At 42.6% G+C, this 144,179-nt stretch overlaps 3 protein-coding genes and 1 pseudogene across 4 annotated transcripts; 1 reads left to right on the forward strand and 3 right to left on the reverse strand.

The window, feature by feature from the left end:
- Positions 1-11,494: 11,494 nt before the first annotated feature.
- ACTA1 (actin, alpha 1, skeletal muscle) lies at positions 11,495-14,356 on the reverse strand. The gene is made up of 7 exons (XM_027530700.1): positions 14,164-14,356; positions 13,239-13,379; positions 12,809-13,133; positions 12,544-12,705; positions 12,251-12,442; positions 11,974-12,155; positions 11,495-11,887 (listed from the first exon to the last, which is right to left on the reverse strand). Exons 2-7 carry the CDS (start codon positions 13,365-13,367, stop codon positions 11,744-11,746), a joined length of 1,134 nt encoding a protein of 377 aa, XP_027386501.1. The 5' UTR covers positions 13,368-13,379; positions 14,164-14,356; the 3' UTR covers positions 11,495-11,743.
- A 6,830-nt stretch (positions 14,357-21,186) lies between these two features.
- Positions 21,187-77,879, reverse strand: NUP133 (nucleoporin 133). The gene is made up of 26 exons (XM_027530497.1): positions 77,585-77,879; positions 75,462-75,580; positions 70,774-70,877; positions 69,535-69,642; positions 67,340-67,474; positions 66,294-66,464; positions 64,507-64,662; positions 64,125-64,195; positions 60,783-60,930; positions 58,687-58,834; positions 57,791-57,948; positions 56,110-56,201; positions 51,775-51,938; positions 50,309-50,403; positions 47,774-47,998; positions 43,231-43,353; positions 42,520-42,619; positions 41,398-41,649; positions 40,617-40,750; positions 38,203-38,361; positions 37,450-37,585; positions 34,386-34,504; positions 32,889-32,969; positions 31,029-31,093; positions 29,270-29,358; positions 21,187-21,933 (listed from the first exon to the last, which is right to left on the reverse strand). The coding sequence occupies exons 1-26, from the start codon at positions 77,764-77,766 to the stop codon at positions 21,797-21,799; spliced, it is 3,471 nt and encodes a 1,156-aa protein (XP_027386298.1). The 5' UTR covers positions 77,767-77,879; the 3' UTR covers positions 21,187-21,796.
- Positions 73,300-75,129, forward strand: LOC113885292 (annotated as a pseudogene).
- A 6,736-nt stretch (positions 77,880-84,615) lies between the features above and the next one.
- On the reverse strand, positions 84,616-118,961 carry ABCB10 (ATP binding cassette subfamily B member 10). Of its 2 annotated transcripts, XM_027530397.1 has the most exons (13): positions 118,425-118,960; positions 108,477-108,677; positions 107,538-107,740; positions 102,571-102,705; positions 101,671-101,817; positions 100,421-100,556; positions 98,103-98,198; positions 96,750-96,959; positions 94,885-94,964; positions 93,578-93,758; positions 89,273-89,316; positions 87,223-87,257; positions 84,616-86,763 (listed from the first exon to the last, which is right to left on the reverse strand). In XM_027530397.1, the coding sequence occupies exons 1-13, from the start codon at positions 118,906-118,908 to the stop codon at positions 86,532-86,534; spliced, it is 2,184 nt and encodes a 727-aa protein (XP_027386198.1). In that variant the 5' UTR covers positions 118,909-118,960; the 3' UTR covers positions 84,616-86,531. The 2 variants fall into 2 exon arrangements, with proteins under 2 accessions (XP_027386198.1, XP_027386199.1); XM_027530398.1 differs by lacking the exons at positions 84,616-86,763; positions 87,223-87,257 and adding an exon at positions 87,294-89,079 and having other exon boundaries at positions 118,425-118,961.
- Between the last annotated feature and the right edge of the window lie 25,218 nt (positions 118,962-144,179).

Consider the following 144,179-nt stretch of genomic DNA (forward strand, 5'->3'; position numbering starts at 1 on the left):
CCTTAGTGCTGAGTGCCTGCTAGTGGCATGGGGTGCAGATTCCTGGGAAACTGTAAAATCAGGCTGAGCTGTCTCATATATTTGCAGCCCATGTCGTCTACGGGGGCCAAGAGACCTATGGATTTAGTTTCACATCATCTCAGATTAGTAGTATCCTAGGCGATCCCTGGCAGAAGCAAACACAATCCTTTCCGAAGACAATCACCTTTGTTCTGGGTTTCTTCAGAGACATTGAACACAGCGCTGTCAAGTACACACAGGAAAGGGTAGTAAGAGTAAGAACCAAAACGGTAGGTAACAGACCCAGACTCCAAGACTTCAGCCACTAGGACTGGTAGATTCACACGCTTGCTCTGTTAAAGAAGTAAGAGGCAAGGTAACAAATATCCACAGGAAGCAGAAAACTATAAACATATGACTTAGTGAATTTGAAAAGTAGTAAAATAATTTTTAAAATTTTCTAAAAGTTCTATGGCTGATTCATGATGACGTATGGCAGAAGCCAACACAATATTATAAAGCAAGTGTCATTTAATCAAAAATATATACATTTAAAAATTTTTTTCTAAAAGTTAAAAATTCAATACTAGAAATTTAAAACTGAACAAAAGGATTTAATAATAGATTAAGTAAGTGAGAAGCAGATTGAAAGATCAATTAGAGGAAATTATCCTATGTAACTCAGATGTAATTCAGATATACATCCTAAAAAGAAAAATGCAAAAAAAAATTAATATAGAAAGTATCAGAATTTCTGACATTCTATATTTTGCTTGCAATTGTTCCTTTTGATTAAAATATACATAAAATGAAATGGACAGATCTTAATCATACAGTCACTGTATTTGACCTTTGTAATCCCAACCTGTATCAAGATATAGAACATTTCCATTATTCCAAAAAATCCCCTCATACAACTTTTCAATGTCCATGCCACTCCCAGAGGCAACCATTGCTCTGATATTTTGCTATAGCATAGACTAGCTTTACCTATTCTAGAATATTATATGAATGGAATATCACTGTATATATTTGTTGTGCAGTTGCTAAGTTATGTTCAACAGTACATATGTTTCTGTGTAAATTTCTTTTTCACTTAGGAAAAAGAAACCCATTCATGTTGTTACATGCATCTATAGTCTGTTCCTCTTTATTGCCAAATAATATTCCATGATACAGCTGTACATGATTGTTTATCCATATGTCTATTGATGGACACCTGGTCTATTTCCAGATTGTATTACTATGAATAAGTTGCTATTAGCATTCTTGTGTAAGTCCTTTGGTGACTATATTTTTAATCTTACTGGGTAAATTCTTAGGAGTAGCACTATCAGGTATTAGAGCAGGTGTATGTTTAGTACTCTTGCCTGGCAAATCCCATGGACAGAGGAGCCTGGTGGGTCCATGGTGTCGCTGAGGGTCGGGCACAACTGAGCGACTTCACTTTCACTTTTCACTTTCATGTATTGGAGAAGGAAATAGCAACCCACTCCAGTGCTCTTGCCTGGAGAATCCCAGGGACAGGGAGCCTGGTGGGCTGCCGTCTATGGGGCTGCACAGAGTCGGACACAACTGACGTGACTTAGCAGCAGCAGCAGCAGTATGTTTAGTTTTATAGGAAACTACCAAATGTTCCCCAAAATGGCTGCACCAGTTTACAATTCCCAGAGTATGAATTCCAGTTGCTCCACATACTTGACAAAATTTTAGTGCCAATCTTTTTCATTTTAACCACATGATGAGTATATAGTAGTATCTGATTGTTCTTTTATTTTGCATCTATCCGATGACTAAAAACATTGGGCACTTTTTCATATGCTTATCATTTTTTTCAATTGTGGTAAAAACATATAACATTAAATTTAGCATTTTAAATGTCTGTAAGTGTACAGTTCTGCACATTATGTACATTCACATTGTTGTCTAACCATCACCACCATCCATCCACAGAAACTTTTCATCTCCCCAAGCTGAAATTCTGTTTTTAAATGATAAATTCTATTAAATGATAATTCTCCATTCCCCTCTCCCCAGAACCTGACAGTCACCATTCTACATTCTATGAGTTTGACTCCTCTAGGGGCATCCTATAAGCAGAATAGTACAATATTTGTTCTTTTGTGACTGGCTTACTTCTCTTAGCATAATGTCTTCAGGCTCATCCATGCTGTAGGGTCAGAATCTCCTTCCCTTTTAAGAGTAAATAATATTCCATTGTACATATACACCGCACTTCGTTCACCTAACCCTCTGTTAACGGACACGGGCCATTTCTACCTTTTGCCTATTGGGAATAATGCTGCAATAAATATGGGTGTGTGAATAGCTCTGAATCCCTGACTTTTATTTCTTTGGAGTATATATTCAGAAGTAGAATTGCCATGTCTGATGGTAATTCTAACATTAATTTTTTTAGAAATTGCCATAACATTTCCCATAGTGGCCATACCATTTTACATTATCATTAGCAATGCATGAGAATTCTAATTTCTCCATATTCTTGCCAGTACTTGTTATTTTGTTCTATTTGTTACAATAGCCATTGTAATGAGCATGATTATATGCTTATTTTATCCATTTATGTTCTCTTGTGAAGTGTCTGTTAAAAATATTTTGCCCACTTTATTGCATTTTAGTCTTTGTTACTGAATTTTAGATTTTTATATAGCCTGGACACCAATCCTTTGTCAGATACATGTTTTGCCAGTGTGTGGTTTGAATGTTTATTTTCTTAGTGGTGTTATTTGATGAATAACTATTTTAATTTTGGTGAAGCCCAATCTGTCAATTCTTCAGAATGAGAGGAGAGAAAAAATGGAATTGAGGCAATATTTGAAGAAACACAGGCTGATAATTTCCCAAACCTGTTGAAAGACAGGAATCCACATATTCAAAAGCTCAAGATAAGTAAAAATAAACCTACCTTTAGGTACAACATAGAGAAACTGCAGAATATAAAAGACAAAGAGAAAAAAAAATTAAGCTGGAATGTGGGGCAAGGGAAATGCAGATTCCCTCAAAGAAGGTCTAGACTAACTGCTGACTTTTCACCAAAATGATGGCACTTGGAGGGCAGAGAAATGTCATCTTCATTACAACAAAGAAACAACCATTATCCTGAAATTCTATATTAGGGAAAAAGTGTCTTTTAAAAATGAGGGAGAAATAAGAACATAAGTAAACAAGTAAACAAAAACTGAAAGATTTTGCAACCAACACTTTATCATGAAAGGAAATTCCAAAGCCTGTGCTTCAGTCATAAGCGAAATAATCTCCCTTGGGAGGGACCCATAGGAAGAAGAAATGAGTAGAAAAAATTAATGATATACAAGGGAACCTCAACTGTGTAAAACAATCGCAGTCTTTGAGAAGGTTAAAACCATGACTGATGTGTGATAAATAATCATACCTAGGGGTTTATAAAGACAGAATACAATATGTGACAAATCGGAAGGAAAGCAAACAGATGAACTAGCAGCCCTCAAAGTGTCCCTGTGTGGCTTCCCTGGTAGCTCAGCTGGTAAAGAATCCACCTTCAATCAAGGAGACTCTGGTTCGATTCCTAAGTTAGGAAGATCCCCTGGAAAAGGGATAGGCTATCCACTCCAGTATTCTTGGGCTTCCCTGGTGGCTCAGCTGGGAAAGAATCTGCCTGCAATACGGGACATCTTGGTCCAATCCCCAGCTTGGGAAGATCTGCTGGAGAAGAGAATGGCTACTCACTCCAGAATTCTGTCCTAGAAAATTCCATGGACTATTCCATGGGGTTGCAAAGAGTCATACATGACAGAGCAACTTTCCCACCATCACAAAGAGGGTAAAAATATTGATTAATTTTAGATTTTTAACAGGGCGGGCTAATGTAAAATGATAGCTTTAATCCTAAATATGCCAGTAATCACATTAAATAAAATGAACAAAGTGTCTCAATTAAAAGACAAAATTGTCAGGCTAGAAACACTATTCAACCTTATGCTATTTACAAGAAATATATACAAAATATAAGGGTAATAAAATAAAATATAAGGGTACATCAAAATTGAAAATGAATAGTTTAAAAAAAGAAAATAATAAAGTCAGAAGTTACTTTGACTAATCTATAAACTTAATTTATAAACTGTTTATAAACTTGGGCAAGTCACTGAGTCTTGAGACCTTACTGTTATCATTTATAAAAGCAGAATAATAATCCCTATCCTAGCTACCTTAAAAGATAAAATGAGCTAATGTGTTTTAAAGTTCTTCATGCAGCACCAGATACAATATTAACATAAGTGATGCATAGACTAATAGGATGAAATGTTAATGGTAACCTCTTCTATAGTGGGTTAAATTGTTGCCCTTATTGTGGGCTGAACTGTGTCATCACCACCCCAAATTCATATGCTGAAGTCCTAACTCCCAGGATCTCAGAATGTGACTGTATTTGGAGAAAGGGTATTTTATTTTTTTCAGAATGTTATATTATGAGGAAGTATGGACACCCCCATGGCGAGAGGGAAGAGGCTTCTGGAAGCCAAGGAGAGAGACCTCAAAAGGAGAAAACTCAGCTTAGATTTGGGGTTCTAGCACTCAGAACTCTGGGGAAAACATAATAATTCCTATTGTTTTAAGCCACCTAGTTTGTGGTAACTTGTTACAGGAACTTAGTACAGGTCTTGTAAAGGAAATTAGGAAGAAGGAGGTGGACAAGGATCCAGGGGTACTGTGGCCCCCTTGGCTCATGATGTAGAGTGACCACTACTCCCGAGGCCAGCTCCTTTGGTTCAGTGACCAGAACTCTCTACATGGGAATAATGCTTAGGAAACCCCAGTGACTGTCATGTGAAAGGCAATCCTGGTTCCACAGGCACCTCTGAGAACTACAACATCACTTTTGCACATTTCACAGTCTTTCTTTCATGTGGTCACCACCCCCAGAAACTGTTTAGTATCAGTGCTACTGAACTGCAGTCTGATGCTCATCATCGAAAGCTAATATTTCAGAGGCAAGTGTTAGTAGAAAGAAAAGCTTGCTTTATTCTGGAGGCCTGCGACCTGCAGAGAAAGCACACTCATATCCAAAGGCCAATCCCCCCGCCAATCAGATGGCAAGAGCTTTGAAAGGGAGCTTCAGGGATGCACAGGCAGAGGGAGAGGTTATTAGGTTGGTGCAAAAGCAATTGCAGCTTTGGACCTTGAAGTTTAAATCATTACAACTAGGCTCAAACACATCTTTATTAATCAAAACCATTATAATCAGCACATTTTTTCCAACAAGAAACGTTTGTTTATTCCTGTAGCATAAAAACCTGAGCCTTGGGATCCAATGCACTCTTCGAAAGCATTTTCTGCCTCCTTCTGGTTGTGGAAGTGTTTGCCCTGCAAAAAGGTTCTGAGCTGCTTGAAGACATAGTAGTTGGCTGGTGAGAAGTCAAATGAATATGGCAGATGAGGCAGAACTTCGTAGCCCAATTTGTTCAACGTTTGAAGCATTGATTGTGGAATGTATGGTTGGGTGTTATTGTGGAAAAGAATTGGGCCCTTTCTGTTGAACAATGCTGGCTGCAGGCATTGCGGTTTTCAGTGCAGCTCATTGATTTCCTGAGCAAACTTCTCAGGTGTGATGGTTTCACCGGAATTCAGAAAGCTGTAGTGGGTCAGATCAGCAGTAGTGGGCCAGCTGATCCACCACTGATACTGGTCTGCTGATCCAGTGTCACAGTGGGTCAGCTCTAGTGGATCAGCAGATAACCGAATAGTGATTATGATCGCTTTTATGGTGCTAAAAGGGTCTGGCTTTGGGAAGTGCTTTGAAGCTTCTTCTCGGTCCAATCACTGAGCTAGTCATTGCCGGTTGTCATATAAAATCCACTTTTAATTGCACGTCACAATCCAATTGAGGAATGGTTCATTGTTGTTGTGCGGGATAAGAGAAGATGACACTTCAAAATGATGATTGTTTTGATTTATAGTCAGCTCATGAGGCATCCACTTATTGAACTTTTTCACCTTTCCAATTTGCTTCAAATGCCAAATGACCAAATGGTCAACGTTGAGTTCTTCGGCACCTCCTCATGTAGTTGTAAGAGGATCAGCTTCAACAATGGCTCTCAACTGTTGTTTGTCAACTTCCAATGGCTGGCCATTGTGCTCATCTTCAAGGCTCTCATCTCCTTTGCAAAACTTCTTGAACCACCAATGCACTGTACATTTGTTAGCAGTTCCTGGGCCAAACACACTGCTGATGTTGCAAGTTGTCTCTCCTGCTTTATGACCCATTTTGAACTCAAATAAGAAAATCACTCAAATTTTCTTTTTGTCTAACATCATTTCCATAGTCTAAAATACATATAAAATAAAAGAAAGTAGTAAGTCATTAGCAAAAAACATAGAGCAAGAAATGCACATTAAAATGGTATGTAACATAACTACATTTATTTAAGGATGTATTCCAATATTAGATAGCAAATTTCAACAATGCCAAACTGCAATTACTTTTGCACCAATCTAATACATGCAGAAACAGCACAACAGGGTCTGATGGTCATCTTGAAATCAGTCATGCAGTGGTCTGATCAATGTCATCTTGATTGTTTTCAGTACAGTTCATCTTTGGTTCCAGGGTCAATTTGTACCCATTACTTGGAATTGTGGCAGCTATGCCATGGCCACAGTCTGGTCATCATGTAGTTAACTTCTTCCACCTGCTGGGAGTTTCAGTATCTATAAGACAGCTCACAGAACATGGCTCAGACTATTACCTATAATCCTTAAGGAGGATCTAAAGTCTTTGACTTTGTTTAATGATTCCAGACAAACATCTATTTCTGCTTTATTGACTAAAGCCTTTGACTGTGAGGATCACAATAAACTGTGGAAAATTCTGAAAGAGATGAGAATACCAGACCACCTGATCTGCCTCTTGAGAAACCTATATGCAGGTCAGGAAGCAACAGTTCGAACTGGACATGGAACAACAGACTGGTTCCAAATAGGGAAAGGAGTACTTCAAGGCTGTATATTGTAACCCTGCTTATTTAACTTATATGCAGAGTACATCATGAGGAACGCTGGGCTGGAAGAAGCACAAGCTGGAATCAAGATTGCTGGGAGAAATATCAATAACCTCAGATATGCAGATGACACCACCCTTATGGGCACAAAGTGAAGAGGAACTAAGAAGCCTCTTGATGAAAGTGAAAGAGGAGAGTGAAAAAGTTGGCTTAAAGCTTAACATGCAGAAAACTGAGATCATGGCATCTGGTCCCATCACTTCATGGGAACTAGATGGGGAAACAGTGGAAACAGTGTCAGACTTTATTTTGGGGGGCTCCAAAATCACTGCAGATGGTGATTGCAGCTATGAAATTAAAAGACGCTTACTCCTTGGAAGGAAAGTTATGACCAACCTAGATAGCATATTCAAAAGCAGAGACATTACTTTGCCAACAAAGGTCCACCTAGTCAGGCTATGGTTTTTCCAGTGATCATATATGGATGTGAGAGTTGGACTGTGAAGAAAGCTGAGTGCTGAAGAACTGATGCTTTTGAACTGTGCTGTTGGATAAAACTCTTGAGAGTCCCTTGGACTGCAAGGAGATCCAACCAGTCCATTCTAAAGGAGATCAATCCTGGGTGTTCTTTGGAAGGAATGATGCTAAAGGTGAAACTCCAGTACTTTGGCCACCTCATGCAAAGCGTTGACTCATTGGAAAAGACTCTGATGCTGGGAGAGATTGGGGGCAGGAGAAGAAAGGGATGACAGTGGATGAGATGGCTGATGGCATCACTGACTCAATGGACATGAATTTGAATGAACTCCGGGAGTTGGTGATGGACAGGGAGGCCTGGCATCCTGCAATTCATGGGGTCGCAAAGAGTCAGACATGACTGAGCGATTGAACTGAACTGAATGATTATCATTATACCATCCTGTTTGACTACCTTTTTGCTTCTGCAATTTCTCACTTCTCTTATTAAATTTGTTCTTTGGCTGAAGTTTTTTCTACAGACAAGAGGCAGGCAGATAACATGTGGTGGAGAGGGCGGTGTCTGTTCTAGGAAGACTCCATAGGGTCCTGCTGTGTTTCATCAGGATAAGCCATTAAGAAACTTACAAGCAGAGGCAGGGTCAAGCAAGAGGCTCAGGACTCTGCACCCAGCAACAGAGCCACCCTTAATGAGGGGCCGTTGCTGCTCATTCATGTTGGCTAACCTCCAGCTGCTTTTGCCACCCTATGCCAATTCCAGAAGTTGCAGCCCTGGGTCTGCTTGGAGGAGTGGCTCTGATTGTAGGTGACAAGGATGCAAGTGGACCCAGAGCCCTGGGAATCACCATGCTGCCCACCTCACCAGAGTGCCAGCAGAGCAAATCTTTTCAGCTCCTCTCTGAGCTGCAGCCCAGACACAGAGCTTCCGGAAACTCCCCAAATGAACTGTGACATATCAACAGTGCTAAAGGGGTTAACTTCCAAGGACAGTACCAGGCAGAGAGAAAGTAGAAATGACAAATGAGGCAAGACAGAAAAGGAGAAAAGCATGCAGGTGGGCTGGCCACATGAGTGCCCTCAGAGGCAGGGCTGGTCTATGGCCTGAGCCCTCTCTGCCTTCTGTCCTCAGGACAGAGGTACTGCTGGATGAGAGGTGGCCGTACTCTATGTCCTTCTCCAGTACAATGAGGGATGTTTTCCCACAAGAATCTATATTTGGAACCATCCAGCCTGTCAGAGGACAATGCTGTGTGGGAGGGAAGCCAGCCTGGTGGTGGTGAGAGCAAAGCAGTCAGAAGTCCACAGCATCCAGTGGTCATGCTCCAGGGTAGCCTCCCTGTTTCCTGCCAGCTCCTCCAACAAGTCTTATGGTGATCCAAGTCAAGGCATCGGTGCCCGGTGATGGCGGGGTAGTGACAGCAAACTCCCAGGAGGGAATCACATCTTAGCAGGAGGGAACCACACCTTGCACATAGTAGATGGTCAATAAAATATTTCATGAATCCCCTTATGGGTTCTGTCATATCTGAGAACAATTCAGGAATTAATGCATCTAGGAGGTACCCTGACAGCCCATGGTCTACTTATATTAATAACTTCCAATGGTTTAAGTTATAAAGCCTAGGTGTACTCCAATCCCAGATTCTTCTATTTTTTCCCACTCAGTCTAATCCTTCTTTTTCAATCCTGACATATCCTCTCTTTTCATTTTCTTCTTTGTCTCTTGTTTGTTCAACTGAGCACCAGTAAACTAGATTTGGTGTGAATAAAAATTGTGGCAATTTACTTTGATAGAGGAAAATAACTGCAGTTAGATCCCTGATAAGACTTACCAAGTCTAAGGAGACACACCATAAGTGATCATCAGAAAGTTTTTTTGTTGTTTTCAATTCTCTCACAGGTCCAAAAATTGGAGCTCTGAGATGGCTTCTCAGTGGGAAATCAGCCATAACACTATTCCCTCTGGTGTGAGTACACTGTTGCCACACAGCGGCTTCTCACTTCTTCCTTCTGCAAACACACTTAGTGCTGCTGGAAATAGTTATTTCTCTCCTCTCCCAGCACAGAGATGTGTATGTGTTCTATACACAGTAGGCATGTGTATTTTATATGTATAGTGTTATACATATATATAGCTGTTTAGTGGGTAAGTTGTGTCTGACTCTTTCTGGGGCCCCACGGGACTGTAGCCTGCCAGCTGACTCTGTCCATAAGATTTTCCAGGCAAGAATATTGGAGTGGGTTATCATTTCCTTCTCCAGGGGATCTTTTTCTTGACCCAGGGCTCTAACCCTTGTCTCCAGAATTACAGGCAGATTCTTTACTCCTGAGCCACAAGGGAAGCCTATTCCACCCAGGGAATATATATAAAGTATTTACTACACCACACCAAAAATCTTCTCTCAGGTCTAATATAAGTAACACAATTTACCGAATAACTACAATCACAAACTACTTGAGAGAAGGAAAGATACAGAACACTAATGAAATATGTGATGCTTATTTCTTTTTAAAGACATACCAGAAAAGGAAAGGTCATTTGGCACACTTCCAGTGAAACCACACAATTTCTAAATTTTGTACGTGCTTTTAGGAGAAGAAAACTGTCAAAGATGAGGCAGGAGGAAAACTTCTGTCAGTAGCTTGATGATTATGAACACAGGAGAAATGTGTCATTACTGTCTTAAATTTCTTAGTAAAATTCTAATTAAGAGACCTGGGTTTTGGCTTTAAAAAAAAGACTTAAACTGCCAGTTAGCTTACTCATGTAATTCTCATATTTTTCAGTAACAGTTGGGTTCCTCTGAAAGACTAGAATTTAGACCATTTTTTTTAACCTTTGTCCACCCCGGGTAGATAGATAGTTTTCAATGGATTTGGTATCATATACTTGTTTTATTAAAATCCTAAGTTCTACTGAATGACTGGTTCTTTTGATATCTGGGTTTGGCAGTATTCCTACCTTGGAAGCTTCAATGATTCCTGAAGCTTCTCATTGGGCCATAACAGGAGAGAATAAATGTGGCAAGGTGGCATATGATATAGCTGTATTGTTGATTCTTATAAACATATTTCTGAATGAGTGTATTACCTTCTTTGAGTCAGAATCTATTTCATTTAGGAAACACTTCCCAGGAATTTTGACTGCAGCCTACCAGGATCCTCCGTCCATGGGATTTTCCAGGGAAGAGTACTGGAGTGGGTTGCCATTGCCTTCTCCCAGGAAACATTAGACTACTTTAAAATGTATAGATGTCCTGCTCTCTCAGAAATACAAACTGTTCCTTTGTGTTGTGCCTTTCGGACTTTGCAGGAGTGGAGTAGGGTTGCTTCCTCTTCGTTGCTGACCCCTGCTCAGCACTGTCTCCGCTTCCTTCCCTGAAGGCATTTCCTCGCTGGCCCGCCCCCCGCGCCTGTCCCCGCTGAGGCCGCGCTGTCCTTTTGGAGCCTTCACTTGGTCCTTTCTCGCCTCCTCCCACCTCTGGGCGCGGCTCCTTCCCCTCCCCACTCTGGAAAGGGCGCTCCGTCACCCAGACGAAGCAAAGGCCTTCCCGAGAAGGGGTTATCTTCACTTAACAAAGGAGAACTGGTTCCTCAAATGCAGAACGCACACTTTTCAGTTTAAATCTCAGATTGAGGAGGGAACCGGGCTTCAGTAAGGCCACGCCCCCGCGGGTGGAGCGGGAGCGCGCTTTGCTCTCGGGACCCCAGGCCAGCACCACGGTCAGCGCCCTGCCCGAGGCGCGCCCTGGCCACCCGAGCGCCGCCCCGGCGCCTCCGGCAGATAGCCCTGCAGAGGGGACACGCCAGAGGTCAAGTCGGGCCACGGCGCAGGTGCCAGTCTGAGGAATAGATCTGAGCCAGAGGCGAGGGCCGTGAGCTGCGGAAGACCTAACTCACGGCCTTGTAAGGCCTGCACTCATTTAGAGTATTGTGAAAAGTGACGGAGGAAGACGGAGTCCCTTTTACTCCCCTATCCCCACAGCTCCCCGCCCCCGCAAAGAAACACAGCAGAGAACTTTACGCAGCAAAACAGAACGGCTGAGTTTAATGCTTCAAGTTTTCCATTTCCTTCCACAGGGCTTCGTTTTAAAAATAACAAAATGAGGTAAACAATGTATGTACACATTATAAACAGTGTGTCAGTTTGCGGCAGCGGCAACGCTGATGGTTGGAGAGCAGCTGCTGCGCGGTGGCTCGAGGTCAGCCGCCTGCGCCGCGAGCAGATTCGTCGTCCTGGGGAGAAGTCGCGGCTGTCGGAGAGGCGTCTAGAAGCATTTGCGGTGGACGATGGAGGGGCCGGCCTCGTCGTACTCCTGCTTGGTGATCCACATCTGCTGGAAGGTGGACAGCGAAGCCAGGATGGAGCCACCGATCCACACGGAATACTTGCGCTCAGGTGGGGCGATGATCTGTAAGACAGTGGGGACCTGTCAGGTGCGCGGTCGCGGCCGGGGAGCCCCTCACAGGAAGGGGCTTGGGGGAGGGCGCCACCCACCTTGATCTTCATGGTGCTGGGGGCCAGGGCGGTGATCTCCTTCTGCATGCGGTCGGCGATGCCCGGGTACATGGTGGTGCCCCCAGACATGACGTTGTTGGCGTACAGGTCCTTCCTGATGTCGATGTCGCACTTCATGATGCTGTTGTAGGTGGTCTCATGGATGCCCGCCGATTCCATGCCTGGGGGCCACGGAGGGGAGCGTGAGACAGAGGGCGGGAGGCCCGGGGGGCCCGCGGGGCTGGCACGGGCCGGATGGCGGGTGCCCGGGGCTCACCGATGAACGAGGGCTGGAAGAGCGTCTCCGGGCAGCGGAAGCGCTCGTTGCCGATGGTGATGACCTGACCGTCGGGCAACTCGTAGCTCTTCTCCAGGGAGGAGGAGGAGGCGGCGGTGGCCATTTCGTTCTCAAAGTCCAAGGCCACGTAGCACAGCTTCTCTTTGATGTCGCGCACGATCTCGCGCTCGGCTGCGGGGAGCGGGGCGGGAGAGGAGCCCTCAGCGCGGGGTCCCGGGGACAGCGCACAGTCTGCCGGCCCGCCCGCCTGGGGAGCCCGGGGCGCCGCGCACCTGTGGTCACGAAGGAGTAGCCACGCTCGGTGAGGATCTTCATCAGGTAGTCGGTGAGATCGCGGCCAGCCAGGTCCAGACGCATGATGGCGTGCGGCAGCGCGTAGCCCTCATAGATGGGCACATTGTGGGTGACGCCGTCGCCGGAGTCGAGCACAATACCTGCGCGAGGGTAGGGTCGGGGATGAGCGGCTGGGCTCTGCTAGGCGCTCGGGGAAGGGGCAAGGCTCTCCGGAAGAGGGGGCGGGGGCTTCTGGGCTCTCACCGGTGGTACGGCCGGAGGCGTAGAGGGACAGCACGGCCTGGATGGCCACGTACATGGCCGGAACGTTGAAGGTCTCAAACATGATCTGGGTCATCTTCTCGCGGTTAGCCTTGGGGTTGAGGGGGGCCTCGGTAAGCAGGGTGGGGTGCTCCTCGGGGGCCACGCGGAGCTCGTTGTAGAAGGTGTGGTGCCAGATCTTCTCCATGTCGTCCCAGTTGGTGATGATGCCGTGCTCAATGGGGTACTTGAGAGTCAGGATACCCCTCTTGCTCTGCGCCTCGTCGCCCACGTAGGAATCTTTCTGCCCCATGCCCACCATGACGCCCTGCGGAGCGGATATACCAAGCTCTCATTACCGAGGTTCCCAGTGGAGCGGGGCTAGGCCGCGTAGGGACCCGGCCCGGCTCCCTCCGGGAACTGGCAGCCTGACCTGGTGACGAGGGCGGCCCACGATGGACGGGAACACGGCCCTAGGGGCGTCGTCGCCGGCGAAGCCGGCTTTCACCAGGCCAGAGCCATTGTCGCACACGAGGGCGGTGGTCTCGTCTTCGTCACACATGGTATCTGGTTTCTGCAAGGACAGGAATGCCATGGAGACGCTCAGTGTTTCAGGCAAGAGGCCCCGCTGGCTGGAGCGCCCTCCCTCCCCGGGGACCTATGGACACCTCCAGCCTCCAGCCCGCAGCCCGGCGCCATCCTGCGGGGGAAGCAATCAAAGCCGCGCGGGCGGAGCTTCGCTGCTGCGAGCTCTACTGCGAGGAGACCACAGAGAGCGTTTCTCCATCTGGGAACTCAGGACACACAGACCCGAGAGTTGTCTGCCTTCGCTGCAGGCACCGCCCTCTCCGCCCCTCCCTGGCATCGCATGGGGGTCAAGGTCCGCGAACCCTGATTTCTGGGCCACTGTGAGAGTGGAAGGAGACGCCGTGGAAAGGGCTTGGGCACTCCACCAGGACACGAATGGCTTATTTTGGACCTCCATGGCACTTCAGACTCACAGCCGAAGCGCCCTTGGAACTGATGGCGAGCCAGGGGAAATTGTCCCTTCTACTGTCCTTTGGTTCTGTTGGGAAGGAACTGCCCTGGGGAGGACTAAAGCAAAACCTTTCATCTACCTCGGCACGCACGAAGTGTCAAGGAGAGCTGCCCCAAAGGGCTGGGAATAAATTTGGAGATCTTTCCAAAGGACCCGGCTTCCTGTCTCTTCTTTAAAGCACACGTGACTCTGGGGCCAGAGGCGCGGCTCACAGGACGCGGGGCTGGGGCTGATGCAGTGAGGGGCCGCGCTCTACCTGGAGTTCTCCAGGCTGCCGCGGTGGGACACGTCCTACTGTCCCCACCCCGCCCCTGCCTACCTGGGCGGGTGGCTACACCTGCTGCTCTCCGGCTCCGGTCCCGGTCACCGTGGGAAGGAAGCGAGACTTCTCTCGGCGCTGTCCGCTGCGGTGGCCGCTCGTCCCCCTGCTCAGGTTTTATATAGCCCTCGGGCGCTCCCCTCGCGCCGCCCCGCAGGAATGTCGCTCCCCTTCTCGAGCCATATTTGGGTGTTGGGCACTAGAGCCCCCTCCCCCGACCAGTTCAAGGCCTGGGTCCCCGCCCGGGTCCCCTGCGCTGACCAAAGAAGGAGAGGCCTGGCCTGAGCCCAGGTAACACGGGCCGGGCCGTATATGGAGTGTCTGCCCGCTGGTCGGCCCCTCCCGACCCCGCCCGGTTGCCTGGCGGAGGGGCTGGGGTGCGGCGAGGGTCACCGAGTGTTCGGGGTGCGCCAGTGAGCCTGCGCCCGGGCTGCACCTGTCCGCAGCCGCCCCGCCCCCGGCCATTCGGTGTTCTCCGAGCCTCGGGAAGGTGCGCCCACATTTCACCTCTTCTTCGGGTTCTTCACCCCTACCCCCCACCTCCAACTCCTTAAGTGTGACTCCACCGAGGAGGACTCTATATCCTAGTGGTGGGGCCGAGAGGACCGGAGATGGAGTCCCTCCCGGAGTCCCGGGCAGGGAGGCAGGCGATCCCTCCCCCCAGACTCCCAGCGAACTCGGTCTCTCCCCCAACCCCGAGCTCCCCAATCCAGAGGGCTGACACCGTCGGCCCCCACCCCCACCGGAGAGGGTCACCGGCGGCCGGCGGGCGCGCAGCTGTCGCGAGGACAACTGTGGAGAGTCCGGGGAGGAGGCGCTGGGCTCCCGGCACAGGCCCCGCAGCGGCTCTCGCAGCCTCTGGCACTGAGCCAGGACACCCAGAGCTGCCCGTCTCGGGGACGTGTTGTGGGCTCGGGAGCTCATGAAGGGAGTGAAGTTGAGTGACTAACTGGCCGGCTCTGGAGTATGGCAGGCGGAGCTGAGCACCCTACTCCCGCATCCTTGGCGGGGCTCACCGACTTCCCAGTCCTGGGGAGGAAAGGCAAGTGTCATAGCCCTAGGGTGGGAACTGAGAGGTGCTCTTACTAGATGAAGCCTCAACCGTCTCTCCTCCCTGTAAAGAGGACAAGGGCATCGCGCTCTAGGATGGGCAAAACCTTTCCCTTCTGCAAAGGCTGAACAAACTCATCGTTATATTTAGAGGGTGATGCCCAGCCAAGGCCAGCTGATTCCCAATCCACCTTGGAGAGTCACCGTCCACCAGAGTCTGCAGAGCGGTTCTATTTATACCGCTGATACACGGGGATCTGTCTTTCTGATTTTCTAGAAGGATTTGGATCTACTTATGGTAAAGGTGGAGTAGGGGTCAGAGGAGGTTATTAAGTTGGTGCTTCTCACTGTTTTTTCCCCTGAGGGGAACAGTTCTAACCTTGCTGTGGAAGGTACAAGGAGGAACAATTTTCTGCAATGAACTCAGGGACATGCTTTAAGGGGTGCATCAGTGATGTGGTGTGAGCCAGAATGGAACCACTCATTTTTCTGATGTGCTCAAGTGTTCCCAGAATAGGAACTCGGTGGTGGAACTCAGCAACTGGGACAGGTGTGGGTCCTCGAAGAGGGATATAAAAGCACATACGAAACCCTCCTCCCCAGCTGCACACTACTGCTGCTGCTGCTGCTGCCAAGTCGCTTCAGTCGTGTCCGACTCTATGCGACCCCATAGACGGCAGCCCACCAGGCTCTCCTGTCCCTGGGATTCTCCAGGCAAGAACACTGGAGTGGGTTGCTATTTCCTTCTCCAATGCATGAAAGTGAAAAGTGAAAGTGAAGTCGCTCAGTCGTGTCCAACTCTTAGCAACCCCATGGACTGCAGCCCACCAGGCTCCTCTGTCCATGGGATTCTCCAGGCAAGAGTACTGGAGCGGGTTGCCATTGCCTTCTCCGGCACACTACTGCAGACCTTCCTAAAAAATGACCAAAGTCAATTACAAACTAGGGAGTTAGTATGGGGCCTCTCTAATGTGTATAAAGCCACTGTGCCTTCATATTCAGCTTTTTAGAGAATGAATGAATACTGGACAGAACTACATTTCAACACCTTGTGTTCTGCTGTGGCAGTGTGACATGGAGACACTAGGGGAAAACAATGTGGCGAATGCACTCTGTATACAGTGTAAGGGGAATAGCTTCAATTTTGGTCTTGAAGGTAGAAGTATGTCATTTACTGAATACCTAAGAACTTGTTGACATCTTAAAGGGGAAGGAGGTTGTATTTTTCAAAACTCTTGCTCAGTGCAACTCTTCTCAGTGCAAGTTTTTGTAAGCTCAGGATCTATTAGATTCAAACACACTCAAAGCTATGAATCAGGCTTTTGTAAGCTCAGGGTCTATTAGATTTGAACACACATGAAAAGCTATGAATCAAGCACTCACAAGCTAGCAGAGACCTGATGGTACAGCAAACCCTGGGGAGGTGGGCCCTAAGAACACCAGTTGGCATGTCTGTTCTCTGCCCCGGGTCAGGCTGGTTGAAATAGTCCTGGAGGGCCACTCTGGGGTGGTTGAACTCTCATTGGCTCAGGAATGGTCCGAGGAGCAGGTGGAAGGCAGTCTCCATACATGTACGCTCTGGGGATCAACCCAGTGCCTTGCGTCTGAGTAAGCGGGTCACTGACTGCACAGCCTTTTGAGAGTGACCCTGGAAAGGTCAGCCATGCAAGCTATGCTCAGAGGAGAACTCCTGCTTCCAGGTTTGCAGGGGCAGCTGCAGCTCGATCATCTGACAGGCCCATCTGCCACAGCTCAGCCCATGTGCTCCCTCCCATCCCCTCAGCCACATCCCTCACCTCCTCCCGTCTGTGGATCCCAGCCTTGTGCTGTCGGTTTCTGACCTATTTAGACATGAACTTTTAAAATGCTTATGTTTTCATATTGTTCCGTTAATCCTGTTACTATCTGGAGGTACATGAGACATGTACTAGTTACACTAGCTTTAAACATAAGAAAACCAAGGTCCAAAGAGCCAGACATGTCCTGGGTACCATACTGCTTGGGACACACAGGGGCTTGGAAGACTCTCCCTTCCCTAGGAGTGGTTGGGCTACCTTCTGTCTCCCTCTAAATTTGTCCAACACTTGGTATGTTCTGGAACTTAACAGATCCTCAAGGGATCGTCTCCAATGAAGGGCCAAAGACATCTTGAAGTCATGGCTTCACATGCAGCCATCCTCTGTCATCTCAAAAAAAAAAAAAAAAAAATAGTGAGGGGGGGCTGCCTGGCAACACAAAGTCAGAAACAGTCCAGTGACCAAGTGGGTAAAGGAAAAAACCCAAATTCGCTGTCCTCCTAAGCCACACATCTAAAAATGTGCAGTGAACTGTGGCAATCAGGAAGAGAGGACTTCGATCTTCTACTGGTTTTCTCAGCCTGAGACTTGCTCTGCTTTGTCATCTCTAAGGGACTAAAGACTCCACTGGAGCCATTCCTCCCCCTTCCCTCTACTGCATCTCCCCTTGCCATTTCCACACATCAGCTGTAGTAAATCAGTTAAAAGATTGCCCTTCAGTAAAGCTCATTTGAGTGTACCTGTCCCTCTGATAGGCTATGTGACCTGGGGCAGGTGGCTTCCAGAGGCAATCAGCCTTCTTAACTGAGGATGCCACCTACTCTTTAAGACTGAAGGTTGAAACTAGGTAAGTGCATGGAATACACACAAAAACAATGGTACACTATCTTCTAAAAGGGTTTGGAGGTGGTGAGAGGGATGAGGTGGTAAGGGTGAGCAAAAGACACTAAAAACTATTACAACTGCTCACTGAGCACTTAGACAGGAAAAGTCAATGTGTTTTATGCACAAAGATTTTTGTAGAGATTTATTCCAGTATTTATTTAATGTGGTAAAAAATAAATAAACCAACCCAACCCAAGACCGATAACCCAAGTGTTTTAAGACTGTTGAGAAGAGAGACAGAATCTGTTAAATAAATTAATACAGCCATACGGTAAAGTGTCAGGCAGTCATTAAAAAAACACGTATCTTGAGGAATATTGAAGACATCCATTCTTGAAGGGGGAAAGGTTAGTTCTTAGGAGGTTAAAAGAATCTCAGACATTACAGTGATTTGTGGCTCCACAGGCTGTGGTCCATAAATAAGACACACAATATACTTGTGGCATGAGTTTTCATGGAGGTGGGGGCGAAGGGAACAGTGACTGAAGAAAATTGTCCTAAAAAGTCTCCTAAGGAGGAATGATAATGAAAAAGAAGGTTGAGAAATACTGGACTAAAGATACATACAAGTGCTCATAGTCAGTCAGTTTAGTCACTCAGTGTCTAAAAAGTATCTGACTCTTTGCAACCCCATGGACCAAAGCACGCCAGGCCTCCCTGTCCATCACCAACTCCCGGAGTTTACTCAAACTCATCTCCATGGAGTCGGTGATGGCATCCAACCATCTCATCCTCTGTCACCCCTTTCTTCTCCCGCCTTCAATCTTTCCCAGCATCAGGGTCTTTCCAAATGAGTCAGCTCTTCGCAGGTGGCCAAAGTATTGGAGTTTCAGCTTCAGCATCAGTCCTTCCAATGAATATTTAGGACTGATTTCCTTTAGGATGGACTGGTTGGATCTCCTTGCAGTCCAAGGGACTCTCAGTTTTCTCCAGTACCACAGTTCAAAAGTATCAATTCTTTGGCGCTCTGCTTTCTTTACAGTCCAACTTTCACATCCATACATGACTACTGGAAAAACCATAGCCTTGATGAGATGGACCTTTGTTGGCAAAGTAATGTCTCTGCTTTTTAATATGCTGTCTAGGTTGCTCATAATACCTCACATCAAAATACATAGGTTATAAGATGTGATACATGCACAATTTAGGCTATATTTCAAAATGGTAACTGAAGTTATTTCTGGCTAGTGGGATTACAGGGGTTTATTTTCCTCCATATATTTTTGAGAGGTTTCACATTTCCTACAGTATTTTTTGACTTATAGAATTATATAAGATTCTGTGTGAAAAATACACTTTGGTATTCAATGAGTTAAGTTTACATAGGAATATAGACAGTTGTTTTCTCTAGGATTCCTTGAATAAACTGTCCAGGAAAAGGTAGGTGGACTGCACTGATACTTCTGTAGTTATCAAATATGCCCACGCATGGCGAGAGGCTAAGGTCATCAAGTGTGGCTCTCCTCCAGGTCTAGTTACGTGGAGGACTGTGCCACACACCCTGACTCCCCCAGACAGTCCCCCAGTACTTGGGGGGTGATGGACGCTTCAAGAAAAGTAGGATTCAGACCTCAAAGATAAAAAGAAGCAAAATTCAATTTCTAAAAAATTTTGTTCAAAAACAAGATGCCAAAACAAAGGGCATCAGTATCAGTCGCCTTCTACCTCACCAAGAATTCCAGCATGTCTCTTGCTGTGATTCTCAAATTGTCTTAATCCTTGACACATTCACAAATCCCTAAAACAGGAGAATACACAAGGCCCACTCCTCACAATCAAATCCACAACCTTATTGTTTGACTGGGGCCAAAAGCTGTGACTTTCTGAGTAGTGTTCAAAGACAGGAGCAAAGAAACCCTTTCCCAAGTCAGAACTGTTTCTGTCTCCTTAATAAACATGCTCACCTTTATAGTACCTTTATAATTTATCACCTACTCAGTTTGTAAAAGAATCAGTTATTTTTTGATGAAGACTATGTTGTGGAAATTTTTTAAATTTAGAAGAAAAGAAGTACTCAAAATCTTTAGGCTTTAATTATGCTATTATTGTTAAAATGTTCTTTTTTAAAAGCCCCAACCATCTTAGAGCTATGGCCATCCTTAACAGACAGAGGTAGCAGAGCCTTTTTCTCTGTCAAAATGAGACAGTCAGCCATCACGCTGTGAGAGCAGCACTTTACCCGCTGTGGTCAGCGGGCCAGGATCACCGTCACTGCCTCTCCTCACATGGGGTAACTGGGTTTGTAGCACTCAAGGAGGTGGCACGGTCCTGTGTCCCCAGAGCACAGTGTCACATGACAGGATCTTATGGATAAGAAGTGCTGCTGCTGCTAAGTCGCTTCAGTCGTGTCCGACTCTGTGCGACCCCACAGACAGCAGCCCACTAGGCTCGCCCGTCCCTGGGATTCTCCAGGCAAGAACAATGGAGCGGGTTGCCATTTCCTTCTCCAATGCATGAAAGTGAAAGGTCAAAGTGAAGTCGCTCAGTCGTGTCCGACTCTTAGCGACCCCATGGCCTATCAGGTTCCTCCGTCCATGGGATTTTCCAGGCAAGAGTGCTGGAGTGGGGTGTCATTGCCTTCTCCAATGGATAAGAACTAAGTCCCTCTAAAACCAACATCCTTTAACACAAGAATCCAACCATTTCTTATGCCATCTGACAACTCTCTCTCCCTAACTCCCCTAGAGGCCTTAGGACACTCCTCACCCTGCTCCACCATGGCAATGCAGACAGAGGCCAGAGGCCGGGCTGCCCCTTCCTGCCCTCTGGTTACCACTGCGAGCAGCTCAGAGGCAGCATCTACAGCCTGCAGTGGAGCCGGCAGAAGGGCTGAGCTCTGTGAAGCCAGGAACCGGACTCTTCACCACATTTAACTCCTGACCTTTTCGGCTGCTGGAAGCAAGTTGTTTAGCGAGTATTCAACTGGGCCAAAGCCTGAATATGCCAGCAACTCCGTCTTTATTTAAAGACAGATAAAAACTGCACGATGACATTGGCCAGGACAAAGAAGCTTTGAGAACAACTACTTTTCAGTTAAATCAGTTGCCATACTAAGAAAATCCATAAAGGTTTCTATAAAGGTTTCACTCCTTACATTAGGTAGACAGACTGAGGAGAAGCTGGAATTCAGTGTAAATCGTTCTGAAATGCATGAAGCTGACTGAATAGGTTGTGGTGGTGGTGGTTTAATTGCTAAGCCATGTCAGACGCTTTGTGACCTTATGGACTGTAGCCCGCCAGGCTCCTCTGTCCATGGGATTTCCCAGGTAAGAATACTAGAAGGCCACATAAATATGCTTTATTCACCAAAATATTTTTATTAATATTCTATTATTTATGTAGAGAAATTTGACATTTTTCCCAATGAAGTAAACAGTTATCAAGCTCACACTGAATTGCCCCACTTTGTTGTGTCTATTTCATAAGTTAGCAAATTGTGACACTTATCCCACTAGATATTCTGCTCCCAGCCCTAATCAAAATCAAAACAAATATTCCAGACACTTTGCAGTACATAACATCTAAGAGTCACAGCAATTTCAGAGACAACTTAGTGTAACCTTGCTGTTTTTAGAGTTATAGAAGCTAAAGCCTAGAAGTGGTCTTTGCATACAAGAAGCTGGAACCAGGACCCTGGATGGAGTGAGATAAAAAGGAATGGTAGTAGGTATGAAAACAACTGACAAACTTCGATGGAAAAGAGGAAGAAAAAACAATATCATGTAACTGAAAACCAAAACTACAGTCATACAACTATTTTGTGGTAGCTTACAAATAAAGTATAAAAAACTCAGAAATATATGTTATAAAACTGTACAAACTTCTAGATGTTTAAGGTCTAAAGTTTTTATAAGGACACACTTATACAAATTTTCAGGAAAAACAACCATTTTTAGAAAAAGTCACATTTGTCCCTGGACATAGTACTCATAATTGGCTTTCAAAACAAACTCAAAGTAAGGGTTGGACTTCAAACTTCCCAGCTGGTCGGCCTGCAGCAGCTCCTTCACCTCGGGCAGGTACTCACTGAGCTGAATGCCTAAAAATACAAACATAGAAAGTTTTTTTTTTTTTTAATTTTCACATAATTCTCAAATGAATTAAGATGACGGATGATAGAAACACCTGTGCTTCTATTTAAAATATAACCTCACTGCTATTGGAAAATACTCTGTTCTAAATTCCTTCCATCTGCCAAGCATACTCACAGGCCTGACAATATGACATTCTTCACTTAGTAGGGGCTACATGACTGTTCTATATATTTGGGCTACATGTTTGACTCTAGTGGTCAAAAGAGCCATCAAAACAATCTGTAATATTTTCATTTTTCTCCACAGCTTAAGCCATTCCTTCAGTGTGGAAGTTTTAAGTTAATAATCACTTGAAAACAAGTATTTCAAGACCAAGCAAACAGCATTCCAAGTAGCTATACAGTAAAAGAAGCAGAAGGTATCAGTGAAAGATTGCTTATAAACCAGCTGTAAAATTTGTTAAGACAGGAATCCTGAGTTATCAAGGAAGACAAAGTTATACTGTATCTTCTTAAAAGACTTTCAGACATTTATCTGTCCCCCAGATCAAAGACCCATTGTTTCACCTGGATGGGTGGTCTCCCCACACTCCAGAAATGCCTGACTGCAGAGGTGCTTATTTGAGAACTGGTTTTTAATGCTTTTTCCTAGGGTGACTGGTTCGCTTAATTTTTTTAAAATTAATTTCCAGAGTCAACTTTGGTAATATATATTTTCCTTGATTTTGATCAACTTTCTTTTGTATTTCAAGTTTATTTTTGAAAAGACATATAAAATTATTCAAAAATTAAAAAAAAAAGAAAACAAGTATTTCCAACAATTCTATATTCTCCTATTCAGGAAATACTTTAGAACACTGCCATGAAAGCTATCTGCAGTATGTAACATACTGGCAGTTTCTCTCTGAGACCAGGAGGAGGGAAACCACGCCTTTGTCAGTCCTTTATGGACCTGGAAAGCCAATACGCATCTGTGTAGTTACAGAACAGCATATACAATTTTCTCATTTGATAATTTTAAATTAATAAGGTAATATTTTATAACCTGTCACATTACCACATGCTTCTCAAAATCAAATACTGTTTATTTTTAACATCATCTAAGTGATGATGTTAAAAATTTATTTTAACATCATCATCTAATAACTAAGCACCATTTTTGGTACTTAGTTATTACACAATAAAAATCTTATAATAAATGTTATGAGACTTAATCTGCAATATTTACACATCATTCATTACAATCAACACACTTTCAATAAAGACTTTTTACCTCTGAAACAGTATTACACTTGTGAAAATATCAATTTCCCAAAGATCAATTTTCTTAAAAACTTACGACCCCATTCTAAGTGGGAAATGTTCATTGGCTCTAGGTGATGGCCACCAGGTTAATATTTCAGTCTAGTGCAGCAAACCTTTCGATTTTTAAGAGAAGTCAGAAAACATTTTTTTAAATTTATTTATTTTAATTGGAGGTTAATTGGACTGTGAAGAAAGCTGAGCGCCAAAGAACTGATGCTTCTGAACTGTGGTGTAGGAGAAGACTCTTGAGAGTCTCCTGGACTGCAAGGAGATCCAACCAGTCCATTCTGAAGGAGATTAGCCCTGGGATTTATTTGGAAGGAATGATGCTAAAGCTGAAACTCCAGTACTTTGGCCACCTCATGCGAAGAGTTGACTCATTGGAAAAGACTCTGATGCTGGGAGGGATTGGGGGCAGGAGGAGAAGGGGACAACAGAGGATGAGATGGCTGGATGGCATCACTGACTTGATGGACGTGAGTTTGAGTGAACTCCGGGAGTTGGTGATGGACAGGGAGGCCTGGCGTGCTGCGATTCATGGGGTCGCAAAGAGTAGGACACGACTGAGCGACTGAACTGAACTGAATTACTTTACAATATTGTAGTGGTTTTTGCCATACATTGACATGAATCAGCCATGGGTGTACATGTGTATCCCCATCCTGAACCTCCCTCCCCATCCTATCCCTCAGGGTCATCCTAGTGCACCAGCCCTGAGCACCTTGTCTCATGCATCGAACTGGACTGGCGATCTATTTCACATATGATAATATACATGTTTCAATGTTATTCTCTCAAATCATCTCACCCTCACCTTCTCCCACAGAGTCCAAAACTCTGCTCTTTACATCTGTGTCTTTTTTGGCTGTCTTGCAATAGGGTCACTATTACCATCTCTCTAAATTCCATATATATGCATTAATATACCGTATTGGTGTTTTTCTTTCTGGCTTACTTCACTCTGTATAATCGGCTCCAGTTTCATCCACCTCATTTGAACTGATTCAAATGTATTCTTTTTAATGGCTGAGTAATACTCCATTGTGTATATGTACCACAGCTTTCTTATCCATTCGTCTGCTGATGAACATCTAGGTTGCTTCCATGTCCTGGCTATTATAAACAGTGCTGCAATGAACATTGGGGTACACATGTCTCTTTCAATTCTGGTTTCCTCGGTGTGTATGCCCAGCAGTGGGATTGCTGGGCTGTATGGCAGCTCTATTTCCAGTTTTTTAAGGAATTTCCACACTGTTCTCCATAATGGCTGTACTAGTTTGCATTCCCACCAACAGTGTAAGAGGGTTCCCTTTTCTCCACACCCTTTCCAGCATTTATTGCTTGCAGACTTTTGGATAGCAGCCATTCTGACTGGCGTGAAATGGTACCTCATTGTGGTTTTGATTTGCATTTCTCTAATAATGAGTGATGTTGAGCATCTTTTCATGTGTTTGTTAAACATGTCTTTGGAGAGATGTCTGTGTAGTTCTTTGGCCCATTTTTTGATTGGGTCATTTATTTTTCTGGTATTGAGCTGCAGGAGTTGCTTGTATATTTTTGAGATTAATTCTTAGTCAGTTGCTTCATTTGCTACTATTTTCTCCCATTCTGAAGGCTGTCTTTTCACCTTGCTTATAGTTTTCTTCATTGTGCAGGAGCTTTTAATTTTAATTAGGTCCCATTTGTTTATTTTTGCTTTTATTTCCATTCCTCTGGGAGGTGGAACATAGAGGATCCTGCTGTGATTTATGTCAGAGAGTGTTTTGCCTATGTTCTCCTCTAGGAGTTTTACAGTTTCTGGTCTTACATTTAGATCTTTAATCCATTTAGAGTTTATTTTGTGTATGGTGTTAGAAAGTGTTCTAGTTTCATTCTTTTACAAGTGGTTGATCAGTTTTCCCAGCACCACTTGTTAAAGAGATTGTCTTTTCTCCATTGTATATTCTTGCCTCCTTTGTCAAAGATAAAGTGTCCAGAGGTGCATGGTTTTATCTCTGGGCTTTCTATTTTGTTCCATTGATCTATTTTTCTGTCTTTGTGTCAGTACCATACTGTCTTGATGACTGTGGCTTTGTAGTATAGCCTGCAGTCAGGCAGGTTGATTCCTCCAGTTCCACTCCTCTTTCTCAAGATTGCTTTGGCTATTCAAGGTTTTTTTGTATTTCTATACAAATTGTGAAATTATTTGTTCCAGTTCTCTGAAAAATACTGTTGGTAGCTTGATAGGGATTGCATTGAATGTATAGATTGCTTTGGGTAGTATACTCATTTTTACTATATTGATTCTTCTAATCCATGAAATGGTATATTTCTCCATCTATTTGTATCATCTTTGATTTCTTTCATCAGTGTTTTATAGTTTTCTATATATAGGTCTTTTGTTTCTTTAAGTAGATTTATTCTTAAGTGTTTTATTCTTTTCGTTGCAATGATGAATGGAATTGTTTCCTTAATTTCTCTTTCTGTTCTCTCATAGAAAATAAGACTTTTATAAGAGCTCTTCTCAATATTAAATGCCAGAGACTAATTAGGAAAAATGTTAAATTCCATGCAATGACACACATTTTTTTTCTCCTCTATGGCAACCTACTCCAGTACTCTTGCCTGGAAAATCCCATGGATGGAGCAGCCTGGCAGGGTCCATGGGTTGGTAAAGAGTCAGACATGACTGAGTGACTTCACTCATTATAATATACTTTAAAACTGAAAAGCATATTAAGGAAGCATATAAATATTAAAAACAAAACATAAAAACTGAAAAGCTCCAGGTGGGTAACTTAAATATATCTACAGGCTAAATTTATCCCATAAGCTGAAGTAATTGTTAGGTTGCCCAAGTCTACAAAATACAATGGAAGCTATCTATATTTACCTCCAGAATCTGCCCTTTAAAAACATTTACTCTTGTAAATGTAAATAATATGGAAGTCATATTATTAAAAAGATTCCAAAGATAAATGCCTTCGGCTTGGTATTGTTTTATATATATATATATAACATTATAAATATATATTACTTATATTATATCATTATATAATAAATATAATAGCTTCCACTTGTTTTTGTCCTTCGGTCAAAACTTAATAATCCTTTTTGTAAAATTATAGGTTTCTATTTGTTTTCCATCTACAATATATAATCTAAAGATAGCAAAAACTGCCAGGTGAACTTTAAATAGTATCATATACTTAATTAGCCACAATTCAGTTCAGCGGCACCTTTACAAGAACTAACTTCATGGAAAACATCAGATTTGTACCCAAATGAATCTCTTCAACAGCACAAAGAAATCAACCATATCCAGTTATTTCTTCAATTCCAAATATAGAAAAGAGAAAGCCTAGGAGATATATTTTAACTGTCTGAATTTCAAGTATTTTTAAGCAAAAGATATTTTCTTTTGTTATCTCCATTATTTAATTTAAAATTTTTATTTTTTGACAATGAAATGGCTTAACTGCCTTTGTGTTCTTTATTCATCTTTGAAAATAAAAGTGTTCATTAAACCTACTGTCAATGTGGGGTAGTCAACAGTCTATTTTTCATAAACAAACCTCCAGGTCAGTACTGAGGTCAACAGTTCTATCCAGAGTGAAACTTGTGGCATGTAAGCACCAAGAGGTCGCTGCTCTTTCACCTCACTCACATGTTGGCTGGTGTGGTGAGCTCCATGGTTCTCCTCTGAGGCCCTCGTCATTTCAGTTAAACCAGGGAGTCTCAAGCAGAGGACCGCAGAGTGCAATCTACTACAGAAGAACTATGAATGTGAATCTGTAAAATAATTCTAGCCTTTTAAAGAAAAAAAGTTTAATGAGTGACTACTATCTACCAGGCACTGGGCTGGGCATGTCTTATACAGATCAAATAATGTGTCCTGCAGACGTAGGTATGGAACATTTGCATAACATGTATGCAAATGTCAGCATCGTGAATAAAATTCATATCTATCTAGAAGGGCTGCTGAGTTTACAACAGTTTCTGTCATTGTGTACTTTATTCCAGGTGGTTTTAAACAGAGTGTCCTTGTATCTTAAAAGATTGGTAAATACAGGTTAGCCTATTTTGCACATTGCCTGGATTTAACATCATCTTTTTGATTTAATAATTCTATAATAAATGAGTTATACTTGTCTTCGTGTATTCAGTTCAGTTCAGTCACTCGGTCATGTCCGACTCTTTGCGACCCCATGAACTGCAGCACGCCAGGCCTCCCTGTCCATCACCAACTCCTGGAGTCCACCCAAACCCATGTCCATTGAGTCAGTGATGCCATTTAACCATCTCATCCTCTGTCGTCCCCTTCTCCTCCTGCCCTCAATCTTTCCCAGCATCAGGGTCTTTTCAAATGAGTCAGCTCTAAGCATCAGGTGGCCAAAGTATTGGAGTTTCAGCTTCAGCATAAGTCCCTCCAATGAACACCCAGGACTGATCTCCTTTAGGATGGACTGGTCAGATCTCCTTGCAGTCCAAGGGACTCTCAAGAGTCTTCTCCAACACCACAGTTCAAAAGCATCAATTCTTCTGTATTCAGCTTTCTTTACAGTCCAACTCTCACATCCATACATGACTACTGGAAAAACCATAGCCTTGACTAGACAGACCTTTCTTGACAAAGTAATGTCTCTACTTTTTAATATACTGTAAGGCTGGTCATAATTTTCCTTCCAAGGCGCAAGCGTCTTTTAATTTCATGGCTGCAATCACCATCTGCAGTGATTTTGGAGCCCCCCAAAAATAAAGTCTGACACTGTTTCCACTGTTTCCCCATCTATCTGCTATGAAGTGATGGGACCGGATGCCATCACTTAGTTTTCTGAATGTTGAGCTTTAAGCCAACTTTTTCACTCCCCTCTTTCACTTTCATCAAGAGGCTCTTAGTTCTTCTTCACTTTCTGCCATAAGGGTGGTGTCATCTGCGTATCTGAGGTTATTGATATTTCTCCCAACCATCTTGATTCCAGCTTGTGCTTCTTCCAGCCCAGCATTTCTCATGATGTACTCTGCATAGAAGTTAAATAAATGGGGTGACAATACACAGCCTTGATGTACTCCTTTTCCTATTTGGAATCAGTCTGTTGTTCCATGTCCAGTTCTAACTGTTGCTTCCTCACCTGTATACAGGTTTCTCAAGAGGCAGGTCAGGTGGTCTGGTTATTGCTGAAGCCTAGCTTGGAGAATTTTGAGCATTACTTTACTAGCGTGTGAGACGAGTGCAACTGTGCAGTAGTGTGAACAATCTTTGGCATTATCTTTCTTTGGGATTGGAATGAAAACTGACCTTTTCTAGTCTTATGTCCACTGCTGAGTTTGCCAAATTTGCTGACATATTGAGTGCAGCACTTTCACAGCATCATCTTTTAGGATATGAAATAGCTCAACTGGAATTCCATCACCTCCACTAGCTTTGTTTGTAGTGATGCTTCCTAAGGCCCACCTGACTTCACATTCCAGGATGTCCAACTCTAGGTGAGTGTGAGTGATTACACTTTCGTGTATAAAATGCACAAAATCTCTCATCTCTAGTCTAACATTCTCCATATATTAGTTATATGAAAGGAAGTAAAAGTTAAGTGTCCTCTACCTCATCTCCCTTCATAACAAACATTTAACTATAAAAGCCTCTTTACTTATTTGGATCTTGATCAGGAAATAGAAGTTTGTTCTCTGTCTCAGGAACAAAACATACACAAAACATACTCCCTTGTTTCCTTTTATTTTGTCCTTAAAACTAATTTTAATATCCAAAATGAACTGGTAGAATATTTTGTGGTTTGTTCTCAAGCATGGTATGGCCAGTTTAGTATAGGACACACCACAAAAATTGCATTTCAGATTTTCAACCTTCACAAGAGTTAACTGGCCAAGCAGATGGCAACTCCGCCATGACACAGCTCCCTCTCTTTATTTTAAACAAATCTAAGTACAATACCATTTAATTTTAACCTTCTGGTATTTGATACCTAGGCAAATCTCCATTATTCTAAGAGTTCAAACCAAGGAGTGACACTGTAATTTCCAATATTAACCAATCACTTACCATCTTTTAAAAGTTTCTGTAAGATTTTCACAAATATACTGTCTTTAGATACTTCAATTGGATCATCTTTACCATCCGAACTGGACCAGCTAAAAAACAAAACCACTGTGAGGAGAAAATGAAACCATGGCCATAATCTGAAATAAATGACTTGTTTTCTGTTGTGGATTTGTTTTGATATTTGTAGTGGGCTTCCCTGGTGGCTTAGAGGTAAAGAATCTGCCTCTAGTGCAGGATACTTTGGTTCAGTCCCTGGGTTGATAAGATGCCGTGGAGAAGGAGATGGCTACCCACTCTAGTATTCTTGCCTGGGAAATCCCATGGACAGAGGAGCTTGGTGAGCTACAGTTCATGGGGTTGCAAAAGAGTCAGACACAACTTAGGGACTAAACAACAGCAGCAACAACAGGGGGTAAAGAATCTTGAATTTTGTGACACTATTGAAAATTGCTTAAATAAAGGAGCTTCAAATCAGATATACCCAGAGTCTCTAGATATACCCAGAGTCTCTATATTAGATATAAGATGCTACAGCCAGGTAGTATGCATTTAATGTTCAAACCAAGTAGTAAGGTATTTTTCCCAAGAAAATTTTGTAAGTAAGTAACAAACCTAGTAATGACCCCAAAGTATGACCTTTCAGAGCACAGGCAATAGTTTAAACGTAGTTTAAATATATTATAATATATTCTGTTTTTCATAAAATGGCAACCAGTGTCTGATGTAACCAAATTTTCTTTATCTGGTTGAGATTATCTGCTACTGAAATACAAACCCACAGAACCATGCTCTGTAGTAATCAGTGGCCACATCCCTCATACTTTGAAGCCAAGACAAGGAATTCCAGTCAAATGACATAGTATGCTTCTTACAACTGGGAAGCAGAACCCAACAGGCAGAGCTAGATGCTTCAGAGAATGACCTCCAAGACCATATCTGACAACAATTTAAACTATCTATGGGTGATCACCGGAAGAAATGCTTTAGTAAAAATAGTTCCACTGCAACTTCTCAAAGCCACGTTAAGGGAAATTGAGTAGAGAAGGCCTTTAGCACTCAAGTCATGCTCTCTTTAAAACTATTTTCTGGCCCCCAATTTTTTTTTTTTAAAAAGTATGGACTTCCCCTGGCGGTCCAATAGTTAAAATTCCGCACTTTCACTGCAGGGAGCGTGGGTTCAAGTCCTGCTTGGGGAACTAACATGCTGTATCCTATGCAGTATCCTATGCAGTGTGGCCAAAATTTTTTAAGAAATTCTTTCCCTGGGAAAAATCCATCTCTACAACTGATATTCTCAGTCTCTCTTTGCCAATGAATCTTAACACCACCATTCCAGTGGACAGAAATCCTTCTCTGCAAGGAGATTACAGTTAAAAAGAGATCTCAGTAACTTAGGAGACAATAATGATTCTCAACCTGTACTAATCTCTTATTAAAAAAAAAAAGTAGCCTCAAGTCTTCCTATGAAGAACTAGCCCAACTTCTGAGAAAATAAGGAACATATATATTTCTGTGCAAATTGACAATGCAAAATTTAAAATCAAAAGTAGAGAATCATTACTCCAGTGGTCCTAAATCCTTAAGCAATTCCTTAATTACTGAATAAAAAAAATTAGGATTGCTAATGAAACTATTAACATTTTCATAATACATATTACAATACAATTAGGTTATAAAATGAATTGATGCATGATCTCATAATCTTCCTAAAGAGTCCTATCCCAAAATCATGTCTTAGATTCACACTATGGGAACTTACTTATCTCTCTGAAGAGCTTTGCAAAGGATTTCCAGTTTTAGATCATTTATATTTACATCTTCCTCCTTCACAGCAAAACAAAAAAAAAATCTTCATTAAGTCCTGATTTTAAAAAATATATGTTTAAATTTTAGTTATGTCAGCTCGTAATACTATATAAATATTGTTAAGCTTTACTTTATAATTTTAAGAGTTTCCCTGGTAGATCAGCTGGTAAAGAATTGCCTGCAATTCAGGAGACCCCAGTTCGATTCCTGGGTCAGGAAGATCCCTGGGAGAAGGGAACGGCTACTCACTCCACTATTCTTGCCTGAAGAATTCCATTGACAGAGGAGCCTGGCAAATTTCCCTTTCTGTAAGATGTTAAAGTTGACTCAGGAGAGTAAGACTATCAATAACTTTATGTGAAATTGTATCCGATTATTCTGAGATAACCTGATTTTATCAGGAAGCACGAGAGAGTCAAGATTTTAAACAGAGAAACGCTGGGCTGGAAGAAGCACAAGCTGGAATCAAGATTGCCAAGAGAAATATCAATAATCTCAGATATGCAGATGACACCACCCTTATGGCAGAAAGTGAAGAGGAACTAAAAAGCCTCTTGATGAAAGTGAAAAAGGGGAGTGAAAAAGCTGGCTTAAAGTTCAACATGCAGAAAACTAAGATCATGGCATCTGGTCCCATCACTTCATGGCAAATGGATGGGGGAACAGTGGAAACAGTGGCAGACTTTATTTTTTTGGGCTCCAAAATCACAGACAGTGATTGCAGCCATGAAATTAAAAGACGCTTACTCCTTGGAAGAAAAGTTATGACCAACCTAGATAGCATATTCAAAAACAAAGACATTATTTTGCCAACAAAGGTCCATCTAGTCAAGGCTATGGTTTTTCCAGTGGTCATGTATGGATGTGAAAGTTGGACTGTGAAGAAAGCTGAGCGCCGAAGAATTGATGCTTTTGAACTGTGGTATTGGAGAAGACTCTTGAGAGTCCCTTGGACTGCAAGGAGATCCAACCAGTCCATTCTGAAGGAGATCAACCCTTGGTGTTCTTTGGAAAGACTGATGCTAAAGCTGAAACTCTAATACTTTGGCCACCTCATGCGAAGAGTTGACTCATTGGAAAAGACTCTGATGCTGGGAGGGATTGGGGGCAGGAGGAGAAGGGGACGACAGAGGATGAGATGGCTGGATGGCATCGCCAACTTGATGGACATGAGTTTGGGTGAACTCCGGGAGTTGGTGATGGACAGGGAGGCCTGGCGTGGTGCAATTCATGGGGTTGCGAAGAGTTGGACACGACTGAGTGACTGAACTGAACATAAAAATCAACATATTATGTCTTTATAATCTACCAAACTACTCTCAGTTGCAGGGTTGACTATTTGCCCTACAAAATTATCATTACAATCTTTTTTTTCAAAGCAGGCTGAGAAACAGCTTCTCTTGGGGTGAGTACTATGAAGAATAAATTGACAAAGCAGCCTATCAGTTTGAGAAACTAACAATGACTCATTAAATAAAAGAGAAAAACTATGTCAGGACCTTTAAAAGCAATTTTTATTTTTGCAGAGAAAAAGATACTTGGAAATGTGTGAGAATTATCAGGAGGTGAGCTTTTCTAAAGACTTTTATGTACTCCAAGAGTTACAGGTTGTAAAGTAATCAGCCTCTAATTAAAATAAATAAATTAAAAAAAAAAAGCAAGAGAGTTCCAGAAAAAAAAAAAAAAAAGAGTGACTGGTAGCTGAACCAGGTAGTCTTTTAAAATTAAGACATTTTCAAGATGTACTCAGTTCTTCAGAAAACTATACACAAATTGTGATCCTTACCTGAGATTATTAAGTGACTTTACATACCTCATCAATATATTCCAGCAAGTCCAAAGCCTTCTTGAAATCATACTCATTAGCTCTTCTGTTTTCTTCACAGATATACAGCTGTAGCAAGTTAAAACAACGGGAGAATTATTCTAAGTCATCCTATAAACAAGACTAGAGAGATTTACAGAGAAGTTACCACATTTACAGGTATCTTTATAGCAAAGAACAGTGGCACATTTGGAAATTAAACTCCATCTACCTCACAACAAACTGTCTTTTAAAATACACCTATGTTCATTTAGTAATTAACTTGTATAAGTTGGTGTATATATAGCTTTAGAATATCAGTAAATTGCTCTTGCATTTTTAAAGTTGGCTATAATGCTTTTGAATTGTTTTCATTCAATAATTTTTTAAACATTGAGACTGATGAGAAAGCATGCAGTTGGTCTACAGTTTACTTGAAAGACAAGAAAACACACCAGTATGTTACCAACGGTTATCCCTGGTTGGTTAGATCACAGCTAACTATATAATCATAAATGTCCTGTAACACGTCATAAATGTCCTATTAATAACACTGCTTTTTAAAATACTGCATAAAATCCTTTAACAGCAAAGACAATATTCAAACCATTTCAGAAAAAAAGCTATCCACTTGTTGTCATTGTGTTACAACATTTGAAAACAATATTTTATTTGTTTCTGAACCTCCTTTCTTCCCCAGTGTCAACATATTTGAAATTGGAATGCAGTATTAAAATTGATAATGTATCAGAGTAAAGTTGGTAAAACTTTTTCCATCTTACCAGTATATAAAACAATGGTCTTACAGGCAACAGTTCCTCAGGTTTTTAAATTAGATATGCTCTATTAGGAGAAGCTGCTGTGAGCTCAATGTGAGCTCAATAGGAAATCTGTTATTAATACTAATAATGGCTAAAATACCAAAGTTTTTGAATTTTGCTTGCTTTCTTAGTAACATAATTAGGGTAAATTCAAGGTGACTGTAAGACATTGCTCTTACATTTGCAATACTTTCTTGAAAGGAAAAGAGAGAAGCAGAATTAAGGGTGTAACTGTACACAATAAAACTGCCTTATTCTGGGCTGCAGCTCCTAATCTAGCTATGTCCTCAGGAACCTGCTATGTTGCAGAGGAATGATGAGGATGGCACTTACAGGCTGTGCAAATCCAGTTCCTAAAACCATCTTTCTTTTTAAAGAACCTGAACTATATCTCTTCATACATATCTGTCTTGTACTAGAAAAGCACAATGGAAGTAATTTCTTCTGGCCACCTGGATAAGCATCTTGAGGAACAGAGAGAGAGCTACTAGGGGCAGAGGCTGATCCTCCGCTTTCTGCTAACTGGCATCCTGCTCCTAAGCAGCTCTGATACCTGACTCCCGAGGACAGTGACCAGGAAAACAGGAAAAGGAAAGATGTCTACTCTGAGAAACTGTACTAAGGGGCCAAGGAAACACAGGTTGTTCTGAGACTAAGACGGCGTAGGGATGTGAAAAGCACGTACGCCAATGAGTTGCGATGCGGTCAGTACAGGCATGGCACTGAGACTCAGCCGTTTCTCAGCTAGCAGCTGTTCAGGCAGGGTCTCCTGGTGCAGCAGAAAGCGCTCTTGCTCAGCCATTTCTAGAAGACAACACAGGGGGCAGTGTGAACATTCACTTTTACTCTGTCATCAACAAATATAAATTTAAAAAGAAAAAGGAACAGCTCTGAAGGTAATCCCATCACTATTCAGTGATCTGAGAATGTTATTAATTCTGCTTATTCTTGATTCCTAACTATGTTACAAATACTCATGGTCTTATCCAGGTCATATGGACTGTCCCAGCAACCAGAAATATCAAAGAGAGAAGAGCCAAGAAAACAAACCTGATGGAAGTGACTGAAGAGCAAATGGCAATTTCAGAGACAGAAGTCCCCCAAATCTGAAGTGTCTCAGTCTGTTTTAAGGTTACTCTGTAAAGTACTTCTTTTTACCTTATGGGAGTGTCTCGTATAATCTTGTTCACTAAAGGACATGATGAGAACTTTCCAGGAAAACAACACCCAGAGGACTGTGCACCAATCCTATTACCTAGCAATGGTTATTTATCTCCATATGATGAGCTGACAGAGGCTCTGGGTCTGCATAAACCATCATGACCTGGCTTCACCCATGAGAACAAGCTGGGTTGCAGGGGAAAAGGGCTGAGAACTGTTTGCTAACAGCAGTTACAGCAAAATGGAATGACTAAAGCACAGATATGCTCATTTAAATACTGGCATCATTCCACATGATCCCAATCTTGTAAAAACTAAATGGAATTGTTTTGTGCAATTTCCATACCTAAGAAAACACACTGAAAGGATAGAGAAAAAAGTAACAGTAGTCATCTCTAGTACTCTTGGCCTGGAAAAATCCCATGGATGCAGGAGCCTGGTAGGCTGCAGTCCATGGGGTCACTAAGAGTCGGACATGACTGAGCAACTTCCCTTTCACTTTTCACTTTCATGCATTGGAGAAAGAAATGGCAACCCACTCCAGTGTTCTTGCCTGGAGAATCCCAGGGACGGGGGAGCCTGGTGGGCTTCCGTCTATGGGGTCGCACAGTCGGACACGACTGAAGTGACTTGGCAGCAGCAGCAGCAGCAGTCACCTTAGGGTAGTGGGATTATATTATTATATTATTTTCTTGTTGTTATTTTTCTATACTTTACCAATTTCCACAAGGAAATTTTTATATAAGCAATATAAAGTGACCTTTTAAATATCTATTCCCTTCAATTAGACATAATGTGGTAATAGTCTGCAGGAAATTACTGAGGCCTGAAAATATTCTCATTGTACTAAGAAAGCGAAAGCTAAGAAGAAGTGATCGAATGCAAAACAATAACCAGATGTAAGGGGGAAAACCAGAAGCAAAACCTCTTGTTAAAATGTTTTGACTGGGGACTTCCCTGCGTCCAAGGGTTGGGAGTCCACCTGTTAATGCAGGGGACATGGGTTTGATCCTTGGTCCAGGATTCCACATGCTGCAGGGCCGGTGGGCCCGTGCACCATGACTGCTAGAACCTGCATACCCTAGAGTCTGTGCTCCACAACAAAAGAAGCTTCCATAATGAAGAGCCTGGGCACCGCAATTAGAGAGTAGCTCCCACTCACTGCAACTAGAGGAAGCTTGCATGCAGCAACAAAGACCCAACACAGCCAAAAATAATAAAAATAAATTAAAAAAAAATTTTTAATAGTTTTATTAATATGCTCTCTCTCTGATGGCCAGGTTAAAACACGGCTCCCCCTGCGGACTACCAACCAGCCTTGCAAAACATATATACACTTCTCTAGAACAGGCACCATTAGCATTTAAAAATAAAAGACAGTGAAAAATAATTTCTTCCCACAGTGAAAAATAATTTCAATAATAAAAGTTAAATACTAATCCTATGATTTGAGTACTCAATTTTACAAAAAGTAAAACATTTTTCTCAAGGAACACCCACTGTCTCTGACTGTTAGAACTATGCGTTTTGTAGTGTACCCTGGGTCACTACTATAGCTCAGTTGGTAAAGAATCTGCCTGCAATGCGGGAGACCTGGCTTCAATCCCTGGGTTGGGAAGATCCCCTGGAGAAGGGGACAGCTACCCACTCCAGTATTCTGGCCTGGTGAATTCCATGCACTGTATAGTCCATGGGGTTGCAAAGAGTCGACACAACTGAGCAACTTTCACTTTCACTTTCTTTCTGGGTCACAAAGCTAGTCAGCTGGAAAAAACATGTGAAACAAGTGTGGTCTAATTTCGGTCCAGATTCCTTCCGCTACATCTACTCCTTGGAGGAAGAAAGTGACAGCAGTGGAATGTGAATCTAGACCCCAGACAGACCACTGCTGCCGCCAGTACCCTATTTACATACACTTCACCCTGAGCCACAGGGTGAGACACCTCCCCAAAGCATGGGATTAGGTATACTCATGCTATCAGGGGTGATACTGCTCTTAGGACTTTTCAGGAAGACAGCCAAGAAATACATTTAAGAAAACAACCATGATTCCATGTGATACACGCAATTCAAATGCAATAATATAGGGTTATTTCTCACCTTCCTTCTATATTTATACCTCTATTCCCTTTGGTTCTCAAAAATAATATTCTCAATCATTTTCTCAGTCTACAATACACAGAATGTGAAACAGAATAGTATCACTACTATGACATCAACAATTTTTGAATTCTGAAATCAAGAGCTTCAGAATTACCACCACCTACCGTAAACCCACTGAATAAACGTCATGTTTCTTGGCATGGCAGTTTGTTCTTAGCATATGATTTGCTAAAGGTGTAATCAGAGTACTCTGTCCAAATCATTTGAATTTATTCTTTAGGAATTCTTATTTAAAGCACAAATTACTTTTCTATAAAAAGAGAACCCTAATTATGTAACTGAGTAATTGTCTAAGAACACTGACTAGAAAGGGGATGGCTCCTGTCTCTAAAGGATCCCATTAACTGATAACAGGAATGCATTCTAAGGTTACACTGACAGCATGATTGACTTGTACATCTTCTTGTTCAAATATGGCCTTTTACCTTCAATTTTTTCTTGCAGTGTATCTTCTGAAAAGTCTGATGCTAATGCAGCCAATTTACTCAAGCCAAGAAGGGTTTTCTTCTTTGCAAAGTAACGAGTTTCCCTATTTGCCAAACCCAGAAGTGTTGCATGAGCCTACAATAACAAAATATGAAAACTGTGGTAAAATTCTCAGTATTAAGTCAAGTTAAAATAATGATTATGAAAAACCCAAACTTGGTTTCCCCACCTCAAACTATATCAGTGAAAGATCAAGTCACTATTAGGAAAACTTAAAACAGATCAGCAGCATACTTTGAGAGTAATCACACAATAAAATATCAGCCACTCACACTGGTCACTGGGAAAAGAGACATGTATAAAACATTTGCTCTATAATAATTATATATTCACTACAACACCTTGTCAAGGAGAAACGTGAATTTATTTAATGTTTTTACTGATAATTTGAACATTTCTATTATAAGAAAATACTCATTACAAAAAATGGCCAATGACTGCTATTTATCTGTTGAAGTTTTTGTGCTTTATTTTATTGTAAATACAGTCAAATTACAATAGGCTTCATTTCTTTTAACTGAGATATAACAAGTAATGGCAATACCATTATAAATGAAAAATACTTTTATCAAATTATGTGAGAGAAAGATAGACATTTTTTAAAAATCTGTAATATTTAACTATAAAAAATAAACTAGCTAAAAACTAAATTAAAAATTACCTAAATCTGATCCATATAGCTGAAACCTTACCTTTTCTAATTCTTGGCTGTTAATTTCATGTAACCAGCTGAGATGTTCATGAGCTTGTAAAAAATTCGCCAACTGTCCATGCTGAGAAATGGGCTGAGATAATAATTTGCCTCGCTTTCCTTTCTCCAGATACCAACGGAAGAGAAAGTCTGAAAAATTCTGTAAAGAACAAAGCAAGAATCCAATAATATTTAGTAATACAGTTTCAAAAAATACATTTCTGATGAAAAAGTTTTTTCCCCAAAGGTCTTAGACTTCAGCATGGAAATCCTGTTTTTAAACACCACGTTCCTAATTGTAGGGTCCTCAAATGACTTCATTTGACAAAGGAGGACATCAGATTCAGAATGGGGATCTTGCTCAACGTTACCCAGAATCTAGATGTGCTCTGTCCAATACGGTAGTCACTGCTCACATGTAGCTGTTTAAACTTAATCTAAAATGTAAAAATCAATTCCTCAAAGACATCAATCACATTTCAAGTACTCAAAAGGCCATCTGTGGCCGGAGACTCCCATTCTGGACAGCACATATGAGCAAGATCTCATTACAGGAAGGTCTACTGGACACTACTGGGACTCCATCCTTCCAGGGTAAAAGATTCCAGGGTGGAACCGTGTGCCACGCATTCATGTGGCTGGCATGATAAATCAGAATTTAGCGAGGCTCCAAATGCCCAGGACATTTGCTGGATCCTGCAGTAGAGTAAGAGGTTGGGCTGGAAAGGAAGACAAGTGTCCTGCAGGCTCACACATTACTTATGAGATGTTTCCACAAAATGGGGAATTCTGCAAGGAATCACAGTCCCATTAGATATTTGAAACCAATTAATTCATTGGAATGAATGAATGTAACAGAAGCAGCAATCAAGCCCTGGCCTACCTCTATTCTTGATGAATTGAGTGATCTGCCTTTCATTTTATCTGCCTTCCAGGGGAGAAAAACCACTGCTGATTTCCATCTTTATGGTTAACACACACAAAGACCAAAATACAACTTAGGAAGCAGAAAACTATGAATATGTAGATAACAGAAGCAGACTTAAGAACAATCATTTTGGAATTAGCACAAAAGAATTTTAACTAGTAAACAAATTTTTTTTTTTTAAAAAGTAAAAGAAACAAAGTAGAATGCATGGAAAATGTCAACAGAGAATAAGAATCCTTAAAAAGAATAAAAATTACAATAAGCACAAAGTACTTACTTTAGCACTATTATGAAATACAAGATAAGCCAGGTCCAGAAATCAGGTACTGATCAAATAAGCTATATCCAGTCCATGAAATACCATAACACCATTAAAAATGTGGTTGTGTGATATTCAATGATATGGACAAATGTCTGTTATGTATTAAGTGAAATAAGCAGTTAATAAAACATGCTTCATAGATTAAAAAGACTAAACCAAATGTTTAAAAAAGAGTTCTCTCTGGTGGTAGAATTATGAATGATTTTTTATCTTCTTTTTTCTTTATGGTGGTTTCCTGAATTTTATACAATGTTATGTTTTATAAACATAAACATTTTGATTTTTTATAAAATTTGATTTTTTATAAACATCTTGATTTTTTATAAAAATCAGATTTTATATAAAGATCAACTGGCTAAATAAAATGGCTTTAAGGAACAACTTAAATTTACATAGATAGTGTCATAATGGGAACTTAAAAAAAAAATTAGGTATTAAAAAAAAAAGGAAGCATGATGTCAAAGAAGGAAAACAAGAGTCTTAGGTAAATGGGAATCTGAGCTTTCTTAACATTAGCATTCTATGCTCCCAAGATCTTCCATTCAAACTGTGGAACTCTACCAATATTACTAACCTAAGTACTTTGAAAATACAAAAATAGAAATAAAAAGTCTTGACATATTTTTCAAACATCAAAGAATCCTTCTGTAATATTTATATATAAAAAACTGTCTGACAATTTACAAAGAAACATAATGTACAAATTAGTATCCAGTAAACTGCAAAAAGACTGCATCATCTTCCAAAAACTCCAAGTAAGAACTTCCCTGGTGGTTCTATGGATGAGAATCTGCCTGTCAATGCAGGGGATATGGGTTCGATCCATCATTTGTGAGGATTCCACGTGCCATGAATCAACTAAGCCCAAGCATCACAACTGAGCCTGTGCTCTAGGGCCCAAACCTGCAACTCCTGAAGCCCACGTGCCTAGGCTCTGTGCTCTGCAACAAGAGAAGCCACTGCAAGGAGACACCACAGGCTGCAACCAAGAGTAGCTCCCACTCACTGCAGCTGGAGAAAGCCTGCATGCAGCAATGAAGACCCAGTGCAACCAAAAATAAATAAAATGACACACATTAAAAAAAAAAAAAACCACAACCTAAATAAGACGTAAATGGTAGCGCCTTCTTACAGGATCCACCGCCTGCACCGCTGTGTTCGTTACCTGATCAGCAAACTGGGTCATGTAGCGCTGTAGCCTGGTCTGGTTGTCAGTCTGCTCACACATTTGTACCAAGATATCAAAGTCACAGTATTTTTCTGCCAATGAAGCAGCCCATGGGTACTGGCCTAGTGTGACTGTGGGAATGAGAACAGATGGGAAGAAAATCCTGTTAGTGAAAACTTAATATGTAATAAAAAATAATATTCCTTGAAATTTTGCCTTTATTCCTATTACTTACTAAAAGTACTTAATGGAAACCTTTCTAGTTACTGGCAGTTAGTTTCATAATCCATATAAACTGATTAAAGATGTATATTCAGCCCTTCCTTCATCACTGCCCACCTAAGATGCTACTCCCCTCCTTCACATAGCAAGGCAAGCTCGTCCTCGGAATCTTGGCTGTGACAGTCTGGCTATGTCCTCTGCTGCAGTCTCATCACCCATCCACACCCTCTAATGGCCCTTATCTGCTCTGCCCTATGGTCTAGCCATTCCTATGAAGGTCTCAGACGGTAACAAGTTCTTTGAGAGCCGTCTCCACACGCTGATAATTTATTCCTTTGTAAATCATCTTCAGCATTGTCTAGGAAACCAGGTAAGTAATGACAATAAGGCCGAACAGATGAACACAGAAAGACATACATACGAAGTGTTGCTTAAGTTCTCAGCTACAACTGGGTTAACAATGTTGTACTGAATACCACTGCCTGAATGATCTGACTCCTCCATTTGTTCTGTAGACTCAAAGACCCACAGCCCTCACTATTAAATATGCACTTACGAAGTGGAGATAAGAGATCTGATCTTTTCTGTAGGTATTCCATTTCCAGACTGCTATATCTTTCTTGATCACTGGATTTGTCCACAGACTTGAGCTGAGAAACATAACCATCCAAGAAGCCATCAATCAGTGCTACTAACTGCTCTGTTAGAACGTTTCGGAGGTTGCTGTCTGCCTGAGGATAAACCATCTTCAGGACAGTCCTATGCTGGCGCATTATTGCTGTTCGGATGCCAGCAGGACCGCTGGTTGCTGTGAAATCACACAAAATAATAGGACAAGTAAGGGTTCCATAATGGCTACAGGGAAGACCAACTGCCTAAAAATTACATCCTGTCACCTTTGATGGAAAAAGAAATCAAACAGGGGGTCAGTAGACACTTGTCTATGTACTGCTCAAAACCATCTTCTGTATGGAGATGGCCTCAGCAGAATCAAGTAAACCGGACTCTTCTTCCTTCTAAATTCCTTTAATGCTACTCCACTTACTTCTGTGTGTTAAATCAACATAAAATATAGTCACTACTTTCAGGGCCTGCTTCTATGAATAACTATACATACTAAAACCTAGTAGATGCACAAGTATCAGTTAAAAAATTAAGCTATAGAGACAGCTGCAAATTATTTCAAGGGAATAAAGTGATTTTTCATAAGATCTGCTCATTTTGGAGATGTCACTTATGTTATTTTTTATTTCATTTACAAACTTGTACTAGGAGAATAATATGACTTCCAAAAATAACAGACCATTAGAAATATATTTTGGGACATCCTAGTGGTTAAGAATTCACCTGCTAATGGAGGGACACAGGCTCAATCCCTGGTCTAGGAAGATTCCACATGCCACAGAGCGGCAGCCCAGGTACCACGACTACTAAGCCCACACGCTGCACCTACAGAAGCCTGTGTGCCTAGAGCCTGTGCTCCACGACGAGAGAAGCCACTGCAACGAGCAGCCAGTAAATGGCAACGGAGAGTGGCCCCTGCAGCCACAACCAGAGAAAAGCCCATGTGTCCTTGTGTGCAACAAAGAACCAGCACAACCCCCAAAAAAGAAAAAAATATATAATTTGAGCAACTGCTAATGAATCTGAAAATTGGGATCAATGCTTGCAATCTCACCTGTCCATGGAATATACTCAGGTTCTTTTTCTCCTGACTCTTCTCTTCTATACAAGGAGTTTCTATTTTGTCGATAGTGACTAGCAGCTTGGAGCATGTCCTGGAAAACGAAATGTGTTATCACATGCCGGAAATGAGGGATCCCAGGATCCCTGAGATTATCTGAAACATCAAGTTCTATTATTACAAAAAATTACTCAGCACAGGCCTGTAGGATTACTTTTTGATTCTTTCTGCATTTGAAATTTGTTTTACTCCATAATCTAACTTCAATTTTAGAAAATTATGGTAACTGAAGTAGGAAAATCATCACTATAATATCCATGAGGTAAAATTAAGTGGAATGTTTTAACTGAGCTTTTGAGTAATTAAAAAAGAGAAACTTATTTGTTGTTTCTCACTTGCTAAGTGGTATCTGACAATTGTTTAGAAAATTACAATAAAATTAATACATTTACAATGATATATATGTCCTTCTCCAAAATAAAAGGTTTATTCTACCAAACAGAAACTTTTAATACGCATAAGGCACACACTCAAAATGTCTGCTAATTGACTGATAAAATTACTGATGTTTTCCTAACTTTTTGGAATTAACAAATGGCTAACCCATTATGGATTGCTGGTGATGCACAGTAGGAATATGGAAACCACTTTCTCCTCTGTCCACGGTCTGGGCTTTGATTTGCTAGAATCTTCATATGTTTGTACCTTGAGAATACTGTTCACATTGATCACCACCTCCGCCCATTCAACTGATTCCATGGACATGTCCTTCAAGACTTGTTCCTCGTGCTCCAGTAAACACTCACAGATGGTATCTACCTGGGACGCCTGCGGAGGACAGAGACAGCACCCACTAGTAAGAGGAACCATGCTGACAGTTGACCATCACAACTGCCTAGACTCGACCCAGCAGGCTTTTCTCACTAAGTTACATCCTCTGCTTAGTAGTCAGAGGGATGGTCAGTGACAAAAACAAATTTAAAAACCAAGGAAAGCTAGAATCTCCTAACTTTTAAAAGGCAGCGAGCCCAAATAACAGTCTGCTAAATAAGCAATTCTGAACTGTTAGCAGGTAGACTTTTTATTTAAATATCAAGTCACTGAAATATTTATTAGAGTTATGAAGGCTCAATGCCACCTTTAAATAGTATTAGGTTACAAATAATGTCACATTACACTGTAAGACCCTAAACTAATGAATTAAACAAATGAACCAATGGATAAAAATAGTGATTCAACTGGCTAATGAACAGGCTAATTTCTTTCTTTGAAGAATTTATTTTCTTTAGACATAATAGAAATGTTTATAGAATAGTAGTAGCTACATTGGAGAGGGTGGTGGCAACCCACTCCAGTACTCTTGCCTGGAAAATCCCATGAACAGAGGAGCCTGGTGGGCTGCAGTCCATGGGGTCGCTAAGAGTTGGACATGAGTGAGCAAATTCACTTTCACTTTTCACTTTCCTGCGTTGGAGAAGGAAATGGCAACCCACTCCAGTGTTCTTGCCTGGAGAATCCCAGGGACGGGGGAGCCTGGTGGGCTGCCGTCTATGGGGTTGCACAGAGTCAGACACGACTGAAGCGACTTAGCAGCAGCAACAATAGCTACATAGAAACTAAATATATAACTTATAACTGTTCTTTTCTTTTTTATCATTAATTATTAACACATAAAGGTAACTGAGGAAAAATGTTAAGCACTGAAACATTTGCTTCCAGTTTCAGCTCACAGTTAAGCTTTCACCCTCCTTTATTTATCAAGTGGATATTTACTTGGTAGTTAGCATTGGGCACGCAAAGATAAGAAGAAATGGAAATCAGATTTGTTGCCCTCAAGGAGTTTACAAACCAGGTGAAGGAACAAGACATAAACACATGCACAATGCAGCCCAAATAAAATCACTGTCTTGCAAATCTTGTTCTTCCTTTAGTATTTCTGATGTCACTCAAAGTCATCCTAACAGCCCGAGCAATAAACCTCTGGCACAATGAATTTGTAAGAGTTTTTTACACTGTTAATGTGAAAAAGATAATGAAAGTAAATGTGACATAGAGGCAGAAAATAACATAAAAGCAAATAAAATGCCAAAACATTTGCTAAATACCCTTATCACATATGTTACGTGTTCAGTGGTTTCAAACATTGCTCATAAGCTGTACCAACACAGTTGGAAGCCCTGTTCTGAAGCTGTGAACTCGCTTTTTAAAGCCCCAGGAGGTGTGGGGCTGCTTCCCAGACTGGAGGCAAGGTGGAGGCTGCACCCTCAAGCAGAGTCTGATCTTTTACCTGGACTGCAAGATCACCTTGCCCACCAATCAGAGCCTAACGTGGGTTAACCAGTTCATCTCTTAAAATGCTAATACCTGTCTGTAATGTAATTTACCACTTCCAAGTGGATGGACAGGTAAAAAGAAAAAAAATTGATACATATTAAACTTATGTGTTCCTTCTTCAGTTCTCTTGAATTCTCTTTTTTCTTGAATTCTCTGTTTTTATTATGATTATGCCATGTGGAAGGACCTTTAGAACTTTACCCAAAGACCAGTAAATGTAAAGAGAAGTGAAGATAAATGGTGATGTAAACAATCTTAAACATTATCATTTTCTATATGGAGTATTCTTTTGAGGAACCAATCATATTTAAAATTTTTTTCTCCTGTCATATCCTACGGTACTACTCATCAATTATGTATCCATCTAACTGATAAGTTTCAGACTCTTCTTTTTTTCCCCAGTTAACTGGAAAATGTACACATACTCGATAAACCAGTATGCTTAGTACTTTGATCTAAAAGTCGAAAAAGGAATCAGGCTCTTGCTCAATTCAATCTGTCATTAATAATTAAAAAATAAAACCTTTATCATGTAAAATTATGTATGAATAAAGACAAAAAGGTGGAGAAGGAAATGGCAACCCACTCCAGTATTCTTGCCTGGAGAATCCCATGGACAGAGGAACCTGGTGGGCTACAGTGGGTGGGTCGGACATGACTGAAGCAACCTAACACGTAGCACATCTTAGATGCTAGCACTGATTACCAAAACTTAATTTCCATTTTCCATAGCTCAAAATCTTAAAATCCAGGGGATGAGCAATTAAATTATTTTGCTTCTGTTTACTTTCTCTGGTGACAATTCCATCATGCCTTCAATAGGAAAATGTCCAATTCTGGCTAATTTAGCACTGTTATGCTTATCTTATCCAAGTCCACCTAAGTAGTGCTGTCCCTTCAGAATATTATGAACATAAGTGATTTGATAATTTGTTAAATTACTGAGTGCACCTTCCCAATAAAAAAGAAACTGGTCAGGAGCACTGTTTCTGACTGACCTGAACTGAACTGTGCTCACGAGCCACTCTCCCTCCACTACAACTGAAGATCTGTGCAAATGCACCAACCCTGCCATGTGGCTGAGGCAGGAAAGGACAATTAAGACATTGTATCTGGAGGACAAATCAACCTTCTCCTGTCCCATCCTCAGTGGGGCATGAAGAACAGTTACGGGACATGTGATGTCCTGTGATGCCACAGGACCTGGAACTACCCTTCTCTTTATGGTGACTGTAATTTAAAAAATGATCCTGTTTTGTGTATTTTTTTCTACAACATATTTTTAGTGCATCTTTTTCCTTATTAAATCCAATATTCAAATAAAAAGGTGAACATGGGGGAAAAAAGACAAAAAGGGAAACAAAAAATGACAGTAGTTTGGTTAGATAATAAAATCTGAGGTGAATTGTCTTGGTTTGTTTTAATTCAGATTTCAGGCATACTTCCTTGATTAAAAAACAAAACAAAACAGAAAAGTGTTTTGCCTTACATTCCCTAGAAAACAAGCCCAAACGTATAAAAATGATGTCTTCTTCAAACTAGATACATTTATGGAGTCAACAGATCTGAACATAGTTCAGTGTCAAATTATTTTCAGGTTACAGTACATCAAATATTCAGAATAAAAAAGACTCTTGGCAGAGGCTACTAGTTGCTAGATTATAGCTAAATTGTAGGAGGAAGGAAACAAAATTAGAGGCACCAAACAGAGAAGTTTCCCAAAAGCAAAAAACAATTCCACATTCCATAGAGTTGGGGGAAGGCTAGCACTGTCTCTAAACTCAGATAATGCCACAAAGGTAGGAGGGAGTTCCAGGAAGGACTATGAAGTCCAGAAGCAGCCTATCAGCATGCCCAAAACATTGCTGCAGGTGGCGCAGAGCAGGGCCTGTGGTCCCCACTGAGACAGCCGGCCCCGGGCCGTGGTATCAGTGTTCACTCATGGAGACGGGAGGCAGCCCTGTCCTTCACAAGGCTGGGAGCGCTCACTCAGGTACCAGAGCTGTGGGCTGACTTCCAGCACCTTCATCTCTTCTCCCTCCCAAGTTTACAGGAGGTTTTCTTTTTCTCTGAAAATAAATCTGAACCTCCAATTAAAATAAATAAATTTATATTAAAAAAATATAAAAATGAAGTGGAGGGACTTCCCAGGTGGCCCAGTGGTTAAGAATTCGCCTGCCAATGGAAGAGACAAAGTGGATCCCTGGTCCGGAGGATTCCACATACCACAGGGCAACTACTGAAGCCCTCGCATCCAGCGCCTGTGCTCCACAACAAGAAAAGCTCACACACAGCAATGAAGACTCAGCACAGTCAAAAAAAAGATGCAGAGCAGGATCCTAGCAGGCGGCTGAGAAGAGTTTAGAGAAGGGACTATCTACAAAGCAATGGGCAGGAGTAAGGCCACCCAGACAGGACAGCCACGACTCGCTCCAGGCCTGAAGGGGCACTGGGATGGAGCAGTTGCTGGACACACACAGAGGGCAGTCAAAGAGGAGGCTGGTCCAACAGCAGGCACAACAAACAGGCAGAAGCAGCAAGGAAGGAAGGTGGGGACGGTGCTCCAGGCTCTGACCCGACGGTGCTGCCGCTCCATCAGAGCCAACAGAAACGGAGGGGCAGAGGAGCCCACTGTGGAGACGCCCTCCAGGGCAGAGTCAAGAGGGGTGTGGAGAAGCACAAAGACAACATCAGACATGACAGAGAGGACTTTGTCATCAGCTTCCCAAGCTCTCATTTACAGGGAAAGTGATCAATGAGTGATGCTTCTGAGTGATAATTTAACCAGAAAACATGGAGTTCAATTCAAAACTCCACGAGATCTTCTGTCCTCAACCCTCTCCTTGCTGGGGGTCCATTCAGTAAATGGCAGTGCTCCAGAGTCACGCTAAGGGGAGGAGGGGGCTCATCTCACCTCTCTAAAGAAGACATCTGCAGGGGTCAGGTTGGACGGGACGTCACAGTCCCTCTTGTTCAAAGCCATCAGGATCACTGTGTTCATGAGGTCAGGAAGCCTCGAGTGGTGGTTCTTGAGGATGATGGCGGCAGCCAGCTTCTCGGCATGCTCACAGAGCAGTAGCCGCGTGGCCATCGGCATCCCTCTCACTGGAAAAGTGCTGAGACGTCTAAAGAGGCCGACCTTGTGGAAAGACGAACATGTGTTCTTAGAGAGCATTCAAAGTAAAACAGAGGAGGATGCAGTCGTATTTCCACCAGAAGCACAGTGGGCACAGAGAGGCTGGCCCCAGTCTCCCCCAGAAAAATCTCCTGCTGTCTGTCTTTGGGGCTGTTACACACACACACACACACACACACACACGCAACCAGCCAGGGCAATTTACACCTATAAGAAAGTACAGGTGTTTCTTTTCTAAGATTACAGTGACCCCAGAGATTCTGTCAACTACTGTTGTCTCTGCCTACCTTACTTCTCAAATGATTGCTTATGGTTATCAAAGAATTATAAAATTGTTCTTTTCTACCTACATTAATCAACTCCCCTCAACTCCAGACCTTTGGAACTAGAAACTCAGCAGTCTTCATGTTCCAGAACCCTAAAGCCAGGGGGAGGATGGGGTCTCTAACCCTTTGCATCAGCTGTCTCTTTACTTGATGCCTATTTCTGCCTCAAGAAGGAGAGTTTATATTTAAAACTATTTCCGTAGACACAAGTATGTAGTTGTACATTTTCCCTGATTATTAATGCAAATCTTTCAATGAAATAAGCTCTCAATATTTAAGGAAATATAAAGGCGTAGGCAGAGTGGGATTTTTAGATCTGGACAGACATTCCTTTGCAACAGACACTGCTGCCAGCAGCTGTGCGACTCCACAAGGGTCTGAGCCCAGGGAGGCTGTGACAAGGGCGGCCGCACCAGCTCCAGCTCCACTGTCCCCGCCCTCCAAGAACTAGGCGCTCCCTTAGTGTAGCGTGTTGGGGCCACGGACTCCTCCCATGCCAACAAGCCCACTCTTCGGCAACATGACCTTGCCACTTCTCCCATCTACAAGCAGAATCAATTTCCCAATCCCTTTCATCTGGCCTAGCTTTGTGACTTATTTTGACCAATGACACTTTGGTGGAAACGACAATATGTGATGCCTGAAGCCTACAGCCTTAAGTTCACCTCCTCAGAGTGCTCCCTGAAGGAGAGCACTGGCATAGGAGGCCAGTCCAGCCTAGAGGAGGATGAGACTAGGTAGGAGGAAACCAAGAGGCCCCAGCAGATTGAACAGCACTGCCTGCCAGTCAGGCAAAACACCTGGGGACGTGCCAGATCAGTCAACCCCAAATGTGGTTCAAGGAAGGGGCCCATGGAAGTCAGCAGGACTACCTGTCAAACCCACTGAGTTGTTTCAACTTAGTACATCCTGGGGTGTTTGTTATGTATTAATAGTTAACTGATACACTTGACAATTACATCAGGAGAAAATGTTTTTTTTCCCATTGATCTGTAGCCCACCTAAAATACTAAGAAAAGGAAGAACTCAATGACTAAATAAAGTTGTCTTGTCACGACAGTAAGAGCAGACAGGAGCCAAACCGTGTATTAAAAGTGAAGCGGTATGCAGGATTAGAAACAACCAAGACATTTCTGGAATCCTCTAGAACCACACTGTCCAATAAGGTAGCCATTATTCAACAAAGTGGTGACTGAAATGTTAGTCAATTAAAAAAAACCTTCAGTTCCTCAGCTGCAGCAGCAATTTCAATTACTCAGCAGTTGCTGGGGACTGAGGCTGCCACCACTACAGAGTGCTCTGTTACGGAGCTGACTGCAGTCTTTTTAGCAGAGGCGTTTCTAATGTGGGAGAAAAACACAGAAAAATGGGAATAATCTAACTTTTCTGGATTATGCCTTGGAGACACAATTGATCAACAAGGCAAGGATGGGTGATTTTATGTAACAACTCTGTCTAGCAACAAAAACATTGTCTAATTTTGGGCACAATATAAATGGGAATTTCCCTCTCCCTTAAAAAAAGAGGAATACTTTAAATGAGTACTTGATGCTAATGGCACCTCGAAATTAAACATCTACATATTAGAAAAACCTGTCATCGCCTTCAGATTCTTCACTAACGATACAAAATCAACTCAGGAAAACCTAAACTTTACATAAAAGTACACAGTACAACTGAAGGAAAAGCAGGGTGTCATAAAATGTAACAAGAAAAGTTAAAATAACATTTTTGCTGAAGTATACTATTTTTCTCCTTTTCATCTTATTTCAATGCAGCTTTGATTCTTGCAGTAACAGGTCCCTACCAGCCCTGGAATTATTTACTTAAGTCAGCAAAGAAAATGGACAACAGCAGTCATGTCCCACCCAATGAAACACCTCAGAATTAGCAAGAAAGGGTCTCCTGCTGTCATGAGAGAGCCACAGAAGGCACAGCAAAGTCAGGAGTCCAGCCATTCAGGGTTCACAGCAACTGGGATGCTTACTTGGTGGATGAAGTCCATAAGGAAAGAGTGGGCTTTCATCTTGTCTTCTAGCTGGTGGAGAATAATCAAGGATGTGTTGCTGAACCCAGGTGCTTCTGGTGAAACAATAACAAGACAAACACGTGACACAACATGGCTTGACACAAGTGGCTTGACAACAACTACTGCTACTAAAAGTGAGAAAAATCTGTACAAAAGGAAAGAACTGACCTTTCAATGCGATTATTAATTACATTACCCAAGAGGTTCAAAATCTATAGGAAACCTTTGGGGCTTTGATAAAATTCATACCACAGTTATTCAAAAAGAAATATATTACTATTGGCTTCATCACTTTGTATTATTCGAAGCCTGACAGTTCAAAACAGTCAAAGAAGGTGAGCACTGCTGTTTCCTTCCCAAGTCTCCAAGGAGCCTATTGCTACTTACTAGGTAGGAAATTAGGGAGAGAAAGGATTCTTGAGACAGTTCCATGGTCCTTGGGAACCAACGGGTAGCCCAATGCTGCCTGGAGGGTAAGAGGAACAATCTGGAGAAGACCCAGGGCAGAACACTGCCCATTTCTACAGGCCAAGGTTTGATCACTGCTGCTGTTAGAAAAACATATAATTTCTATTGGCCAAATTCAGGAGTTACACTAAAATTATCATTTAATTTGGGGCTGCTGCTGCTGCTGCTGCTAAGTCACTTCAGTCGTGTCCGACCCTGTGCAACCCCATAGACGGCAGCCCAACAGGCTCCCCCATCCCTGGGATTCTCCAGGCAAGAATACTGGAGTGGGCTGCCATCTCCTTCTCCAATGCATGAAAGTGGAAAGTGAAAGTGAAGTCGCTCAGTCGTGTCCGACTTAGCGACCCCATGGACTGCAGCCTACCAGGCCCCTCCATCCATGGGATTTTCCAGGCAACAGTACTGGAGTGGGGTGCCATTGCCTTCTCCGGTAACTGCCAAATGTTTACCTATGCCACCAATTTCCTTTTAGAAATAAAATGCTGACAAAGCTAAGTAGAGCTAATTAATCTACTTCAGACAACATGTAGGATTTGCTCCAATGTTTCCTCCGTTTCTGTTCTACTATGCAGATCTGTTCTGAGCCCTTTCTGTGTGTATGTGTGTGTTTATGTAAGTAAAATAGATGAGGTAGGGTTTTTGTTGTTGCTGTTCCTTATTTTGGGTGTGCTGCATGGCTGGCAGGATCTCAGTTCCCTCACCAGGGACTGAATGAGGCCATGGCAGTGAACACTCTTGAATCCTAACCACTAGACCACCAGGGAACTACCTGCACTGAGTCCTTTTTAAAATCTGCTATAAGTAAAGTTACAACCTTTTACAAAATACTGAATTAATACTAAATTGTTTCATAAAATAAAAAAAAAAATATGCACCAAGAAATGCCTGAACAAAAAAAGCAGAATATTCTTCTCGAAACAAACCTCCCTGCAACATTACACTTCAGATGCTCCTACCCTCAGGCACAGACTCAGCCCATCTCGGATCGGAAGCTGGGTAGTCATCCAGCAGGTCCACGCTGATTTGGGTGACAGCTTTGTCTAGCTCACAATCGGAGTCCAAATCAGAGTGAGAGCAAAACAGCTCATCAACTATCATTTGAGCATGACCTAAATCTTTTCTGAAATAAAATTAGGAAACAAAAGTATTACAACTCAAAGTACTAAATTCACCATGAAAGTTAATTGTGAAGTTAAAATCCCATATGTAAGCCCAAAGTTTATCACTTTTAATAACATTTATTTAAAAGGGAGACAACAATTATCCATTCCTTAATTCAACAAATATATGCTGAACATTTACAATATGCAGGCTCCGGAGACAGAACAATAAACAAAACATCAGAATACCGTCCTAAGACTTCACAAAGTCTACAGTGGCAGGAGGAGTAAGACAAGCAGGCAGTGACACACACATAGTCGGAAACTAACAGAGGGCCACAGAGCACACGGAGGAGAAACACAAACCACCAGCGGGGCAGGGAGCCTTCTTGCAGGAGAAGGTGCAGGAAGGCTGGGGTGACTGCAGGAGGGAGACACAGCGGCAGAGACAGGACCCGGCACGCCTGCGTCAAGAGAAGTGAAGGCCTGGGGAATGGCAATCACCCAGAGAGGAGAGAGGGAAGAAGGGTCCAGCGCAGACCTCTCAGGAACACCAGTAACTGAAGGACAGTGTACAGGTCTCAGAAAACATGTGACAGAGTGTGAGCTTAGAAGGAAATGTGATTTGTTCCAGTTTTAAAAGATCATTCTAACTATGCTATGGAGATGGGAGATCAGACATGAGGGATAAAAATACAGTGAGGAAGTTACTGCAGAAATTTATCCAGGCAAGAGAGGACAGTAGTTTCCACTAGCCATAGCTGCAGCAGAGAAGGAGGTAGACAGGTAGACAGCTTTGAGAAAGAGATACAAGAGGGAAATTCTGGCCATTGGTTAGATCTGATATGTAAAGATGAGTCTAAACAACTGAATGTGGCTGGAACATAGGCTAGGAAAGAAAGAATAATATTTGGAGAAGACAAGCACAGTTTCAGATGTGTTACAACCAGCTGCCTGTGGAATACACAACTGCTTTTGAACATTCGTCATTATATGTACTGGCCCAGAGCAAGGTAGATTTGTGTTTCTTCAGCAAATGAAGCCTGGGAAGGAGAAAAGATTGTTCAGGGAGTAGACAGAGGAAAATATGGAAGACAATAACAACTGGAGACAACTTTTCAGGGAGTTTAGCTATAGACAGGAACAAACAAAAGAGAAGCTAGCTCAAAGGGGGACACGAAGACTGGTCTTTTTAAGAATGGCATGTCAGATATAGGACAGGGTAACTAAGAGAGTTCAGTCTCAAGGGAAGCAAGACCCAGTGGCACTCAGAACAAAGACCGAGACTGGTCTCAGGAAGAACACGTCTTCCTGCTCTCCAGGGAGGTAAGGAGAAAGAGGAGCTGGGATGCAGGTAAGCCTGTGCGTGGTAAGTACAGGGAGCTGTCATAATGGCTTCTGCTATCCCTGTGGAATAGGAGGCTGAATCAACTGCTGGGGGGTGAGGGGGTGGAAGGGTAGAGGAGAAACGGGGACAGAGGAGGTGAAGAAAGGGCTGAAATGGTCTCTGGGCAGGACAGGAGACAGAGCTGATCAGAGAAACTCAGAGGAACTGCCAAAAAGTGTTAAAGGCAAGGTTGAAGCTGGAAACCTAGTTGTGCTAGAGGTTACGGGAATACAAAGTGTACTACAGCAAGATCACTCAATAATGAACTATTTTACTCAAAAGACGAAGTTTCTTAAAATTCTCACGAACAAGATTTTATATTTATACTGAGTTCAGCAAAATGAAAATCAAAAGAAAATTAATTTAATTTTAATTAATAAAAATTAGTATTTTTTAACTATATTTTTTACTATAATATATATAGTAATATATATTATATATAATATAATATATAATATATAAAAAAAGTATATTTTTTACTATAATAAAAAATAGTAATATTACTTTCACAAAAAACTAAACAATAGTTTAAAGTTCTACCCACCAATTTGGGCCCCATGGAAATAATCCTGGTTGTCAGACTGGGGGAAAAGCATGCTACCAGCATCAAAAGGGAAGAGGCCAGAGATGCTGCTAAACACTCTACAATTCACAGGACAGCCCCACAACAAACATTATCTGCCTCAAAGGTCAATAGTGAGAAGACTGAGAAATGCTGCTTTAAAGGTATCATAATTTCATTTGTGAAAAGTCTTAATTTTTTAAAGACTATTGGCTGATACCATCCCAGAAATGATTACTTGTTAACCTCATGGTACTTCATGCTAAACAGTATAAGTAGAAGGCACAGTTGTGTTAGAAGCCCAATAACACCAGTCCTAAGGTTACTACACTTATCAGCACTTAAGGTCAGGGACCCCTTTTGTACTTAATCATCTTCTCCAGTAAAACATTTAGAAATGACTATGCTGGGTTGAATGGTGTTTCCCCCAAATCCAAGTACACTCAGAAACTCAGCAAGTAACCTTATTGGGATATGAGGTTTCTGAAGATATGATCAGCTGAGTTACGATGAGGTCATCCTGGATTGGGGTGGGCCCTAAATCCAATGACTGGTGTCATTACCAGGACGCGTGAGGACAGGTGCTCAGGGAAGACAGCCACGGGTGACAGTGGAGACAAATGAGGGGTGCAGACGTGGCCCAGAGAGCCAGTGGCCAGCAGCCCCGAGGAGCCAGGGAAGGGCAAACAATGGTCCTGGCCCAGAGTCTCAGAGGGAGCTGGCCCTGCTGGTACCTTCATCTTGGACACCAGGCCTCCAGACCTGTGACAGAATAAATTTCTATTGCTTTAAGCCACCCAGTTTGTGCCAATTTATTACAGCAGGCACAGGAAACTAGTACAATGACTCTATTACCATATACATGTTGAGATGAGACAAGACTGTCAGAGCTGTTAATTAAAGGATAAAATTATACAAGATAAAATCATAGTATTATCCAAATCTTGGTAGTCAGATTGAACACTATGCAATAAAACAAGATTAAAAGAATATTATATAAAAACAGAAATCAAAAACTGACCTAATGGTGCCCTCCTCTGGACAAGAAACTAAGCTTAGCAGACCGTCACTACAACGGCCCAGATCTTTCCAGACATGAGCGCACTGCCCCTTTCAAGCTGACGCCCCTGTGTGAGAGGGCGCCTCCGTGCATCAGACACCACTAGGAGTGGAGTTACGGGACCATGAGCTGAGAGTGAGGGGAATGGAGGCAGTACAGTATGAATGTCTCTTAAAAACAAAGATTTGCTGAACCAGAATCCCAGAAACGATAAGCGGTCTGTCCAGTCTCACACAGCTAACTAGGGGCAGAGCAACGGCTGGATCACAATTTTCCTGAGTGTTACTTCCAACATAAATGGAATGCACAACATTTAAGGAAGGTACCAGACACATACTATGCAGAATGTGTGTGGGGGACAAGCAGAGATGACTGTACCCAGTCAGCAAGTGTGACGGAGTGAGTGCAGTTGTCTGCTCTACCCTGTGCATACCCTCTTGTGAGCGCCCTCCCCTGGGGGGCTCCCCCGGACCTCGCCAGGGCCCCTGGGATATTAGTAAACATGACCAGATAGAGACTTGAGGAGCACTTATGTAGCAATGCTTGCTCCCTCCTGCTCCCGGAACCCTGAGGCTTGAGAGAGGCCAGGGCAGCCTGCTAGATGAAGAGACACCATGTGAGGCAGATGGAGCTGACCAGTTAGGGCCCCCAAAACATGGGCAAGTGTAGCCAGACAGCTGGCTACTGACCTCAGACCATGCACGAGCTCAGGCAGGACCAAGAAAACTGCCACCCCCAGCGTAACCCCGAACAGCCGAACTGCAGGACCAGAAGCTATATTAAGTAAGCCAGAGAGTTCTGTGGTGATTGCAACAGTACAAAACTCGACCACCAGGCCAACACTTCACAACAGCTAGGATGACCTTTTGTATGAAACTTCACTGCCTTCACATCCTACATAAAAGACGCTCACAAGCTACCTTTGCAACCACCACTTCTGGTGCTACACTGCTGCAACACGCGCGAGGGCTGTGTTACGTCACGCTCTTCCCAGCCGGGCTGGAACCCTCCCCTGGCTACCAAAATCAGAGCCAGAGGTTGTTCAAGCACCAAGCTCAGAAAAACATCTAGGTGACGGCATCATTCCTTCAACTCACTCCCACTAGTCAACAAGTAAGTAGCAAATGTCAGTAAAGTGTCCTTGGACATCAAAAGAGCCATAATTTTAAAAACTTGTTATACCTGCAGAATTGCAGAAAAGCAGCTTTGAGCAATTTGGTTTTATCTTCCTGGGCAATAGTTTCATTCTTGGTAGAAGTATCAAAAACCACACTCTGTAAAATAATAAACTATAGTTTAGAGTTGAAGGTATAAGAATATTCTTAGTTACTACAAAAAAAATTAGACCAAGCTATGAGGAAAACAACACAGACACACAAGCTGTTTGCCACACTCTCTGTATCAATGACTTATATACTTAAGACATTTATGGGAACATCAAATGATTAATTAAAGTCCTACAGAAAATGTACATATAATTCAGGAATTATATTGTGAGTAAAATTATTTGAGGATTTCATCACAACACAACCTTTGGATAGGCTTACCCTTACATCACAGAGTAAATTTCTAATCATAATGGTTGATTTCAAGCTTAAAGAAAAACTTACAGAAATTTAAAAGAAATGGAATACTGTTAAGATAGCTTCAGAACATATCGCAGGATTGTGAAAACTACATGATTACAAAATAATGAAAGTTTTTCAAAAAGTTACTTTCTGTTGAAACTGTTACTAAATCATTTTCATTTTGAATTACACAAAAAGTCTATATACTTTATGTATTCTTCAAACAGAAATTACTCAAAACGGTATTAATGCTTAAAAGAAGGATAAAAATCTCACAGATTATGAGCTTCAAGATGACAGCGAAAAAAATGACAGTTTTTACCCCACTCTCCCCTCAAAAATCATCCCAGAATACCAAGAAGAAAATCCCCCCATACATCTGTGGTTCCAGCTACACAAAGATGGAAAGCAGAGGGAAGAGCCCCAAGTGAGAGTGGGGAGGAGACCAGGCAAACTCGAGCAGTGTGGCAACAGATCCCAAGGACAAGTAACAGACAGCAGGCACAGGGTTTCTACATGTGACTGGGCAAAGCTAGAGAGAAAGACATCTACAGAGCTGCTGGAACATGCTGGGAGATTAAACCTGATACCAGGCAAAAGTAAGCAAATATACAATTAGTCCACTCTAAGCATCACATGAAGTTGTACACTAAATAAATATAATCAGCATACTACACTCTGGACTGTAAAACAACATTCACACTGCCATTAGAATGGAACAAATGTATACTGGAATGATAAAGGCAAGGCAGAGGAGTGTAAGTTACCCCAAGTCCTCATCTTCAATAACAGGAGGTCTACAGATGATGAAAAATAATGAATGAGAGACAGTGATATACACATATTACTTAGAAATATGAAGGAAAACATCAAAAAAATAAAAACACCTAAGAGACTTAAAAGTAGTTGCTTCTGAATAAGAGGACAAAGGAAATGAGAGAGAGAAAAGAACTAACGTCTTCATCATAACTCTTAAAACTGTATGACTTTCAAACATTTGTGGGAAATAGTCCAATAAAAATGTTTAAATCCTTTGTAACAGGCTTCCTTGGTAGCTCAGTGGTAAAGAATCTGCCTGCAATGTGAGAGATGTGGGTTTGATCCCTGGGTGGAGAAGATCCTCTGGAGAAGGAAATGGCAACCCACTCCAGTATTCTTGCCTAGGAAATCCCATGGACAGAGGAGCCTGGAAGGTTACAGTTCATAGGGTCGCCAAGAGTCTGACATGACTTAGCAACTACACAACTACAGCAAAATCAACTATATTTAAAAAAAAAATTATGAAACCATGTTACCTCATTGCCTGGTCCAGCAACTGAAGATGCTAGGGAATCTTCAAGATCTTCTGCTAATATGGACACATTTTCCCTTGAAGTAATAGACACCAATCCACTGTTTCTAGAAAAAAGGATAGGTATACCCCCGCAGGAACCAGCTCCTAAAATACTGTCTCCTAAGAGAAAGGAAAATACGCAATCAAATACATATTACCAAACAATACCCTCCTAAATCTACTTCTCTAAGCAGAAGATCCTGCTGACAGCCCTTTACTGTGTTACTCCTACTCTGAACCCAGTTATAACCCTGCATCAAGTCAAGGCTCCTCGCTATCTGCAGAGGCAGGCTGAGTCCTCCATGGTGCTGTGCAAAAGCAGTGAGTACAGTGAGCCAAACAAGAAAATCGTCCCGTCTGCAAGACACAGAGCAACAGCTCGTCAGTCCTACTCTGACTTACTGAGTAAGCCAACAGCGGGGCAAGGAAAAGGTCTAAGTTTGCCTGCAGCCTTAACAGCATCCCACCCAACCAGTCAAGGCTCTGGGGCTGGGACCAGACAATCAAGGTGCCATGCTGCTGCTCACCTGGATTTTGTCCTTTGCCCCTTCAGATAAATACTATCTGCTTGTTTTTCCTACTCCTGGTTGGCTTCCCCCAACACCTCCCTCCCCTGCCGCCCACCACAGCCCCCTTGCATGAGTCCAGTGCCTGGGACTCTTCTCACCCAGGGGTCTGAACAAACTTGTTTAAAGAATATCAACTCAGAATAAGTCACTCTTACTGACCAGCTACTATAGGTATGGTACTGAATCATCACAGGTATCACATTTGAAGCAAAGCTTATGCAAAGAGAACAAAAACTTCTCAGAATGACTAATGAGTTCCTAATCCTACTTTCTAAAACTGATTACCCACCTTGTGTATTAAAAACAATTTTCTCCTGAGGAAGAGAAAACTTCCCAGTTCCTGTGGAGCACATGTAGACAGCATTTTCAGTATATAGACAGGCAGTCTGGTTTGAAAAGTTTGGGACCATCAACCGACATATAGTCAAGTCTTCAGACTGAAAATTAAAGATTGTATTTAATAAGAATTGAAACAAAAAATACTTTTGTATGACTTCATAATTCATACTTTTGTACACTATCTCATAAAAATGATAAAATAATTCACTGATTTTCCTCGTTAAAATTACCTGAGATGATTTACAAAACATGACAGAAATAAGTTTATAAACATCAATCAGAGAAATCATTTGCTGAGTTGCAAATAACTAGCAAAGTTTGAAAATGTTTCCATGGTGTTAAGATTTCAACTAAAAAGCCTATTAACAAACATGAGAAAAAATAAAATCAGTTCATTATTTTAGAATTTAGAGATACTTTTAAAACAATCCCTGATAAATACTGTTTCTTTCTTCACTGTCCAGATATCAAGCACAAGAAAACTGAGATAATTTGTTCATATATGAAATTAGAGAAATAGAAATAAGACTTAGTAAGTCATAAAATTAGCAAAAGCTCAAAAGGATACTTTGTTTATTAAAAGAATTTTACAAACATAAAAGTGGAATCCCATGATGTTTTAATTCTCAAACTGTCTTCTTTATCCCTTTCGCATTTTCTGTGAAAAATTTTAACACTGAGTGTGTTTTTCTTGTATAATCAGAACACATAAGATTTATTTCTATTTGAAATAAAAGATCAAATTAAGATTTCCTTACAGTAGTCAGTTATGCAAATTGTATTAAGAATAAGTTCAATAGAATTAGATGCTGCACAAGGTTAAATGAAGTTAACCTTGTGTAGGCCTCTCCTAAATAACAGCAGTTATTAAACAATGTTAAATTGCCATCAAGAAGCTTAAAATTAGACAGCTTGTCTTTTTAAAAAATTTACTTATTTTTAATTGGAGGATAAATGCTTTACAATATTGTATCGGATTCTGCCATATATCATCATGAATCAGCCACAGGTATACATATGCCCCCTCCCTCCTGAACCTCCCTCCCACCTCTCAGCCAATCCCACCCCTCTAGGCTGTCTCAAGCATTTGCATTTTCTGTGTCATACAGCAAATTCCCACTGACTACCTGATTTTACATATGGTAATGTATATGCTTTAATGGTATTCTTTCAATTCGTTACTGCCCCCCGCCCGCCCCATCCCCTCATGTCCACAACTCTTTCCTTTTAACTATTCACATGAATTTTAATAAATATATAATGCAGTTACCTACAAATATGATCCTATTTGAGCAAAAAGAGGATTTTTCTGTAATATACAGCACATAAAACCAAAGTCCAATTCCCATCAAGTTTCTTCCTATTTTTCACTCTGCAGTTCATCATCAATGTTTTCTTTCTACTCAGTAATACAGAAATGAAAATCCCTTCAGAGCTACAGCAGGAGAAACATGCTGCTGCTGCTCACTGTCAAGGGCTCCCACTCTCACTTCTCTTTAGCTAAGGCTGAACAGAGGATGAGTACGAGATGGTAAACAGAATGCACTGCCTAAACACTAGTTGTTTAAAACGTATTTCTGGGAATTCCCTGGTGGCCCAGTGTGGACTAGGACTCTGCTTTAACTGCTGAGGGCCCAAGTTCAATCTATGGTCAGGGGACTAAAACCCTGCAAGCTGCACGGCGTGGCTAATAACAATAAATAAGGGATTTTACTTTAAAAAATGTATTTACATTTGACTGCACCAGGTTTTAGTTGGGGCGTGTGGGATCATTTATTACAGCATGCAAACTCTTAGTTGTGGGATGAGGGATCTAGTTCCCTGACCAGGGATTGAACCTGGGTCCCCTGCATTGGGAGCACAGAGTCTTAGCCACTGAACCACCTGGAAAGTCCCCCAATAAAGAGATTTTTAAAAATTAAATTAAACATATTTCTAAGCCCTACAGGTGAATATCTCAAAGAATCTGACCTTGCAACAGTTAGGGAGAAAAAACTCAGCAAGTTACTGTCACTTGGTCATTTAGCTTGTAAACAGAAATCTTACCTGAAAAGGTGGGTTATACTGAGTGACTTCCACAGTCACTGCATCTGACATTTGGTAGCCATTATCTTCTACTGTTATCAGAGAGTAATAGACAAGGCAGGGGCTGTCTGCCAGGTGCCATGCTGCTGCCAAAATTAGGAGCCCATCGCTAATCAATGAAAAAGAAAGATATACTGTCTCTTTGGAAAACAGTTTGGCAATTTCTTAAAGAGATAAACATGCATTTCTATATGACCTAGCAAGCCCAGTCCTAGATATTTACCTAAGAGAAATAAAAACTTATCTTCACACAAAAACCTGTGTACAAATGTTTATAGTGATTTTACTCATAACTGCCTAAAAATGGAAACAACTCAATATCCTTCAACTGCTGAATAAACAAATCCTGGTAAAGCTACTCAGCAGTAAAAAGGAAGGAACCACTGAATGAATATCAAATTCATTATGCTAAGTGAAAGAAACCAGACTCCATAGGCTTTATACTGTATGATGCCATCTACACTATAGGGACAGAAAAGATGTCAATGGTTGCCAGGAGCTGGAAGTGAAGGAAGGGGTTGAAAAAGGAGTGTGTGCATGCATACTCACTCCTGTTTGACTCTGCGACTCTACAGACAATAGCCCATCAGGTTTCTCTGTTCATGGGATTTTCCAGGCAAGAATACTGCAGTGGGTTGCCATTTCCTCCTCTAGGGGATCTTCCCAACTCAGGGATTAAACTCGTGCCTCCTGCATCTCCTGCACTGGCAGGCAGATTTTTTTTTAACCCCTAAGCCACCCAGAAAGCCCCTGACAAAGGAGTTCAAAGTAATTTTTGGAGTGATAGAATTGTTCTGTATCTTGATTGTGGTTGTAGTTAACTGACTATGCACTCATCAAAACTCACCAAATTATACACTAAAAAGGGTACAAAATATTTACCCTATGTAAAATATAACTCAATAAATCTGACGTAAAAAGACCAACAAATCATCAAACACAGGGATTAGCAAAGTGCAGCTCTCAGGTCAAATTGGCCACAGATGAGTTTTTGTAAATAAATCTGTCCTGCAAGACGGCCATGTCTGTGTGCTGTCTATGGATGCTTTAATACTACCACTGGTAGAGTAAAATAGCTAAAACGAAGACCACATGGTCCCTAAAGCCTAAAAATATAGTTTTGGACCCTTTATAGAAAAGGTTGCTAACCCCTGATCTAATCTGCTTTTTAAAGTTTACTTTTGTACAGAAGAAAAACATTTTGGTTTTACCTTTAATAACCAATCATAGAACTGCTACTGTATATTCAAGCTGCTGTATAGGTGAAAACAAACTTTTTTCCATCTTAAAAATGTATGTGGTCCTCTTAAGTCTATCAAAGTTGTTGCCCCGAACATAAAAAAAAATTAAATGGTCTCTAATCTCAACTCCTGAAATATTTAGTAGCATTTTTAACAACTTTCATTCAAGTTTCAGAAATATTAACAGGATGGCAAGCACTCTCTACCGACAACTAAAAATAATAAAGCAAGCTACTGAATAGATGACATGCACTTCACATCAAGCAGTCCTGATACAGCTCTCATTTTCCTTCTCCACTGTTTCCTTTTCCCAGCTCCCCAACTCTTACCATTTCTACCTGAATTTCCTCGAAAACTTCAAGGACACTGGTCCAAATTGGAACATACTGGCAGTGACCTAAACAGCTCGCGGATGACAGCTAAGAGGGCAGTGAGCAAAGCCACAGAGAACTCAGTCCTGAGAGCCCTCCTCTGCACTAGGTAGGGAGGTAGAGATGGTCATGCTGTTGTGAGTCAACTGAAGTTACTCCACAGACTGGATTGCTGTGCGGTAAGAGGTGCCAATGAGGCCCAGAGACATAGCTAATAAAGAATTCCTCAGGAAGGGCTGCTTAGATCAGCTTCATTTGACATCTCTATCAACAAAAAAACTTCATGATTAAAATAACATGAAGCTATTTTGGGTAGTAAAGATGATAGAAAGATAATTAATTTGCAAATCAGTAAAAATTTCAACAATTGATCAAGGAAGAGCAAAAAGCATGAGGGAGACACATGCTTCTTAAACAGAAGACACCTGTCCAGACGTGGAACAGTCTACAAGGGTCAGTGGAACTTGAGGATACAGAGAGTGGTGACTGGATCATTGGGAGCAATGGTGGCAGGGGGCCAAGAAGGCGAATGAGAACTGCATCTCACAGGCCCCACAAGAATCAAGTCATGCTGGCACGACAGCATTCTGTGTCTGCCTCAGCACAGCAAGTCCTAAGCATGCTTCTCTGTGCTCAACCTATGTCTCCATTCTGAAAATTACATGTGAAAAATGTCCACATCCTCTTCCCCACAGCTGGCTGCATCCTGGCACCAGTTCTAAACTTATGATGGAGGTCCAGTAAAGATAAATTAAAACAAGATAAACTGTATTTAATTAAAATATTTTTGGAAATTAAGCATATACATTATTTTTACTTCTTTGATAGTTTACATAGAAGTTTTTCAGAAATTACAAAGAAGGATCCTGACAAGTCTCAACAGCCCACGACAGAAAAATTAAACAGCAGAACTGTAAGCCAAGAAACAAGTAGAATTTGTTCCACTAAACTAAATTACTCTAAAACACATAAAAATTATCCTTAAAAAAAAAAAAAATTATCCTAACTTCCAGTAAGCTGTATTTTAAAGAATTACAAATCATATGTTGGCATTCATTATAAACGATATCACAGAAGCTGTATTATAAATGGCTTTTCAGTTCTATATGACCATAATATTAAAGCTAAACAATAACATGGGATTAAGTAGCTTTATCAGACTAACTTGAGATCTTAAGCACCACTAAGAGCATTGGTTCTAAGAGGAAATTCACTCTGAGTGACTCAGTCATAAACAATGACTGAGTTCTAACTTGTACCGCCAGGACAAAACCTCATCCATCCTTCCTTTATTCAATACAGCCACAAACTCAGGCTAAAGCTTCAGCAACAAAAAAAGGACTGGAGAAGAGCCCCCAGAATCTCCACTGAGTCAGCAAAGACGACAGCATGGAACACACCCAGCAGCGGGGCAGGCAGCTCTCAGAAGCTCCAGCTATGCGAGCAGAACAGATGATCCCTAATAAGGGCAGACAGCTAATGGGACACTCAGTGGAAGGCCGAAAACTGCCGACACTTGTGAAATGCATTAGCACTGCCAGACAAAGTGATTCAATAAGGCGGAATAATATAAGATTAGGGTTAGACACATCAGAAGAAGAGATAGCAAGGGTGCTTATTATTCTATAACAAACATCAATCTGTTTTTCCAAACGACTACCTATGTTCTGCATGACAAATGAATTGCTTACCAGTTTTGCTTCAAATCCAAATATCGAATGTTGACCCCTTCTTTAATAGCTTCATAGTTACTTTCAGATCCCTACATGAAAATATCAACAATGTAAGCTCCTTCAGTATAAGAATCATTTCTTTTCACCTTTATATCCCCAGCACCTACGAAACTGCCTCATCCACAGTAAGTCAAACTTATTGAATGAGTAATGTATGCATTTTAAAAATTAAGTAAACCAGTGAGTCCCAATACTTCTAAAGATTGAATACTCCATCTCAGCTTATCTGATGACTAAAACTTGGTGTATTACACTGAAATGTGTTCTAATAAATACAACTAAAGGAACTAGCAATCTTATATAAATAAAAATGACAGAGATGAATGTTACTGTTCCTTACCCAGATAGCATCAATAATGTTTTCCTTCAGGACTCTATTTATATCCCAACTGTGTGCTTGTTTTTCTGAAGAATCATCTAATTCCCATTTACTGATGTTTGAACTTGTCAGGCTATAAAAGCTCGCTCGCTCTCTATCCCAAAGGACACTTGAAAGCTGTATGGAGAGGAGAAAAAAAGTTTATAGATTATTAAATTCTAATGTCAATGATGATTTTCCTGAAATTAAAAAATTGTATATTTTATAGCTATTTGATTAGTAATCCTAGCAGAATTCTCCATTTAGGATTCAAGGGAAGAAGTGATCCTGAAATAGACCTTGAGAGTAAGGAGGATTTTCACAGGCAGAAGGCCCAGGAAGAGCCTGGGAGAGTAGGGAGGCAGGAAAGTCAGAGACTCTTTAAAGAACAAAACACAGTCCTGCTAAACTGGAATGTGGATTATAGCTAGGAAAGAAGCAAAACTAAGGTTCACACACAGCACAGTCTTGAATGTCAGTTTGTAAACCAAGTAAGCTAAGGAGATAATATCCATAGCTTGTGAGCACGAGAGCTGTGTTACAGGAGAAGGAATCTGGAGGGGTGTGTGTAGTTCCACATGGTTATATCACTTCATTTTCCTTGCTTCTGAAGAACACATCTACCCCAACTTAGAAATTGCGTATACATGACTGCTGAACTAAAACCCTAATTGCCTCCACACACACACACACCGCCCACCTCCCCCCCTCCCCACCAGGATTTCATACCTGGGTCTCTGAAAAAAGGTGACAGTGCCATTAGAAATAGGTCAAAAGAAAAATGAGTTTTGTAAGTCAATAGGAGAGAAGAGAACATGAGCAATTTTTTTCTAGATATGTTAAGGCTTAGGTTCAAAGACCATTTAAAGAAGCAGATAATGATAGCAATCTGAAATCAGAGGGAAAAGCACAGTTTAATAAAGGATGTGGTACCACAGTATTTAACAGGGCTAATGCAAAGGGACCTGCTGCATAGCACAGGGAACTCTGCTCAGTGTTACGTGGCAGCCTGGTTGCAGGGGGAGTCTAGGGGAGAACGGATACATGTGTATGTATGGCTGAGTCCCTTTACTGTCCACCTGAAATTGCCATAGCACTGTTACTCAGCTATACTCCTATAAAATAAAATGTTTAAAAAAAGCTGGGGTCAGGGGAATGTGCTCTTAGTTCACACAGATGTGTGGGCATGCATCTGTCGCTGAGCAGCTTTGAACTTTGGGCAATTTTGGTAACCTCACTGAGGCCATTTCCTCAATTATTTAACACAAATGCGACATGAAGCTCTATACATTACAGATCACAATAATTACAGGAGATCACACACACAGGGCACCTGGCAGAGCAGATGCCCCCACATGTTAGTTCCCAGCATCGTCACTCACTACTCCAGAGTCTGAGGCAGAGCCCAGCAGACATCATCCACACACACAGCTGGAGGCTCGGGGGTGGAAACACACTTTTGGTTACGTCTAGAAAGCAAAACTAATCCTTAAACACATGCATAACTTTACATCATAGTTTTAATTCAAAAAATGAACTTATGAGATAATCTATAAAACTTAAGAATAATTAATGTTACAGAGGATGCAAGAGGGTCAGTATGAACTCATCTAATCATCATAATAAGAATGCTTCACTGAAAGATCAAAGTTTTCATCTCACGGACACCACTGCTCATACAGTGGCAACGCTAACTTCATAGGAGACTGCCAACTTACTGATTTCACTAAGAAACAAGCTAGTAAAACAAGGTTATTTTATCAACTTACAATGAGATCACTACTAGGAGATAAAATTCCCAGAAGAGAAGAAACCTTCCGACCAATTCCTGAAAGCACACCTTGTCCTTGAGGCAGGATATGCTGATGAATTTTTCCTATACTTTCAGGTATCAGGCGGATTAGTTGGCCCCCCGATGAGGATAAAATAAAACTTCCTCCCTGTGAACAAATGTGAAATTAGTTCAGTTAAGCATTTAAGACTAAGAAAAGAAAATGAACACAAATCACTTTGATATGCTTTGAGGGAAATCATCGGTACCTCCACATAAATCTAAAAGAATAAAAAAAGAACAGTGCAATCCTAAAAAAATCATTTATTTATGAATCCATTCACTTAATACTGCACAGAAAAACTTCATAGCCATTTTTTTAATTGCATTTTTTTTAAATTCTGATTTTTAAGTTATAGGTTCACATTATGTAGGTTCAACAAATCAAGAATCAGATTTTACTTCTTTGGTAAACTAGCAGAATATGTATTAGCAAACCATTCTTCCTCTAAGAGTTTCTGAATCACTCTCTAAAGATGGTTCTGACAGAAACGAATACCACTGGCTACTATGCTCCACTGATAGGTCAGAGTCCTATAAGAAGGGCTTCCCTCGGTTTAAGTGCTCAAATCCTGCTGCTGCTGCTGCTGCTAAGTCGCTTCAGTCGTGTCCGACTCTGTGAGACCCCATAGACGGCAGCCCACCAGGCTCCCCCGTCCCTGGGATTCTCCAGGCAAGAACACTGGAGTGGGTTGCCATTTCCTTCTCCAATGCATGAAAGTGAGAAGTGAAAGTGAAGTCGCTCAGTCGTGTCCGACTCTTAGCGACCCCATGGACTGCAGCCCACCAGGCTCCTCCATCCATGGGATTCTCCAGGCAAGAGTACTGGAGTGGGGTGCCATTCTTTCCTTGCCTCTTTTTTGATCTCCTCCCACCCCTACCTGTATGATCTGCTCAAAATCACAAATTTTTAAGTCATCCAAACCTGATTTCCAAGCCAAATGACAGTTTCCCAATAAATATAAAAGAATATCCATCGTATACCTGTACTGCTGTTAGGAAACTGTAGGTCTTATCACCTCCCAGATCTATGAACGTCTCTGTGTAGGTGTCTTCACTCGCAAGGCTTGGCCAATAGCGGATGGATCCTTCTCTGGTGGCAACCATGACAGTAACAGCCTGAAACAAGATCATAACACTCAACAAACACAAGATAAGGAGCCCAAAGCGGTAGTCTGATGACACTGACATAAAGAAACCAGGGCAATGCACTACTAATGAACAGAAATCAGGGGAAAAAATTCTTTTTTTCCATATTTAAAAAATTATCATACAGTAAAATTGACATTTTCTCCTGTTTTATAATTCTATGAATTTTTATACCCTGGTTTCTCTTCAGATCATACAAAATGTTTCACTTTTTACAGTCCTATGAATTTTAAAACACATGGTGGGTCAGATGGTAAAGGATCTACCTGCAGTGTGGGAGACCCAAGTTCAATCCCTGGGTTGGGAAGATCCTCTGGAGAAGGGAATGGCAACCCACTGCAGTATTCTTGCTTGGAGAATTCCATGGACAGAGGAGCCTGGTGGCTACAGTCCATGGGGTCGCAAAGAGTCAGACATGACTAAGTAACTAAAACTTTCACTTTTAGACTCCTGTAAGTCCCACCACAAACAGGATACAGGAGAGTCCATCAGCACCAAAGCTCCGTCACACTTTCCCTTTGGTCACACCCTCCCCTACCCTCACCCCTGGCAATCCCCATTTCCATCATTATAGTTCTGTCTTTCTGAGAATGCCAAACACACGAAATCATATAGAATAGAACCTTTTGACAATGGTTTATCTCATTTAGCACAATGCCTTTGAGATTCGCCCATGTTGTTTCATGGATTAATAGCTCATGTCTTTTTACTGCTGAGCAGTATCTCATCCTATGAAAGAATCAGTTTATTTACCCATTCACTTGCTAAAGGATATTCAGATTGTTTCCACCTTTGGCTATCACAAATAAAGGTATATAACATTAGTCTATTGTTTTGTGTGTGTGTGTGTGTGTGTGTGAACATAAGCTTTAATTTCTCTAAAATAAACAGCCAGGAATGGAATTGTTGGTTCATATGGCAAGGACACTTTAACTTTCTAAGAAAGTGAAGATCAGTGGCTGCACCATTCTGCATGCCTATCAGCAACGTATGAGGCTCCAGTTGCTCCACATCCTCACCAGCAGGTGGCAGTGTCAGTGCTTTTAATTTCAGCCACTGTAGTAACAGTGAACTGGTATCTCACTTGTTTTATCTGCATTCCCCTATTTGACATCCTTATATTCTCTTTGGTAAAGTGTTCAAGTCCTATGCCTTACTTTTTAAATTGGGTTGTTTGTTTTCTTACTAAGTTTTGAGAATTCATTTTATGTTCTGGGTACAAGTCCTTTATTGGATGTTTGATTTATAGTATTTCCTACCAATCTGTAGCTCTCTCTCCATTTTCTTCTCAGGGTCTTTGGCCAAGCCAAGTTTTAAATTTTGATTAAGTCCAATTTATCGATTTTTCTTCTTTTATGAGTCACATTTTTGGTCATTTCTAAGAACTCTTCAACTAACCCCACGTCATGATGATTTTTTTCCTGTTTTCTTCTAAAAGTTTTTAGTTTTACAATTTACATTTAGACCTATGATCCATTTGGGGTTCATCTTTCCATGAGGTTTGAAGTGAAGTGAAGTCGCTCAGTCGTGTCTGACTCTTTGTGACCCCATGGACTGTAGCCTACCAGGCTCCTCCGTCCATGGGATTTTCCAGGCAAGAGAACTGGAGTGGGTTGCCATTTCCTTCTCCAGGGGATCATCCTGACCCAGGGATTGAACCCAGGTCTCCTGCATTGTAGGCAGACGCTTTACCGTCTGAGCCACCAGGGAAGTCCATGAGGTTCAGGAGGAATTTTTTCTTCTTCCTAAAGATGGTCGATGGTTCCAACACCCTTTAATGAGAAGACTATCCCCACGTCACTGAATTTCTTCTGCACCCCTGTCAAAGACCAGTGCACCGTCTCTGCGTGGGTCTGTATGTCTACACTGTTCTGTTCCAGTGCCCCGTGTGTCTACCTCTGTCACAACCATTCTGTCTTGATTTCTGCAGCTTTACAGCTATGTTTCAAAACCCAACTGGGTGATCCCCCCAACTTTACAACTCCCTTATCTTAAAAAAATGTACTTCAGTAAGCGTTTAAGTCACCCACCTGAGTAGAATGTGCTTCGCCTGAGGTAGCAGAGTAAGAGAGAGCCACCAAGTCAGCACTCCAGTGGAAATCACTAGGTGGCAGCTGAAGTTCTTTGCAAACAGATAACTATAAAACAAATCCAAACAAAAAATTTTTCATTTCAAATCCAATTTTTGAACATGCACCTGGCTTCACTTTCTCTGCATACTTTAGATTCTAATTCACTGCTAGAAATACTATTCTAGAAATACTTTCTTCTCACAACTTTTTGATCAGGCTTCCATCGTCATTTTCACTAATTTTAAAAACAAAATATTTTAAGAGATACAGAATCAGGAAAACTTAACAGCTAGACCAGACCCTTAACAGAAACTACTCCAATCTCTTCCCAGACGAAAAAAAAGTCCATTGTTGAAAGAACTGTGTGGAATTCCTATGGAATTTTCCCAGTCTAATCTTGATTTGTTGAGTTGACATTTAAAATTGGCATGACTAGAGTAAGTATTCAAAGTCGCCTAGAAAATATTTCCGAGACTCGGCCAGTACCAGGCTTCCTCTGCTAACTCAGGATGCCACTGCAGGACCTCTCCTTCACCTACGCCCCTAACTACAGACGTGGTTTTCCAGACAGCAGGTGTACAGAGACCAGTACACTCGAAGAGTTTAGGTAAGGTGGAGCCTGAGTCCCAGTGGAACAAAGGCCCAGCGAGCATGAGTACTGCAAGAGAGTATGCCTGATCTGGAGTGCACAGAAAGAGGCTGCTGAGAGCACAGCAGTGAACACACAAATGAAAGCCCCCGTGTGAAAAGCTGACAATGAAGAGTTCAGTTAGCATTCTAAAAATTGGTATAATTCTTTCCTATTTTCTTACACATGATTCAGTAGATTCAGTGCAACACATTCCTATCCTCTTCAAAACTCAGTTCATTAGTTTATGTGGATGGCATTTAGTCTTAGACTTCACTGCACAGAGTGACTAGCATGACATTCATTAAAAATGTCAATGTCTTTAACTTTATTAAATGTAAATAAAATATATCTTGTTTAAAATCATGATAAGGAGAGAAACTTTTTTCCCAATACACAAAAGTGTATGCATGCTTGGTATTTCATATTACTATAAAAATGCAAATCTATAATGCTTGAGTCGATTCAAATTACAGATTTCCAACAACTCTAAAAAGTTAGGGTAAAAATTCAGAGCCAATTAGGAATTTTCTCCTCTCTCTCCCTCCAGCTCTTTAAAGAATCATTACCTTAGTGATAGGTGACAGAGCAATCTTCCAAATAATGAGTTTCTCTTTGCAGACCAGACAAGCCCATCCACCTTCATCTATGTGAACAGTCAGCTGATCATCAACTAAAAAAAAACAAGGTACGTAATTAATCTTACAGTATGAATTAAAACTGCGAAAATTTCTCACACCAAAATCTTCCTTACTGCCATACTCTTCACCCAAAAAAGTAACCACCACACACACAAGATTAACTCACAACAAAAATACTCTTGAATAATTCAAGAGTTATTAATATCCAAAATAAGAGATCCATTTAACTTTGACAACCACTCATAACTATATTGAAAGGTAAAAACTATGTTCTGGTCTTAGGTTTAATATTTCTTATTTTTTGTTACAAATTTATCTCACTTTTTATAATATTTAGTAAAATTCATGATTTTATTTTGATAAAGCAACACAAATAATAAACCCCTCATTAAATACATAAAACATTTCAAGGAAAAATCATGTTCCTGCAAAAGAACAAGATTTTCAAAATAAGAGCTCTTTGAATGTATGATATATTACTTTATTACATGCTAACCTAAAGGGGTTAGATTTCCTCGGTTTCACCTGTTGTTTCAGTTATTTGCAGTCAACTGGAGCCTGAGATATTAAATAGAAAATTCTAGAAATAACACTTTAGTGACGAAATCTGGCAGTGTCCCGCTGTCCTGACGGGGACGTGACTCACTCCTTTGTCCAGTGTATGGACGCTGTGCCCGCCACCCAGCCATGAGCCACTCAGCAGCAGTCTAAGTTATCAGAGTCACCGTCTTAGTGCTGCAGGTGTATGGACGCTGTGCCCGCCACCCAGCCATGAGCCACTCAGCAGCAGTCTAAGTTATCAGAGTCACCGTCTTAGTGCTGCAGCCCTTGTGTTCAAGTAACTTTGTTTTACTAAAACGTGGCCACAAAGCACAGAGAAATGATGTGGCAATGTGGATATTCTCTTACTGTGCCTAATTGATACACTAAACTTAACCATAGGCATGTATATATAGGAAAAACAGTATATACAGGGTTCAGTGCTATTCTCTTTCAGGCAACCCCTGGGGGTCTTGGAACTTATGCCTGTGGCTAAGGGAAGACTATTCTATTGCTGCTGTAAGTTTTGGTGCTAAACCTGTGTAAATGCATTAACAGTCCTAGAAATTTAATCAATATGAGCTTTGCTCTTCATTTGAAGACAGGATAGAGGGGCAAAATAAAAGGCACCAATAAGGCACAAGCTAAAATATAAATATCAAATCATACCTAGGTTGAGTGTGGGGTTTTTGCTGAAATGGAATACCTGATTGGTGTTTTCTTTCCCTAAAAGCACCGTGGCAGCTCCAAATCCTCCACTGGTGAACACTTGAGGACCTTGACTCAGTACACCAACTGACTAGGGCTTGGAAATTTCCATGTGAGGATGAGATCTTCTCAAGTTTACATAGTCTTCAGTTTTCACATCCTGATTTCTAGAAACTCTCTCCTCTGAGCCTGTGTACTATTTGTTATTAACATGATCTGATGGCATGAACCAGGAGTGTGTCAAAGGCTTAAATGCAATTTAAGCTTAAATGTTTAGAAGGGAAAAGAAAATATATATTTAAACCAGGAACAATGCATGACAGAGGTTAGAAGTTCAGCTGTCTGAAAATAATTGTACCTGAAGCTCCCATGGACTCATTGGTAAGATGTGCTAGTTCAAGTTGATAAGAAATGTTCCCTTTTATGGAATGGAGTACTTTAAACTGTTTTGACTGTCATTCCAAGTATGAAATACATTTCACAGCACGATGTAGTCATACACAATTTAAATAAAACGAGATACACTCTGACACTGTGCAATCTACTTTACTTCATTTTTTAAAAAAATGTTGGTCATGAGCCACTAAAGTGATTTCAGTCACTACCTGCAGTTTGAAAAACACTGTTCCAGGAAATCAAAGGATGCTCTGAACTTTGCTCTTAGAGTCACCCCAACTTCTCAGCCTTAAGAGCATCTTTCTGAAGCTCGTGCTGACCACATCTTCCACACTTCCACTCTAATTCTCTACCAGTTGGGTGTCCCTGGTGGTCCACTGGTTAAGAAACCGCCTTGCAATGCAAGGACACAGGTTCCACCCCTGGTTCTGGAAGATCCCACATGCTGCAGGGTAACTGAGCCCATGGGTCACCTCTTTGGCTGCACTCTGGAGCCCATACCCCACAACTACTGAAGCTAGCATGCCCTAGAGCTTGTGCTGTGCAATGAGAGAGGCCACTGCAATGAGAAGCCCATGCACTTCAACTAGAGAGTAGCCTCTGCTCGCTGCTAAAGCAAGCCTGGGAGCAGCAATGAAGACCCAGCACAGCCAAAAATAAACAAATATTTAAAAATAAATAAAAATAATAATTTTCTGCCAAGAGAATCTTCTAATGGTGCACAAAACTGATAACATGAATTTGGCCAGAGCAGCAGCCCAGCCTGGCATGGTGCAGAGCAGTCGGCTTGAGTGCTCACCACAGCGAGGAGGGTCCCTTGGACATACTGCCTTCTGCTGCTGCTCAAACCAGGACAAGCCTCTGCCCTTCTCGCCTCTTCTACCACCGTGCCACCACTCCCCGTGCGGTCAGCACACACCATGACAAAGAAAGACAAGAAGTCCTTCAAACAGAGCCTGGCCAAGTGGAAGCTCTTCATCTAAAACCTGACCATGAGAGTTCCTGGGGTGCATTGCTAAGACCTGGGGTTTGATCTTGCTCTTCCACCTACTCTTTTATGGGAGCCTGGCTGCACTCTTTTCATTCACAATGTGGGCTATACTTCACTCTGAACAATGAGATTCCAAAATATCATGACCAGGTTCCAAGTTCAGGACTTACATGGTTTTTCCAAAACTAGTGATGGTACTGGATTTTTCATCTGGCATGCCTAATCCAGAGTCCTCTAGAAGGTACACTATGAGCTTAAGAAATTTCTAAAGCCATATGGCTTAGAAGAACAGAATCTCACAGAATATAACAATGGAAACTCTTCTGAGCAGAAAGGTCCAGATTATACTGCATGTCAGTTTCCTCTTGCCTTCCTTGAAGCATGCAGAGGTGTGGATGATGCCAAGCTTGGCTACAACACAGGAAACCTTTGTATTCTTGTGAAAATGAACAGAATGATTGGATTAAAGCCTCAATGAGAACCAAGGATAGACTGTATTGCAAAGAATGAAAGCCCAGCAGTTCTACCAACTTATCTTCCCAGGGGAAAGATAGATTTAAAATATTTTTCATGTTACAGGAAAAAACTGGATGGGAGCTATCTACAGCCACTAGGTGAGCTATCTTTGGCAATAAGGATGACATAAAAGAAGTTAACAGTTGAGTGCAAGACTGATGGATCACCCAACCTAAAAACCTAAAAACAAGATTTCAAGACGAGTTGCATTCAAGATCACCATACATGCATAGTAGGAGGATATCTCCACAGGGTAAGTGTTGTGTTGTCATCTTTATCCTGTATCAGCCAGACCTGCCATTTCAGAATTATCGAGACCACCTTTGGAGAAAGGTGGAGCGGTACATGACACTGGAGTAACAACATAACGTTCTTCCGGATCATAGTATTCCATGTCCTTCAAAGTAACTTGCCTGTTGCCTCTGCTGCCTTTTGAATCATGTAAAATCACCAGATAGGGACTGTACCAGATAGGGGCTGTGAACACCTGATTCTGAACACGTAGGACAAGGGTCTTGTCCAATTTTTATGTGGTTTAATTGCCCAGTGTCTAATGCTTCAAGTTCTGTGCTATATAAATATTTTATAGATTTAACACTGGTTAACTGTCATATTTTGATGCCACCAAAGTTTTAGGAGATAAAATGGTACCTGATCAACATCAAATGACTTTACAGCTAAAAGAAAATTGGTGGGTGGAAAAGTTCTTATGTGAGAAGGAAAAAGGAAAATAAAAGTGAGCATGAAAGGTAAAAAGAAAATTATGCATACAGCTTCTGGGGTACTACACAGATCCAAAATAGAGGTAAGACTTTATTCTATTGCATTATTAAACCCAATAATGTGAGGCAGTAGGGCAGTAGTTTTTGGATTTTTTAAAAAACCTAAACTTCATATACTCAAACAACTTTTGAAATTGGACTGAGTTTTGCATACACAGTATGTACAATCATAAATACTTATTTTGATTGTGCTAAAATGAGCTCATTCTGCTTCCCAAATTTGTTATATTTCTCAAACACAATGAAAAACCAAATAAGTCAACTATTTCTCCCCAAGGAAGTGAAGGTACACCAGTGAAGTAAAGTGAAAGTCGCTCAGTCATGTCTGAATCTTCGCGACCCCATAGACTATACAGTGCATGGAATTCTCCAGGCCAGAATACTGGAGAGGGCAGCCGTTCATTTCTCCAGGGAATCTTTCCAACCCAGGGATTGAACCCATGTTTGCTGCATTGCAGGCAGATTCTTTACCAGCAAAGCCACAAGGGAAGCCCAAGAATACTGGAGTGGGTAGCCTATCCCTTCTCCAGTAGATATTCCCAACTCAGGAATCGAACCAGGGTCTCCTGCATTGCAGATGGATTCTTTACCAGGTGACCAGAGAAAACACAAATTTCTATCTTCATGCCAGACCTAGGCTTCATTTGAATTGCTAATAGAGACAAATGGAAAATGACACCCACCTTCAGTCAATGTTAAGGCTTCAATGACTTTAACAGGGAGAGAAGATCCAAATGTTTTCACATCATAGTTCACAGACTCAGTTATGGAGTGGTGTGGGAATATTCGTGTAGGTGTTCCTCTAAAGAAATGAGACCATATTATTTTACTCATAACTTAAAATTTTTCCATTATTCATTATAACGTTATGTATATATTTTCACAATGGAGAGAAAATCTTTGATAAACAAGAAGAAAAATGAAATAGTGAAAAACTATTTTAATAGTGAAAGCTTCTGGTTCATGTATACTGTGTAAATGTATTTTTCATTAAAAAAAAAAAAAACTAACAGAATCTGGCTTCAATTCTCATGCTTCAGTAATTAGATCTATGATCTAGTCACTTAAACGCTTTATAATTCTGCTTCTTTAACTGTGAAATAAGAAGGTTGGACTAAATCAGTATTTTTCAAATTATAGGTCATTTTGAGGGTTTCATTCAACATTTTTGAAAAACAAAATAGAATATAGAGTCCAGTTTATTATACTCTGTGGTCAAAAAAGTTTTACAAACATTGGGTTACATCATCTTTAAGCTCTCATCAAATCTAGAAATATAAGATTTTACTAGATATACCATCAAAATCAAGAAATTAAGTAGGGTCATGAGTATCTGCTGTTACCTCTTCTTCAATAACAGATACAGCAGTAGAGATTATATTTCCTTCTTACCTTCTTCTTAACATTCAGAAAAAGTATAAATATATCAATACAAAAGTTATTCTCTTATCATAGGATTCTCTTATCATTAAATGAGTGCACATACAGAGTGGTTGACAGCATTATTTCTGACTGAATATAACAAAGGTTTTTCTTTGACTTGATCACCGAAAGTTAAGAAGAAATTAAAATAAAAAGATGAAAACAAAGTGTAACTTTCATTCACTGACTTTTGTCAAAAGGAGTAGAAAACAATCACAAGATTAGCATTTGAAGAGCACTTTACAAATGTCAAGGAATACAAGGTATTCTTTAAAAATCACTTATCCTTTAAAATATTGCAATTTTCTATACATAAATTTTAAATATGAGTTCAAGACTCAATATTCCCATTTTCTTACAGAGGCAAATTCATTTTTGATAGACGAATTCAAAGGGAACCACTCAAGAAACATATGTGCTTCGAGATTAACTATGAAAGGGGAGATGCAGAGCATGGTCTCACAAGTGACGTGCACTGGTGTGCCACACTTTTATTTGGTAACATAACAACTATTCTTATTTCGTTGCTTATGGAAAGTCTTTCCCCTATTAATTTAGCTTCAGGGTTAACTTCTGTAACTAAAATCCCTTTATCAATCAGCAGATGTTAACAGGGAGTTAGTATGTTAGGCAAATATGATTCTACAGGGTTTGAGGCTTTCATTGCCACCATCACTTTAATCTGCATCGTGGCATTTTATTTTGACTCCTTGGGCAGGCTCAGATTAGGTTCATTACTGCCATTTCGCAGATGAGGAGACCATGTGTGACCTACACTAGATTACAGGGGTAATAAGAACAAGGCAGGTAACCACCTGATTCTAATCACCAGATTCTAATTCAACATCTCTGTTGCTGTTTAGTTGCTAAGTCCTGCTGGACTCCGCAACCCCATGGACTGCAGCCCCCCAGGCTCCTCGGTCCATGGAATTTTCCAGGCAAGAAAACTGGAGTGGGTTGCCATTTCCTTCTCCAGGGGATCTTCCTGACTCAGGGATCGAACTCGTGTCTCCTGCTTATCAGGCAGACTCTCTACCACTGAGCCACCTAGGAAGCCCCTGTCCATCTCTCAGTCGTACCCGACTCTTTGCCACCCCCATGGACTGCAGCACGCCAGGCTTCCCTGACTATCACCAACTCTCGGAGCTTACTCCACCTCTGCTGCTGCTGCCTCTACACAAAGGTAAATCCATGCAAAGTGTGTGAAGCAAAGACTCAATTGATGAATTAATCAAAGCGAGGCTGAAATAATCACTCAAGGGTGCAAGGGTGACGGATGTCTATTTTCCCAACACTCTGGCGTCCCTCGCCGTCCCTGGTTTCGTGGCTTCTGGAGGCCCGTGAGCCTGTGAGTCGACGAACCCAACCCAGGATGACCACTCACCGCGAGCTCAGGGAGCTCCGACGGCCGGCCGGAGAGAAGAGCACGGGGGAGCTGAGAGAAGACCCCAGAGTCAGACCCTTCCTGCTGGTCGCCCGGGGCGTGGAGCCCGGCCCGACTCCGCCCAGGGGGCCTCTTCGAGTTCCGGTCCCCGGGGTCCGCGGAGAGGAGACTGCCGGGAACATGATCCAAAGGACAGGCAACAGACAAGGCACGTTCAAGCCGTGGGGCTAAAGCGCAGCCCGCGCGCGGAGACCGAACACCTGATGGGCGGGAGGGCGCGCGATTAAGACGTCAAAGAGCAGCGCCAGGCTGTGTGGTGCGCTGTGATGACGTCCAAGCTCTGCGCGAGCCTCAGGGCGCGGTCGAGACCCCAGCAAAAATTGAGAGGTAGGGTGCGCTGTGGCGACATGGAGATGCAGCGCTGAGTATCGAGGCTTGGCCGGGCCAGCAGGAGAAACCGGAATGGGGCGCGCTTTGATGATGTAAAGGAGAACGCCGAGCCGTGGGGCGTTGTGAAAGCTGCGGACCCTCGAAGTTGACGGGGAGCCTGAGCGAGAGGCCCTGGAGCGGAACAGTGGAGGAGATAGAGTCCAGAGTTTCCAGGGAAGTGAAACTGGAAAAGCACGGGCTCTTCTCCGGTCTGGAGGGTGGGGCTGCCCCTCCAGCAGCTGAAACGCAAAGCCCCGGCACTCTGGTCCTTCTTGAACCTCTTGGGAAATGAAAAGACTTCATTCCCTGGTCCAAAATAAGGGAGGAAAACTGTAAAAGCTGACACTGGTTTCACATTTAGTGTTATAGATGTTATTCCCTAGATTTGTCATTTCTCCTTCATGCTAGTGACATAACAAGTCTGTATCTCTAGCAGGCCCTGATAAAAAACCATAGGCTTCTGACAGCTCTGCTGCTGCTAAGTCGCTTCAGTCGTGCCCGACTCTGTGCGACCCCATAGACGGCAGCTCACCAGGCTCCTCCGTCCCTGGGATTCTCCAGGCAAGAACACTGGAGTGGGTTGCCATTTCCCTCTCCAATGCATGAAAGTGAAAAGTGAAAGTGAAGTCACTCAGTCGTATCCGACTCTTAGCGACCCCATGGACTGCAGCCTACCAGGCTCCTCTGTCCATGGGATTTTCCAGGCAAGAGTACTGGAGTGGGGTGCCAATGCCTTCTCCGTCTGACAGCCCTAGTGGACCGCTTTCACCTGGATATCCTGCGCATGCCTCACAATCTACTCATTAAAAGCTGAATTCAGGTTTTCTTTAGGACCCCTGTTTCACTACCACCTCTGCCCCGTTGGATAAAATTGGTTAGTTGACCAGTGCAAAAAGAAGAGCTCTATTCTAGACTCATCCTTCACACTTTCCTCCACTGTAGCACCTGGGACACTGTACTCCTGAGCATCTCTAGTAGAAACCACATCTGCATTGCCTTTGCCCTGGTTAAAGTGCTCACACTTCCCTCTTTTTTATCCTTTTGCCTTTTTTGGGGTCTTCTCGCCTCTGGATGGTCTTCAACACTGTCCTTCCAGATAAGTGGAATATTGCCTGCCATATAAGTAAACAAAGGATGTCATAGTCATCAGTGATTGCTGCCACCATGTAAGCTGGTGAGCCCTGAGGAAACTCAGGCTATGAAAACACAGGATACTGACCCCTAGCTACCTGAGGTGAGTACTGAATGATAATTTCAGTAAGCCCAGCCTTTTGCATTGTCCCATACTATGTGACTTGACATGGAGTCCAGATGTATGACTGTTGGAGGATGGTGAACAGACAGTCATTCATTCATTCTTATTGACTACCTTCCATGTGCCAACCTGTATGCTAAGTGCTAAGTTTCTAACTGTAAGCAAAGCAGACATGGGCCCTGCCCTCGTGGAGATCACAGGCCAATGAGAAAGACAGGTCCTGAACAAATGAACACAAATTTATTTACACAACCACGAGTTGATATGTGTACAATGGAAGAAAAGAGGAGGGTGTCTGATAGAGAATGACTGGGTATCTGACTTTGGAGGAAGATCTACAAAGGCCTCTGAGAGAAAAGGACATCTCTGCTGAGATGTGCCCTCAGCCAGGCAAAAAAAGAGGAAGCGTATTTGAAGCAGTGGATCCTCCGGCAAAGGACCAGAAGCAGCAAAGAGCCTGGCAGATTCCAGGGTCTTTAGACAAACCAACCAATGACAAGTGACTAAAAGTGGAGGAATCTGGAGAAATGAGGGCCCGGGAAGGGCCTTGTAGACTATCAAACAAGATCCTAAAGGAAACAGATAGCACTCTCGAGCTGGGTAGAGAGTTTAATAAAGGTAACGGAGAAGGCAATGGCAACCCACTCCAGTACTCTTGCCTGGAAAATCCCATGGACGGAGGAGCCTGGTAGGCTGCAGTCCATGGGGTCGCTAAGAGTCGGACACGACTGAGCGACTTCACTTTGACCTTTCACTTTCATGCATTGGAGAAGGAAATGGCAACCCGCTCCATTGTTCTTGCCTGGAGAATCCCAGGGACGGGGGAGCCTAGTGGGCTGCTGTCTGTGGGGTCACACAGAGTCGGACACGACTGAAATGACTTAGCAGCAGCAGAGATTGTATAGAGCCCTGAGGCTGCTAAGAACAAGTGGGCCAAGAAAAGAAGGGGTCACCAGGCCATGGCTGTGGATCAGGAGACACAACCAACTCAAGGCCACCCAGAAGGAGGGAACAGCTGGAAATGGAAGTGCCCTGACCTCAGTGTGAGGAGGCCAGAATGTGAAGGAGGAGAATACTAGGACAGTCCTCTTGGTGGGAGGGCCCACCTCCTGGAGGAAATAGTGGAGAAGGCGAGTAGAACAGAAGATGTGCAGCACATATACCTGGGGCAGCCAGCCAGGTACTTGTTTATCCCTCCCTAGTGCTGCCATTTCCCTATTTATCTTTTCACCTCATTTTATCTAGTGTAGCCACTTTAGACGGAGAAGGCAATGGCATCTCACTGCAGTACTCTTGCCTGGAAAATCCCATGGACAGAGGAGCCTGGTAGGCTGCAGTCCATGGGATTGCTAGGCACGACTGAGCAACTTCCCTTTCACTTTTCACTTTAATGCATTGGAGAAGGAAATGGCAACACATCCAGTGTTCTTGCCTGGAGAATCCCAGGGACGGGGGAGCCTGGTGGGCTGCCGTCTATGGGGTCGCACAGAGTCGGACACGACTGAAGCGACTTAGCAGTAGCAGTAGCAACAGCCACTTAAGAAGTCCAGAAGAAAGAATAGTGTAGTGCAAAGGCCTCTCCAGCCTAAGCACCACCTGGAAGGCTGGTTAAGCTGGACTGATAAGCCCCACCTCGGTGTCTGACTCATTGGGCTGAGGGCTAAGAATCTGCATTTCTAAATTTGCATTCCCAGGTGTTATGGTGTTATGGAGACGTCTGTCTTGGGACTTTTTTTTTTTTTTTTTTTGTCTTAGGACATTTGGGTAACTCAGTTCAGTTCAGTCACTCAGTCATGTCTGACTCTTTGTGACCCCATGAATTGCACCACGCCAGGCCTCCCTGTCCATCACCAACTCCTGGAGTTCACTCAGACTCATGTCCATTGAGTCAGTGATGCCATCTCATCCTCTGTCGTCCCCTTCTCCTCCTGCCCCCAATCCCTCCCAGCATCAGAGTCTTTTCCAATGAGTCAATGCTTCGCATGAGGTGGCCAAAGTACTGGAGTTTCAGCTTTAGCATCATTCCTTCCAAAGAAATCCCAGGGCTGATCTCCTTTAGAATGGACTGGTTGGATCTCCTTGAAGTCCAAGGGACTCTCAAGAGTCTTCTCCAACACCACAGTTCAAAAGCATCAACTCTTCGGAGCTCAGCTTTCTTCACAGTCCAACTCTCACATCCATACATGACCACTGGAAAAACCATAGCCTTGACTAGACAGACCTTTGTTGGCAAAGTAATGTCTCTGCTTTTGAATATACTATCTAGGTTGGTCATAACTTTCCTTCCAAGGAGTAAGTGTCTTTTAATTTCATGGCTGCAGTCACCATCTGCAGTGATTTTTGAGCCCCCCAAAAATAAAGTCTGACACTGTTTCCACTGTTTCCCCATCTATTTCCCATGAAGTTGGGTAACTACTGTGTGGTAATTAAGAGGGCTTTCCCTGGTTGCCCAGTAGTAAAGAATCCACCCACCTGACAATGCAGGAGACTCTGGTTTGATCCCTGGGTTGGGAAGATCCCCTGGAGAAGTAAATGGCAACCCACTCCAGCCTGGGAAATCCCATGGACAGATGAGCCTGGCGGGATACAGTCCATGGGGTCACAAAAGAGTTGGATACAATTTAGCGACTCAACAAGGAAAACAACAGTAATTGAGAGAATGTATAGACTCTGGAATTAAATGAGACTTGTTTCAAATCCCCAGCTTTTCTCTCTACTATCTGTGTCACCTTTTTGTGTCTCTGTTAAGTTGCTAGTAGTGCCCCCTTGTGAGAATTAGAGAATAGAAATATCACATTTGAAGATGTCAAAAAAACTGCAAAATCAAATAGTGTACACTTTAAGAAATTTGAAAAAAATAAATCATAACAAAGATATATAGGCAGCATTGTTTATGACAGCAGAGAATATGGAAAGATAAATCTAACAATAGATTTATAATATACTAACATTATAGAATGCTATAGGTTAAAAAGAACACATGTGGATGTGTGTAATGAATACTTTAAAATGTAGGGAAATATTGTCATCAAATTTAAAAACAGGTTGGTTAAAAATTAATATGTCCAATGTAAGTCCATTTTTGTTTTATTAAAATAAAAAGAAAAATCCCTCACAAGTGCAGTATGTGTGTGTCTATGAGATGCTCAACCTACATGTGCCTCCCTCTGTCCAGCTTCCTAAAATGCAGCTCTTTCAGTGAGGACCAAACTGATTGATGTAGAACTCATTACTGCAGCCATCAATAAGAAAGCAGTCAGGATTATTTCTTGCAGATGTGGTAGGACTGTCAGAATTCTGTTTTCAGCAACACAGTAATTATGATCCTCTTCCAATGGGAAGGCAGGGGTGCAGTGACGAACTTATGGTGGATATTATCCAGGGCTCAGCGGTGAAAAAATCACTTGCAATGCAGGAGACACAGGAGCCACGGGTTTGATCACTGGGTGGGAAAGATCCCCTGGAGGAGGACATGGCAGCCCATCTCAGTATTCTTGCCTAGAGAATCCCACAGAAGCCTGGCGGGCTACAGTCCATAGGGTCACAAAGAGTCGGATGCGACTGAGCATGTATGCGTGCAATCATTTCCAAGGCATCCCTTTAATCTCATCTAGTGGCAAGGGAATTTTTTGAAATAACTCTAAATTTCAGCATAGTTTAAACATCCTTCAAGCAGTGAAGAACATGTGTTGTTATCACCAGTTCTGGGGGCTGCAAACTCTTTCTGTCAAGGGACAGAGAGGATGAGTCCCTGGCTTACAGCCTGTTGCCAAGTAAGTATGGCTGCACCCCAATAAAGCAACTTTTGAACAATGAAATTTGAATTTCATGTAACTTTCAAGTGTTATGAACTTTTAAAAACCATTTAAAACTGTAAAAACCCTCGTTAGCTTCGCAGGACATACAAAACAGGTAAGAGGTCACAGCTGTAGACCACCAGCACCAACTTCCTGAGGAAGGCCCAGCCAGCATTAGCACAGAGCCCAACAGAACAGAAGGTGCTCTGTAAATGTTTATTGAGTGAGTTGAATGGAGATTACCAGCTAAGCCCGACGATGTCTCAGATGTAAAAACATACAAAAACATCCCCAAACATTTACAATGCAGTCTCCACAAACTTCCTTCACTAGTGTACTTAATGTTTTGTGACATTTACATTTGTTTTCATTTGTTTTCTAACAGCTTTGGCACTGTTATGGGAAAATGGAGCTTAAATGGAGTTCCTAAGTAGAGCCCTACTTCATAAAGGTCCAAATACAGGGCACAGCCTGTAATGGCTTAATTTGTGACTATTTCATGGGAACCAGCAAGGTCCAAGGTTAGAGACACTGCAGAGAGGAACCTGGATGAGCGGACAAAGCACTCGGGTCATTAATGTGTATTTCATCTTCACATGGAGGTTTTCACATAGTTTAAGCTTTCTTTCTGCTCATCTTTATACTGCCCACATGAGTTACATGTCCTTCAGTGGCTCCCATGCACACACAATGAAAACTGTTTCCCATGTGGTGATGATGGCCCCTGTGCCAGCCCTGCCCATTTTTCTGGCATCTTCCTGTATGCGGCATCAAGGCTGGCTGCATCAATGCACAACCTGCCTGTACTTTCATCCTCATCTGTGAGTAGGGATAGGTATTTATTTAAATTACAGGGTTGTCCAAGTAACCAATGTGGTAACATGTGCACTCTGAAAATAAAGAGTGGCACCAAACTCTATCTTAGCTAAATGTCACAGAGGTGTTAACTGTTCTCTTGTAATTAATTTTTTTATATACCTGATGGCTCCTTCTACACTGGAACCTTCTAGAGGGCAGAAACTACACCTCACTCATCTATCATCAGTTCTACAGCACAGTTTGTTGTCTGACACATGGCAGGAGATGCTCCCTTACTGTGCTGAAGCAACTAAACAATGTTTATAAATAACAAGTGAGGGCATTAAAAATCTTAGGGACTTCTCTCGTGGTGCAGTGGATAAGAATCTGCCTGCGAATGCATGGGACACTTATGATCTCTGGTCTGGGAAGAGCCCACATGCCAAGGGGCAACTAAGCCTGTGTACCACAACTACTGAGCCACAGGATCAGCCCTTGAGAAGCCCCAAAGCCAAACCAGAGAGTAGCCCCAGCTACTCTCAACTACAGAAAGCCCATGCACAGCGACGAAAGCCCAGCACAGCCAAAAGTAAGTAAGTAAAAATTTTTTAAAAGATTAGGATGAAAGGAATGGAACTTATAATTACTCTCACTTTCCTAGGTGTGTAATGTTTTTTTAGTCTTGAATCTTTATAAATTCTAGTAAGAAACTGAATGTAGTAAAAAGTTTTACAAGAAATGACAAACACAGATAAAGTTCACTATAAATTTTAATCCATCATATAAAAGGGAATACCTTGTATTAGAAAATAAAATATAATGATCACATTCAATTTTGTAAATACTATGGCACAAAGAGATTTCCTTCAGATCCAACCTTGTAGTTGTGTTTTGTCTGCTTTTTGAGAACACCACCATAGTAGTAAACCTTGAAGAACATGAGTAAAGCTTGTTCAAGATGACTGTCACAGAGGTACTGTTTAAATTCAAAAAGCAGAGTTCATTTATTCACTGAATTCATTAATGAATTCCCTTATGTAGAATAAAAGCTGATGCTCCATGCTTATCAGGACGTAGTGGTTTCTCCCAGTATAATCAGGAAGCTAATCACAATACTTAGGACCTGAGAAAACTTCCTTTTCAGTCATATCAATGTTGTTACTTCTTAGGTTCTGACATTATCATTACAGAAAAGTACTTTTTCTTGAGGGAACGGCAACTTAACAGTGCTGATATAAATACAACAAATCCAAAGCAATGCTGAAAACATTGCTTGGGAATTTTTGAGAAGTTTAGCTTTAACTGTAATAACAAATAAAAGAAAGATGGTTAATTATATCCTCTTTTCAGAGGGTGAAAAGCTCTTAAGGTTTCTTGACATTTTGTAGAATGTATAAGCTTCCTTCAAATGTTTTAAGATTGAAATTACAGCTATATTAATAATTTTGGAATTTAGCCTCATTGAATGAAATTTCATAACTATTTAACTGAAAAAAACACTGTAAAATTTGACTAGGAATTATAAACTCTTAAAAGATAATTTTCAAGATACATGCCTACAATCTAAGTGTAAAATTACATCTTTTTTGATAATTCCTGGCAGTTCATGCCTCACTTCCCAAATACACGAATAATGAAAACAGAGTTCTCATATTCAAAGGATGGGGCTTCTTCCCTTTTTAAAATTCATCAGGCTCTCAAGTGCCAAAAATGCGAAAAACTGCACACATGGCAACACAGTCTCAGCCCAGAGGAACACATATTCCTATACTTTCATCCCTTTGAAGACAGAGGAGACAGGGAATATAAATGACCCCGCCTTGCCATGTGACATTACCTATTTCTGTATATATATATTTCCTAAAACAAATCAGTCCTGAATATTCAATGGAAGGACTAGTGGTGAAGCTGAAGCTCCAGTACTTTGGCCACATGATGCGAAGAGCTGACTCATTGGAAAAGACCCCGATGCTGGGAAAGATAGAGGGCAGGAGGAGAAGGGGACGACAGAGGATGAGATGGCTGGATGGCATCACTGACTCGATGGATGTGAGTTTGAGCAAACTCCAGGAGATGGTGAAAGACAGGGAAGCCTGGTGTGCTGAAGTTCGTGGGACTGCAAAGAGTTGGACACGACTTAGCAATTAAACAATATATATATAGTTTTCTTTATGAGATTAGCAGGATAAAATAAAGGGTTAGATTTTTCACCGTCTCTCATGCTACCTGGTAAGATGAGACCCAAGGTAGGTAGAGTACTACCAAGAGATTACACAGTGGTTGGTGAACTGGCCTAAAATAATTAGGCTTTTTATTTGTAATTCTCTTTTAAAAGTTGTCGTATGACAACAGCTTCAATTTATGACAGCAGATAAAAGAAAATGAAGTGCCATGCTCTATTAATCAAAATATTCTAAAATAAAATAAAATACAAAACCTGAAAATAACTTCAGTGCTCTAGACCATTTAGAAAGTTATAATTAATAAATTCTGAATAAAAAGGTCTTCAGAACAGATCCATCTCAAAACTATTTTACAAACTTTGGAAAAAATAGGCAGATTTCAAAGGACTTGAACTCTGATTTACAGATTTCATACAGTCTGAGTTTTTTTTTTCCCCTTGCAGTGCAGCTTTGCTTTAAAACCTCTCATACCAGTAATTGCTTCTTTATGCTGAAATAAAACTCTGTTTGTTCATTAATTTCCTGTACATCCCATCTGGTTTCAAAAGCAGCTCTTCATGTTTCCCACACTCGATGATTCTCCCCTGGTCAAGGACAGCTACCACGTTGGCGTTCTTAATCGTGGACAGACGGTGGGCAATGATGAACACTGTCCTTCCTTCCATCAGTCGGTCTAGAGCTTGCTGTACGAGGTGCTCATTCTCAGCATCCAGGGCACTAAAGAGGAGAGCCCACAGGAAGGCAAAGGCGTCAGTGCCACGCACACTGTTCACGCGTGTGTTTCCTGGTACACACACGTGAGCCCCTCATAAGCAGCTAACGTCTACTGTGATCAAAACTGCAACTCCCTGGGTCAACTGTCTAAATTTTATAAAGTTACTATCAAAAAAGAAGCTCTGAACCCTTGATCTCCAGAGAACTGCCATGTAAGTTAAAAAGGATTCTTCACATCTGCCGATAAGTGATGAAGGATTCATCACAAAGGTCTGAATTGGACCTAGAAGCCTCAACTCACAATTCATCCTGTTCCCTGCCTCCCAACTGACATGCTTAATTCATATCCCATCCCTTTAAAGTGTAAGGTGTTCTCAGCCATGCCACTTGAAATACAGAAGAGTAAGTTTGTGATAAAGAAAGAATTTGATTTAATATAATTACACATTAAGATATCCTCACCTGGTTGCTTCATCTAGGAGAAGAATTTTGGGATTCTGAAGGAAAAACATTAAAAAGATAAGAAAGATATAATTTTATTAGAAAAAAATAACTCTCAGAAATAAAAAGAAATAAAGTATTGATACATGATACAACATGGATGACTCCTGAAAACACCCTAATGAAAGGAGCTGGACATAAAAGTCTATGAGTCCATTTACAGGAAATGTCCAGAACAGGTACATCTGTAAGGGCAGATGTGTGGTCACCTGGGGTTGGGGTAAATGGGGAAATAAGGTGGGTGGGTGTGTGTCAATGTTATTTTGGCGATGAAGAAAAGGTTCTAAAATTGATTACAGTGATGGATGCACAACTCTGAATACACGGGCACTGAACTATATGCTGTGCATGGGTGAACAATCTAGCGTGTGAATTCTACCACAATAAAGCGTCTACAAAGGATGAAAGACAGTTCATATGTGCTTGAGATGAGCTTGTAAATGGAAGAGTTAGAGATGACTTTAAACCATTGTCACTGTGATCAATGAACCGGATGTTTATAGTGTAGCTTTATTCTGCAGGCGAAACAACTAAAAGTATTAGATGGGGCTCTAAAGTGAGTCAGATAGTCTAACTCTCGGGGTCCTCTTGGAGTTTAGTTGGGAGCAGTACACACAAAACTGAAAAGAAAGAAGAGTCAGCCAGTGTATGTAACAGATAAATTCTAGCCTTGCCGAGGAATCTATCCACAAGAAATGAAAACATAACCACACAAAAACTTGTACACCATTCAGAGCAGTGCTATTTCTCACAGCCCTAAACCAGAAATAACTCAAGTGTTCATTAACCTATGAGTCATAGACAAATTGTGGTCTGTCCTACGAAGGACTGGAAAGGAGCAAAGTACTGATACGGCTACAACACGGAGGAATCTTAGAAGCTATACTAGGAAAGGAGGCTAGAAGCAGAAGACCACTGTCTGATTTCATTTACCTGAAATGTCCAGAAAGGCAAATCTAGACAAAGTGAAAGTAGATTATTGGCAGGTGGGGCTGGGAATGCAGAAAGGTTGCTCAGGTGTATCAAGGTGATAGAAATGTGCTAAAACTGGATTATGATGGTTGCACAACTCTGTAAATTTACTAAAAGTCACTGAAAAGTACATTTAAAACTACTCAGTTTTATGATATGCAAATCATGCTTCAGTAAAGCTGTTGTTTTTTTTTTAAATCACCTTTAAATCTGAGGAGAGTACTTATTTAACAAAGGAGAAGGCCATCATTTCCTAAAATATGCCAGTGCCTGTGAGTTTCAGCTTCTCCGTTTCCTCTCAGGAGTCTCGTGTAAGCATTTCAAGTCTGTACCATTCAGTTTGTTGTGCTCATTCTCAGTCGTGTCCTTTGTGATTCCACGGACTGTAGCCCTCCAGGCTCCTCTGTCCATGCGATTCTCCAGACAAGAATACTGGAGTGGGTTAACATTTCCTCTTCCAGGGCATCTTTCTGACCCAGGGATTGAACCTGCATCTCTTGCATCTTCTGCACTGGCAGGTGGATTCTTTACCACTGAGCCACCAGGGAAGCCCAAGATTCAGTTGAGCAGGTTATTAAATACTATACAAGTAAGTATACTTATACTGTTTCGGTATTTTGATGTAATTAGTTTCTCCAGTTAGAGACTGTATGCTTCTTTAATTTTATTATTTTTTTTATTGAAGTATAGTTGATTCACAATGTACCAACCTCTGCTGTACAGCAAAGTGACTCAGTTATAAACATATAGACATTCATTTTTCTTTAATACTCAGTATGCTACTTGATGGAAGATCTATGTGTTAAACTTTTCTCCCTCTGATAATTCCAGCACTGTACTGAGCTCCTAGTACACAAGAAATACTTGTTAAATTTGAACACAGTCAGTGGAATTCCCAACTCATCTTTCACCAGAGCTGTCCACAATATACCTACCCACCTCCTCCAAAAAGAAAGGAGAAAAATTGTACATTACTAATTACAAGGTCCCCAGTTAAGAACAATGCCAAAACCCCTCAACCAAGTGGCTTCAGGCTTACCTTAAGCAGAGCACGGGCAATTGCAATTCGCTGTTTCTGTCCACCTGACAATGACAATATATATATATTTTAAACTAAAGGTCTTAACAAAAATTCTTGGTAATAGGCTTTACTGATACACTATGTGACAATCTGAAGGTATCAAGTTGAGATAGATGAGAGAATAGAAACATGTTTGAAATATATTACCTCCTCATCACTCTAGAGATTAAAATAAGAATTATTATCATGGCTAACACTGAGGGATTTCTATGTACCAGGCATTTCCTAAATGCATTACACATATTATTTCATTTCATCTCAAAAACAAGCCTGTGAAGTAGATTCTATAATGATCCCTTTTCACAGATGAAAGACTGTGCCATGAACACCCTGCAGGAGGACTCACAGCTGGTCAGTGCACTGCCGAGGTCTGCACTGTGCATTCAGTTCAGTTCAGTCACTCAGTCGTGTCTGACTCTGCGACCCCATGAACCACAGCACGCCAGGCCTCCCTGTCCATCACCAACTCCCGGAATTTACCTGAACTCATGTCCATTGAGTCGGTGATGCCATCCAACCATCTCATCCTCTGTCATCCCCTTCTCCTCCTGCCCTCAATCTTTCCCAGCATCAGGGTCTTTTCAACTGAGTCAGCTCTTTGCATCAGGTGGCCAAAGTATTGCAGTTTCAGCTTCTTCAACATCAGTCCTTCCAATGAACACCCAGGACTAATCTCCTTTAGGGTGGACTGGTTGGATCTCCTTGCAGTCCATGGGACTCTCAAGAGTCCTCTAAACACCACAGTTCAAAAGCATCAATTCTTTGGCATTCAGCTTTCTTTATAGTCCAACTCTCACATCCATACATGACTACTGGAAAAACCATAGCCTTGACTAGGCAGACCTTTGTTGACAAAGTAATGTCTCTGCTTTTTAATATGTGGTCTAGGCTGGTTATAACTTTCCTTCCAAGGAGTAAGCATCTTTTAATTTCATGGCTGCAATCACCACCTGCAGTGATTTTGAAGCCCCCAAAAATAAAGTCAGCCACTCTTTCCAATGTTTCCCCATCTATTTGCCATGAAGTGATGGGACCGGATGCCATGATATTAGTTTTCTAAATGCTGAACTTTAAGCCAACTTTTTCACTCTCCACTTTCACTTTCATTAAGAGGCTTTTTAGTTCCTCTTCACTTTCTGCCATAAGGGTGGTGTCATCTGCATATCTGAGGTTATTGATATTTCTCCCAGCAGTCTTGATTCCAGCTTGTGCTTCTTCCAGCCCAGTATTTCTCATGATGTACTCTGCATAGAAGTTAAATAAGCAGGGTGACAACAGACAGCCTTGACGAACTCCTTTTCCTATTTGGAACCAGTCTGTTGTTCCATGTCCAGTTCTAACTGCTGCTCCCTGACCTACATACAGGTTTCTTAAGAGGCAGGTCAGGTGGTCGGTATTCTCATCTCTTTCAGAATTTTCCACAGTTTATTGTGATCCACACAGTCAAAGGCTTTGACATAGTCATTAAAGCAGAAATAGATATTTTTCTGGAACTCTCTTGCCTTTTTGATGATCCAGTGGATGTTGGCAATTTGATTTCTGGTTCCTCTGCCTTTTCTAAAATCAGCTTGAACATCTGGAAGTTCACAGTTCACGTATTGCTGAACTGTGCATGGGTTGTGCTTATCACCACACACGTTTGCTCTCCCCTCCCCCCAACAGAGTGCCTCTTGTAGTAGGAAAGGAAAAGGAAACTCAGGAGAGTTGGGGTTCAGAGCAGTGCGTGAATTGGATGAGAGCAAAGGCAGCTGGAATGGTAATGCCCTTGTTTGCCTGAAGCATGACTCTGTGCTTCCACTCTCACTGGCTCTCTCTCCCAGCCCAGGGAGCAGCTTGCATGTGTGGGAGCTGTGCATGTGTGATACCGGGGGCGGCAGAGAGAGCAGCCACTCCAGCCCCAACCCCCTGCCTTGTCTGTCAGCTCCAACTTTACCAAACAAAGTGGGTGGGGTGAGCAGGGGAAATGCAGAAGGACAGAAAGTGGTGACTCCCCTCCTCAATTCTGTTCCACTGGCCCTCTCCTCTTCTCCAGGGCCACTAGCCTAACTTAAAGCTGATGGAGTCTCACAGCAGGACACTACTCATTCCTTCTACCTTAGTTCATCATGTAAGAAAACTCAGTTCCATTCTTGGTAATGAATTTTATTGGCTGAATATACTTCTTATTTCATCTAAAAGAAGTTAATCATTCAAACTGAAACGAATGGTACTGCTGAAAGCTGTCCTCAACCAGGCAATCCCATCCTCACAATGAGGGAGGGAGGAAAAACCCTTTCTATCTGAACTTCTCTGGTTGGTGGGGGTCCGAATGCTCAGTGTGGGTGGGCAGAGCGGCCAGTAAGGGCTTTAGTCAGCTTTGAAAATCCCAGGTGCCAATAAGCACACAGGGCGTCTGTGGCTAGAAGCGCACCCCTTCCTCCACAGTGGACTGAAACCTTCGGTTACTTCACTGGGAGACAGAGCCTGGGAATCCTGGTGAAGGGAAGGACACACAGACTCTGCCCCCAGAGAGCAGGTGATGCACCGGTGGGCAGAGCACAGGCACTCCCAGTTCTGCACCTCCATCTTGTAAGTTCCCAGCATCCTGCCCAAGGACACGCTGTCCCAGAGACGCAGAAACAGTTCTATGGCCATAACTTACCCCATCCATCAAAAGCAGGTTTTCATCTACTGCCTATAGTTTTAACAAATCATACACAACAGTCTTAGAACATTTTTGTGTTAAACTATCTATAGCCTAAGTTCAAGCAAAAAGTTTAGTGCTGGAAGGGATTCCTGCTCCAGCCCTCACTCTGACATGGAGGCCTCTGGCCCTGCTCGTGCAGATCCAGTTACAAAGATCATCGTGAAAGGAAGCACTTCTCAATATTTGTAATAAAAACAAAATAGAACTGTGTTTAACCAAAATTTTGCTTCTCTATTTTTTGGGAGGGGACTCCAAAATCACTGCAGATGGTGACTGCAGCCATGAAATTAAAAGACGCTTGCTCCTTGGAAGAAAAGCTATGACCAACCCAGAGAGCATATTAAAAAGCAGAGACATTACTTTACCAACAAAGGTCCATCTAGTCAAGACTATGGTGTTTCCAGTAGTCAGGTATGGATGTGAGAGTTGGACTATAAAGAAAGCTGAGTGCTGAAGAATTGATGCTTTTGAACTGTGGTGTTTAGAAGACTCTTGAGAGTCCCTTGGACTGCAAGGAGATCCAACCAGGCCATCCTAAAGGAGATCAGACCTGGGTGTTCATTGGAAGGACTGATGCTGAAGCTGAAACTCCGATACTTTGGCCATCTGATGCGAAGAGCTGACTCATTGGAAAAGACCCTGATGCTGGGAAAGATTGAGGGCAGGAGGAGAAGGGGATGACAGAGGATGAGATGGTTGGATGGCATCACTGACTCTATGGACATGAGTGTGGGCAAGCTCTGGGAGTTGGTGATGGACAGGGAAGCCTGGCAGGCTGCAGTCCACGGGGCTGCAAAGAGTAGGACATGACTGACTGAACTGAACTGAACTTACTTCTCTATCCATTAGTCCCACTCCTGCACTTGAAAGCAGCAGAACTGTTACCTTTTCCCTGCCGTAACTCGGCCCCCATAATGCGACCTGACTCGCTGCCTGAGCTGACGTCACAGGGAGTCCCACCACTGGAGTCCCAGTGGTGCCACAGGCCTGCGAGCTCCCACTGTCCAGAACAGGATATGATGGACTCTGCCTGGGTCAGGTCTGTACCAGGGCCTCTCTGTGGTTATTACATTTTAAAAGAGTTGTTTAAAAAAAAAAAAAAAAAGATGACTATGTGACAGAGACCACATGTAGCCTACAAACCTAAATCATCTACTCTCTGGCCTTTTATAGAAAAGCTTGTCAGCCCTGGGTCTACACACAATCTCCTCCAGCTGCACGTCTACTCTGACTCAGTCTCTGCCTCCCAGGACAAGTCATCCTGCCATCCAGTATCTGTCTTACTTTCAAGGATCTTGAATTGTAAAACATCTATTCTCAGATGAGAAAAAGCAGCTGTGGCTGAATACTGCCCAGTGGGACATCCAGTGTGAGCCTGGAAACACCTCTGGGGTGGAAAGTGAAGGGAATTGGGGAATTGTCACATACAAAAGAGATCTGAGAAAACAAAAATGTTCATTTAACAAACTCTAAGGACAAAAGCCTTTAAAAAATTAAAAAATAACACTGTGATAGGAAATGTTTGGAGAGTTTTTTGGAGCAGAGACGTTTTGCAATGAAGAGTAACAAAAACGCACCTGAGAGGAGAACGCCCTTTTCTCCGACCACAGTGCTGAATCCTTGAGGGAAATTTTGGATGAAAGCAGCTGCATTGGCTACAGCGGCTGCCTGCTCTATCTGCTCAGCGGTCACTGAGGCGGGGTTGTCTGCACCATAAGCAATGTTCTCCGCAATTGAGCAAGAAAACAAAATTGGCTCCTACACATTGGAAAGAAAACATACTTATTGAAAATTTCAAAAGGCCAGTAATACAGTGGAGCTTAGTACAATATTTACATCTAAGAACTTTTCCCAGAGAAAATATACTGGGTATTTTTGGGAGGTTCTATTTTCTCATTCTCCATCAATTTACCCCACAGTGTCCAAAAAATTCACGTTAGCATGAGCAGGACTGACTTTACCATCTGAAGATCACCACTGCAGGATCCTGCCCTCACCCTGCATGTAGCAGATGCTCTGTAAATGCAAGTCCCCTTTCCCAAGGAAGACCTCGACCCCGTCTGCGTTCTCCAGCTGCCTGCCCTCCAAGGACGAAGGGAGAATCCATCTCTTTCTGTCACTTCTTGAAACACAAAGCAGATGGGAAAGTGGCATTTGCAGAGAATTGTTCTGTGGAATTGTCCTAAGAAGCTAACAAACTCCCAGCTTCTTCCTCTATCCTTAATGAGGATGGCACCGCTGTTACCCTAGCACTCCCGAGCCAAGCCCATCACTGTCCCCAACCCGTCCCCAGAGGAGTGGGCTGAGGGGAGGTTCACTGGAGGGAGAAGCCCAGGAGTCGGGGAAGGCTTGGGTTTGTCTGTTGTGCACAAAACTTGGTAATAGAAATATAAATAGCTTGTCAAAATCCCCCTGCACTAAGTGGTCTTATGAAAAACAGCTTCATCAAAGAGACCATATTAATGTTCTTGAAATCCTCTACCTCTTTGCAAGGGGACCTGGCTCTTAGCATAGTTTTTGCTTGCTTATCTCTGAAACCCTTCAGGCAAAACAGTAGACCAGCTACTAATGAAAATGAGAACTGAGAAAGAGTCAAAAGAAGCTAAAAAGCTGTATCTTTTTCTCCCCAATCTTCTAGACTACCTGTATTACAAGTAATGACAGTCTCTACCTTTGGAAAAAATAATGCTTCAGGTGGTTAAAATGTTTAAGGTCTTCAGGAAACAGCACTACAAACATAAACAACCTGCCCAAAGAGGTTAGTTTACTACCTCTGAAAAACATCCATTCCTTTTCTTTCGAAAGGTTCAAGACCAAGAGAAAAGCAAATGACAAAAGCAATTTTAAAAGAAAGTGTAATAAAAATGGACCCTTCTCCTCTTACCTGACTCACTGTCCCAATCTTGGATCTCAGCCAGACTGGGTTTAGCTGACGGATGTCATGGCCATCAAGGCTGATTGTTCCTTGCAGGGAAGAAGGGAAAGAGGTCAGTGGGTGCCATGGGGCCAGTGACTGATACACACACAGATAGGATCTGGCAGAAAAACTCCAGACTCAGTTTTTTAAAGATTAGATACTCAAAATCTCCAAACAGAATCTAAAACCAGTGGGTTTCAGTGACTTTCAGAGCTGGAAGGGACTTTTCTGGATCATCTGCATCTACTCTCTCCCTGCGATGGGTGGATGACCAGCCCACCTAGCTCATCCGCCAGCTTGCCTTCCCTCCTGTGTCAGTGCAGATGTAGAAGAGTCTGCTATCTGACTGACACGATGGCAGTGTTTCACCATCAGATGTAATTCGTTGACCCAAGCTGACAGAATTTCCTTTACACCTTGAGGGAACGAAATCATGCCTCTTGATTACGATGAGTGACCAACACAAGAAATCCGATTCTTTCTCAGTTAGGTATATGGAATTATACAAGCCAAAAATAAATTTTCACACACCTACAAAAAACCCAAGGTATTGACTTAGAAAGCCTAAGCGCTCTGTACAGGCTCCACAAGGCAGGAATATAACTGCAGATCCTTTTCTCCCTGATCTGTCCACTGTGATGAAGAAACCAGAGACTCAATGTTTTGCATCCCTCTCGCTAGGATTTTCCTAAGCTCAGAATTTTATAGCAAGTAGAAGGTAAGTCCAGGCAGTGATTCCAGAGGCAGACAGTGTAGTGATATCCACTAACACACTTGGTGGTTTTGCACATCAGATCATTATCTGGCACACAACCAGCTCTCACGGTGTTCTAACCAAAAAGACTATAAGACCTGCTCTTTAAATTCATGATTTTAGGGAATTCCCTGGTGGTCTAGCAGTTAGGACTGCAATCTCTCACTGCTGAGGGCCCAGGTTCAATCCCTTGTCGGGGAACTAAAATCCCACAAATCACATGACCAAAAATAAATAAACCGATTTTTTATTTTACCAATGGTTTTTTTCTGTGGACAAACAACGTTTCCTTAATCCAAAAATAAACCAACACACACAGAATATCTTCTCTAAACTCTGATATAAAGAAGGATATCAACTACGTGTGGTGAGGGATGTTAACTTGGCACACTAACATCACACTAATGATTGTGTGATCATTTCACAATATATACATCATTTCACAATATTTACACATAGTGAATCATTATGCTGTACACCTGAAACTAATGTCAATGTTAGTTAATGTTAAATGTCAATTATATCTGTTTTTTAAAAGATATAAGTAAGTAACAGAATGTGTTCTTTGCTCTAAAAGATGCTATAATGCAGTTAAAAATAAACACCAAAGTGAGAAAATATCTACTACTTCAAGACAGCATCAGTGGAGCAGCACAGGAGTGACTCACTGACAGCCACGTGCCCTGTCTGCATGCCGGCCCCGGGTGGGAGGGATGGTGGGCTTCAAGGAGACCCGGGCGCCTGCACAAGCTTGGACGGCGCAGGCAGCACGTTCTCCACATGCTGCCGTCAGAGTCCCACAGAGGCACCTTTCTGATCCCCGCTCCAGGAGCAGAAGACACAGCACAGGAGACGAGGACGTGGACACAAAGGACAACATGCCTGACAGGCCTTCTGGGTGAGCTCACAGCCCGAAAAGTGACACCGCTGTCTAAGGGACTTCCTTCCTGGGAACAGACCCTCTGGCACTCAGAACTCACACAATGCATGGCCTCTGCACACTCAGACCCTCTCCCAAGGCTCAGGAGTAGAAGGGCTCGAGAGAGGCCCCTGTCCCACAACACGCTGAACCACTCACCAGAAGCAGGGTCGTACAATCTCAGCAGGAGGGAAATCACTGTGGATTTGCCAGCACCACTTGGGCCAACCAGTGCTGTGACAGATCCTGATGGGATAGAAAGGCTGAAATCCTGGAATATGGGCACCTCTGGACGAGCTGGATAGGCGAAATGCACGTTCTTGAACTCCAAAGCACCCTGGAAGCTTTTCTCATTCAAAACAGCTCCCTCTGAAAGGTAAGACGGGACACAAATCACTCAGCGCCAAGCACATGTGCACAGCTGAGCCCAGGGCCCCACCGACCTGACCACGGCCTCGGCCCAGCACAGCGAGCTCTGGAGTCTGGGCACTTCGCAGGCCAGTCAGGAGGAAGCTGAGTCCCGTGCTCCCGAGCCTGCTCTGTACCAGCAACACAGCACACTGGCCACTATGCTAGAGCCTCGCAGCCCTCAGAGGCCCAAGTCCACATCCCAGTCCTACTGATACAAGCAGCAGCTGATGAAGCTTCCAGCCAAGAGCTGCCAGCTGAATCCAATGGCCTTCTCCCTGTGGGCTGCCTCTGCAGGCCCCTCATCCAGGGTTTATCTCACCTTCTCTAAAGACTTGTTTTAAGAGGATGATGAACAGGAAGGCGCTGCACAACAGCCCCAGAGCTTGAGGGGGTCAGAGGTCAGTTCTATCCGGGGGTGACCCTGCTCTCGACTGGGAGAAGTGGCTCCATCTCTCCCAGTTGGCCTCATTCCTACCGGTCTATCACAGTGGAGTACACTGGCATTCACTACTGCCCTGGGGCCAATGAGTAGCCGACAGTGATCGCTGCTTCTTCCACTGAGCCTGACTGCTCGGCCCAGGCCACAGCTGCCCCAAGCACGGGCTTCCAGTGAAGCAGCTCATGAAGGAGATGGTTCGAAGCCAATTAGCATCAGCGTCCTCCACCCAATCCCCAAAGCCAAGCAACTCAGAGGCTTTTCTATGCATGAACCCTCTTCCTTTTCTCCCTGCCCCCAAATGTCAAAATCACTAAGGAAGACAATTCTGGTGGCTTGGCCAGGCCCTTCCTGTCTGCACTCCTGAGCGGCACACACTTCCTCCTGCTGTGTGTGGTAACACGTCACCTGCAGGGAGGGAAACAGTGGGGGCACATTGTGTGGTCAGGTCCCCACCTCCAGGGACACCCTGGGGCCCCCAGCAGCACCCAATAGGAATCTGTCCTCACTGCCCACCCTCCGATGGCCCCATCCGTCCCTGTCATGGTAAAGATGGTGTCTAGTTCATGCTCATCCTTCCCAGGTAGGGCAGGAAGCTGGTCTCACTGTCCTAAATCACACATGTTTAATCCCAGCAAAGAAAAGCAAACGCAGTTCAGACCCACCATTGAAAGGAAGCTCAGGTTCTCTCTCGAGGAGCTCCCAGAGGCGGCTTCCGGCACCCAGTCCCTTCATTAGCTCTGAGTAGAAGGAGCTGAGACCTGAGGATGAGAAGCAAGGGCACACATCCATCATCGGCCAATAAATGGCCCCCTGCTACCCCAATCCCTCTGGGCACAGTGGCAATAGCCTGCCTTTAACTCAAAATCTGTCACTTTCAGGAGAAGGCAGCGGCGACCCCTCCAGTACTCTTCCTGGAAACTCCCATGGACGGAGGAGCCTGGTAGGCTACAGTCCATGGGTCCGTCAGAATTCCCTCTGTCTCATACCCTTGTTTTCCTTCAGCTTCTCCTCCTCCAATTTCATTATCTCTCATAAGGCTTTGGTCTGATCAGGGGATTTACAAATATATATAGTCATACTAGTTAACCACTGAATTAAAATCACAATGTTACAGAAAAGACTGCTTCGTCAAAAGCATAGCAATAAAAATAAAATATAATGCTTATCTCATATTAAAAAGGAATACAAGGTACCCCAACATTCATTTAAAAGACACGTCCACAAAATCAACCCATCTTTCAGACTCAACAAATACAACATTTACTAGGCTAGAAACTGAAAAGAAATCTGGCAATTTTAGATACACTAACAACCTCTGCTTAAAAGTCATCTTTGAACTATGATTTAAACCCCCCCCCCCCCCAGTTCACTGGTCCATGTCAACTGCCAGAACATATACTTTGTAACACTTTCCCTCCGTAAGGGTGCTGAAAAAATGCAATTCAAATATCCTAGGGTATATTGATATTTGTGTAAGATAGAGTGGACTAAAACCTTCAGGTTAAATTAAGGATGCATCGGGCAGAAACAGAGCCACATAAATATAGTCAATGACCCTTCAATAGTTGAGCAAACGCGATTCAATGGAGAAAGGGTAGACTTTTCTACAAACGGTGCTGCAACAACTAGACTTCCGTGTGCAAAAAACAGATCAGGACACAGGCCTTACATCTTTCACAAATTAACTCAAAATGATCTAAACACAAAATGCAAAACCATAAAGCTCCTCGAAGACAGCATAAGAGAAAAACCTACATGACCTTGGGTTCAGAGATGACTTTTTAAGTATATTAAAAGCACACTCCATCAAAGAATATGTTGTTAAGTTAAAGCTCATTAAAATGGAAAACTTCTAAGAAAGATCAAGTCAAATGTGGCAGAAAGCACAAGACTGGGGGCCAGGAGGAAAGCTGACGATGGCTAAGTGTGAAACGGGCACAGAAAGCTCACAGAGAGGGCAGGTGGTGGCCAGCAGATCTGTTCGGAGTGGGGAACATGACCACACGGTATGCAACCCTGAGCCCGTCAGACCCAACCCCAGGGATGCAAAGAAAGAAGCAAGACTATCATCGCTCCAGCATCCTGAACTGGGCTTGTCTCGCAAGTCACTCAGCACCAGAAACATCTTGGATCAGATTTTTCTTCAAGACCAGCCAGAAGAAGGAAAATGTTATTTTAAATAGATCTCTGGAACTCTCAGTCCAGAAAATATCCTTACTTGCCTGCGGATGTCTAAGGAAAAGCCTCTCCTTTAACCAGGAGAAAACTCTGGAACCCTGAAAACAAAAAGTTGAGGTGACCCTGCGGGATACCTGAGCTCCTTTAACCAGACTTGAGGCTGTTGATCTAACCTTTCCATCTTGGTTTTCAAAGAAAGGAAGGAAAACAAAAAGCAGGAAATCATTTGCTCCAGGTTGGCTGGGGCTTTGCAGACTCCACACAGTTCTGCCTCCAAGGAGCTTGCTTCCCTTCACTCAGGGGTGGACAAGGAAAGCAGGGCTCTGAGAGACTCTTTACAAAAGCAAGCAACTGTGTCTCGTGGACTTTATCACTTCTATTTTGGATTGTTCACTAGTTTTGAACATGCTTGGCTTCTCCCCGCCAGCAACCTGCCCATCATAAAAGCATCACCATCAGAGGATGAGGTTCCTGCACATACCATCCTTCCTCCCCAGCATCCATGCTACAATGAAAGGGAACAGGTTGCCCTGCATGCTGGCTGGGAACAGATCCACTGAGACCCTGTGCTCTGTGAGCTCGTGGGGGCAGGGGGCCTGCAAAAATCTAACACCTCTCAACCCAGGGAGGATCACACTCGTCTTTATTCTGTCCTTCCAAGTCAGGTTGGAGTAACATTCTAGGAAATGATTTTGCAGTTAGTTAACTGATGAGTGGTGGAATAATGGGAAAGTTAAGTTTTCATTTCGGAAACTATAACCTGATTTTTCATTAATTCCCCAAGCCTATTTAAATTATATACCTCCGACGCTTACTCCAACCCAGAAAGCATACATGAGGAAGGAGGAGAGTTCGCCCACTGTCATGTGGGCACTGCCCATCAGCAGCCCTCCTTTGTACAGGACAGAAAGCACGATCAGGTTCCCAGAGAGCCCAGTCTGTTAAGGGAAGAAAACACAGAAGTCAGGTGAGAACCAAAGACCCCAAATGCAAAAAGCATTCACACTGTGCAGGATTTCCTTTATGCATTTAACCATCAGGCAAGATTTTCCCAAAATACATTTTAATCTGAATTTTAAAATCCTTTCTTTTTTTTCGGCTGTACTGCACAGCATATGGGATTTTAGTTCTCTGACCAGGGATCAAATCTCTGCCTCCTGCAATGGAAGCATGGAATTTTAACTGCTGAAAAGTCAGGTTAAGTCCTTCAAAAATATTTTTGAAATATCATAATATTGAAGGAAATAATCTCATAAACATGGAAACCTAGATACTAAGCTACCCATCAGACTCCTATTTTACTCAATCTAATCAATTTGCAAAGGAAAAAAAATGATATTAAGGATGCCTCCCCTAAGTGGAAGAAACTGACGTATTCTACCATGGTGGGCTGGGCAGGCTGCACTGAGAAGCCAGATAAGATACCGGACTTATCTGCTCTGATGTGCATTATGTACATAGTGTGTAAGTGTGCCTCCTCAGGGCTTCCTGTCTGTTCAGTTACGGCCATCACTGAATCACCTCTACCATCTTTCCACTTTGAAAGTATCGTGACTCTGCCATCATGGTGATTTTCTAGCTCGGTGTCCTACGTGAGTTCCTTGTGATCAATGTGGTCAACTTTCTTATAACCCTTTCTGGAACACACTGAGATTATTTTGGCTAATCCTCAGTGGGTTTAAAACTGCCTACACCAGAATGACCTGGGGCTAAAGGACAGATCGTCAGCCCCATTCTAAGAGTTTTGTGGAGCTGGGGATCTGCGTGTCTAACCAGGTTCCAAGTGAAGCTGATGTGCCCGGTCTGGACCATACTCTGAATCAGGGCCTGATCCACAGTTTTGATCTCACCACCTTTCCTTTAATTACATTTACTTGTTTTCCCCCTCCTTCACCAAAATATTTTTAAGAATGGTAATTCTTAGTTCTGAGAGAGAAGGGAAGTATTTTCTATGTATGGCAAGAGCCATACATAGAATAAATAAAATCATCCAATACAAATCTCTCCTGATCACGTCTACACTTTTCATTCTTTCCAAAATAATCAACTTACTGCTCCAAAGAAGCCAGCCCGAGCAAATGCCTCTTTCCTTGCTAATTGCATCACATGGTCCACTTTGCTGGTGTATTTCTCTATTTCAGTCATTTCTTTCCCAAAAGCTCGAACAGTTCTTATGTTTCCAATACGTTCCTCAGCTAGCTGGGAGAATAATACAAACATTTCAGGGGAAGCAAAATTAAAATGTGGTTTTCATGTTTAAGATACTATCAACAGAAAACTGCTTGTCATATGCAACTAAGTGAAAAACAGACTACAAAGCAGAGTATGTGAAGAATCCTGCTTTTGGAAACAAATATGTATCCATACATACACACATCATATATATAGGTAGATAGAAAAATAAGTGAGAAGGTTGGCAGATAAATATATTTTTATGCAGTGAGAAAGATAAGATAAAAAAGATAGACTCCAAAATGTTAATAACATCCATTCGGAGCTAGGATTATGCATTTTTTCTCCTTATATTTCTCAAAATTTTATTTTCATAAATATGCATGGTTTTTATAATGAAAATACAATGATTATTTTTAATTTTTAAAAAAGACAAAACTGGACAGCATCACAAGGACAGCACTACAAAGTTCCATTTATTGTTAATAAAGGATAGAGTATCATCCAGAACAACTATTTTCAGAATATGATTAGCCTTTTCATCCTACAAAAAACAGAGACATAAGTTCATATGATGCAGTTAAGTGGGATCAGTGCTGAGGTGTGGGTAGAAATTGAGTCTAGAACGCAGAGTACTTTGGGTTCCAGGATCTGCAGGGCTAACACGAGGAAAAGGACGTACGTTTTGGAAAGGTTAAACACATTCTTTAGGGTCTGCCCACTGATAACCTGGCTCTGAGTTCATCCAAGTGGAGACCACAACCAGGGAGGGGCCTTTACCTGAGTGGCTTGTGCCAGGGAGTCCTGAGTGACTTTGGTTAGTTTCCGTAGGTATCGGCCATAAAGCACAGCAATGATGGATACTGGAGGCACCACACTCAAAACAAAAGTGGCCAGTTTAGGGGAGACAAAAAACTGTCAAAAAACCCAAAACATACGTGTTACAAAGAGTAGCAAGATACTCTCACTGCCCACTGTAAACATGTGTATGTTTAAATTAACAGGTAGGCCTAAAGGTGCTGTTTGGTAGAACTTTTCAGACATTCTCGGTCTTCACAAAGCCCCACGAATATTCAGCCGCCATGCGGGAGTAACATGATAGACAGCCTCTGAGGCTGTGAAGGCCCTTTGCCCTGCAATGCTGTACCACCACCGGCGCAACGCTGGGCCAGTGCTATGCAAATCAGACCACACTACTCAACAGAGCAGTGGGGACGGAGGAAGGAGACCCCTTCTGCTCCATGCTGGCCAGACCACACCAGGAGTTCTGTATTCAAGTCTGCATCAGGGCTTCTGAACAACCAGAGCAATGTCTCCCTGAGATGACTCAGATGGCAGCAAGACCAAAAATCCCCACATCACGTGACAAAGTTGAAGGAGGACTTGCAGAGGTGTGACAACCAAGTTAGAGCTGTTTCCACAGCTCACAGGACTGGAATCTCAGGCAAATGGATCTGGACTCAACAAAAGGAGTCTCCTAACAACTGGAGTTGCCCAAAGAGTAAGGAACACAATAGGGTTTTCCTATAGCCAAGCCTGCAATTAGGTGGTTATATTTTAAATGGTATTAGCATCATTATTCATTATAAAATAGTATCATCAGTGGAAGACTCTCTTAAAATGCTGGGGAAAGCTGCAGACTGAAATGTAAAGTGAAGGATGGATCAAGCAATCATTCACTTGTTTACTCATTCAACAACTGAGCACCTAAGGTCTACAGGCAGCAGACACTGTCCTAGGCACCTGGAGGTAACTGACTCACGGGGAGTTCCGTCTAAGGCAAGAGGGAGGTGGGAGTCAGGGAGAAAACAGGGGAGACAGAGAGAGAGAGAGCCCGGAGTGCCCCGTGGTCTTGAGGCTCTGAGGCAGCAATGAGCTCAGTACCTTGACCTCTGGGGACGGGCCACCCTGAACAGACAAGCAGGCACTGGGGTGTCAGTGGCCTGCAGGACACAGGTGGAGCAGTGAGGCAATCGAGTAGGTCTGAACACAACACAGCCCAGGCAAGCTGTCTGCACGACAGGGCAGGAACACCCCTTGCTGTCCCTGAGCCTGGGGATGGTCTCAGGACCCTCCCTCCCTGTGCTCCAGTTCCATGCTTAGAGATAACCTTCTGAAGGATGAGGCAGGTGCTGTCACGGAAAGGAGTGCTGCAGAATCAGGAACACACATCTCAATGGTGGGAGGAAGACCCCACATGTAAACTACTAAACTGACAGTATGGTACAGACATCATTAGGTTCTTGGAAGCAGGCTTACCATAGTTGGGTCCAGGGACCCATGAGAAAGAATGGATATGTCAGTCCCTCCAGAGCTAAAGGCCAGATCCCAGGGCATGCATCCTCACGAGGCCCTGCTATAAGCTGAGCATCTGCTGCTGCTGCTGCTGCTAAGTCGCTTCAGTCGTGTCCGACTCTGTGCGACCCCATAGATGGCAGCCCACCAGGCTCCCCCATCCCTGGGATTCTCCAGACAAGAACACTGGAGTGGGTTGCCATTTCCTTCTCCAATGCATGAAAGTGAAAAGTGAAAGTGAAGTCGCTCAGTCGTGTCCGACTCCTAGCAACCCCATGGACTGCAGCCTACCAGGCTCCTCCATCCATGAGATTTGCCAGCCAAGAGTACTCGAGTGGGCTGCCGTTGCCTTCTCCAGCTGAGCATCTGTGTCCCCCCAGAACTCACAGGCCTTACACCCCCACGGGGCTGGATGTGGATGGAGCCTCTAAGGAAGGAATTAAGGTAAAATGCGGTTATACGGGTGAGGGCCCTGATCCTGTCTTTTTAAGAGAGTAGCCGGCTCTCTCCACACAAGCACAGGCGAAAGGCCACGTGAACAGAGCTCGCAGTGAGAGGGTGGCTGCACGCAAGCCAAGGGAAGCGGCCTCAGAACGAACCTCCTTTCTCAGCACCTCGACCTTGGACTCCCAGAGTCCAGAGCTGCGGGAAATACACTTCTGCCGTTTGAGTCCCCACTCGTGGTACTGTTATGCAGCTCAAGGTACTGAGACAGGCCCCCTCTGACGCCCTGTCCTTCAACTGCTACTCTTCCTGAGCCCCAGACTATTAATATCTGGAAACGGTGCTTTATTTAGTACAGGAGGGCCTTCTCCCAGAGCTTTGCTTCTCTCTTGGCTGAGTGTACACAAGATTTCAAAGCTGTCTTCCATTCTGTATGGTAGACCTTACAGGCTCACTCTGGCAACACAGCCTTCTGCTCCAGACTGAATGCTCTCTGGGACACTGGTCAGAAACTTCAGCTTTTCCACCTATGAGGAAAAATCAGCCACAGTCTTCATTCTAGGGTCTAGAACTGCACCAAGATGACAGCATTGATGGCTACTGGTCACCTGAGAGGTGGTCAGTGTGCTAGGGAACTACACTTTAAATTTTAACTTTAACTAAAACTAAATTTTAAAACCTGATATTCCATTTCTATTCAGTTACCAATAAAGTTTTAAGTATGTCTGGAGATTTTGGTGTGTGCTTTTCAACCACAAATTTTACAAAATCTAAATACTGATTATTTCCAGTGAAAGCTTCCAGACTTAGATGTTCTGTAAGTATAAAATATACAGTATATTTTAGAATCCTAATATGAAAAGTGTCTCTGCTTTTCAATATAGAGACATTTTTCATATTAGGATTCAACAAAGGTCCGTCTAGTCAAGGCTATGGTTTTTCCAGTGGTCATGTATGGATGTGAAAGTTGGACTGTGAAGAAAGCTGAGCACCGAAGAGTTGATGCTTTTGAACTGTGGTGTTGGAGAAGACTCTTGAGTGTCCCTTGGACTGCAAGGAGATCCAACCAGTCCATTCTGAAGGAGATCAACCCTGGGATTTCTTTGGAAGGAATGATGCTAAAGCTGAAACTCCAGTACTTTGGCCACCTCATGCAAAGAGTTGACTCATTGGAAAAGACTCTGACGCTGGGAGGGATTGGGGGCAGGAGGAGAAGGGGACGACAGAGGATGAGATGGCTGGATGGCATCACTGACTCGATGGACGTGAGTCTGAGTGAACTCCGGGAGTTGGTGATGGACAGGGAGGCCTGGCGTGCTGTGACTCATGGGGTTGCAAAGAGTCAGACATGACTGAGAGACTGAACTGAACTGAATATGAAAAATATTTGATTAATAATTTTTATATTAAATACATGTTGAATTGATAATACTTTGTTTATATTGAGTTAAGTAAAATTATTATCAAAATTAATCTCATTTCACCTTTCTTTCTGTTTTATTAAAAAACTGTTTTGGCTACTCCACACAGCTTGCAGGATTGAACCTAGGCCCTCAGCAGTGAAAGGGTGAAGTCTTAACCACTAGACTGCTATTGAATTTCCTCTTTTTCCTTTTGGAAATGTGGCTAGTGGAGAAAGATCAACAACTTCAGATATGCAGATGATACCACTTTAATGGCAGAAAGCGAGGAATTAAAAGACCCTCTTGATGAGGGTGAAAGAAGAGAGTGAAAAAGCAGGCTTAAAACTCTATATTAAAAAAAACCTAAGATCATGACATCCAGTCCCATCATTTCATGGCCAATAAAAGGGGGAAAGGTGGAAGCAGTGCCATATTTCCTCTTCTTAGGCTCTAAAATCACTGAGGATGGTGACTGCAGCCATGAAATTAGAAGACAATTGCTTCTTGGGAGGAAAGTTATGACAAACCTAGACAGTATATTAAAAAGCATAGATATCACTTTATATATAAAGGTCCATATAGTCAAGGGTATGTATGGTCTTCCCAGTAGTCATATATGGATGTGAAAGTTGGACCGTAAAGAAGGTAGAACACTGAAGAACTGATGCTTTCGAACTGTGGTGCTGGAGAAGACTCTTGAGAGTCCTGTGGACTGCAAGGAGATCCAACCAGTCAATCCTAAAGGAAATCAACTCTGAGTATTCATTGGAAGGACTGATGCTGAAGCTGATGCTGCAATACTTTGGCCACCTGATGTGAATACTGTGGCCAACTCACTGGAAAAGACCCTGGTGCTGGGAAAGATTGAAGGCAGGAGGGAAGGAGGGTGACAGAGGATGAGATGGTTGGATGGCATCACTGATTCAATGGATATGAACTTGGGCAAACTCCGGGAGATGGTGAGGGACAGGGAGGCCTGGTGTACTGCAGTCCATGTACAAAGAGTCAGACACTGCTTGGCGACTGAACAACAATAACTAGAAAATTTAAGTTGCACACGTGGCCCCACTACGTTTGTCCTGGCCACAGGAGAAGGTGTGTCTTCAGACACCTGGTATGAATGGAGGCAAGCAGATGTGAGGGGCTCCAGTCCGCAGCTAAGGAGAAACAGATGTGATGGGTGGAGAGGGTAAATGATTGCAGAGCTGCCTGTCTGTGCAGAGGGAGCCCATCCTGCTCCTGACAGGAGGAGGACAGGGACAACCCTCAGGTCCTGTAGAGATGACTGACAGTAGTAGTTTCCTGCCTTTGAGGACAGATGGCTGGACAGACTGACAGACTAGTGCTCCTCCTCGGTCCAGCACTCGGCACCCAGGGCTCTTCCTACCTGGGCTCATTCCCACCCTCACACGTTCTTAGAACCCAGGCAACAGGGCTTTTGTAAAAGCCACAGTCTGTTCTCCAGATAAGAAGTGAAGGTTCAGGTGCCAACAAGTCAATGGCCCCGGGTCCCCAAGGCCTCGGCACAGTACTAAGCACAGCTCACCGGAGTGCGGCTCACCCTGCCAGGGTGCTCGGACGGGACACAGCAGCTGAGGGACGTACCATCATGCCGATGCCAACAGAGGCCTGCGCTCCAGCCCTGAGGCCATCTGAGAGGTTCTCCGTCACTGAGCGCCCCAGGAGGGCTGCGTCTGCGGACAGACGGTTGATCAGTTCTCCTGTGCGTGTCTTGTCAAAGAAAGCCACCTCCTGCTTCAGCACTGAGGAGAAGAGAGAAGCCCTCAACCTATTCACGATGCGCTGACCTGCAAGGCAAAAGAAGCTGCATCAGTGGGGGCTCAGCTGCATACCTGCAGCTGCCCAAGTACTGGCCTGGTGGGAGACCAGACACAGCCACGCGCATGCGCTGCTGGCCAGCGCAGAGCTCCCCGTAGTGACCACGGGCCATGCGGCCAATGACAGAGCACAGTGATCAACAGTGGAGTCTACACTTTTATCACACTAACTTCTCACAGCCTAATGCTGCTTCTCTTTCACAATCCTTTCCTGGATTGAACTTTCAAATGTCAAGATCTGGTTAATTATCTACAGTTTATCAGCTAAACGGCCAGCCATCGACGTGGAGTCGGGTGTCCCAGGCTCTGTCACCATGGTGGTGTCACTGCCTATCAACTAACAGGCCTCACAGCAACACTGAGCAGCATCACCCAACACCAAGGGCAGGGGCTGCCCCCGAGGGCAGCTCAGCGGGGATGGAGAGAAGGAAGGGACAGAAAGGGTATCCAGGGAACATACAGCGCTACTTAGCAGCATCACCCATCGCCACGTGCAGGGGCTGCCCCGCGCGGGCAGCTCAGCGGCTGCGCACCACCACCCAAACTCCTGGAGGCACACAGGCAACTGAGCTCTAATGCTGGGAGAGGAGGGGTGAGCACAGAGTCCCTTGTCTACCACGATCCCCAACCTGGGGGGCGGGGCCAGAGCACAGGGATCCCACGAGACCCGCCCCACCCAGGCCGCCCAGGAGCAGGGTCCTGGCACCTGACGTCTGCATGAGGTAGACACGGACGGCATTGGCTGCGGCACCACACAGGAACACGCCTCCGAGCGCCAGGCAGAGGCGAGTCAGGCTGGAGCTGCAGTCTGCAGAGGGGTTTGTGTAGATGACGTCAATGATCTTCCCCAGGAAGAAGGGGGCGGACATGGTGATGACACTGGACACCGCCAGAAACCCAACTGCAGCTGGAAAACACAAGCAACTCTCCGGTTCATCGGTGCTTTGCCCAAGGAATAGGGCGCTGAGTTCATCAGCTTCTTTCCCGAATAAACTTTTCAGAGCGTGTGATGCTCAGAGGCTGGGAGTCTCCTCCCTTTAGCTCCTGGACCCCTGACTAAAGAGGAGAGCCAGATCTGGTTCTGGGGCCATATCAGGCAGGGTGTCTGTAGAGGGCACTAATCCTACCCAAGTATCCAGACCAGACGACCTGGCTTCACCCTGGTCTGTTCCTCTCTTCTTCCCCAGCAGTAACTGAGAGCTAACCACAAAAATCCACTCTGGTCTCCCTCCTGCCTCTTGATCTAGGGGTTCCACTCAGATGACATTTTTCCTACATTCATGCTATACGTAGTTATTCCTTGGCATCTAACTGTATCTTAGCTTGAAGATCAAACTATGCAGGTAAAGCTCTTGATTATGTCTAATATTTCACAAGACTGTAGGCTATGGAAAGCAGGTATGGGCATCTACTACATATGTGATACCTTCCTTCTTAATATGACTGCTTTGGGAAATAAAGTACCAGAGTATCACCACGATTATAAAAATAGGCAAGAACACAACTGTTTACACTCCTTAAAAAAAGACAAAAGCACAGAATCCTTTCAGAAAAGAAAATACTGAGAAAATCCAATTAGGAACAGCATGTGTCACAGATAACTACATTCATAATAAGGAATGCAAATTTAACCACAAAGATGTATCATTTTTCATCTACTGGATGGCAAAGCTCAGAGTCTGACAACACCCTGTTAGTGAAGCTGCAAGGAAGCGGCATTTACACTGTTAGTAGCTATGCAGACTGGTACAGTTGCAGTGGAAGGTGATGACATCCTACTGGTCAAAATGTAACTGCACACTCCCTTTTGTCCACCAATTCTATCTCTAATGTGTAAATACACTCCCATATGTGTATGCAAAAAAAAAGGTACACTCAAGGGTGTTCATTAAGGCATTGCTTATACCAACAAAAGATTCAAAATACTCCAAACATTCCTCAGTGAAGAAAAGTTAAGTCAATCATGGAACATGTATTTTATACATATTATGCAGCCATTAAAAACAATGAGGTGACTCTATGGAAAGCAACATGAGGCAATCCACTACGACACACTGTTATCAAGAAAAGCCAAGGACACAAATGTTTGTGGGGCTTTTTTGCTAGTTGGTTCTTAAGTTCAGGTAGGCACAAAACAACCCTAGAAATTCTTATGTCTGCAATGTACACCTGGTACCTCTCCACTGGCATCCAGTTTAAGAAAGTAAATAGAAGCTTTCAAGGAGGATCATGGTTTCAGACCTGCATTGTGACCAAAGACTCTGCCCACCTACTCCTACTTCCTTTGGCCTTATCTCTCACATGTGTTCACCTCAGTAGATCTCTTATACATCTAATTCTGTTCTGACATCTGCTTGTTGGAGGCCCTAAACTGACACACCCAATGACCTTTCAAAAATAAACACACACATCCACATGTTTACGTTTACAGCTGAGCCATGGTCAAAGAACTTCCCAGGCAGCGCTAGTGGTAAAGAATCCGCCTGCCAATGCAGGAGACATAAGAGACGCAGGTTTCGATCCCTGGATCAGACAAATCCCCTGGTAGAGGGCATGGCAACCCACTCCAGTATTCTTGCCTGGAGAATCCCATGGGCAGAAGAGCCTAGTGGGCTACGGTCCACAGGGTTGCAAAGAGTCAGATGTGACTGAAGCGACTTAGCATGCACGCGTGCACAAAACATCTCCAGGGAAGTAACAAACAAGTAACAGATTCCTTCTGTAGAGTGGCACCAGGTGACTGGGGCAGGGTGCATATGTATGCCACTGTGAACCTTCCAAGTTCAGTCCTCCCGGGGCTCCCTCTATATCTCCTGACCCCCCCCCCCACCCCCACTGCTAGCACCATCACTGATCAGTCAATGGCGAAGCCCCTAAGTGGACACAGTGTGGGGGATGGGTGCTCCCAACACCCTGCAAATAGCTTCTCTATGTCTTGCCTAAAGCTAACACTTCGGTGAAAGACTTCACTTTTACAAAACGTTAATACAAAGAGTTAAGAGCAAACTCTGCCAATCGGTAGTTCAGCTGGCAAACAGCCCTAGGAGAAATATGAGCTTGTTAAGTCAGGAATACTGCCCATACTCTCTCCCTCCTGGGGGTCTTCTAACACCTCCCCTCAAAGGAGGCCTGCTTTGCAACCCCATCTATAATACAAACCCTGACACACCTTTCATTCTCTTTCCACCATTTCCCAGCCTTTGGGAAGTTTCACTGATCTACTGTATCTTTCCATTAGGAGAAAAGATTTCTATTTTGTTCACTGTTATATCCTGACTGCCTACAGGGATAGGCATATAGTACAAGCTCAATAAATACTGGCTGGATGAATGAACAAACTGAACTTTGGCAAAGGAGGGAAAGAAAAGCATGTAAAAGTTCAACAACAGCCTAAGGAGAAATATAAGATCTGGTAGGTAGCTCAGAAAGTCCATGTGGAAATGACTCCTTTACAGGAGCCAGGAAACCCTCATGCCTGACTGCATAATATAAACCTGGCCAAGTGCCATTTTATCTTGGTGTAAGACTCAGGATCTTGTTTCAAAACTCTGTGTTCCTGATAGCTGTGCTCAGAGGACTGAAAGCCCAAGGGTCCCGGGAGCATGTGTAGCTCAGGTTCTGCAGGGCACGGCCACAGAAACCAGTGTCCTGGCAACCCAGGAATTAACCCGGAAGGCCTGTTTCATCTGTCATCAGCAGGTAGTCTCTCTAGTCTGTTTCTTCCCTTTGGCAAATACTTCCCTAAGTGTAACGTATATGCAAAGTGCTACCAGGGTTCATCTCTCCCTCCCGCCTCTAGTTTTCAAATTCAGTTATGATTCCAAATAAGAGCCTGCACAGCATGAACACACACTAGTTCTTACATAGTAATGTAATGATTACAAAAAGAAAGGAATTTGGCTGAATTAAAATTTGTTCTAGGGACTTCCTGGTGGTCCAGTGGTTAAGAATCCACCTGCCAATGCAGGTGACATGGTGTTCGGGAAACTAATTCCACATGCAGCAAGGCAACTAAACCCACGGGCCGCAGCTGCTGAAGCCTGGAGTCTGTGCTCCACAAGAAGCCACTGTGATGAGCAGTCCTTGCACCACAATTAGACAGTAGCCCCACGTGCGGAAACTAGAGAAAGCCCACTCGCAGGAACAAAGATCCAGCAAAGCCAAAATAATCAACCTTAAAAAAAATCGTTTCAGGATCTCCCTTTTAAATAAAAAAAAATTATTATTGCCATTTGCCTCTTTCTTCTACAAGTTCAGTTTAGTTCAGTCGCTCAGTCGTGTCCGACTCTTTGCAGTCCCATGGACTGCAGCACGTCAGGCCTCCCTGTACATCACCAACTCCTGGAGTTTACTCAAAACCATGTCCATTAAGTCGGTGATATCATCCAACCATCTCACCCTCGGTCGTCCCCTTCTCCTCCCACCTTCAATCTTTCCCAGCATCAGGGTCTTTTCAAATGAGTCAGTTATTTGCATCAGGTGGCCAAAGTATTGGAGTTTCAGCTTCAGCATCAGTCCTTCTAATGAATATTCAGGACTGATTTCCTTTAGGATGGACTTGTTGGATCTTCTACAAGTTAAATGTATACAAAGTAAAAAAAAAATTCTGCTTTGGGTTAGCTGGATTTCTGTTAAGGTTTTACTAAACAACACCATCTCTGACATTCATGAATCATGTATTTGCACCACAGCTATCGTCTCTGATTCTTCCCCAGACCGGATGAGCCAAATAAACCACAATCCTTCTGGATAGTCTCCATCTTTTCCCATGGTTCATTCAGCATTTGCTTACTCCTCTTCCTTGCTTGACTGTTACTGTCTCTTAAGTATTTTCAAGCATTTTTCTGTTACCCTAAGTCTATCCAGTCATGGCATTCAAAGAATGAGAGCAATCTCCTTGTAAAGAAAGAAGGAAAACCTGAAAGGCAGGCTGCTCGGAGAAGGGCAGTGGCCAGTACCCAGGTCCTGGACCGGCAGGTCTGGGGGCGGCAAAGGTTGTACAGCCTGTCTACGCTAGACACAGGACAGCGCTTTTAAGGACTCATCTGCCCACGGAGCTAGGCAGGTGCAGCAAGCCCCATGTCACTCACGGACTAAGGCACTAACTACCCACCACTATCTGAAGCATTTGCTACGCACTGTCTCCTCCAACAATGCTCTCACCATCCTCATTTTCCAGAGAAAAACTCAAGCATTTAGAGGGAGCTTGCACAAGGTCACCCAGTTCATCTACTGCAGAACCATATTCTGAGACAAAAATCTGTCTTCTTCATCTTCCCACAGCCAAGCTGAGAAAACAGCAAGGACCTCTGCTGGGGAGGGTGAGGCCAGCCAGGGAGCAGAAAGGCTGCCGCTGCCGGATAATGTTGATGTGGGGACTGTGGTGCAGAGAAAAGGTAGGAGGCTCCAGGCTCTCAGAGAACAGGGCCGCTGCAGCAAGGCAGGCCTAACAGGGCCTCAGGCTGGGTAGCGAGACAGTATTTTATTTTATTTTTATTTTTAAACTTTACAATATTGTGTTAGTTTTGCCAAATATCGAAATGAATCCGCCACAGGTATACATGTGTTCCTGAGACAGTATTTTAAATGACTCATTCCGGCTGTAGAGTGAAATGAAAGGACCTGAGGCTGCCCTGCTCCAGGCAAGAGGGGAACTAAGGTGAAGTGGGGAGGAGGGGCAGCGGGGATAGGATGGTGACAATGAATGCAAACATTCTGAAGAGCTAGACTCCACAGGACCTGAGATTTGGGGAGACGTGGGGAGTTCTGAAGTTGGGACTGACAGGATGAGTGCCCTAGCTGTCATCTAGCTGTCTGACCTCGACTGAGTCATTCAAACTCTCTGCACCTCAGTTTATTCATCTAGAAGGTGGCAATAAAAATAACCTTTCCCTCAAGGAAGTGTGAGAAATGACACACAGACATGATGTCTCCAGCCCAGTGTCAGTATCCAGTCAACGATGAAGTGAAGTGAAGTGAAGTTGCTCAGTCATGTCCGACTCTTTGCAACCCCATGGACTGTAGCCTACCAGGCTCCTCGGTCCATGGAATTTTCCAGGCAAGAATACTGGAGTGGGTTGCCATTTCCTTCTCCAGGGGATCTTCCCGACCCAGGGATCGAACCCAGGTCTTCCGCATTGCAGGCAGACGCTTTACCATCTGAGCCACCAGGGAAGCTAAGTCAATGATAAGTATCCACTATTATCTATCAACATACTAGGCTTCCTAGCTTGCGCTAGTGGTAAAGAATCCACCTGCCACTGGGAGATCCCTGGGTTGGAAGATCCCCTGGCAAAGGAAATGGCAACCCACTGCAATATTCTTGCCTGGAAAATCCCATGGACAGAGGAGCCTGGTGGGCTACAGTCCATAGGGTCGCAAAGAGTCAGACACGACTGAGCACACACACACAGTATCTATATTACAGCTGGCACCGCAAGTAGTCAGGACTGACCGGTGCCCCTGCCAGCTGTGTCCCACTCTCTGAGAGGAGGGACAGAGGAGGAAAGGAGTTTTCAGTGTCCACAGAGAACACAGGAGTAGAGGGCCCGGGCAGGTGAGAGGCTGAAGTGAAGGAGCCTGGCAAGTAGCTAAGCTGGACAAGGCAAGAGGTAGAAGGGCCGACAGGCAGCAGGAAGTGGGGCGCTGAGGAAGCCTCTGAGGCTGTGGAGTGACCTGGAGACAAAGGTCTGGGCAAGGCCAGAGTGCAAGTGACAGACCTGGCATCTGTGCTGCAGTAACCACAATGGGGCTGCCCATGGCTGGCACTTCTGTCCAGCACACATGCCATGCGAGCTGCCCATAGAACTTAAAATCTTCTAGGTGCCACATTAAAAAGAAACAGGTAATATTAATTTAATAACATATTTTATTTGATCCAATATATCCAAAGTATTAGTCATCAATGAACATTAAAACGTGAAGAAAATTCACATTTTTTCCCCATACTAAGTCCCTTCAATATCTGGTATTTCACTCTTGAATCAATTCCGACTAGCACGTTTCACAGCACAGCTACAGGATGTTCAGGTTTTCTCTGAAACGTGGTTATTTCCGAAGCAAATACACTTGCAGGCTTTCTGGAACAATTTTGTTTCTGAGGTTCAGCCTCACTGCACCACCAGCACTATCCCTGTGAGAACTGTTCACTCCCGATCTGGGCTGCAGGATGAGCCATCCTAAGCGTGCCTCGCCCTCTCCTTGCTTACCACCTCCACTGGTTTCCTCTGTGTCTTCATACTGGTCACTTAATGGTCTAGCTCTGTAATATTCAACTATGAATGTAGCAAAAGCTCCTGGTGGGCATCAGGTTCTAAGAACTGTCCTCATCTCAAACCACACAAGTCCTTATCCATGTTTCAGTGAACAGCTTGGGGGTGGAGGGCTGGACATGCAACTTCCACATTTGACCAGTGACCCACCTGGGATATTGATATTCCCTGATAGCTCAGTTGGTAAAGAATCTGCCTGCAATGCAGGAGACCTGGGTCAGGAAGATCTACTGGCGAAGGGATAGGCTACCCACTCCAGTATTCTTGGGCTTCCCTTGTGGCTCAGCTGGTAAAGAATCTGCCTGCAATCCAGGAGACCTGGGTTCAATCTCTGGGTTGGGAAGATCCCTTGGAGAAGGGAAAGGCTACCCACTCCAGTATTCTGGCCTAAAGAACTCCATGGACAGTCCATGGGGTCACAAAGAGTCAGACACAACTGAGTGACTTTCACTTTCTTTCTTTCCACCTGGGAATTATGAGCAAGACAATCTCCATGGTGCCCACTGCACCAAGACTCTCCATCATTGTCATCCCACTACCCCTTCAGGCCCTGGGCTCACTCCTAGCTCCCAACTCCATGCACGGTGCTCCCACCCTCCCACTCACTGGACGCCCCAGCAGCCTCTTCTATCTGCCAGACCGGGAGCACAGCTCGGACCAGTTACCTCTTATCCCATCAGCCACAGGGGCTCCTCAGTGAGCTCCTTCATCTTTTAAGACTCCTGTGACCAAGACGATAAGACAAATTATCAGTGAAAAATGACTGCAGAGCAACCTTGTAGGCCACAGCTGTTGGAAGATATCTACAAATTCCAACACAAAGAGAGACACAGGGAGGAAGGGCCAAGGGGCGCATCAAGGACTGTGGTTCCTTCAGAAGAGAGATAGACATGACAGTCTTCAGCAGATACCTACAGGCGTCTCAGACGGCAGACCCTGTTTTTAAAGTTTCTGATACAAATCACTTAAGATCAAAGCTTTCTGGTCACACAGTTAAGGCAGCATGTTCAGCAAACTGCAGAACACAGATGAAAACACTGCTATTCAATCATATAGCTCAATTTCTGAAGAAGAATTTTTGTATTCCTTTCTCTAAAAATTAACAAACATTGGAATTCCTTCTCTTCAATTCAGTTTTTCAGCCTCTTGATTTAAAGTAAACACATACACACACACACACACACACACACACACACACACGTGTGCTCGTTATTTCCAGCATTGCAAAGAGATGGGCCAACATCTAAGGCTGCTCCTACAAGGATAAGTTACAAATTAATGGTGATCCCCCTCAACGTTCTCTCAATCTTACAAATGTCAACATTCAGAGTGGCTGCAACATAGTATATAGACAATAGTATATTGTCTTTTGAGGCAACCCTATGTCCTTATAAGGAGCTTTCATCTTGTTAAATACAATATGTATATATTTTGTTGTGAAAGTGAAAGTCACTTAGTCCTATCTGACTCTTTGTGACCCCATGGACTATACAGTCCAAGGAATTCTCCAGGCCAGAATACTGGAGTGGGTAGCCTTTCCCTTCTCCAGGGGATCTTCCCATCCCAGGGATCAAACTGGGGTCTCCTGCATTGCAGGCAGATTATTTGTTTGAAAGGTGGGAAAAAATTAGTGTACCAATCCAAGACTTACTCCCTCAAATTATACATTCACACTTATTCAAGGCAGCAAATCTAACTAGCTCCCTTTCTTAAAATAAAAGGAGGTACAGCTCTTGCTTCCTTAAAGGCTGTCTTCTGAGCAGGCTAACAGACAGGACATGTAGGAACAGGTACAAAGGTACAGGGAGCGTGACCATGCGCAGAGGCAGGGTTGGGCCACCTATCATGGCCAGAATGCGTGGGCGCCACAGAGCCTGAGCCTGATACCTAAAAACTTCCTTGACATCTAAAATTTCAGAAACAAAACTGGATTTCCTACACTTATTTTTAATTACATATGAAGATGATGAACACACCCTGCAGTGCTCAGGGTTTCTAAACTCAGGTTTCCACCTGGGCCTGGTCGGACCATCACTTATTCCTTCTTTGAAGGCACTCTGTGCCCTATTCTGTGCCACACACACGCTAAGGACTAGACACAGAAAGATGAAGCAGACACAGCTCTTTTCCCAAGAAGCTCATAGTCCAATGAGAACTTCTAGTCTTCAAGTTTTTCTTTTAAAAGAGAAACAAGGAAAAAAATTTTCCATCAAAAATACACGCACAACCAAGTGACAACATTATTCTCTTTATACCTCCGTAATACCAAGAACCCACTAAGCTGTAAAAGTCAGTGAGAGGTAAAATGTTGCCACTCTGTTGCCCTCCTCTACCACACCAGCCTGCCCTATATCACAGATCACTCTCTAGGACTATCCTTCCTAAAGCAACAGATTTGTAACAAAAAATGTGGGATTCTCACCTGCTTCAAGTCTAAGAACATTACAAGCCCTCTTTCCCAACCCTCATCAAACCTGCAGTTTTATCTCTAGTCATATGATCTTTTCATCAACGCCTCTCCCCTACTAAACTGCAAGCCCCAGCAGGAGCAAGAACCAGGTTTTCTTCTGCTCACCAATGAAACCCAAGGGCCTAGCACACAAGACTCAATACTTATTAAAAGAAATGAAGATTTGGAGAAACCTCAAAACCGTTTCGATCTTACAAGGACTTTGCATTTAAACATTTCTCCATTTATGGCTAAAACTGAGACTATACAAAATCTGAATTTTGTTTCTAAAAATATTCATTTTTACTTTCTAAAATTACTCAGTTAAGACTTAGTTGGGTTGTGATCTGCAGTTTCTCAACCCTTCTAGAGTTTACCGATCACTGACCATAGCCAGTGCTGACTCTTCTGAAGAGCTTAGTAACTTCCTGCCTACCACTCAGTGAGGCAAAAACGGGACAAACCTGACAGGTTTACATCGTTTTGCTTCACGGAGTAAAAATAATGTTGGCTGCTTAAGAAATTAATCTGAAGCAAATAATGTGTATGTGTTTTTTTTTAGTGCAAGGGCATATTACAAAGTAAGTTCACTAGAGTCTACGATTAATTTTACAAAGACAGGGTAAAAACAAACAAACAACCCAGGTCACTTGAGAACACTGGCAAAGTCAAAGCGAAAGACTTGATCACTGTAACAAGGAGATGCCGCTCCACTTGTATAATATGCTACACCTTGTCCGCGCACCTGCGGATCCACACCGCTACAGCAGGCGCGCTCCGTCCGCACCCCCAGGGAGGACGCCCAGGTAAAAGCACCCTGTCCTCTTCACCGATTCCAATGGCCCCAGGCCCCCTGCCGCCCCCTCAGTGCCCCTCTCGCCGGCCCCGGACCTCGCACGGGAAAGGTCGCCGGTGACCGAGAGGAGGGCCCTACCTGCCAGCCTCCGGCGCTCGGGCTGCGCCAGGCTCAGGAGCTTCTGCGCCTCCGAGCGCCTGGCCGCCGCGGGCCGCAGCAGCGGGTCGTGACCGGGAGTCGCCGCGGCCGCAGGCAAGGCCGGCCCGCGCCGCCAAGCCTCTCCCGCGGCCCGCGCGACCAAGGTCGAGCAGCCAGGGAGCGCTGAGCGCGGGAGCCTGGAGGCGACGGGCCCGGCTAGCGCCCAGCACCTAGACAGCCCGGGGTGCCGCGACCAGAGCGCCAGGAGCCGCGCCAGGCCCGCGCCGCCCGCGGGGCCGCCGGGACCCCCGCCCGCCCACCGCCGCGGGGCTCGCGCGGCCCAGTCACCCGCGAGCAGCGCCGGCTCCACGCCCCCAGGCCTCGCAAACGCCGGGTGCGTCGACAGCGTCCTGGTCTCGGGGGAGCGGGCGGCTGCGCCGCGCCTCAGGAGCAGTCGCAGCGGCCAAGCCGGGGGACCGCGCATGGCGCCGCGTCCGACCGTGCGCCTCGGTCCGCCGCCCCCTCCGTTCGCCGCCGCTCGCCCGCCCGGTTAGCCGCCCCCGCGCCCGCCCCATCCCCGCCCGCGCGGCCCCGCCCCGGGGCGCCGAGTCCGGCCCCGACCACCCCGGGGGCCCCCGCCCGTCTCCGGCGCCCGTCGGCAGCGCCCCCAACCGGGCGGCCCAGAGCCAGCGCGCCGCCAGCCCCGCGGTGGAGGAAGCGGAAGAAAGCGCGATGTGCCGCCGCGCTTGCGCACTGCCCCGCAGGGCGCATTTCGCGCCCCTGGACCGCTCGGAAGAAGCTGGGAGCGGCGCGCACCTCTGGTCACGCGGGCGCGTGGGAGAGCGCAGGAGCGATCACACGTACCCGGCTTCTGACCGCAGAGGGCTACTGGTGTTCGCGGGCTTGGCGGAGGGTGAAACTCGGGTAGCTCTGAGAGGAGAGGGGTCATCTCATAAGGTGGACAGACGTGCACTGAGCAGAGGTGGCCCGGGTGCGCCGGCTCCCGGTAAGACCAGGCAGAACGCGGTGTGTAATACCCGAGTGCGGAAAGCCCAGATTAGGGTCAAAACCCACCGGGACGCAGGGACTTCACGCCCTGACATCCGTACTCTAGGGCCTGGTCCTTATCTAAGAATAATGTTTTAGGAAATGTGGGTAGCTTTTTGTTGACCTGTCAGTATTTTAAAGGCTGGGACTCGGATGAGGCCAGTGAAAGTGAAATACTGCCTCAGTTGCAATATTTATGGCTTCGGGGGGAAAAAAAAGGTTAATAATCAAGATAAATATATTTTAGTTCAAATTTTTAAAAAATCAAAATTAATGCAAAAGTCCATAATGAACAATGTATCAAAATTTCAAATGAAGGATCTGTCCCCGCACTTGGGCCAGCCCACCTCTCTCTCCCACGTTGATCTCAGCCCTCAGAGTTTTGTTTACAAAATAAAGCAATTAGCAGCTTTGTTTGCAATTTGTTTTCAAAAATTTTTTTTCTTTAGAATACCATTTATCTTGATTATGGAGCTATTTAGAGTTTCCCTAAATTTTGCCCCCAGGAGAGTGCCTCACTTACCTCTACCTGGGGCCCTGGTAGGTCAGGAATGTAGGACTTCTGAGGTGAAGTACCCATAATGGAGAGGTAATGTAGGATTAAATCCCACCCTAAATCCTGTGAAGACAACAGGAATCCTCTAAATTCCATCCTCTAAATTCCAACCTCTTGAACCTAGAGGGGCATGGAGTCCATAGTTCACCACTCCACCCCCACCGCCTCTCCCTAGCCTCTACCTTCTAGAATGCAAGGTGTAATATGACTGAAGCTTACGCTGTTGATTTATAAGTAAGCAAGTCCTCCTGAGACTTTGTTAGATGACTTCTGAAAGCAAGGGAGATATAGTGCCCCATACCCCACATCAAGTCAAATAATGACGTCCCAGTGGGAGAAAAAGTGACAATTTTAATTCAAGTCTAATCTTCCTCTTCTCTTTTCTACTTTCCAGAAAACTGTTGATGCTGCTGTCTGGGAAAGGGTTTTTCTTTCTGCCTTCTCCAGAATGAAGTCCAACATTTTCAGCCAGCACTCTCTAGGGTCTGGAGTCAAAAAAGAAAATACCTGAAGTGTAGCTCATGAAGATACCATAACTCTCTGTGTTGCCTGCACTTCTAACAATCAGTCAGATGATAATCTGAAAATTATCCCTGACAAAATTGTCATGCTTGAAAAAAAAACCCACCCACCTATCATGATATATGAGGAAGATTTTTTTTATTTACTAACATAGAATCTAGAGAAAACACCCATGGTTCTTTTAAAAAAACACAGTGGGGGAAAGAAGCAGGGAATAAATATTGGCTAAAGGATCATCTGGACTTATATGATCATCACACCAAAAAAAGGAAAAAAAAGTGTTCAGTTCAGTCCCTCAGTCGTGTCTGACTCTTTGCAACCCCATGGACTGCAGCATGCCATGCCTCCCTGTCCATCACCAACTCCCGGAGTTTACTCACACTCATGTCCATTGAGGCAGTGATGCCATCCAACCATCTCATCCTGTCATCCCCTTCTCCTGCCTTCAATCTTTCCCAGCATCAGGGTCTTTTCCAAGGAGTCAGTTCTTTGCATCAGATGGCCAAAGTATTGGAGTTTCAGCTTTAACATCAGTCCTTCCAATGAACATTCAGGACTGATTTCCTTTAGGATGGACTGGTTGGATCTCCTTGCAGTCCAAGGGACTCTCAAGAGTCTTCTCCAACACCACGGTTCAAAAGCATCAATTCTTTGGTGCTCAACTTTCCTTATAGTCCAACTCTCACATCCATACATGACTACTGGAAAAAATCATAGCCTTGACTAGAGGGACCTTTGTTAGCAAAGTAATGTCTCTGCTTTTTAATATGCTGTCTAAGTTGGTCATAACTTTCCTTCCAAGGAGTAAGCGTCTTTTAATTTCATGGCTGCAGTCACCATCTGCGATGTTTTTGGAGCCCCCAAAAAATAAAGTCTGCCACTGTTCCACTGTTTCCCCATCTATTTGCCATGCAGTGGTGGGACTGGATGCCATGATCTTCGTTTTCTGAATGTTGAGCTTTAAGCCAACTTTTTCACTCTACTCTTTCACTTTCATCAAGAGGCTCTTTAGTTCTTTACTTTCTGCCATGAGGGTCGTGTCATCTGCATATCTGAGGTTATTGATATTTCTCCCGGCAATCTTGATTCCAGCTTGTGCTTCTTCCAGCCCAGCATTTCTCATTATGTACTCTGCATATAAGTTAAATAAGCAGGGTGACAATATACAGCCTTGATGCATTCCTTTCCTGATTTGGAACCAGTTTGTTGTTCCATGTCCAGTTCTAACGGTTGCTTCTTGACCTGCATGCAGATTTTTCGGGAGGCAGGTCAGATGATCTGGTATTCCCATCTCTTTAAGAAGTTTCCACAGTTTATTGTGATCCATGCAGGCAAACGCTTTGGCATAGTCAATAAAGCAGAAGTAGATGTTTTTCTGGAACTCTGTTGTTTTTTCAATGATCGAACAGATGTTGGCAATTTGATCTCTGGTTCCTCTGCCTTTTCTAAATCCAGCCTGAACACCTGGAACTTCACCGTTCATGTACTGTTGAAGCCTGACTTGGAGAATTTTGAACATGGCTAGCATGTGAGATGAGTGCAATTGTGCAGTAGTTTGAGCATTCTTTGGCATTCCCCTTCTTTGGGATTGGAATGAAAACTGACCTTTTCCAGTCCTGTGGCCACTGCTGAGTTTTCCAAATTTGCTGGCATATTGAGTGCAGCACTTTCACAGCATCATCTTTTAGGATGTGAAATAGCTCAACTGGAATTCCATTACCTCCACTAGCTTTGTTCATAGTGATGCTTCCTAAGGCCCACTTGACTTCACATTCCAGGATGTCTGACTCTAGGTGAATAATCACACCTTGGTTATCTGGGTCATGAAGATCTTTATTGTACAGTTCTGTGTATTCTTGCCACCTCTTCTTAATATCTTCTTCTGGTTAGGAAGAAATGGTTAGGTCCCTACCATTTCTGTCCTTTATTGTGCCCATCTTTGCATGAAACGTTCCCTCGGTATCTCTTATTTTCTTGAAGAGATCTCTAGTCTTTCCCATTCTGTTGTTTTCCTCTATTTCTTTGCATTGATCGCTGAGAAAGGCTCTCTAATCTCTCCTTGCTTTTCTTTGGAACTCTGCATTCAAATGGGTATATCTTCCCCTTTCTCTTTTGCTTTCACTTCTCTTCTTTTCTCAGCTATTTGTAAGGCCTCCTCAGACAACCATTTTGCCTTTTTCCATTTCTTTTTCTTGGGGATGGTCTTGATCCCTGCCTCCTGTATGATGTCACGAACCTCCATCCGTAGTTCTTCAGGCACTCTGTCTATCAGATCTAATCCCTAGAATCTATTTCTCACTTCCATTGTATAATTGTAAGGGATTTGATTTAGGTCATACTTGAATGGTCTAGTGATTGGCCGACTCTAAATACACACACACACACACACACACATATCCAATATACTGGTTTGGCCAAAATGTTTGGGTTTTTCAGTAAGATATTACAGGAAACCTGAATAAATGTTTTTGTCAATCCACTATATTGGCAATTTTATATATATATATATATATATATATATATATATATATATATATATATATAATGCATTTCCCATTTTAAAATAAGGATATGCCTTCCCTGGTGTTCTAGTGGTTAAGAGTCTGCCTGCAAATCCTGGGGACATGGGTTTGATTATTGGTTTTGGAAGAATCCACATGCCTCAGAGCAACCAGTCCCAGGCACCACAACTACTGAGCCCTTGTGCTGCAACTGCTGAGCCTGTGCACTCTAGAGCCCACGGGCCACAATAAGAGAAGCCTACAACACAACTAGAGAAAGCCCAACCAGAGCACTAAGACCTAGCGCAACTAAAGTAAATTAAAAATGACAATAACGTTTCATTACCTTTTCAGAAGTTAGCATAAAATCCCTTGGCCACTGAAAAAGGCAAGAAATGTTCTAAAATGTGTTCGGGAAAAAAAGAAAACAAACCACTTAGATGTGAGTGGATTAATAGTACAAAATTCCTCAGGAAAACAGGGAAAGGCTGCACATTAATTCTGAGAAGACAAGCGAAAGTTCAAATGCTACCCACAGTGAGACAGAGGACTCTTGGTGGAGAGCAAAATCTGGCCTTTGATGAATAGACTCTTAATAGATTAGGTGGCCAACAGGTGTCAGATTCAAAAAGGACGTCCTTTGGTCGAAACTTGAGATCAGTTGAGATTACTTTAGGGATAGCTCTACCTGTGGGTTCTTGTCTTTTTAAAAAGGCGGCAAGGTGGACAGCAGGAGGCACAATAGCCCAGGAAGTGGACAAAAGTATCCCCCGCCGACAGTCTGATCTGTAATCTGATTGTAGGGGCGGGGGAGGGGGTGGTCATTTCACCTTTCTTAGTTCATTTCTTTTTTTCTTCAGCTTGCAGCTCATCCTGTCAGGGACAGGGTGGCAGGGTGATGACTGAAGGAGGAGCATGCAGTTCAGTGAATCACAAACGAGGAAAGGGGTAGGATCCACCAGGGGCAGAAATGCTTTGTAAGTTCCTCTGAAATCTAAACTTTTGGTAACTCTTCCGCACTGTGTGCTTACAGCCAATGCCCATGTGGCTCAGGTAGGCTGAATGCTATGGATAAAGAAGGGGTCAAAATCTTTGACTTTCATCTTCTCTCACCTTCTACCAAAATAATCTAGTGAAAGGTTGTTATGGATTAAATTGTGTCCCTTCATAAAAGGTATGTTTAAATCCTAGACCCCAGGACTTCAGAATGGGACCTTACTTGGAAATGGAGTTATTGCAGATGTAAGATGAGGTCATATTGGATTAAGAGTGGTGTATCCTTATAAGAAGATGGCCCTGCAAAGACAGAGACCCACAAGGAGGATGCCCTGTGATGACAAAGCGGATATGGCAGTTACACGCCGGCACGCCAGGGAATGCCAGAGATGGCCACCAAGCCACTAGAAGCTGCTGAGAGGCAAGGAGGGACTCTTTCACAAATATCAGAGGGAGCATAGCTCTTAAAAAGCCTGATTTCAGACTTCTAGCCTCCAGAACCATGAGACAGTAAATCTGTTTTAAACTATCCAGTTGTTGTTGTTGTTGTTGTTGTTGTTTTGTATTAAGGTAGCTCTAGGAACGGAGAAGGCAATGGCACCCCACTCCAGTACTCTTGCCTGGAAAGTCCCATGGATGGAGGAGCCTGGTGGGCTGCAGTCCATGGGGTCGAGAAGAGTTGGACACGACTGAGCGACTTCACTTTCACTTTTCTCTTTCATGCATTGGAGAAGGAAATGGCAACACACTCCAGTGTTCTTGCCTGGAGAATCCCAGGGACGGGGGAGCCTGGTGGGCTGCCGTCTATGGGGTCGCACAGAGTCGGACACAACTGAAGCGACTTAGCAGCAGCAGCAGCTCTAGGAAAGTAATACAAAAGTCAGTGTCTCATTTGATACTGCAGTACATGCTCACTATTTGTCAATTTCCTCATTTTTGGCCTCCCCCAAACCCAATTGAATTATTCAGGCTACTTTAAACCATCAGTTTGCAGATCCCATATGCTACAATGCTTAACTTTGTTTTACTAAAAGTATGTTTAGCAGCTCTCCAGATTTTAGGCTACACGAAGAACCTTGCATGACCTAAGGAAAGGTCAGGACTGTAGACAGTGCACTTGATTCTATACTCTTTGTAACATTTAGGTACAGTATTTTTTCTTATGTTAAGAGGCTGATATTGTATCCAGATATATAGGAAAAGTACCCATACCCTATGACTTTTTTCATTCTGCTCTAATTTCATCTCATGCTTAAAGATGCAAAGTTGACTATGGGGTATATGATGACTATATTTTTTTGATCCAAAATGTAAGATCTCAATACCATCACTCCCATTCCAATTTGTGGATTCTAACTCTAAAATTAGATGCAGACCTAATTGAAAAATACGGAAAGAAAATGAACAGACACTTCACCCCCAAAGGAAATTCAAGTGACTCAGACATAATACAAGAAAAAAAAGATGTTCTATCTGATTTATAATAAACATGAAAATTAAAATGATAAGCAGTTACCCTAGTCCATTACCAATTTAGCAAAGATCAAAAAGTTCAGTTACATTGTATTGATGAGGGTGAGTGGAAATATAGGCAATGCTGATGAAAACTGTTGCACTATTTATGGAAAACTCATTACTCTTGCCTGGAAAATCCCATGGATGGAGGAGCCTGGTGGGCTGCAGTCCATGGGGTCGCTAAGAGTTGGACACAACTGAGCGACTTCACTTTCACTTTCACTTTTCACTGTCATGCATTGGAGAAGGAAATGGCAACCCACTCCAGTGTTCTTGCCTGGAGAATCCCGGGGGCGGGGGAGCCTGGTGGGCTTCCGTCTATGGGGTCACACAGAATCGCACACAACTGAAGTGACTTAGCAGCAGCAGCATTATGTATATTAAAAACTTAAATGTATGTGTCCTTTAACCCTGAAATATCTCCCCTATGACCTCAAAAGTGAACTTTCTTTTCTAGAGAAGTTTTAGGTTCACAGCAAAATTGAGTGGCAAGTATAAACGTTTCCCATGTACCACCTTTGTCCACATACATTCCCAACCTCCCCTACCACCACATTCCCACCAGATGGGACATTTGTTACAAAGGATGAATCTGCACTGACACATCATTATAATCCAAAGCCCATAGTTTACATTAGAGTTCATTCTTGGTGTTGTACATCCTGTGAGTTTGACAAATGTATAGTGACATGTATCCACTGTTATAGTATCATGGAGAGTATTTTCATTGCCCTAAAAATCCTCTACTCTTTGCCTGTTCATCCCTCTCTCTCTGTAGCTTCCAACAACCACTGATCTTTTTACTGTCTTCATAATTTTGCCTTTCCCAGAATACAATACAGCTGAAATCATGTAGTATGTAGCCTTTCAGATTAGCTTCTTTCACTTATAACATGCATTTAAGTTTCATTCATGTCTTTTCATGGCTTGATAGTTCATTTATATTTATTATTGACTAACACTCTATTGCCTGTTTGTACCACAGTTAATTTATCCACTCACGTAGTGAAAGATATCTTGGTTGCCTCCCAATTTTGCCAATTATAAATAAAGCTGCTGTAGACATCTGTGGGCAGGTTTTTGTATGCATATAGTTTTCTACTTCTTGGAGTAAACATAAAGGAGAACAATTGTTGGATCATAAGAGTATGTTTAGTTTTGTAAGAAACCATCCAACTGCCTGCCAAAGTGTTTGTACATTCTGCGTTCCCACCAACAATGAATGAGAGTTCCTGTTGCTCCACACCCTCGTCAGCATTTGCTGTTGTCAGTGTTTTGGATTTTAGCCTTTCTAATAGGTGTGTCACTTAGAATAATGATGTGTACAAAAACATTTATTACAGTATTGTTTACAATAGCAAGGCTGTACATTTTGGTCCAGCTTCAGGACATTAATTAAATGAATTAAATTGAGGTACATTCAGGCAATGGAAGACCATGTAGAGACAGCTCTGCATGGACCAGTTTGGACCCATACCCTAAGATATACGATGAAAACAGCAAGGTGCAGAACTGCATGTGTAGTATAGTATATCTGTGTAAAAAATAAAATATAAATACACTGACAGCTACTTATACTCACATTCACAGAATATGTTAGGAAGGATACACAAGAAGCAGTGATTCCTTCTGGGGAGAAGTGAATGGTATATAAGGGTAAGTGTCCTTCTGTAACTTGGATTTTTCACCATTATTCAAAAATCAAAGAAAACAATTAAAGATAATCTATGTAGAGATAAAGGAAGAAGAGAATTTTTAAGATACTAAGGAGTACCTAACAGAAAAATGTGGAGGAGTTCCTGGTGGTCTACTGGTTAGGATTCAGGGCTTTCATTGCTGTGGCCCAGGTTTAATCCCTGGATGGGAAACAGATTCTGAAAGCTGGGCAGCATGGCAAAATAAAAAAAGAACAAAAGAAAAGAAAATGTGGCAAGTTGTTTCCAAATTTTTAAAGAGTAATTAATTCTCGTATCAAATCATAGAAAAAGATAGGTTTCTTAATTCAATTTATGGAATTCATTAGCCATTATGAATAGCAGCTTTATTCATAATTGCTGTTAAAGATATCCACAAAATCAAAACACAGACAAATGGAAAATTTCTTAACAGCAAATCAAATCCAGTACAATGTTAAAAGACTTAAGAAAATATTATTAGTATTAAACTAACACAATAAAAATAGAACTGCCACTTTGTACAATACACACCTGATTTAAAAAATACTATATCAAACCAGCATGTGTTGGCAATTTTTTTCTGGTTCCTCTGCCTTTTCTAAATCCAGCTTGTACATCTGGAAGTTCTCAGTTCACGTACTACTGAAGCCTAGGTTAAAGGATTTTGAGCATAATCTTGTTAGCATGTGAAGTGAGTGCAACTGTATGGTACTTTGAACATTCTTTGGCATTGTCTTTCTTTGGGATTGGAATGAAAACTGACCTTTTCCAGTGCTGTGGCCACTGCTGAGTTTCCCAAACTTGCTGGCATGAGTGCAGTACTTTAATAACATCATCTTTTAGGATTTGAAATAACTCAGCTGGAATTCCGTCACCTCTACTAGCTTTGTTCGTAGTAATGCTTCCTAAGACCCGCTTTAGTTCACGCTCCAAGGATGTCTGGCTCTAGGTGAGTGATCACACCATTGTGGTTATCTGGGTCATTAGAGCTTTTTTGTACAGTTCTTCTGTGTATTCTTGCCACCTTTTCTTAATCTCTTCTGCTTCTGTTAGGTTCTTGACATTTTTGTCTTTTATCATGTCTATCTTTCCCTTGGTATCTCCAATTTTCTTAAAGAGATCTCTAGTCTTTCCTATTCTATTGTTTTCCTCTAGTTCTTTGCATTATTCACTTAAGAAGGCTTTCTTATCTCCCCTTGCTGTTCTCTGGAACTCTGCATTCAGTTGGGTATATCATTCCCTTTCTCCTTTGCCTTTTGCTTCTCTTTTTTTCTCAGCTATTTGTAAGGCCTCCTCAGACAACCACTTTGTCTTCTTGCATTTGCTTTTCTTGGGGATGGTTTTGGTCACCACCTCTTGTACAGTGTTACAAACCTCTGTCTATAGTTCTTCAGGCACTCTGTCATTCAATGGATCTAGTCTGTTGAATCTATTGAACATTCAAAAAGCAAAGGTCATGGCATCCTGTCCTATCACTTCATGGCAAATAGATGGAGAAAAAGTGGAAATAGTGTCACATTTCATTTTCTTAGGTTCCAAAATCACTGCAGATGTTGACTGCAGCCATGAAATTAAAATATGCTTGCTGCTTAGAAGAAAACCTATGACCAACCTAGACAGTTCATTAAAAATCAGAGACATCACTTTGCCAACAAAGGTCTGTATAGTCAAAGCTGTGGTTTTTCCAGTAGTGATGGATGTGAGAGTTGGACCATAAAGAAGGTAAAGCACTGAAGAATTGATACTTTCAAACTGTGGTGTTCGAGAAGACTCTTGAGAGTCCCCTGGACTGCAAGGAGATCCAACCAGTCAATCCTAAAGGAAATCAGTCCTGAGTATTCATTGGAAGGACTGATGCTGAAGCTGAAGCTCCAATACTTTGGCCACCTGATGCAAAGAGCCAACTCACTGGAAAAGACCCTGATGCTGGGAAAGATTAAGGGCAAAAGGAGAAGGGGACGACAGAGGATGAGATGGTTAGATGACATCACTGACTCAATGGACATGAGTTTGAGCGAACTCAGGGAGAGAGTAAAGGACAGGGAAGCCTGATGTGCTGCAGTTCACAGGGTCTCAAAGAGTTGGATGTGACTTAGTGACTAAGCAACAAAAACAGCATGTCAAACCATCAGCTTCAGTTATGCTTAGTAGTGAAATACTAGAGGTATTTCTTATCTAAAACAGAAGGAAGACGAAGATGCTGGTCATTCCTGCTATTGTTACATGTGTGCTGGAGGTGCCAGCCATCGGAAGAGATAGCAATCAATGAGGTGTCATTATCAGCAAGAAAAAGATAAAATATCATTATATGCAAATGATAGTTGTGTCTCCTTGAAAAACTAAGGGAGTCAAGTGAAAAAATAGTAAAAATTCTACAAGGTAGTTGAATCCAAAATTGACAAAAACAATAGTGTTCCTTTATGAAGGTAAAGAATACACTGCAAAAAATAGCTTTAAGAATTGCAATAAAAATATAAAACATCTAGGAGTCAAAAGCAACAGGCAAGACAATTGTGAAGATAATAAAATTTTACTGAGAGGAAAACAAGAAGATACAAATGAAATAGGAAATAAAAATTTTCCTGAAGTAAAGACTGAATGATGATATGATTATAATGTAACTAGTCTCTTGATAAGTACCAGATCCTGTGGTGAGTCCACCTTCCAGTGCAGGGAACTGGGGTTCAATCCCTGGTTGGGGAACTAAGACCACACATGCCACGGGGCAACTAAACCCACGCATTGCAACACTGATCCAGAACAACGAAAAATGAAAGTAAACAAGTGGAAAAAAACTCTGATCACCAACTGTCTTTTTTTAAAAAAAAGTCAACCTAAGATCACAAGAGAAAGGAGAACCTAAGGATGAAACTAAGTTTTTAAAAGAGAGACAGTGTTCTAGTGGATCAAACACTGAGTACAAGGCAAGAAACTAAAAGTGAGCTGGACCAAGGTAATTGCCTCCAAAAGGGAAAAGGAGAAGAGGGGAAGAAAGTTTAAAAGGAAAGGAAAAGTGTTCTTTGAAGATTTGGTGGTACAGAGAAAAAAAGAGAGAAGGAAATTTGGTATTGTAAGAACTGAAATCAAAGGTCGTACAATTTTTTTCTCTTCCTTTCCTAAAGAAAGTCATTCATTAAAGAAAGTGAACTTCGTTGCACTGACAGGAGAGGGCGGTCCTGAGCTATGATCCTGTGATGTAAGCCTAAAGCACCATTCACGGAATGGAGAATTTTCATCAACACAAAATTATTGTAAGTGGGAAACAGATAAGGAAAATAAAATCATTTCAACTGATAAAAATTGAAAGTGAAATTGTTAGTTGCTCAGTCATGTCTGATTCTGTGAACCTGTGAACTATATAGCCTGCCAGGCTCTTCTGTCCATGGAATTCTCTAGGCAAGAATACTGGAGTGGGTTGCCATTCCCTTCTCCAGGGGATCTTCTGGACCCAGGGATCAAACCCGGGTCTCTCGCATTGCAGGCAGATTCTTTACTGTCTGAGCCATCAGGGAAGCCCTCCTTCCCCCCTAAATGAGCACAAAGCATAAGAAAATTATAATACAACAAAGAAAAGCAAATGAATTATCTCCAAATAAGCATTTGGGATATGAAGAAAATATTGAATAAGAGATTAATGAACTAAGAACAAAATACACAAAAAGTAGGAAATGAGTTGATTGAACTCAAAGCTCATCTCAAATTAAAGAAAAAAATGCCAAAGTGCCCAAGCCCAAGGGAGAATAGTTTAAATTTTAAAAATCTCATGAGAAGTATTAAAAGTCAGAAAAACCTCAAAGGATAAAAATGAGAAAAAGAAGTATAAAGGGCCAGAGAATAAATGGCTGAAATGGAAGGTAGGTAATAAAGGTCCAAAATTTCTATAATTAGAGAAGCAAATCAAAACAATAGACCAGAACTAATATTTCAACCTATAATCCAAGAAAAATTCCAAAATAAAGATAACTTGAATCTACTATATAAAGAACCCACGTGGAAGCTCCCTGCTGACCTCACGGTTAGGTTTCGAGGCCTTCACTATTGTGGCTCATGTTCAATCCCTAGGTGGGTAACAGAGATCCTGCAGGCTATGATGCAGCCAAAAAAAGAAACAGATAAAATACTAATCTCCATCATTCTTTATAAGAAAGAACCCACAACTATTTGAGAAAATTGACACAGAATGGTCAATTCTGAGACCTAGCATAGTAAATTATACCTTAAAGAAAAAGTTCTCAGAGCCTCCAGGCAAAAATGTTAAATAACTTGCAAGGGCAGGACAATTAGACAGCCATCGGACTTCAGACTTCTCCCAAGTAACACACAAGGCAGGCAATCGTGGGACAGCACTGAACAAAATGTGAACGAAGATTTCAGTCTGTGCTAGTTGCCTGCAGCTGTCATAGTCAATTACCAAACTTGATGGCTTAGAACACTGGACATTTTTTCTCTCAGAGTGCTGGAGGCCAGAAATCTGAAATCAAGGTGATGACAGCATTGGCTTCTTCTGGTGGCCCTGAGGGACAATCTGTTCCAGCTTCCTTCCTGGTTTCCAGCAGGTGCCAGCAGCTCTCCATATTCTTGGCTTGTAGCTGCATGACTCCAATCTCTGTCTCTGGCTTCACAAAGCCTTTCCCTCTGTGTCTCTGTGTTTAAAATCTCACTCTCTTTTTTCTAGAAGGACATCAGTCATTGCATTTCAGGTTCATACTAAACCCAGGATACTCTGATCCCAAGACTGCAGATATTTATTTATTTATTTCAAAAGGGCTTCCCAGGTGGCGCTAGTGGTAAAGAACCCACCTGCCAATGCAGGAGACATAAGATCATGCGTTCGATCCCTGGGTTGGGAAGATCCCCTGAAGGAGGGCATGGCAACCCATTCCAGTATTCTTGTGTGGAGAATCCGATGGACAGAGGACCCTGTTGGGCTACAGTCCATAGGGTTGCAAAGAGTCAGACATGATGGAAGTGACTGAGTATGCACACATGCATATTTGCAAAAATCCATTTTCCAAATAAGGTGATGTACAGGTATCAGAGGTTAGTACTTGAACATCTTTTTTTGTGGGACACCATTCAACCCACTATGTTGTCCTTCAAGTCTTAAAACTATAGAAAAATTGTTTTGAGTATGCAAAAGCTTGGGAGATATGGAGTTTATGAGTTCCTTTTGAGGAGTCTATTAGAGGATTAACTTCAACAAAGAGATGTTGGGGAAATCTTTTGTAAAGCCAGTATAGCATTTATACTGGTTTCTGCTTAAAATGATAGCAAAAATAATTACAGATTGATGTCACTTATGATTATCAAGGCTAAGATACTTTATTATTTGCTAGGGCTGCCTGAACAAAATACTACAGACTTGGTGGCTTAAACAACAGAAATTTATTTTCTCACAGTCCTGGAGGACAGCAAGTCTGATTTCTTCTGAGGCCTCTTGCTTGCCTTGCAGACAGCCACCTTCTCCTTTAGTCCATACATGGCCTGGCCTTTCTTCCATATGCATGCCTATCTGGGTCCAAATCTCCTCTTTTTGTATGGAAACCAGTCACATTGGATTAGGACCCACCCTAAAGACCTAATTTTAATTTGTCACCTCTTTAAAAACTCTGTCTCCAAACATTCTGAGGTACTGTGGCATAGGACTCAGCATTTTCAGTTCAGTTCAGTTGCTCAGTCAGGTTCAACTCTTTGCGACCCCATGAACTGCAGCACGCCAGGTCTCCCTGTCCATCACCAACTCCCAGAGTCCACCCAAACCCATGTCCATTGAGTCAGTGATGCCATTCAACAATCTCATCCTCTGTTGTCCCCTTCTCCTCCTGCCTTCAATCTTTCCCAGCATCAGGGTCTTTCCAAATGAGTCAGCTCTTCGCATCAGGTGGCCAAAGTATTGGAGTTTCAGCTTCAGCATCAGTCCTTCCAATGAACACCCAGGACTGATCTCCTTTAGGATGGACTGGTTGGATCTCCTTGCAGTCCAAGGGACTCTCAAGAGTCTTCTCCAACACCACAGTTCAAAAGCATCAATTCTTTGGTGCTCAGCTTTCTTTATAGTCCAACTCTTACATACATATATGACCACTGGAAAAACCATAGATGGACCTTTGTTGGCAAAGTAATGCCTTTCCTTTTTAATACGCTGTCTAGGTTGGTCATAACTTTCCTTCCAAGGAGTAAGCATCTTTTAATTTATTGGCTGCAATCACCATCTGCAGTGATTTTGGAGCCCCCAAAAATAAAGTCAGCCACTGTTTCCACTGTTTTCCCATCTATTTGCCATGAAGTGATGGGACCAGATGCCATGATCTTAGTTTTCTGAATGTTGAGCTTTAAGCCAACTTTCTCACTCTCGTCTTTCACTTTCATCAAGAGGCTCTTTAGTTCTTCTTCACTTTCTGCCATAAGGGTGGTGTCATCTGCATAGCTGAGGTTATTGATCCTGGCAATCTTGATTCCAGCTTATGCTTCCTCCAGCCCAGCATTTCTCATGATATACTCTGCATATAAGTTAAATAAGCAGGGTGACAATAGACAGCCTTGACGTACTCCTTTTCCTATTTGGAACCAGTCTGTTGTTCCATGTCCAATTCTAACTGTTGCTCCCTGACCTGCATACAGGTTTCTTAAGAGGCAGGTCAGGTGGTCTGGTATTCCTGTCTCTTTCAGAATTTTCTACAGTTTATTCTGATCCACACAGTCAAAGGCTTTGGCATAGTCAATAAAACAGAAATAGATGTTTTTCTGGAACTCTCTTGCTTTTTCCATGATCCAGCAGACGTTGGCAATTTGAACTCTGGTTCCTCTGCCTTTTCTAAAACCAGCTTTGACATCTGGAAGTTCATGGTTCACATATTGCTGAAGCCTGGCTTGGAGAATTTTAAGCATTACTTTATTAGTGTGTGAGTTGAGTGCAATTGTATGGTAGTTTGAGCATTCTTTGGCATTGCCTTTCTTTGGGATTGGAATGAAAACTGACCTTTTCTAGTCCTGTGGCCACTGCTGAGTTTTCCAAATTTGCTGGCATATTGAGTGCAGCACTTTCACAGCATCATCTTTCAGGATTTGAAATAGTTCAACTGGAATTCCATCAGCTCCACTAGCTTTGTTTGTCATGATGCTTCCTAAGGCCCACTTGACTTCACATTCCAGGATGTCTGGCTCTAGGTGAGTGATGATACCATCGTGATTATCTGGGTCGTGAAGATCATTTTTGTACAGTTCTTCTGTGAATTCTTGCCACCTCTTCTTAATATCTTCTGCTTCTATTAGATCCATACCATTTCTGTCCTTTATTGAGCCCATCTTTACATGAAATGTTCCTTTGCTATCTCTAATTTTCTTGAAGAGATCTCTAGTCTTTCCCATTCTATTGTTTTCCTCTATTTCTTTGCATTGATCACTGAGGAAGGCTGTCTTCTCTCTCCTTGCTATTCTTTGGAACTCTGCATTCAGATGGGTATATCTTTCCTTTTCTCCTTTGCTTTTGGCTTCTCTTCTTTTCACAGCTATTTGTAAGGCCTCTTCAGACAGCCATTTTAATTTTTTGCATTTCTTTTTCTTGGGGATGGTCTTGACCCCTGTCTCCCGTACTATGTCATGAACCTCCATCATAGTACATTAGGCACTCTATCTATCAGATCTAGTCCCTTAAATCTATTTGTCACTTCCACTGTATAATCATAAGGGATTTGGTCATAGGTCATAGGTCATACTTGAATGGTCTAGTGGTTTTCCCCACTTTCTTCAATTTAAGTCTGAATTTGGAGTAAAGAGTTCATGATCTGAGCCACAGTCCGCTTTGTCTCGTTTTTACTGACTGTATAGAGCTTCTCCATCTTTGGCTGCAAAGAATATAATCAATCTGATTTCCGTGTTGACCATCTGGTAATGTCTATGTGTAGAGTCTTCTCTTGTGTTGTTGAAAGAGGGTGTTTGCTATGACTCAGCATTTTAGGTGGACACAATTCAGTCCTTGACAGATACCAAACAATGTATTAGTGGATAGAATCAAACACCGCATTAAGAAAACAATGCATCAAGACTTCTCTGATGGTCTACTGGTTAAAACTCCATCCTCCCACTGCAGGGAGGCACAAGTTTGATCCCTGGTTGGTCACATGCCACAAAATATGACCAAGAAAAAATGCATCATGTCCAAAAACAATTTAATCCTGAAAGGCAAGGTTGGTACAGTATTAGGAAATTCATTAATATAATATAGTTGACCCTCGAATAACATGTGAGTTTGGGGCACTGATCCTGTCAGTTGCAAATCCAATAATTTATAGTTGACCCTTAGTATATATAGTTTCTCTGTGTCTGAGGTTCCTGCATATCCCCAGTTCCCGTTTGAGGATATGGAGGAATCCAATCATGGATTGTGTAGTGCTACACTGGTGGCTCAGACGGTAAAGAATCTGCCTGCAGTGCAGGAGACCTGGGTTCAATCCTGGGTCAGGAAGAGCCCCTTGAGAAGGGATTGGCTACCCATTCAAGTATTCCTGCCTGTAGAGTTCCATGGACAGAGGAGCCTGGAGGGCTACAGTCTATGAGGTTGCAAAGAGCTGGACACTACTGAGCGACTAACACTGACTTTCATAGTATTTACTACTGAAAAAAATTTGAGTGTAAGTGGACCCCTGGAGTTCAAACCATGTTGTTAAAGGGTCAACTGTTTATCATATTAACAGATTTAAGGAGAAAAATAATATTATATCCCTAGACTGTGAAAAATCATTGACAGAGTTCAACTCTTATTCCTGATTTAAAAAAGAAATCCTAAAAATATAAATTGATGGATACTTTCCATATATATATATATATATATATATTTATATATAATATCATATCTTTGCTCTAAACTGCCATCTCACTTAAAGGGAAAATACTAGAGGCATTTCTATTAGGTCAAGTAAAGGAAAGGATGTCCATTATCTACATGAGTATTTAACATTGTACTAGAGGTATTAGCCAATGCTAATTAGAAAAAGAAATCAGCTAGAAGTAGGAGAATTGGTTAAAAAAAGAAGTAAAAAGAAGTTTACTTTTATTACTAGGGATAATACAATAGTATCCCTAAAAAAACCTCAGAATCAATGATAAAACTGAGTCAACAAAAGGTTTCGTTAAGATAACAAAATACAGTAACAGCATACAAAAAAAAAGAGCCTTCAGATACACAATTAGACAACTTAATATAGTAAATGTATTTAAGGATGAATATTAAACATAAATATAAATATAAGGATACTTTGAAACACTTCTAAAAGATACAAAAATGAATTTTAAACAAATGGAAATACATCCAGTGTTCTTGGATAGAACATCTGAGTATCATAAACACATTAGTTCTTTGTAAGTTAATTTAGAAATTTAACACAACCTCAATAAAAATACCAATAGTCTTTCTAGTTTTAATCAATTTGATACTAAAGTTCATGTGGAAAAATAAACACACAAGTAGGAAAACTTGGCCAAAATTTATGGAAAAGTATTGACCTTACCAGTAATCAAATGCTAATTAAATCTATGAGATATCAGTCTGTTAAATAACGAGTTATATTAACCAGTATCATAAACCAAAATATTTAAAAGTACAATACCCCATTTTGTGGAGAATAAAAAAAAACAGCACATTCATAAATCTATTGGTGGAATTCTTAATTGTACAATCTTTTTGGAAGACTATTTGGCAACATGTTAAAAAATTTTTGACAAATACACTTCATTTTAACATTCTACTTCTAGGAATGCAGCCTAAAGAAAGTGTTAGGAATTTGCAGCAACCTGAATAGTCCATAATTCAATGGTCCATAGTTCGTCAAATAAATTTTGGTACCTCCCTAGAATGGACTACTTTGAGGCCATTAAAAATCATGCAGAACAATATTTCATGACAAGGGAAACATTTATGACAAATTATTAAATGAAGTAAGGAGATGACATTAATAGCATCTTAGATTTGATCCTGATTCTGCAGATGGAATCAGTTGGTTAAACAGGTGGACATTGCTCAGTTTTCTCTGAGGGTGCAGTTACCTGTAATTCCAATATATAGTTTTGTGATTATTGGTCTTCTCCAAGTAGCCATCAATAAAATAAGAACCTTTTAATTAAAAAGCAATCTCATATGTTCCTACATGTATCTATGTATCTATGCCAAAATTCAAATACCTAATAAAATATTTGACATGAGGATGTTTTAGTTCTATCTTCCCAAACAGTAGTACTTCACCTTACTATCAGGGTTGATTGGGGGATGAAAGGAGTGTGTGAATTGGGGTACTGTCTTGATTTTTAGTCTTTTTGGACTGCCTGAAATCTTCCTTTTGCTTAATCAATGAGGATCATCATTGTTCATTGTTGCTGAGTTGCTAAGTTGTGTCCGACTCTTTGCGACCCCATGGCTCCTCTGTCCTCCAATGTCTCCCAGAGTTTGCTCAAATTCATGTACATTATCAGTGATGCTATCTAACCATCTCATCCTCTGCCACTTCTTTCTCCTCCTGCCCTTAATCTTTCCCAGCATCATGGTCTTTTCCAATGAGTCAGCTCTTTGCATCAGGGGGCCAAAGTACTGGAGCTTCAGCTTCAGCATCAGTCCTTCCAATGAATATTCAGGACTGATTTCCTTTAGGATTGACTGGTTTGATGTCCTTGCTGTCCAAGGGACTCTCAAGGATCATCATGCCTATTTACAAGCCATGCACTGCCTGTGTTCTCCTAATAGACTGCCTTGAAAGCTGTTTCCAAAGTAAATTCCTTGAAATATGGTTCCCAGGGACATCAATGGGCTTCATGAGATTAGGAAAAAAGCTTATAGGGTTTTGACAGCTAAGTAAGTTTTGGAAACAGTTGTAAAGTTTAATTTTCAAAAAGTTACAAAGTCATTTGTATGACTATTTCATATAAATCTAAAATCACAATGTGTCAGGGATTGATTAAGTCATTAATGAGGGGCCCAGCAGGGTGGTAAAGCTTCAAGGAGCATTTGAGGAACAAGAGTCCATATGTTAATCAGGAAAGACTTTTTTTTTAATGTAGAATGAGATTGCTCCATTACTACAAGCGTGGATAATTTCCCACAGAGCAATAAATAATGGTTTTGGATGTTGTCTCTACTCTTAAGACAAATATCATTTTCTGTATTATCAATTTTCTTCACATTAATCTCCTTTAGAATTGTAAAATAGCCTGATCAATACTAAGAAGATTTTTCTAGGAAGCTTGTTAGAAACTTTGAGCTGGACACAGAAACAGCAGCTAGTAATCCCCTTTGCCTCTTTCCAAATTTTGGATTACTTTTCTTTTTTTTTCAGTTTTATTTATTTATTTACTTTACAATATTGTATTGGTTTTGCCATACATTGACATGAATCAGCCATGGGTGTACATGTGTTCCCCATCCTGAAGCCCTCCTACCTCCTCCCCATCCCGTCCCTCTGGGTCATCCCAGTGCACCAACCCCAAGCACCCTGTATCATGCATTGAACCTGAACTGGCGATTCATTTCACATATGATAATTTACATGTTTCAATGCCATTCTCCTATATCATCCAACCCTCGCCCTCTCCCACAGAGTCCAAAAGACTGTTCTATATATCCGTGTCTCTTTTGCTGTCTCGCATACAGGGTTATCATTACCATCTTTCTAAATTCTATATATATGTGTTAGTATACTGTATTGGTGTTTTTCTTTCTGGCTTACTTCACTCTGTATAATAGGCTCCAGTTTCATCCACCTCATTAGAACTGATTCAAATGCATTCTTTTTAATGACTGAGTAATATTCCATTGTGTATATGTACCACTACTTTCTTATCCATTTGTCTGCTGATGGACATCTAGGCTGCTTCCATGTCCTAGCCATTATAAATAGTACTGTAATGAACTTTGGGGTACACGTGTCTCTTTCAATTCTGGTTTCCTCAGTGTGTATGCCCAGCAGTGGGATTGCTGGGTCATATGGCAGTTCTATTTCCAGTTTTTTCAGGAATCTCCACACTGTTCTCCATAGTGGCTGTACTAGTTTGCGTTCCCACAAGCAGTGTAAGAGGGTTCCCTTTTCTCCACATCCTCTCCAGCATTTATTGCTTATAAACTTTTGGATAGCAGCCATTCTGACTGGCGTGAAATGGTACCTCATTGTGGTTTTGATTTGCATTTCTCTGATAATGAGTGATGTTGAGCATCTTTTCATGTGTTTGTTAGCCATCTGTATGTCTTCTTTGGAGAAATGTATGTTTAGTTCTTTGGCCCACTTTTTGATTGGGTCTTTTATTTTTCTGAAATTGATCTGCAGGAGTTGCTTGTATATTTGTGAGATTAATTCTTTGTCCATTGCTTCGTTTGCTATTATTTTCTCCCATTCTGAAGGCAGTCTTTTCACCTTGCTTATAGTTTCCTTTGTTGTGCAGAAGCTTTTAACAAAGGAGGCAAGAATATGCAATGGAGAAAAGACAATCTCTTTAACAAGTGGTGCTGGGAAAACTGGTCAACCACTGGTAAAAGAATGAAACTAGAACACTTTCTAACACCATACACAAAAATAAACTCAAAATGGATTAAAGATCTAAACATAAGACCAGAAACTATAAAACTCCTAGAGGAAAACACAGGCAAAACACTCTCCGACATAAAATCACAGCAGGATCCTCTATGAGCCACCTTCCAGAATATTGGAAATAAAACAAAAATAAACAAATGGGAGCTAATTAAAATTAAAAGCTTCTGCACAACAATGGATTACTTTTCTTAGTGAGCACCTTAAGCCAAAGCTAAACAGGTTTCCTTCTTACTGGGTGTTGATATGCATATAACTGGTATGTGAAACAATCAGTATTTGTAACATACTTGAAATTCAATTTTATTTTCGTCTTCCACAGCCCTTATAAAGTTTATTGAGCAGAGGTAAACTTCCCTTGTTCTTAGAAGAAAAGGCAGGCAGGCACAAGGATTTCCTGCTATTCAGAGGTAACAGTACATTCTAACTAAGCACCAAACCTCCTTACCTTCCCCACTGTGGATCAGGGCAGGTCCCTGTGGATCAGGACAAGGCTTTGTTCCATTTTCCCTGTCTTGCAGTCAGCCTCTTATTCTCTCCCAGTCTTCCTGCACCCGCATCCTATCCAGTTTCTTGGTCCTCCTCCAGTGTTGGAAAAGGATGTGATAGGTGGAGAGGCATATGGAATAGGAAAGCCCCTCTTTGAACTGGCACAGTCTTCAGGCTGCCTTCTGCTCTCTGGGCAGGGTAGATGTTTCAGTGACATTTAATGAGTCAGTTGCCTCTTACAGTGGTACCACGGGATCCCAGGAGGGTCTACTGGGGACCCTTGTTCCGTGATCCAGGCTGATGCAACACTATTGGAAGTACTCACTTGGTCCTCTTTCCTCAGCCTTTAGGAATTGAGGCTTGGGTCCCCTCTGGCCTCACAGAGTATCTGTAGGGCACATGATGACCACATGAGGGCACTCTCTGGCATGACCCACGTCTGGTCCACAGGACGCATTTGTGATCCCATCCTGACAAACGCTGGGAGTGGAGGCTAATCCCAGCACAGTTTTGCTCATCTTGCGCACACATCCCATTTGAGCATTTAGGTTGAATCAAGCACTGGTCTTCCACATCTCCAAATTCAGGGTATGCTTTCCAGGCTCAATAACTGCCATACCACACACTCACAGAATGAAAGGTGGTAGGGGAAAATGTTACCCTTGTATTAAAGAAACATGAGTCAAATGTAAGACTGTATACTATGAGACTCCTAGAGGAAAACAGGCAGAACACTTGTCCACATAAATTGCAATAGTATCTTTTCTGATTCATCTCCTAAAATGAGTTCATCTCCTAATGAAAATAAAACGGGAGAAAATATTTGCAAATGATGCAGCTGACAAGGGATTAGTTTCTAAAATATACCGACAGGCTCATGCAACTTTTTTATATTAAAAAAAACCCAACCCAATCAAAAAATGGAGAGATCTAAATAGGCATTATTCCAAAGAAGACATATCAATGATCAACAGGCATATGAAAAAATGTTCGACACTGCTAATTATTAGAGAAATGCAAATCAAAACTATAACGAGGTATCATTTCACTCCCTTCAGAATGGCTATAATCAAGAAGTCTAAAAATAATAAATACCGGAGAGGGTGTAAATAAAAAGGAACTCTCCTACACTGTTGGTGGGATTGTAAATTGCAGCCACTCGAGAGAATAGTACAGAAGTTCCTTAAAAAAACTAAAACTAGAGTTACTATATGATCCTGCAATCCCACTCTTGGGCATATATCTAGAGAAAACTATAATTCAAAAGGAAACACAAATCCAAACATTTAGAGCCACACTATTTACAATAGCCAAGACATGGAGGCAAACTAAAGTCCACTGCAGATAAATAGACAAAAAAGATATGGTGTAAATATACAATGGAATATTACTCAGCCATAAAAGAGAATTAATACCATTTGCAGCAATATGAATAGACCTAGAGGTTATCATACTAAATGAAATAAGTTAGAGAAAGACAAATATCATATGATATCACTTATATGTAGAATCCAGAAAAATGATTTTCAAAACAGAAATAGACTCACAGACATAGAAAAGTAATTTATGGTTACCAAAGTAGGGAAAGAAGTGAGTAGAGGAATAAATTAGAAGGCTGGGATTAACACACACATTTTATATATATATATATATATATATATATATATAAAATATAATCAACAAGGCCCTACTTTATAGCACAAGGAACTATACTCAATATTTTATAATAGTCTATTAATATAAGGGAAAAGAATCTCAAAAAGAATATATATATATATCGGAGAAGGCAATGGCACCCCACTCCAGTACTCTTGCTTAGAAAATCCCATGGATGGAGGAGCCTGTTAGGCTGCAATCCATGGGGTCGCTAAGAGTCGGACACGACTGAGCGACTTCACTTTCACTTTCACTTTCATGCATTGGAGAAGGAAATGGCAGCCCACTCCAGTGTTCTTGCCTGGAGAATCCCAGGGACAGGGGAGCCTGGTGGGCTGCCGTCTATGGGGTTGCACAGAGTTGGATACGACTGAAGTGACTTAGTGTAGCATATATATATATATATACACACACACATATATATTACTGAGTCACTGTGGTGTATCCTGATACTAACAAGACATTGTAAATCAAATATATTTCAATAAAAAAAGAATACATATGATTTACTTTAGAGTTGGATTCACTTTAGAATCCCTGGGTTGGGAAGATCCCCTGGAGAAGGGAAAGGCTTCCCACTCCAGTATTCTGGCTTGGAGAATTCCATGGACTGTATAGTCCATGGGGTTGCAAAGAGTTGGACACAAGTTGGACACACACTTTCACTTTCAATAATTTATATTATGCTAAGATATAGAGAAATAATGGTGATATTTACTTCAGAAATTCCTGGTAGATATCCCATTACTTTTTTTGTATGCATAATTATTAGACTCACATGTATTGGCAACATGGGTAAAACACACATGATGTAATTTTTAGGAAGAGTACCCTCTCCAGAAGTTGAGGTGTGAAGAAGGCTGCTGTAGAGACTGAAAATGTAGACTTGACTCCCAGCCATGCCAGGTGATAGCTTAAGATTGCTCACATTCTTTTGAGAGTCAGTTTTCTCATCCATAAAAATGTGTGTAATATCATAGTGAGGTTTGAATTAGGTACTAGAGCCCTTTCAAACTGCAGACAATGCATTATTCTTGCGTGCAAAATCTGAATTTAAACAATTCTGTTAGTGGCCTTCTTCAATTTCCTATTATTCACCAACTTCCTAGATTTATCAGTTGAGAAAACACAATGGAAATTTGTCACCTTTGAGCTTTAAGCATTTCTAGTGTCAACTTTATGGGCTCATGGTTTTTCTGCAAGGTTGACCCACAAAAATGTGTTCTTTCAGTGTGGGATGCCCAGGGCTCCTGGGAGGAGGGATGCAGGTGCCAGGAGGTGAATTCATAGTCACAAGGAGGTCCAAGGTGGTGGTGAAGTACAGTGTTAACAGGTATACAGTGCGACTCTCAGATGAATACAAAAGGAACACCTGTCAGAGATTGTATTCAACCTGAGATTAGTGGGGAACCAGCAAGATGACATGCTTGGTTCAGAAGGGAATTTGAGAAGTAGAGATCTGCAGTCAGTCCAGGGAATATTGAAATGAACTGGCCAATGGGTTAATGTCCTAGAGGACAATAACCTCTGGGCCGACCTTTTCTATCTGATAGAAATCTATATATTGCTGCTTCACAGTATTGGGGCTTCAATGAAATGATAAATAACAAAGTCAAACATGGTACATCCTGCTAGATGACTGATTCTTTGTGTAAACTGAATTGACATGTCACCCACCTTTTTAACTTTTGTGTCAGTTGTGGCCTCTGGAAGCAGACACTGAACGTAAGTGAGTTACTAGCGGTGTGTAAGTTGAATCATGTTCTGGCTGCCAACAAAAAAGATATGTTGAAACCCTATCCCCCAACACCTGTGAACGCGACTATTTTGAAAGCGGATATTTGCAAATATAATTAAGATGTAAATTGGAGGTGGTCACTCTGGGGCAGGGTGGCCTTTAGTCCGATATGACTGGTGCCCTCAAGAGAAAAGAAACCACCACACAGGACAGAGCACTGTGTTCAGGCTGGGGGCAGAGATTGGGGTGACCCAAGCTGGGAACACCAAGGGTCGCTGGAACCCGAGCCCTGGAAGATAGGAGAGAGGCAAGGGCCCATTCCTCCGGCAGCCTACTGATGCCTCTGACACCTCGAGTTTGGACTTCTGGCTCCAGAACTGAGGCACTACAGACTGTTGTGGGCAGACACCCAATTTATGGCCACATGTTCACGGAAGGCGGGGAGTGAGGTGGAGCTTAGGAAAGACTGAGGAGAAGCAGCAGAAGCAAAACT

The sequence above is a fragment of the Bos indicus x Bos taurus genome, chromosome 28 (genome assembly GCF_003369695.1).
Source record: "Bos indicus x Bos taurus breed Angus x Brahman F1 hybrid chromosome 28, Bos_hybrid_MaternalHap_v2.0, whole genome shotgun sequence".
In the NCBI taxonomy this organism is placed as follows: Eukaryota; Metazoa; Chordata; class Mammalia; order Artiodactyla; family Bovidae; genus Bos; species Bos indicus x Bos taurus.

Bases quoted from the DNA above. Each gene is read 5' to 3' on its own strand.
- ACTA1 (XM_027530700.1), bottom strand. From the start codon at position 13,367: ATGTGTGACGAAGACGAGACCACCGCCCTCGTGTGCGACAATGGCTCT. The intron at 12,706-12,808 runs GTGAGAGCCCAG...ACCCTCGCGCAG, and splicing joins CGCCTCCGGCCGTACCACCG to GTATTGTGCTCGACTCCGGC. The intron at 12,156-12,250 runs GTGAGCCCCGGG...CGTGGCCCCCAG, and splicing joins CTTCCAGCCCTCGTTCATCG to GCATGGAATCGGCGGGCATC.
- NUP133 (XM_027530497.1), bottom strand. From the start codon at position 77,766: ATGTTCCCGGCAGTCTCCTCTCCGCGGACCCCGGGGACCGGAACTCGA. The intron at 66,465-67,339 runs GTATACGATGGA...ATTTGTTCACAG, and splicing joins GTTTCCTAACAGCAGTACAG to GGAGGAAGTTTTATTTTATC. The intron at 56,202-57,790 runs GTAACATGGTTT...ATTATTTTACAG, and splicing joins TTGCTGGACCAGGCAATGAG to AGTGTGGTTTTTGATACTTC.
- ABCB10 (XM_027530397.1), bottom strand. From the start codon at position 118,908: ATGCGCGGTCCCCCGGCTTGGCCGCTGCGACTGCTCCTGAGGCGCGGC. The intron at 108,678-118,424 runs GTAGGGCCCTCC...TGTGTTTTCCAG, and splicing joins CGAGCGCCGGAGGCTGGCAG to CTGCAGTTGGGTTTCTGGCG. The intron at 107,741-108,476 runs GTGCCAGGACCC...TTTGCCTTGCAG, and splicing joins CTACCTCATGCAGACGTCAG to GTCAGCGCATCGTGAATAGG.